The sequence below is a fragment of the Phragmites australis genome, chromosome 8 (genome assembly GCF_958298935.1).
Source record: "Phragmites australis chromosome 8, lpPhrAust1.1, whole genome shotgun sequence".
NCBI classification, from domain to species: domain Eukaryota; kingdom Viridiplantae; phylum Streptophyta; class Magnoliopsida; order Poales; family Poaceae; genus Phragmites; species Phragmites australis.
Window position 1 is genome coordinate 33,322,543 of NC_084928.1, and position 143,153 is coordinate 33,465,695.

Here is a 143,153-nt window from a genome sequence, read left to right on the forward strand (position 1 = left end):
TGCTTGAGCCGCATCATGCTCCTCCTCTTGTTGCTTCATCTGTAGTTCATCATGTTGCTGCTCGTACTCACGGCATTCGTAAGCTTCCCTCCTCCACTGCATGTTCATATCGACACACCGTTTTTGGTGCTCATTTTACTCCATATACAACCACATTATGGAGTCATAGAGAGATGGAGGAGACTGAACGGAAATAAGAGGGAAGATTAGCAAGACAGTGCATGAAATCATATACAAAGTGTCATAAGAGTGATCTATGTCGCTATACCGGTGGGTACTCATATGATCCATGTCGAGACGAATCGTACTTGTAGTTGGCACGCATAAAGAAATATCTTCTATAGGTGTAGGAGATGTCTTGTGACTTATGAAGCCTACAATGGTCACCACAGAAGTACATCGGTAGTTTAAACTCCTGGAGGATGGAAGTTCCCTAATGTTTCTTAGGTGAGCTTGGTGGAGCTGAGGAAGATACTACAGTTGAGAAAGCTAAGGAAGACAGTTGAGAAAGCTGAGGAAGGAGTGGTCTATCTATAGTTTAGGATGGGGTTATTTATGGTGGTTGGAGGCTGGTGCACGGACAGAGTGTATGAGCATGGCCGGAGGCTGAAACATGGGAGTATTGTGAAAGCTGAAAAAGTTATGATATTGATGTTTGAAAGAGATTCCCTATGGAAGCTGTTGATTGGTGTGGTGATCTCATTATGCAAAAGTTTAACAAAGAGATATTGTTGCCTCTGCATAGAATGCAGAGAATCATATGAATATTTGTCTTAGAAAAGATGTATTGGTAGAATGATTAATCCTAATCATTTCATTAATGAAAGTAAATTACATCACATATAAGGCTCGTAAGTATTCTTGGTATGTCTGTGGCTACAGTACATAAGGCAATATGCACCAACTCGTACCCTATTTTTACATAATCTACGACAAGTTACAATGACATGTAGTACTCAATCGCTAACTAAAGCATGTCCTATAGAAAGACAGATTATCGATAAGTAATTTTATCATAATATATTTTTGTTATGTTTAATATATTAAAACAAAAAGTAGTAGTAAAAGTTATATTTGAAGACCATAATGATATCTAAAATGATACTTATTTTAGACAGGAGAAAATTTTAGATATAAATTTATATAGTATTAGTCTAATTTAATGTGATCAGTTATATTATTATGTTGACGCACCTCACTGCTCGTTTTGTAGCTCTGTCACTGCCGTGAAATAATGTTCAGTGTAGGCGATGGCCGTAAACTAGTAGTCACGTCTTACAAATAGCATCAACTGCCTGACCGGCTCGACCGGTCGGTCGGGTACACTACCGGAGACAGCTTCTTTACCGAGTGCCTCAGGCACTCGGCAAAGGACGATATACACTCGGCAAAGGCTTTGCCGAGTGCTACACTCGGCAAAGGGCGCTCGGTAAACAGTTTGTCGGCAAAGACCTCTTTGCCGAGTGCGTTTTATCGGGCACTCGGCAAAGGCTTTGTCGAGTGCTAATCTGACACTCGGCAAAGGTCTCCGCTTTGCCGAGCGCCAGTGAATCAAACACTCGGCAAAGGTGGCATCTGTGCCGAGTGCCACCGGGAGGACACTCGGCAAACAGGCCATCTTTGCCGAGTGCCTGGACCGTGGCTCTCGGCAAATCTGTGATGTTTGCCGACTGCAATGGTGTTTGCACTCGGCAAAGCATGTTGTCACTTTGCCGAGTGTCATGGCCATTGCACTCGGCAAAGTGACTGAAAACAGCCTTTTTTATTTGTTTTTTACATCCCATCCAAACAAATAGAAGATATATATATATATATAACAAACATCACCAACATCACATATATATCATCAACAGCACATATATATCACCAACACCACATATATATCACAAACGTCACATGTCTCACAATATATCACAAATAAGTTCACAAGTAATCCAAGTGCTCCATCATCTACAACCATAATTGCAAATAGAAGTACCATTAACAACCACAAGTATCATCACCAAGATGGTCAATGAAACTGATTTGGTGAAGGATTCGCTGAAGCATGAGGATCGTTCGATGCCGCCGATTGATTCTGCACAAAGGAGAAGAGATTGCATGTGTGAGACAAGATAAATATATACCATACATGAATAAAACTTTCATACTCCACTAGGTTTGACCGTAAGCATGAACATACAAACTAAAACATTTATACTCACAGGAGTAGAATAGTGAGGAGGTGGAGGTGGAGCGAATAGCGAAGGTGGCGGAGCTACACCCGTAGCGGCGCCAATACTTTGCATGTACTGAAGAATCTCCACCATCCTCCGCTGCTCGGCCTCCCGCTCGGCCTCCACCCTCTCCATCGTCGCCTGCATTTGCTCCCGTATCCTCCTCTCTTGTTCCAGCTGGGCCTACAATATATTCACCCTAATGTTACAATAATGCAAAGGAAAGGTATGAAAAAACCAATGAACGACGAATAAACCAGGAATAACCTCGAGTGCCTCCACCCGGTGGTGTGAAGTGTCCTTCCGAGGTCGTATGGCCGGGCTCGTGCTCGTGCTGCTTGCTCGAATCTGGGAGAGACTGGGAGTAGCGGCCGAGTCGATTGCGCCGTCGCCAATCCAGTATCGCCCATGCTTCTTGCCTCCTCCCACCCTCATGACGACTTCTCCATCAAGGTCCTCGGTGCTCGGATCGTACTCTGGCCCATGGACCTCCCTTGCCATCGATGTGTACTCACTAAGGCGGTTGTGGATGGTCGCATTGCTGTACGCCTCGGGCCCGTCCTCCGGGTTGTAGTCGACGTCGGACGTCGCCTTGCCCTTGTGGGCCATAGCAAATGCCTTGAAGATGGAGCAAGGCTGGCCACCATGTGACGCCGACTGCGAGAAAAACAGCAAGATGATTAGAAATAATGCAGAATTGAGCGTTAGAATAAATAAATGAATTCGTGTACCCATATTTGTGCGTATCCGCTGAGGTTACGGCTGCCTTGATGGTGTGCTACACCTGGCATCATCAAACGCCGCTCCCGGCACAAGTTGTGCGTCTCCTCCCACTCACGTGAGCACCACTTGTCCACCATCTGTTCCCAGCACTAGGGATGCGCGGCGCACCAATAAGGAATCATCTACAGGCCATCCAGTACATGACATATCAGAAGATGAAATTAAGCCTACTTAATCTCAAAAGGAATCAGTATTAATGTTCTGTATTTACCTGCAGGTACTGGTCCCGGGTCAGCGTCATGGTTCTTGCGTCCCTTTTGGTGACCTTCGTTCCAACGACGGTCCCGTGGTAAGTTACGATGGCCTGGATGCGCGCTTCGTAATGCATGTCCACGACGAGTTTTTTTGCAGCATTTGGTAGCCACCGCATCCGCCCTGGCCTCATGTCCGTCCTGGCATCTAAAGAAATCCTGCATACAAACACGATGTATCCATTCATTATTTCAAGAATGTCCAATAAATACGATGTATTGAGCAATGTAGTGCGAGGAAGACTTACCCACAGCTCTTGCTTCACCCGCTCCGCCTTGTTGTTGAATACCCTGTGGGCCCGATCTGCAGCATCAGGGGCGGCGGCGTAGTGGTCAAACGAGTAGGCCGGCCCCGTCACTCCGGCGTACTCAACCAGGCCAGGGAAGTGCTCCTTGCACAGAAGACCGAGGATGCCATTGACTTGGCGTGTGTGAGCACCTCCACTCGCCACAATCGTCCAGTTCCTGCCCAAGTGATTAAGAAAAATTATTATTTTCTATTTTGATTTTCAACATGTCATATAAAGTAGTGATAACATCTAAAGTTACTTACTTTTCCCCCTCGGGTCGAATCAGCGGGCGTCTCTCACGAGGTATCGGTCGCTGAGGGAGGCTCGCGGGACCTCGCAAGTAGACGCTCAACGAACTAGAGGAAGCGGAACCCCCTGCTGTCGCCTCCTCCTCGTCGTCCTCCTGCGCGTCCTCCTGCGCCTCCTCGTCGTCCTCCTGCGCGTCCTCCTGCGCCTCCTCGTCGTCCTCCTGCGCGTCCTCCTGCGCCTCCTCGGTGTCCTCCTGGGGCACCTGCTCCTCCTCCTCCTCCTCACGCGACGGGGCGGCAAGCGACGACTCCCTCCGGCGGCTGCTCCTCCTCCTACTCTGCCCCGGTGCAGCGGTCATTGTCCTTCGGTACAAGGACGTTAGCTTCCTCATCCCACCGCCCACCATCTTTGTTCAATCACCTGCAATTAAAAAGAGTAAACCAATAAGCACAGATAAACAAGAAGTACTTAGAAAGAGATGCAAAATAAACAAAACGTAATTACAAAATAACATAGTATTACATGTATTAGAAATAATCTTCATGATCGGGATTAGCTGGATCATAAGTCTCATCATCACTATCAATCATGTCGAAATAATCAACACTATCCGAATGAGCAATGTTGCCATTGTCATTGTCTAAATGTAATCGCTCAAGCATTTGTAAGTCCTTCACATTTTGCACCTCATCTCCAACGTCCTCTTCAATAACCGTTTCATTGTCTACTTCCATTCCGATCGCTTCGGTTAAGTCTATCTCAAACCTCCCTTCTAGTCCCTCTTCTTGAAAGAACTCTCCGTCATATGTGTTTGGGTCTAAGTTGTAATCTTCATCGTTTGGGACAGGCACTTTATCGTGTGGCGATACCCTGTGCACAATATCCCAACCCTTAAGATGCCTTATGGTTTGACACGCATATGGGAGATAATAAACTTGCGTGGCCTGTTGGGCCACAATATAGACATTGTCTCCTGGTAAGACGGAATCCTGTCGAATTTCGACTAGCCCAAGATTACAATATGTCCGTCTCGTTACTTCAGGATCAAACCAATGGCATTTAAATATGACGGGATTAAAAGGTTTGGAACCATGAAACTTGAGTTCGTATATTTCTTCAATTCTTCCATAATACTCGACCTCATCAACGCCGGGCGTAAAAACTCCGGAACTTGTGGTTCTTCGATTGGGCCGACTCTGCTCGTAGCTTGTTGTGCGAAAGTGATATCCATTCACGTCATAACCAGAAAATGACCTGACCCTATAGGCAAAGCCATCGGCAACCTGTCTCAACTCGGCACACATAGACGCATCCCTCTGGCCCTGCAAGCTCAAGCAGGATACATCGTTATATTATTCGCACGTACGAGTAACTTAGAATGTCAAACTAAGTACGAGCTAAATTGGACGGTACCTTCCGTTTGAACCAAGAAATGAAATCGGGCATTCCATTTCCCGCACCCTGTCTAAGAAGGGTATCTACCTGCTGCGGGGTAGGATCCCTTGATTGACGCCAGAATTCATGAAGAAATTCCCTGTACCAACGAGAAACAAGGGGGTTAGATGCAGAATAGTGACGGCGTATTTAACAAGTTCGTTGAGAACTTACTGCATGTACGGCGCCACTTCGTCAAGGTTGGTCAACACGTATAGCATGATATGGCGCCACTCTTCATGATTCAAGGTCTTGGGGGTCGATGCACTTGCGCTTCCGAGTTGGCCTCGGAAAAGGCTGAGGTTCGATTCATTTTCGCCAGCATTGTAACGAGGGGGTGGATTATGCACGCTAGGGAGGTTGTCACCATAGTATGTTGTTGTGAAGTTCGCCACCTCCTCCAGAATGTATGCCTCTGCAATGGAAGCCTCAATTTTGCATTTATTTCTACATTTCTTTCGAAGAACCTTTAGACATCTCTCGATTGGATAGCACCAACGGCCCTGCACGGGCCCCCCCCATTCGTGCCTCGTACGGGAGGTGCAAAATCAAATGCTGCATCGGATTGAAGAAGCCGGGTGGAAAGATCTTCTCCAACTTACAGAGCAACACAGGTGCCATTCTTTCCAAGTCAGCAATCACGGTCCGAGATAACTCCTTGGCACAAAGCTGGCGAAAGAAATAGCTCAACTCTGCCAGCACTAGCCAGACATGCTCAGGGACATAGCCTCGAACCATCGCCGGAAGAAGCCGCTCAATCCATATGTGGTAGTCATGACTCTTCATCCCTAAGACTCGCATAGTAGATAAGTTTACTCCCCTCCTCAGATTAGCTGCATACCCATCAGGGAACATTAACGTCTGGATCCATTCTAGTACTTCCCTCCTTTGGGGCTTGCTCAAGACAAAATTGGCCTTAGGCCTTCTCCATGTCTTGCCGCGACTAGGAGGCTTCATATGTTGGTTTGGTCTATCGCATATCGTTGCCAGATCCACTCTAGCCTTAACGTTGTCCTTTGACTTGTCAGGAATGTCCATGATTGTTGCCCAAAGTGCCTCGGCAACATTCTTTTCAGTGTGCATTACATCAATGTTGTGTGGAAGGAGAAGGTCATCAAAATAGGGGAGCCGAGTCAAGCCCGACTTATGAGTCCACATATGTTGCTCACCATATCCCACAAAACCACCTTCTGGATTGACCACGAGACCATCTATCTGTTCACGAACCGTGGCACCAGTCATTATCGGTGGTGCAGGGTCTGTCACTACGACACCTTTCGTAAAGTTCTTGATGTCTCGTCTGAATGCATGGTCAAGAGGGAGGAATTGCCGATGTTTGTCGAACGATGAATACTTGCCACCCTTCTGCAACCAAATGAACCTCAGACCTTCCTTGCATACTGGGCATGGGAACTTCCCGTGAACACACCAGGCGCAGAATATCCCATACGTCAGGAAGTCATGCAGGGAGTAGTGGTACCAAACATGCATTTTGAAGTTTTTCTTTGTAGCTCGGTCGTATGTCCATACCCCTTCCTCCCAAGCACGGACCAATTCATCAATCACGGGCTCCATGAACACACCCATATTATTCCCCGGGTGTCCAGGAATTATCAACGACAAGAATACGTTCTGTCGTTGAAAGCATATGCCGGGGGGGGGGAGATTGAGGGGGATAACGAACACGGGCCAACATGTGTATGGGGCAGCCATCATTCCATAAGGATTGAACCCATCTGTTGCCAGCGCAACACGTACATTACGAGCCTCTTTAGCTTTCTCATGATGAATGCCATCAAAGTGGGTCCATGCTTCACCATCGGATGCATGTACCATCCTGTCAGGATTGTATCGTTTGCCATTTTTGTGCCATGTCATCTGTTTCGCGGATTCCTCGGTCATGTATAGCCGTTGGATCCTCGGTATGAACGGAAGGTGCCGTAGGATTGTCACGGGAATGTCAACCGTATCTCTTTCGAACCGTATCTCTTTCGAACGGGAGACGCCTAACTGGGTTACGTGATCTACGACCATGATACGGAAAGAGGGGTTATACCTAGGGTGGCGGTGGAGTCAGGCTAGCGGGGCCGTGGCGGGTCGGTGCAGTGGCGAGGCGACGCGGTGCAGGCAGACCCGCAGCGGCAAGGAAGGCGATAGGGGTCGCCGAGGTTCTCCGGCGCCGCTCCGACTGGCTCTTCTCTGCAAAAAAAGAAACATAAAACTGTTAATACAAAATTTCGGCAGCACCTCCCCTGCACGGTGAGGTTTCCAAAACCTGCAAGAAAACCAACGGCACGATGGCCGACATGCACATATATATGAACGGCACGATGGCCGACATGCACAAGATTATATCCAACCACATATATATAACAATGTCACAACCACTCCTACGACTACTTAGACTACCACCACTGCTACTCTACCACTACTACTACCGCAACTACTAGTAATACTACTACGACGACGACGGTATGGCATACCTAGTGGGCGTCGTAGGGCGGCGGTGGTGAAGGGGCCAGGGCGCCGATGGACAAGGCGACGACTGGGGAAGCGTCGGGGACGTGGCAACGGCGACCGGGGCGCCTCCTCCTCCTCCTCCTTCTTCTTCCTCCTTCCTCCTTCCTCCTTCTTCCTCCTCCTCCTTCTCTTCCTCCTTCTTCCTCCTTCCTCCTTCTTCCTCCTCCTCCTTCTCTTCCTCCTTCCTCCTCTCCTCCTCCTCCTCTCTTTCTCCTCCTCCCCCGGCGGCGCGACGCTGGCGCGGGGGCGGCTGGCGCGGGCGTGGGTTAAATCCCCCCTTTGCCGAGTGCCCCCGATCTGGCACTCGGCAAAGAGGGGCTTTTTTTAAAAAAAAAAATTCTTTGCCGAGTGCCCCGATCTGACCCTCGGCAAAGAGGGGTTTTTTTAAAAAAAATTAAAATTCTTTGCCGAGTGCCAGACGTCCTGGCACTCGGCAAAGAGGCTCCTTTCCCGAGTGTCATTTTTTGACACTCGGCAAACCCTATTTTTTTCACTTTTGACCTCCAAACTTTTTCTGCAGTCCTCATACAATACCTGGTACTACATGTTCCAATGTGGCATATTTCTCGGACTTTTTCTATATTTCTTTAATTTATTTCAATTAATTGAATTTTCTTGGATAATTCAAATTATAACTGCTAGTCATTCGAATAATGAAAAAAAATGAATGGAAAAATGATATTCATGTTATTTAGTATAATGTGAGGCCGTATCCAGGAACAGACCACCAATTTCGAACATCTTGTTCATGAAAAATGACCACGAACTTGCGGTCGAGTTGTTTTTAAATTGTATAAAAAGCAAACGAAGTCCGAAAATCATGAAACTTGTCAAGATGTCATGATATCATATGTGGAGGCTGTGATAAAAATTTGAGAAGGTTTTGCGCAAGTTGTCACGTACGATGCTTGCAAACCACGAACTTGCGGTAAACTTCTTCGGAGATTCTTCGGTTTGCAAGCATCGTACGTGACAACTTGCGCAAAACCTTCTCAAATTTTTATCACAGCCTCCACATATGATATCATGACATCTTGACAAGTTTCATGATTTTCGGACTTCGTTTGCTTTTTATACAATTTAAAAACAACTCGACCGTAAGTTCGTGGTCATGTTTCGTGAACAAGATGTTCGAAATTGGTGGTCTGTTCCTGGATACGGCCTCACATTATACTAAATAACATGAATATCATTTTTCCATTCATTTTTTTTCATTATTCGAATGACTAGCAGTTATAATTTGAATTATCCAAGAAAATTCAATTAATTGAAATAAATTAAAGAAATATAGAAAAAGTCTGAGAAATGTGCCACATTAGAACATGGAGTACCAGGTATTGTATGAGGACTGCAGAAAAAGTTTGGAGGTCAAAAGTGAAAAAAAAAATTAGGGTTTGCCGAGTGTCAAAAAATGACACTCGGGAAAGGAGCCTCTTTGCCGAGTGCCACATGTTTGCCGAGTTTTTTCTCTCTGACACTCGGCAAATAGCCTCCACGAACTTGGTCAAAAGTGAAAAAAATAGGGTTTACCGAGTGTCAAAAAATGACACTCGGGAAAGGAGCCTCTTTGCCGAGTGCCAGATGTTTACCGAGTTCTTCCTCTCTGGCACTCGGCAAATAGCCTTTTTGCCGAGTTTTTTCTCTCTGGCACTCGGCAAATAGCCTCTTTGCCGAGTGCCAGATGTTTGCCGAGTTCTTTCTCTCTGGCACTCGGCAAATAGCCTCTTTGCCGAGTGCCCGATAGAAAGCACGCGGCAAAGTCTGGGACACTCGACAAAGAAGCCGTCTGCGGTAGTGGTACCAAGTTTGGTACCAGCAGTTTGTTCGCTAGGCACGTCGCGGTACGTGTCGCGGAGCACCACCCGGCGCGAGCCGTGCCTATAAGACCCGGCCGCCCCGCCGCGCGGAGAGGACTCCATCGATCGCGTTGGGAAGCGAGGCAAAAAAAAAAAAAAACACGGGGCGCTCGACGCGTCAGCGGCACGCGGGGAAGTCAGACGGCGAGGCAGCGACATCGATTCGATGGGAGCGGCTCGGGGAACGGAGGTGAAGGCGGAGGGCGTCCTGCGCGGCGCGTGCGCGGCGCTGGCCGCGGCGGCTGCGCTGCTGGTGGGGCTGAGCACGCAGACGGAGACGGTGCTGCTCGTCAGGAAGAAAGCCACCGTCAAGGACGTCCAGGCCCTCTGGTAAGCTCGTCGACGGCCGAGCGCGTCGCTGCTGTCTCCGTGGGCCTTGATTTATGTGATCGTCACGAGTTCATCTCAAACTCTCATGAACGTGTGTCCCGTGCATCTGCATGGCGGTGCGTTATGCGTGCCTCTGCAGGGTGCTGGCGGTGGCGGCCGGCGCGGCGGCGGGGTACCACCTTCTGCAGCTGCTCAAGTGCTTCTACCTCGGCCGCCGCTTCGCCGTGAGCCCCTGCCGGAACAGCAGGGCCTTGGCCTGGACCTGCCTCCTGCTCGACAAGGTAACCTCAACAACTTCTCTGTACCTGATGATCTCCTTGGAAATTAAGGAAGCCTTTCATTCCTCCTTTCGCTTCTAAGAATCTCCAGCTTCCGATAGGAGAAAAAGTGCATGCTTCTCTTTTGTTATTTCAAGGCTCGCAATTCAACTACTACGTAATCAAATCCCGGAATCATAATCGAAAATACGCATAAATGACCCACAAAACATGAAATTTGTGGAAATCAAACTCTATTTTACCTTCGGTTAAAAAAAAACAAGGGCCTGTTGATAGTGGAGCATCCAACCGTTGACATGGCAAGGCGGCTAGCCATTGATTCGTAGGATTTATTCATTCATTGTGCTACATTTTTGTCAGTTAACATGAACATCATCAACTCACCATGCTCTGAAAGGGGCTTAACTGCTTGACACGTATAACCGTTCTCAAGTTATCAAACGACTTTGGCTGATAGTACTGAGCTATCAAATGATTCAATCGAAATACTAATTCACTTTGGAATACTTGTAATCAGCAAGCTTTCATTTTTTTTGGGAGGCTCCTTTCACACAGTTGTGTTACCTGTAGGAGACGGCATCATATCACTCTACTCTACCCCAACACTTGCCACTCCCATGCTTGCAGCTGCTCTGAAATGCTACTGCCGTTACCAAATACTCCCTCCAATTATAAATACGTAACATTTTGAAAAAAAGTTGGTTAACCTTTTAAACTTTGACTACCAATAACTTTTAAAATATTTAATTTGAAAATCTTAAAACCATACGTGTAGTTTTATCTAAAAAAATATTTTCATATTATCACAAATTTAATAAATTTTATAAATATATTCTATTAAAAATAATAGTTAAAATTATATATTAAAGATCATATCTTATCTAAAATAATGTGTATTTATGACGGAGAGAGTACTAAGTACTGTAACGACAGTGATCATTAGTACACCAAGACAGACATAATTGAGATTTGAGAAAAAATGGAGGTAGCGTTTGTTGCATCAGCATCACTGTGCTCTCATTTAGGCACATCAAGATCGTCATCAATAGAGGCGGTTCCACGCGAAGGATGGAATTATATATGCTTCACCATCCGTCCAATAATTCTAGAGCAGGTTTGCGTGTTCATGTGGTTGCGACATGGTACGCCGGCCATGTGATCGCAGCTGGTTCTTGATCTCAGTAGGATTTCAATTGGGGCCGTGAACAGCAGTAGGACAGAGCACATTGATTGCTCAAGGTGATGAAAGCCATACAATACAACACACCTCGAGTCAGTTACATACAGACCGAGCAGCCTGCTGCAGATGGACCTTGCTAACAACCACAGCTACAGTATACAGCATACAGATTTTCTAAATAAAAACACTGCTACTGGACACGCCACAAGGACAGAACTACAGCAACAAAAATCAACAAGCTTAAACCATAAATACCACCGCCACTGCCACAACAATTCAAATTGCTCGGTTTGCCAATAATCTTTTAAAAAAATTGAAAGGAAAATAATCCTAAATTTTGAGCCTTTGTTTCCTCGATATCACTAGCAAACTTTGCACGCATGCAATGATATATCACAAATGATATGGAACGACCATGATAGGTTTAAAACTGTTTACTGTATTAATTAAGAAAAAAACCTGATAAATTGAATTGCTCGGTTAATTGAAGGAGACCCACAGGCAAAGACCACGAGAGGCTTCATCGTTCATCCTTGTGATGTATGCGCTGTGCAACATTCACATCACATTTGCAAGAGTGTTTTTTTAGGGTGTGACTATTTTGGCATGGTGGGTGGCTGCCTGATGCAGGCGTGCGCGTACACGACGTTCGCAGCGACGGTGGCGGCGACGCAGGCGTGCATGATCGCGCTGGAGGGCGCGCACGCGGTGCAGTGGACCAAGCTCTGCAACATCTACACCCGCTTCTGCGAGCAGATCGCCGGCAGCCTCGCGCTGGGGATGCTCGCCGCCGCCGGCACCGCCGTCGCCTCCGCCGTCTCCGCGCGCAACCTCTTCCGCCTCTACCCGTCGCAGCTGCCGCGGCCATACGCCGCGCACTAGCGACGCCCACAGCGCAAACTGGGCCGCGCGTGTTTCTCTGATGTCTCTGGGTTTCTTCAGAAGAATCTAACGCTGGGCCATGAAGAAATGCAGGCCCAGATGAAGGGTAACTTGGGCTGTGAAGGTGGGGTCTACTCCCGTATGTATTATTTTCTTTTCTTGTGCTTTTCTTAGATTTGTTATGTTAGTAAGACATGATATGTACTCTTATTAAAAAAAAATGAGTATGTACTCCAGTGTATCTGTATGTATTTGCAGTGTGCACATCAACTCTTATCTGTAGTTCTGCTAAAAAAACAGGAATTACTGGCTGCTGTAAGGTCTGAGATTGTTGCAGTTGGCCTTTCATAACTTTAGTTCATCTCCCAATTCCTAAAACTACATTCCATTTGGAAATTGGAATAGAAGATTCCTGTAGGATTCTAGAGGAATTATACCAATTCCTGCAAAGTTCTAGCTCCAAACGTTGCCGAATCTATACCTAATTCTCTTTGTGTCCCATTGCTAAGGTTACTTGGGGCTATGTGGCTACATGTATTGATGCCGATTCTATACCTAATTCTCTTCATCAGTTTTACTTGTGGATAAATACTCATTTGGCCAATGGCAAAACATTCTATGTGATTGGACTCGCAGTGATCTACTGGGCCATTTGGAAGGCTAGAAATAAAGCTTGCTTTGAAAAGAAGCTGATTTATTCAAAGGAAATAATTTTTCATGCGTGTTCTTTTCTGAAATTTTGAGCAGATTTGCTTAAAGACATGAGCAAAAAAGATCTCTTGCATGGTGCTCAAGATCTTCTACAAACGATGACGCAGATTCTGTTTAACCAGCAACATTCCTCAAGTTCTCAGGCTGGTGGCCACTTGATCATACCTGGTGATGGGCAAATGGAAGATGAACCGCTCCTGCAGGTGAATGAAGATACCACCAACTAGTCCCTTGCTCCGAAATTTGGTTCAGCTATGTTGTTATTCATGGTTGCTATCCTTTTGTTATCTATGAACTCCCGGTAGTATTGTTTCTGTTACCTTTTGGTCTGCATGAACTTTATCGAACTTCTGCTTGTCAGACTAGGTGATGATTTGTATCATCGTTACTTCTGGTTCTAATTTCTAGTCATCTGCTGCTGTAAGTCATGGATGTAAGACTGGATTCCATTATTTTGTAATGGAAATAGGGTTTTCCCATGTCGAAACATTATAATCAGCCTTTGTTGTCAAAAACGGTATCTATACATGATACAATACATATGCCGGACGAACAAACAAAGTATGCCTTACCCATCTAAAAGAATCGATTGTGTGGCCTTTATATATGTATTATTGCCATCTCATGAAGAATATTACATGATTTTTGACAAGGATATGGAAACTTAAAAAAAAAATAGTATAAATATCAGACTTAACTTTTGGACTGTGCGCTGTCACTGCTAGGAATGCCCGCGGCAAGCCGCGCTCTCAGGTCCTTCCTAAGGATCTTGCCCGAAGGATTCTTCGGAATGGAATCCGTGAAGAAAACTCTGTTGATCCTCTTGTAGAACACGACCTGTAACATTGTACAAAATGGGAGGTTTCAACACTTCGGAAAACTGGATCATAGTACTTTGCCTTTCAAAGTTTTAAGTGGCATAGGTATGTGAACTGATGCATTTTGTTTTTACATGATGTACCATTTCAGTCATATTTTTAAAAGATGATGTTTCTAGACATGCATGGAGATGCGATGACTCTATTGATTGTGTTTTCTGTGACACCATATATTAGGTATTTTCAAAGATGAAAACTTGATATTACCTCCTTTGCCACGAACTGCTTGATCTCGCTCTCACTGATCTCAGAACCTTCGATCCGCACAATGAATGCAACAGGAACTTCACCAGCAAGTTCGTCTTTCATCCTGCAATCGATCCCAGAAGAATTTAATCCTGTGACTTTAATATGACATGGAACATGTTGATCTGACATCAACTGATGATTTAAGCAAGTGAATAAACTTACGAGACAACAGCAGCATCCTTAATTTCAGGATGTGTGATGAGAAGGGCCTCAAGTTCTGCAGGAGGTACTTGGAAACCCTTGTATTTGATTATCTCCTTGAGCCTGTCGACAATGAATATCTCATCGTCATCGTCAACATAACCAATGTCCCCGGTGTGCAGCCATCTGTTCTTATCAATGGTGTTCATTGTCGCCTCGGGGTCATTCAGATAACCTGCAGATCATTGGTTTTAGTAATGTTCATGAAACATACAGCCTTCAAACATTCTGATGCACGTTTAGGCTTTAATATGATAACTACAAGTAAATGTATGTAAGTGCTAAGATAAAAACGCAGATAGTCCAAGCAAAGAATTGAAACTTTCGGTAGAAATGCTATATATAAGATAGCCGTGGAAGTCAACTTCAAGTTTAAAATTAGGTAGATATAAGTTAAGCTGGTGAAAGCTTGCCATCAACGTAACCCATAGATCATTGCCTCCATTTCTCGTCATTTAGATATTAAAAATATGTTGTCAAGACTCAAGAAATCTTGGATATTTCTACAAGGTCTTGTCCTTATGGTCGCCTGCCGACAGCTACTGCCGAAAGCAACATATTGATCATATCCTAACATCCATATCTTTTATGGAGTAGTTTTATTTTGACATGTAGAAATTGTGTAGTTGTAAAGTGGAAGGATGGATCGATACCTTCTCGTTTACTGAAGGGACAAGAATTATATCAAAATGCTTACGAAAAGAACTACACCAATAATGCAATATGCAGGGGCAATGAAGGAGAAAGAAAAGGACAGATATTGTGGAAGATTCCAATCAAGTAATATGCACTTGGGTGACCACAGACCAGCCAGTTGCTACACTGCCTGAGTGCCTCATCTCAAACGAGGCACATGCCAAAGTCAGGAGAAGCAGCTAGTTTAATTGACACACACAGGTGTGCTCAGACTATACACACGCTAAGCGTCAATCTGATTTTAGGTCTAGGCAGGTGAGAACCACCCAAACAAGGGTTTGGTCCGAATCATTCACTTCTGGCAGCTTGCTTTCTCGACATGCATTCATGCATACCCATACAAGCACAAGCGGCGCCTGTCTCCAACCAAAGAACCCATGGACCCGATGCGCCGATACCAAGATGTGCTGCAGATAGCGATTAAGATGAATGGCGTCTTCACCTCTGAACTATTTTTTCTTCCCCATTTTTGCTCAGCTTCTTCTCCGGAACTGTGTTGTCGTGATGGCTATTTGGCAACCTGGGGATCATCTGCTACCAACGTGCCTCCATGACTACCAACAACCATGGAAACGGATGCGAACGACACGCGTACCAGAAGGGGATCGTGGGTCTGTGGTAGTTAGGCCGGAACAAGTAGACTACCAAGTACCAACTATCTAATTGGACATGCACCTAACAAAAACATTTGGTGTGTCAATGTGAGAAGCTTTGGCACAACTACCTACTACTTGGATTAGTCCATTTTTTTGGTAGAGACCAAACAGAAACACTAGAATGATGTTCCAGCAGAAAAGGAGCACATGTTCCCATGGGAAAGCATTCCTTTTTTTTTTCTTCTCAAATTGCTTGAGTTTATATAATACTCCTATAAGTTCTGCAGCTTTTTCTGAAACTGGAACGATTCACATAGAAAAGGGCCAATTGTTCAACACCAAACCAATTACAAAAATACCCATGTACTCACAAAAGCAAACGATTTTTTTTTTGTGCTACCTAGAGCTGAACGACTGATGTCAAAGCAAAGACAAATTAGTTTACGTGCTAGTGGACCAGCAAAGCTTGTCCTGTTGTGCCCATCACTAGTCGTGACAACTTTCCTTCCGTCAGTTAAGCAACACAAGAGTCATAGACCAAACGTGAACCTGAACCCACATTCAGGGATGATTTCTTTATCGGCCAGTGACGGCTCCAAAGCCACGGGGCCTAAACTAAACACTACCCACCAATGATCCAAGCAGCACACAACTGTATGCACCAACATGTCGACGTGGAGTAATTTACTTGTGCTAGAGAAGAGAGCAACGATTCGACGGTACCTTTCATGATTTGTTCTCCGCGAATGCAAATCTCTCCCGGCTGGTTCCGGCCCAGTGACGCGCCGGTGTCGGGGTCGACGATCTTCAGCTCTGCGTTCCTGACGACGGTGCCGCAGGAGCCCGACTTGACCTCGAACGGCTCCTTGGCGAAGGCCAGGCACATGGCCAGCACAGGCCCTGCCTCGGTCATCCCATAGCCCTGATGAAAACGAACGGCGACTTTCAGCGATCCAGTTCCAGTTTACGATTCGGAATCAAATCAAACACCATTCACGTCTTCACAAAGAAATTATGTCATTCGTGCAACTAAGTGACAAACCAAGCATGGGGTGGTGCGCCGGCACCAGTGCTGAGGCGTGCCCACCGAAAGAGTAGTTGATCGAAATGCTTTCTTCGGGAGACGGCAACCGAAATCATGGGTTTGGCATGAGCTTCCTCCCTTTCACCACACTAACCCTGCACCTCCCTGAAGCACGAACAGAGCACAGGCGCCTCGATGCGTAAAGGTGTGTGCTCCCGTGGTTGAGATGTCGCCTTAACAAGCAGCTCAAGCAACCGGGCGGCCAATCCCAAATGGTGGCAGATCGCAGCAAAAAAAGCCGAAAGCTCGACGCTACCACCCACCTAGTCTACCAATCCTTTTCAATAGCGCGCCCACGAACAAATCAATCACACACGCACAAGTCCTAATAAGCAATGGTCCTCCGCATCTCTGAGGTCACTGCCCAATCCTTCAAACTTGCACTGGTGCCGTGAACGTGCATGGAAGTGGCATTTGGTATTTGGTCGGCAGCAGTATCATTGAACAGGGTGCGTGATCAGGAGGGGGGAGGGGGTGAGTGTGGCACGAACCTGCCCGAGGACGGCGTTGGGGATCTTGGCCATGAATGCGTCCTGGAGGTCCCTGCCCATGGGCGCGGCACCGGACATGACCATGCGGATGGACGCGAGGTCGTCGGCGGTGACGCGGGGGCTCTTGGCGATCTCCAAGACGATGGGCGGCACGAAGGGCGCGACGGTGACGCCGTGCGCGCGGACCAGGTCCACCAGCGCGCCGATGTCGAACTTGCGCATGATGACGATGGCCGACCCGGCGCGCAGGCCGGCGAGCAGCACCGAGTTGAGCGAGTAGATGTGGAACAGCGGGAGCACGCACAGCAGCACGTCCTCGTCGCCGAAGTACAGGTTCGGGTTCTCGCCGTCCACCTGCAGATGCCATCGCAAAATTTCAGTCAGAGACGAGCCGAACGAGAATCTCGAACGTTAAACCGCTTGTACCACGAACGAATCCCATCATGCGCCAGCACGGATCATAACGCGGATCACGATATCATCGGACAGCTGCCTGGCTGGCTAGCGCTAGTGTCGCTGCCACGTGGGCCATAGGTGTGAAAGGCCGTCTGGCCCATTAATGGCCGACGCGGTGGTAAATGATCATTGATCACTCGCCTGGCGCCGACAAAAAAGCGAGAGAGAAAGGAAGCTCCCGAGCTGGAAAGGACGCCGCTACTTCGAAGCAGCACAGAAGGGAAAATCCTCCAAAATATTCTACGCCCCAAAAGAAAATTTTCCTCACAGGCGCAGCAGCTGGCTAACGGGATGGAGCGGTTGCAGTGCGGAAGCTCTGCCTCACCTGCTGCGCGACGCTGGTGACGAGGCTGCGGTGTGTGAGCATGACACCCTTGGGCATGCCCATGGTGCCGGACGAGTAGGGCAGGGCGACGACGTCATCGGGGTCGACCTCCTCGTCGGCGGCGAGCGGCTCGGCGCCGGCCATCAGGTCCCAGAACCCGACGCAGCCATCGAAGGCCCCGTCGACGGCGGCCACGGGGACGCCGCGCTCGGCGGCGAACCCGCGCACCTTCTCGACGGCGCAGGCCTCGGTGACGATCACCTTCGCCCCCGCGGCGGCTGCCTGGCGGTGGATCTCGTGCGGCGTGTAGAACGGGTTCGCCGTGGTGGTGGCCGAGCCCAGTCGCGCGGCGCCGAGGAAGACGAAGGCGAACTCGGGGCAGTTGCGGAGGAGGTTCATCACCACGTCGCCCTTCCCGACCCCGAGCCCCCGCAGCGCCGAGGCAGCCTTCCGCGAGAGATGCTCCACATCGGCGTAGGTGTACACGGTCCCCGTCTGCCCGTCGATGATGCAGGGGCGGGCGGCCACCTCGGGCAGCCGCTCGAAGCAGTAGGCCTGCAGGGAGAGGTGGCGCGGGATCTCGATGTCGGGGAGCTTGGAGCGGAACACCGCCCCCGCCGCGTCCTCTGGAACGGACCCCATCGGCCTCGCCGCCGGTGATGCGATCTCCGCGTGGACCGAAGAGGAAATGGGGTCGGGATTTCGAGTCTCTGCTCAGCTCCGCTCCTCGCCTGAGCTGAGGAGGGAGGAATTTGGGGGCGAACGGGTAATATACCGCCGCGTCGAGGAGGTGGGGTCGGTGGGGGACAGGTTGGGGAGTATGACTGGTGGGCCGTGGTAGCGGTGGGTGCGGGTAAGCTCGTGGGTGTCCCGGGACGCGGTGCTTTGGGGTGGTGAAGAGGCGGCCTAGGCAGTGGGTGGGTGAGGTGACTGTGATAGATGCCACGTCAGCGGTTATGACTTTTTCACTTTTCACTCGACCAGTCCGGTTATTTACAGGAGAGCGGAGTCCTCGCCTCTGGAATCTGGATGGGTGAGATCAGCTGAGGGGATGTGGATGGATGGTTGGATGGATGGACCGGCGCGTGATTTTCTTCTCCGGGGTTGGTGTTGATAGCCTTTCGAGGGTGATGTCGCTTGTTTCGTCGGCTTGTGCGTCTGGATGAAAAGGGTAACGAGTGTGGATAGAAGTCTTATATTGGCGGTATGTCTATCTATCTATTTATTAATTGATTTTTTATTTATTTACAATTATTTATTTATTTCTCTCGTACAAATCTCAACGTAAATATGTAACACTGGTAAGCTATATATATATATATATATATATGTCGGTAAAATTTTTATATTGGATCACAAAACGGTTAGTATGTGTGATATAGTTTAGAAAACTAAGTAGATAACCCATATTAGTGAATTGCTAATATGATTAGTGGTTTATATTTTTTCTAACGCATGTGTTAGCAAGATGAAGTAAGTGTGACCGTCCGGTAAAAAACTGATATTTGAACTGGACTAAACCAAGTATATTTCTGTTTGTCCGATGAATGTAGGTGCCGAGAAGCTGTTCTGCCAAACAATGCAACCCACGCTTGAAAGGTCAACGCTAACACTATAGAAAGTACTCCTCATAAGAGTTTGAGGTCGAGGATCAAAGCTGGATCATTTTCTTATCAATCAACACTTCCACTTTATCATTTTCATCGCCACCAAGCAATTTTTCAATAGAGGTAAAAACTAAAAATTCCTTCAAATTGCAAAAGATCCGGAACTTGGCACAAATAGTTATTGAAATAGTTAAGTACATACCATTAAAAAAGTTTATATTAAAAAATATCATCAGCTATAAAAATAATCTGTTATAGACGTGGATGATATTTTTCAACTTGAGTGATCTTTACAATAGTATTTTTCATAGTTATTACATCATTTAATTACATGTCTTAGTTGAAGAGCCTAATGACACCGTCGGGTGCTACCACTGAGAGATGGTGCAAGGTTGTGCAGCGTCTTACCGGCCAGACGAGCGTGCTGCCATGGATGCAGAAGTCATGTGCTATGGCAACCATGGACGGGAGGGGCATGTACCCGTTACTTACCAGGGAGGGGATCCTTAACGGTATAACACTTTCCTTACCAAGGAGGGGATCATCCGTTGCCGGTGATCTTTTATTATTATTATTTTTAGGGGCAAGCATCCCGGCCTGCAGGGACCAGGATCCATCTGTTGCCGGTGATCTTGATCCTAGATTTCTCTAAGGTTGCGCTTACCAAGGGATCATCACCTGAAGCCTCCACACCGCCAACGGCGATCAGCCTCGCCAACATCACCTTGACGAGAGGATCTCCGATATTGGGTTTCTCACCTCGGCTAATGCTTTCTTTTCCTTCAAGCAGCGATTGTCAGGAATATCTTCCTGGTACGAGAAAAAAATAGTTTCCTCTTGGTGCTGTGTGCCTCTTTTCATCTAGATTCAATTCTTATCACTATTTTATCTCTTCTAGCAGCAAAGAAATGGCAGCTGGTAGTAACCTCCTGCACCTAAGAGAAAGCCAAAGAAGCGGCTCATGTTGATGATTCCAATGAAAAAGAGGATGACGAACAGCAACGATAATGATCAGACCATCTATGAAATGGTTGCAGGCTCGTCAATAGTGCTGGCTAAATTGGCTGTATCTATTGAGCTGATCTGAGGCATGATATTGTAGACACGGTCTAGATACGACACGGTTCGAGATGAGAAGGGTTGAGCCGGCGTGACATGACTAGTAGGGTCGTGCCTGGGCCGACGTCTCAGCACGACGTGCCGACCCGGCCGGCTCGGCTTAGACGGGACAACACGGGCACGGCTCGCCCCGACCACCCTCGCCCTGCCCCGGTAGCGCCGCCTGGCCGCACCGCTCACGCTCGGTGGTGGTGCCGCCCCACCTCGCCCCACCTTGCCCGGTCGCGTCGCCCCTCCCCGCCCCGCCCTACCCTGCCTGGCCGCCCAGCCCCACCCCCGCGCTACTGCCCCACCCGCCAGACCTTGGCTGCACCATCCCGCCCAATCGCGTCGCCCGGCTTCCTGCCCCCGCCCTTGCGCCGCCACCCACTACCGTGTAGCACCGCCTTGCCACCGCGACGTTGCCCAGTCCCGCCATCACGCCGTGCTCGTCGGGCTGTCAGGCCGACCGTACTGCAACAGTGCTTGGGTAGGCCTGGCATGGCACGTTCGGCCACGGGCCGTGCCGTGGAACGCACATCCGGTACACAGGCCGGCACGACACAACCTGTTTGCTTAGTCGGACCTGTCGGGCTGTGCCTTAGCTAGGTCGTGCCTATCCAGACCCATACCGGGCCAGCTCGACAGGCCCATTTGGACATGTTTGCTCCTGAAGTCAAAAAAAGGAAAAGTTGTACCATCCGTAGAAGAGGAAGAAAAAGAAGGAGATGAAGAAGAAGATGATGAGGACTTTGTGTCTGAGCAAGAACAAGTGAATGATTAATTGAAGCCATGGTTCAATGAAGAATTTGCTGCTGAGAAAAACCGATATCAGTATGATCTTGCAAATGATGCAACATATAAGCATTTCTATACCAAATTTTAGCAGATACATTCAACTATCACTTTGCAACGAAGGTTATTTATCCTCCTAAGTGGGTAGTGTGGAAATATGTGAAGGCTTAGAAGACTTATCAAGGTGTATTTGAGTTGTTCTGGACTATGAGTGGTGGTGAGCATAATATTTTAATAATGGGTGTGCATAGTAAAAAAAAAATTAGTGTCGTCGCAGCAACGCCTGCCAGCGCTCAAGTCGTCTCTCCCTGTCGCGCCGCCACTAGGCTCATTATCGTTGCCCTCCATCTTGTGTGTGCGTCTGGGCATTGGGCCACCAAGGTGTAGTTGCACATTAGGGTAATTGGAGATTGATCGATTGACCATTGGTTGTCCACTGTTTGGCATTGTGCCACTATTTGTTGATTTGTTGTGTTAGATTTGGGTTGCTAGGTTGGGCTTGGCTGCTTGGGTCACCGGGAGCTACGCCAATGGTAGTGAGAAAAGGGTGAAGGCAGGTAATTTGGGATTAACATGCAATGGATCACATTGATCGGCAAGGTGTATACATATAGACAATGTCTGAGATATATATGGCAGCTATTTAATATAGATTATGACGTTCCTAATAGGTCAGCAATTGATATGAAAACACTAGTATTAATGAACTTCCTAATAAGTCAGCTAGGTAATAAGTAAATTAGCTAATATGGAAACAATATTAGCTAATTTACTTATCCGAGAGCTCACGAGATGCCACCGGACTCCACCGAGCCTCCTTCACTGTCTCCAACCTTCCCTAACGTCATCCGACCTCACGCTCGGGCTCACCAACCTTGCCTCATCACTGTCCGTCGCTTACTGTTGAAGTCCAGCCACCGCACAGAACTTTAACCGTCACTGAAGCCATACCGTTGAAGCTTGCCATCGCCATGCCACTCCATCGCCCTCTTACACCGACATGTCCATCAAACAGACTCCCCGATGCTTTAAGACCGTTTTCCACCGCTCACCGGAGTGCCCCGATCATTATAGCGTTGTCATCATCGTCGTCCTTCTCTGGTTGTTTGTTGTAGTCCCGACCTCGTCGTCGTCGCCGTCCTGAGTCGAAGCCAAGGTAGGCACCCCACCGTCCGATCTCAGATGAACGACCGAGATTAGATCCAGTCATACCCCTTCGCTAGCCAATAGGAAGTTGTGCACATAATCCCAGTCAAACTAAGTGATCCACGTAGCATGCCATGTGGATGTTTTTGTCCTACGTGGCAAACCACGTTAGCCAAGCCAAGCCCAGTCAACGTGCTGACATCATCCTGCGCAATATATAGAATTTTCAGTACAAAATGATGCTAGGCCTTTTTTCCGAAGGCTAATTGTATCCATCGCCAGCTATATTGTTTTCTTTTTTTTTTACTATAATTTTGTGTCAAATGTAATGGTGTTTGTTTGGCCTTATTTGATTCCTATGTTTTTTTTATTTTGATCTTTGCAGCCGTTTGTATGTTACTGGGTTCGGGACGCTATGCAGACCCATTTTAGATGCCAATTCATATTTTGTTTATTGAGCTTTGAGTGTTTTAAATCAACAGTATACATGGCAGCTATTGATTGGTTCAAAATCAAACCGATCAAACAAAATCTGTCAACAGTTAGTTAAATAGACAGACCCTTGAGATGTAACTAAATGCACAAGAGTTCTCGGAAAGGCCAACGGAAGCTTTACAACTTGAGATGTAAGTTAGAGCCAAAATCGGCTACAGAAGTCCCACGGCCAATTAGTGCCTAAACCAACATTCAGTCAAGGGCAAATCTATTCTTTTTCTCTCCTCGAAAGGCATTTCCGTTTATAATTAACGGAAAATCTCACGGCAATGGTATATTGCAACTAAATGCTCTTTGCGATGACATTTGGCATAGCCAATATTTTGCGATTGTATTTTCCAACTCACGCACCTTTGAGATGGTATTGAGCAAAATAACTCAGTCTAAAAGGAAGCATATTGAGCTCTCGCGATTGCATATGCGACATTTTCAGCGACAGTATATATATTGTTAGTATTTGGGAGTTATGACTGCAGTTGTGTCTATGAAAAATCTACACAAGCCGCGATGGCGAATCCATCGATCACAAATTATAAACAGGAGTCCGATCGTCACATTTCAATCGACATGTGCAAGGTTGAAGAACAGTAAACTCATTTGCATTTTTCTGCCCCGTGCAACTCTACTCTATGTCCGAAAAACGTAAGAAAACAACAAAAAAATAGATGGACGAAAGGAAAGGCAGCTATAGGAATTAGCTAGGATGTAATCATATTTATAGGATCATGCACGTCGACGATGCTGATCCTTTCAGATCAGTTGCGATAGTGATTAACCTACAAGTACCCGAGCATGCATGCCATCCCCACGATCGCACCAACCCCAGACCACCAACTCGTCGCCTGCGCCGCATGACCATGCGACGGCGACGGCACCGCAGCCGCGCCCGGAGCCTCTGTGATGTCGTCCTCTGGGCTCGGTACCATCGGCAGTAGCCGTGGCGGCATTGGCGCAGGGCTCGGAGCGATCGCCATTTGCCTCATCCTCGGCGACGGCGGCGACGGCGGCCGCGGCCTGGTGATGACGCCCCGCGGCACGACGAGGTTGCTGATCTGGAGCACCGATATGTTGTACGGCTTCGCGGTCACCGCGCCCTTGAACGTGGCACTCACCAGCGAGCCGGGCGCGGCCGAGACGAACACGGCGCCGCCGCGGGGTGTCGCGGTGACGTTCAGGAACCCTGTGCGGTTCCGCGCGGTCCCGCTGGCCTGGAACAGCGTGGTGACCACGGTGGGCCGGCCCCGCGGCAGCGCCGCAAGCTTCGCCGCGTCGATGTAGTCGAGCGCGACGTGGACGGACATGAGCTCGACGAGCGCGGCGCGCGCGAGCCTGGCGCTGCGGCGGAGGAGCCAGTCCACCGCGGCGTTGTCCGTGACGAGCAGGGTCACGGCATTCCGGTTGTTGATCTCGCGTGCGACTCCAGTCTTGGTGAGGAGGAAGTTGAACAGCTTGAACTCCGGGTACCGGCCGAGGATCTCCGTGACGTTGAAGGCGTTGCCGGTGTTCGGCGCGGCGGCGGCGGCGACCGAACTGCTGGCCGCGGGGAAGAGGAGGAAGAGGAGTACGAGCAAGGAGAGGTTAGGAGCCATGCGTGCACCGATGCACGTACAGACATGCATGGACTGATAGTGCAAGGTGTGTGGTGTGTACACTGCTCTATATAGAGACGATGGCATGCAGGCTGTGGAGAGTGGTGGCACTTGACATCTTCACAGGCACAGCAGGAGAGAAATAAGAGGACGGGAGGGGTTTGAGGTTGAACAGTTAGAGTGGAATACAGGGGCAATCTCACTCTTGCAGTCTGACCGCTTCTTGAATCTTGAGGCGCAGGCGTGATGCGTGGTTCCTGGAATACAGGGGCAAGTTTGATCATGTTAATGTCCGGAAATAATTTGAGAATTACGCTCCGTCCAGGAAGCGATTTCCCTACCATCTATCTATTATATTATTATTTAAAGAGAAAAATAAACCACCCCGATTATTCTTAAGCTCATAAATTACCATATTAATAAAAAAAGAAAAAGATTTAGACCACTAAATGTTATGAATATCTAACGGTCTAGATTGAATCAAATGGCTCATATCAAATACGATTAATAAATAGCTAAATTCGGAAACTAATTAAAGAACCTATACGATTAATAAATAGCTAAATTCAAATTTAAAAATTATAAAAAAGTTAATAATTTGATTTCCATACGGTTTGGAAAGAAGAATATCTAAATAAAGAGTCCAAGTAAAATAAAATTAATAATAATTAAAATTAGGGTTATAATAGAAAAAAGAATTATCCATATTAAATATAGTCTTAGAAAAAAATCAAATTATTATAAAAATCAAATACCTAATAAAGAGTCTATGAAAAATTACAATTAATCAATAGCTATAATTCATATTAAAAATGAAATAAAAATTCAAAATTCTTACTAAGATGTTCTTCTAATTTTATACGTTTGTAACTAAATATTTTAGCAAGACTAGTCACAATATTAGCGTGGACCATTTCACTAGTTTCGGTAAAATCAGACTGCTCGCTATGAAATTTCTGCAAAATTCTTATAATATTTCTGGGACGACGACCAATCTCCGGAAATTCTTATACAAAAGTCGACACCAGGATTCTCCTGATTTGATTTATTGAATTTCCATTAGCATCTCAGCCAAGAATGTAAATCGGCCTGCTCAGGCTTTGGCCTTGGGTGGGCTGATGTAAAGCTGATAGCTCTCAAAATGTGAAGCCCAACTAAACCAGCTCATATCGTCAATATGAAATAGTTCAAAAATATAAGACGTATTAAAATATTTTAATATAATATTAATTTTATAGCGATGGATAACATATTATAAAAAAATTAACGACTAAATTTTATTTTTGATGTCTTTTTAAAACAAAATAGGTCTCACATTCAGATGGAGTATATAGCAAACTTATCTTCCTCTCAAATGGAAAAAAGAGATGCTGATAGACAAGAAGCAAGGTCGGGTTGTGTGACATCACAAACCAGCCATTCGCGACTCAGCTTACGCCATCGTCGCCCGTTGTTTCGTTGTAGTAATCTATATCCTAAAACGTCAGATCATCGACAAGACGTGTACCCCTGGAATCCAGTGATTGGCGCGCATGGCCGTGAATGTGATTCACATGCAGTGACGCAAAGACCACACGATAATTTTAATGAAAATCTTCCAATGAAACGAAAGCATGCATGCACCAAACATAGGCACGTAGGTACACACCATATCATCACCAACCGATCGAGATCATCTCATCTGCTAGCTCTGCGATATGCATGTCCAAGCCAAGCCAGCCGACATGCATGCATGCATCGCGTCGTCGGAACCTCTGCATGTCCTTAGAACATTTTTAATTATATTCTCTTTATTTCATCTCTTTTTAGATTTTTTTTTCTCATTCTCTTTACTTTCTCTCATTTCTAACAGTTTTTTTTCCGAGTAAAATCGTAAAAAGAAATGAGAGAATCTCACTCTAAAGAGAATGATCTTAGAAATTTTTTTATGACAGAAATTGTTGGAGCGTTAAAAAGAATAAAAATCCTTTCATAAGGAAAATTTAGACCGTGAAGAGAAACCGTGGGCATGATCTTAGAACCTCTCACGTGTCTTCCTTTCGAATCTCGATCGAAGGAGATCGACTCGAGCTAGCACATGCTATCCATTCTGTCCATCGCGAGACTAGAACGTCCTGTCAATCTGCCATGATATATATAGCATGCATGGGTGGGAGATAACATTGTCTGGCTAGGAATACATATAAATATAAACACGTACTTTCTCAGGATAGGAAGATAGATAGCGTAGTTGAATGCGGTAAGGAGAGAGCAATTCTGACGTTAAATATTTGGTTAAGCTCAGCAGATACAGATCACTTGGCGTGGCAGATTTTGCTCCACTGGTTAATTCATCGGCATGCAGTGTAATGGAGTAAGTGTGCAGAGTGATCATGCTGCTACGTGAGCGGCAGCATCGCTTGTTCGTGTCTATGCACGGCTGCTACTGTTGGACGGACATGTATTTGTCCCAGGGGAGTAGCTAGCAAAGTCGATCTAGTACAAGTAGCGTTGACGAAAGGAAGATTGATGTCTACTGCACCTCTCGGTTTACGTGTGGTGTTTGGTTCCATGCAAGTGGTATATGTATGAGGTACATCATCCATATGTTTTTGTCTATGCGTTTGGTTGATCAAATAGTACCAACTCGTCCAGATAAGATGGTACAGATTCTAAAATATTCTCTTAATATCCTTTGCCACCCCCATTCAACTTTGCTAATCACTTGCAGTTAATAATGATTAGTGATTATCAATGATTATTAATGATTTTTAATTAAATATTAGTTACAATTAGATGTTATCAATCATAACTAATTATTGTGGGTATTTAGTGATGAATATTGACAAGCTATGATTAACTGAAATTAATAATGATTAGTACTAATTAGCATATTTGTTGATAATAACAAATCTATAGATTATTATTTTGTAAAATAATTATGTTATGCATGGATATAATATATATATCTTTGAAACAACTAAACACATTCTCATATCACCCAATACATCCAATCAAACACATTCATATACTATCACATTAATCTAATAACCAAACAACCTACTTATATCATCTTATCTATGACCATCCTATCCATTTAAGATAATCACATCACATCTAACTTCATCAAACCAAAGTTCATGTCAGTTTCTTGCATCACATATTCTACGACATGAAAACGCAGACCGAGCAGCCAGCTTCTGAGAACATGTAGATGCTCTGCATTACCGTCAAGAAGCATATACCATACACACTGAAGCCGGTGAAGGGCATGCATGTGTATACTTCTCCATCACTTGAATATTTCTTTGTCTTATTCCGATAAAAAAAATGTAGATAGAGGTGCTGCAATACTCACGCAACCTCAACGTTTTTGAGTTCTCAAAACTACAGAATATTTTTGTGGGACACTCCTCTATAGACACTTATTTAAAGACATCTATGTAAAGAGTATCACAGACTATTCTAAAACTAGAACTATCTGAAAAATGATGAGGAGCAGTTCCCATAAAATATGACGTTTTAGTACAGACAATTCTCGTTTAAGAACTATCTGTACTATTGCTAAGCCTCTCACGGTGCTAACGGTCAGTCGAGCACGGTCTCACTGAGCCGGCCCGAGTTCGAGGCTTGGTATCCTCTTAATGAAATCTCAGGAGGACGTCCTCCCTCTCGGTGCATATTTTTCTAAGAACTGTCTATACTATTCATACAAACGGTTCCCAAATGTGTCTGTCTATACAAACGACGTAGTTCAGACGGTGCCAACTCAACTGAGCATCCCGTTTTGCACCTGCATACACGCAACGCCCCACGCATGGAAGCTTATCCTCCCACGACGTAGTTCAGATGCTTTGTACAGACTTTTTTCCACAGACAGTTTGAAAAGTGTCATGTAGGATCGAGAGTGGCGACTAGAGGGGGATGAGTAGGCTTCTCAATAAATTTATTGTGAAATTGATAGCCTTCTCTTATTCAATCACCCAACGTACCTCTAAAAGAGAATCATAATAGAACGCAACACAAATACAGAGCGGAAAAACTACACCTACCCAGAAAGTGCGGAGAGTCCGGAGATTCTGAGAAAGATCAAAAACTAAACTTAAAGATTCAACAAAAGGTGGGTCTCGTGGTTGGAATCGAACACTAGGTTCCACAGCAAATCAATCCATGACTCATCCCCGCATATAGGTTGAATCTTGAGAAAAGATCACTCTAGGATCAAGAAATGAACACCAGGTGAAGAAGATCTCCAAGATGATGATCTAAAGGCAAGGGGATTCAAGACCCTATCACATATACATGTGTGTGTTAATTTTATACATTTAGCATCAAAAAGAACAACCTCTCAAGGTGTTAAAATTTCAGCTCAAAAAGAAAAAACAAAAATCAACACCGAAAAGGAAAAACTTGCACACAAGGCAAGGGAACCAAGAGAGAGAAACTAGAAGGAGGTGAATTCAAGCATATGTAATGAAATAAACTTTATTAATCAAAAAGGTCAGCCCTATTTTAGATGGATTACAAAGATTTTCTTCTCAAAACTCTCACATATTACATAGGCTAAGCACTCATACTCCTCTCATCTAAAATCTTAGCATAATGCTCTCATATGGGTGGCATAAGGGGCTTAAATGGCTAGTTCAAATCCTCTCATAGCCCTGCCTCTCTATTTATAGGCTTAGGAAATTTGATCCCTAAGTTTTCTAACTTTTTTCCAAAATATCTCTATCTTGTAGTATACTCTTACCTACCACCGAGGGTATTTTGATCTATTTTCTTCTCCATTATCGGAAGGCCATGGCGTTCTTACGACTTAGCTTCATCTCGATGCAAACTTCGGGATGATGCCACGTGGACCTCCTATCCTCCCATGATTTTGAAGACAAACCGCGAAACCCTAGCATGCTTCTCAAAGTGTGACTAGTCACCACTTGCTTCACCTCAAGCAAGTGCTCTGATGTCGACATGTATCCTCCATCTTGCGATCTTGTTCACCGGTAAGTCTCTCCCGCTCTCGATCCCTCAAGTTGCCTTATCACTTGCACCAGTATCCCCTTTCGCTTGACTTTGTCAACACGTCGTCTTCATCAACCTTCATCCCATACCTTGCTTGACATCCACGTGTACCGCTAGTATCACTCTCGACTCTGACTCCGTCCGGCCTCCTTAATCGTCCGGCACAAAACACCCCGCTTGGCCCCGATCACCCGCCGTCGATCACAAAGTTGCATCTATCACTTGCATATCATAAGACAAGCAAACATGTTTCTCCAAACCCTCTCCAAATTTATTATAGATTAGTCAAAATCTAAATGCACAGTTCAAAGGTTATCCAGAAAAATCGAGAACACTTTTTACCAAGTTTAAGCTCATTTTACCAAAAATCAACAGCTTTTTACTTTCACTGGAAAATACTCTGGTGTTCTCATTTCCTTAACACCGGTGAGTATTTTACTAAAAGCTAATAGTTTTTACTTCTCTGAAAATAAGGTTCGGTGAAGGCCTCCGTTGTTCACAACCCAAACAACGAACCATCCGGTGTTCAAAGCTCCATTTTTTTCAAAAAAAGATCTTTTTGCAAGAAATAGTTCGGTGTTCACATCTTCAGAGCATCGGACCATCCAGTGAGCTTTTTACCGAAAGTCACAAGTTTTTACTTCATTCTTTGGCTTTTTAGTGTCTAGCACCGGACCATCCGGTGAAGCCATTCTTTTTAGTGTCGGATCATTAACACCGGATTACTTGTACTAGCTACTAGCAAATCTGAATTTTGGTATAAGGATCTGGAATCATCTACTTCAATTAAATGTTTGTAGACATGCTTTCAAATAGGTGCTACCAGCATTTCAAATTAACTATACATCCTCATCTCATTCATGTATACTAGCTCTCTCTACCTCTCTCTCTCACACACACACTTCTCTTCATCTCTCTATTATTACATGGCTTCTGGAGATGGAAGGAAATTAGAAGACCACTTCATGTCTGCGTGATCTCTCTCTCTCTCTCTCTCTCTCTCTCTCTCTACCTCCCTCTCTCATAGGTCCAAATTAGCTCCTAAGGTGTCCAAAAGAATTTAGCATATTACTTCATTGATAAAAAAAAACTACCAAAAATCATGAGTGAAAGGTATTGTAAGAGAAGAAGCTAGATATGCTTTTTTCAATAGTTGTGGCATGGCATATTTGGCTAGGCAGTTAAACTCCCCAAGGGGTTACAGTTTTGGGATTTGTCTCAGCACTATAATCCTCACCAAGGCCTTCAAACTGCCTAGCCATGTTTACCCTTTTATAACTTTGTTGAAAATATATTGATTGAGAGCTATATACCCTACCTGATGCTATATTTGATGCATTTAAGTATAATTTGTGTTAATCTAGTTGCTATTTCTTGATGTATCTGTCAGCTGTCATATATGCAAATGTCGATGTTGCAAGAAATTTAAATAGATGGAATTTTTATGTTGGAATGGTACGTACAAAATCAAGTCACCGCCTACGGACGTACCCACCGATACAAGGCCTCTCCTCTAACCAGGATTCAGTCTCAGATGATGCTCTAGAGCAAAGCCCAGGTGCATACCTCAACTTGAATCAACCTGATGTTGATGCTTTGAAGGGTCTGATCATTGTTGATGAGCTCTCATCTCCAACATAGATGCTACGCTAGTGGGTCAGTTGTCAGAAGAACCGAGGCATGGTCGAGGTCCTAACAAGATGCCTGAGGGATGTTTTGTCATCACGTAGGTCAATTCAGTCGGGGAGCCCATAAAACTTTTAGATGTACTCGGGCCGTTCAAGACAGCATGTGGGTGTCTCGTACAGGACTATGTCACAATAACTTATAGAACTTGGAGAGGCAAGCGAGGTGATAAGTGGGTGGTTCCTGATATCATCAAGGATTTTATGTGAGGCAAGTTATCGCAAAAGTTTGAGTACCCTGAAGGATGCAATATGACCATAGCAAAGCATCAGGCCATAGTCATAATGGACATGATTTTTAAAAAATTTAAGGGTAAATTGTACAGAGATTATCACTTGAATGGTCAAACATCGATCTGGGATGATTATCCGACGGTGAAAGATTTTTGAAATGATTTTGTGAAGTACAGGGATTCGAAGAATGCAAAAAAAGATAAGTGAAACAAAAAAATCCAACTCCAAGAAGAACATATACCCACATAGAACTGGCTTGTGCGGGTACGTTAGGAAACTTTACGAGTTTGAGAAGATGGAAGAAGATATAACTAAAAGCAGTGTCACACCTATGACAGCTGAGTGGATTCTACGAGCGAAGAACTACTTGTATGGGAGAGGGCTAACTCTTGTGACTGATGGAAGCTTATACTTCAAATGTAAAGGAGAATTGGAAGTCACGCAGAAGATTAGAGATGTCCATGTTCAGTGTTCACAGGGCTCTTTCCAGGAGGACAGGGAGAACGATGAGCTAACCTTGATACTGGGAAACAAGGAGCACATTGGTCACACACGAGGCAATAGTTTGAGACCTTGAAAGGCCATATTCGAACAAAACACTGACACTTACAAGAAATGAAGAAAAGAAAATATGTCAGAAATGATGGTCATTCTAAAAGAACTTATAGAGGAGAGACGGATGATATACGCCAAAATAGAAGCAGCTATGCATCAAGCCAGGAAGCAAGCCACGCAGGAGCTATTAGTCATCGCAAATAATACTTTATTGATGAGCCCTGGTGGTCCCCGGAGCAGTTGCGCTTCCATGGTGCTTCCTGGAGAAACCTGAATACGTCACCCCATAGACGACATCATAGAAAACATACCATGCAAAATCCTATGGATGACATCACAGAAAGCACACCATGCAAGCTTGTCGTGCCCACCTTGGGTGTTCCCACCATGATGGCTAGGGGTCTAGCTGAGCAATGGGTGGAAGGAACTCTCTTCAACAGTCATCCGATACCACAAGGATACGTTAGGGTACACGTGGACAGTAATACATGTGTAACATAAAAGCAAGCTGGATTACCTTGGAGAGACAGAGGAAACGAGGCTCTCAAAAAACATTGGCCATTATGTCATGTGGCACAGGCATGACATATTGTTTGGTGAAGACATAGATGAGTTTAGGTCTAGTTTGGAGTCATCGGATTCACCCAGAAGATCTTCGCCTCCACCATCATTGCCTTCATAGCCACCCAGAAGATCTCCGCCTCCTCTATCATCAACTCCATGGCCAGCAAGAAGATCTCCAACCCCTTTGCCGCCGCCACTTGTCCCGCTTCGGAAGCGATAGCACCTGCACAATCTCATAAGTCCATGTCATCTCAAAAATTGATTTTGTCACAGCAGCGAGCAGCAGCTAAGAAGCGACAAACAACATCTAAGAAGCCGTCATCTCATGTGCCTTATGATAAAACTGATGAGGAAACCAGAAGGGAAGTGAACGTCAATATCATTGCATACTTCAAACGTATCGAGCCAGAGAAGAGTGTTATCGATCCAACAACGATTGCCAAGTTTCTTCAGAATTTGTCCAGGTCTGTGGATCCACCGCTAAAATCTAATTATGCGTGTATCATAGGTAAAAACAGTTGAGGAAGATGTCGTGCGAGAAGGTTAAAAAAATGGCGTTAGAACAACAGGAAGAATTAGAAGAACTTTCTAATTGAGGCCAAAATGACAAAAGAAGCATTTGATGTCAAGTCTAAGGTTGAAAAGGCAAAAATTAGATGGCAATTTAAGCTTGGCAAACCATTAGTCGAGTCACTATCAGAGCTAACAACCTAAATACAGAGATTCTATGCATGTTACATTCAATAGTCGAAGGCCGGTAGACAATTGTTCACGTTCAAATACAATCATAGTGATTTCCTCCACGGGGATGGCGAAGTCTGGAATCATTTCGATGAAATGTTTCAACTGTACCGACAAGACGCCTTTGATGTTCAAATCATAAATATGTTATATGTATAATTTATAGTATATATTTTTGTACTCTTAGAATAAATATCTTAACTTCTTGTGTATGTATAATAGAGATACATACATGTGGACGAAAGAGCGTCACTGAAGTAGGATTCCTCGACCCAATAAAAATAAATCAGACGATGGTCGTCACCAAGCCGCGAGAAACTGAGGACTATGCATTTGATTTTATTCTTACGTACCAATTTAAGAGATACATATTTTTACCTTACAACTTTAGATACGTGTTTCCCCCATGTTTGTTCTACTCTTTTTTAGCATAATAATATTAAGACTTAGGACTAATTATCTACGATGATATATGTGCAATTTTTACTATATCCTCTTTGTCATCCAATCTGATTTTAGTAGTATCGTTATCCTCGACGCAAGAAGAAATCTAGTAGCCTAATACTAACCTGTTATAGACTTATTATAAAGATAAATTAATCATTTTATTAATGTTTTAGTAAACTTTAAATTGATTGAATTAAATATAGTTAAGGAGAATTCCCTCACTGCTATTGAAAAAAGTTTGTGTTCCCTCTCTGGTCTGTGCCATTGAAAAAATTCATCTTCCTTATTTGCCATCTATTTTTATCCTTTTTGCCCTCCTTTCCACTACGTGACGCTGCCGGTAGGACTCCCGTCAAAAAAAGAAAAACATCGTACATAGCTACTGTTCATAGGGTGCAGTGGACTTCTGTTCTTAAAAATCAGTGCTCTTCTTTTCCAAAAATCCTAGAACTTTTATTAAGTATTTCATAATCCATGTTCAACATATTTTAATTAGATTAGCCTAAGAAACCTGTGTAGAATATAAATTAAAATTCTAAAAAAACTATTTTTATAAATTCCAATAATTGTTAGGGCATCAAATAAAATCTGAAAAATCTGAAAAAAAATTCACCAATGTTCTTCTTATGTGATAGATTAATTTCTAAAATTATTTCTATCCCTATGATATATGGTAAAAAAAAAAGTGAGTTCCGTTATAATGCTATGTTTATATACAATGATAAAAATGCATATAAATAGAGTATTACAAATGAACTCACTTTTTCACCATATAATATAAGACTAAAAATAACTTTAGAAATTATTCTATCATATAAGAAGAATATTAGTGATTTTTCCCAAACTTTTGTGATTTTATTTGAGGCCAAAAAATTGTTAGAATTTATAAAAGTAGAATTTTTAAGAATTTTAATTTAAATTCTAAACATGATTTTTTTAGTAAATCTAATTGAAATAAGTTACATATGGATTATGAAACACATAAAAAAGTTACAGGGAGGAACGTAAGGTTACGCCATACAAACAGTACCCATTTAACTGTAACTGTGTACAGTGATTTTCGACGGGAATTCTACCGGCAGCAAAAAAGATAAAACCGATGTCAAATAAGGTTGATGAAAATTTTCAATGGTAGTGAGGGATGATGAACTTTTTTCAATGCAGTGAGGGAATTCTTCTATCTAATTACTATCAATAATTACATATATACAGGAATACATGTGCCACGTGAAGAGGAATAGATGTTATTTTCCGTATCATAAGGAATAGGAAGTCATAACCAAATTTTCTTGTAGGCTTTAGACCCATGGCAATAATTTATATGGCTATTATGTATGTAACCTCGTATATGGATTCATCTAAAATAATTATAGTAGTATTACTAATGCTTAGTTAAGTGATATACATATTGATGATTAATTTTCAGTTCTTACTCGTGTTTAAATAGATTGATTTCTTTAATTTTGGTAATTGCAAGACCTTGAGCTAGAAACAGGTATCCTAATACCTCAAAGAATCAACGCACTTCGGGAATAACTCTGTGAGTTCATCAATGACGAAATCATTTCAGAGACCAGTCAATACCATAATTTCAAATGGTGATGTTCGAATGTCGTCCCTTCACCTATCTCATGGAATTTGTTACTTGATTCTTCAAAAGGTAAAAAACGTAGTTCAGGGTCATTGGTAAACAAAAATAATTGAATGACATCGTTTCTTACATTTTTGTTGCATACTTCTGGTTATGAACTTTTGATGCAAGCTTGTATTAATTATGATCTCTAGTCAATGATATGTGAATTAATATAGTTATGCATGCATGAATCAGATGAGATGTGAATGAATTATGTATGTGTGTGATATTATATGTACTTAGATGATTATATGTGGATGTAAAACTTGAATGCATATTTATCTTGCTATATATGATGTATATGATATTATTTGTGTTGTTGTCGGTAACAATGGAAGGGGCCATCAATGCCGACTCATGACAAAAAATCAACATTAATACGGAGACTATCAGTACCTGCTTGTACTCCAAACTGGTACTAATAGTCTAAGTATAAGTGTCAGTTTCTTGTTATAAATCGGTATTGATAGTCTGGGTATCAATACTGGTTTCTTATTATAAACCGGTACTGATACTTATTATCAGTGCCGGTTTAAAAATTAGCACTGATAGTCTATGATTATTAGTATCGGTTGAAGAACTGTCACTGATGATGTTTTTAAATCGGCACTGATAACTATTTTTTTAATAATGAAAAAGAGAAAATAAAAGAAAGAAGAGGAGAAGGAAGAAGATGAGAAGAGTGACCGCTGGTTATAGTAGTTTCATAGAGCCTGCCCAAGAGGGGTGCATGGGAGTGTCCAGCAAAATTGAAGCTAGCACAAGGTGACGGTAAACTGAACGGGTATGAGGGCACGATGCATCGAGAGAAATAGCCTAATCCCCAACAAGGAAGAGGCTCAATATTCTTGAAAACCACTAGTTGGGGCTCCAAGGGATTGCATGAGGATCTAGCAAAAAACAAAGCTAACGAGATGGTACACCGCTTCAAACAGGCATGAGGGTATCCTCCATGCAAATTCCCAACAAGGAAGCGGCTCAATATTCTTGAAAACCATTAATTTTTTTGACAAATCCTAATACAACATGTACACATTCATACTACCACACGTGCGTACTCACACATCATCTACAGAAGACCGAAGATGTAGAGCTTGAAAATTAACGAAATCATCATATGTACTTTGTTGTCAACAGGTAGATCTCCTACCACTAAAAAAAAATTACACATTGATAAAAACTATTAACGGAGTATAATCAATTAATGCTTCAAAAATCAGTGTGTTAAAAACGCTATTGTCCAATGGCCGCCTAGGTAGATACCTAGCCCGCCTAATGTGCAACTAAGAGCTAGGAGCCATATATCCTGCCATCCTGCTGCTCGTCTAAGCCGGCCCTAGCTTTTGACACACTGGTTAGAAACAAATTTTCGAAAAGATAGAAAGCATCATAATCTGGTTAGTTTTCTTTGTATTCCGAGAATAAAGTTGTCACTAGCAAACTTCATTTCGCTAGACCAGAACTTTGCCAGATGCGTTTAGTAGAAAGCAATACTACTATGCTACTAGTTCACTTCAGGGTAATAAACCTTCCTAGAAAAAATCAACACATGGTAAATATTTTCGTCACCAGTGCTGCGAGCCTATGAATGTAGGTCAAAGGGCTAAGTATATGGTAAAGGATAAGTAAATCTGATTGCTATGATAAGGTAGGATTAATTTTCATTTTATATATAGGATTGTTTAATATTCAAACTACTATATACTTTATATAAATAGCTTATAAAGTTTAATACAAATCACCTATAATTATCATAGTATATTCATATTTCTATATGGTATAGAGCCGGCACGCTCCTGAGTCATCGTCTCCACAGCTTCCACGGTACCACCCCTGTGAGATGATGTAATCTTCATGATCTCTTCTAGGGGCAGCGCAACCCGTAGTTTAGTGTTCGTGTCGTTGATCCAAATATCGGCTACCACCAATTAGAGTTTTTTCAATCATCTTCAGATTCAGTTTTCTCTATTTTTTCGATCATAGATTGGTGTTGTGTCGCCCTGCCGACCCATTGACGTTCCTCGCCTCCAGACTTCACCGCCTCATCTTCGACCTCTCTAGCGCCTCCTTTCATCTGATGACGTCGTGGCTGAACGCAACGCGCTCCTTGACATGGCCCTCATCAGCGGCTTTCCGAGCGTGTCGTCCATCATCGTCGTCACGTTGGATCACCGTCGCTGGCTCGTCGTCCACAAGCATGAGCCTGTCACACTACTGAAAACAAGTTTGTCGTTGCATCACCCATATATCATGGCTACAGCGCCGACGCTTGTGATCACGCCATTATCGTCGGGGTCGCTGTCTCTCGAAGCATTGACTCCACTCCATGCTGCTCGTCTTTGTCACCACGCCAGCTATCGCTCCAAGTTAGCGTCTTCCTCCAACACCTCCAGACCACCACCGTCACCCCCATCGAGGCCACCGTCGCCGCCAGTCGAGATCCTCAAACGGATCAACCTGATTTTGTGCACGCTTGTGCTCGTGTTAGTGCTTTAGGCCTACATCCTTCTCCACAATTATGACCATGATCTCGCTCACGGCTACCTTAGTAAACATAGGGCTATCATCATCTTGAGCAAATCGTTGTCTTCTACTCCAGTTTAAGCGTCTGCATTGCTCATGCTATGACTACAGGGAAATTAGAGTATATGGTAAATGATCTATAAGAATATAGTTGTTATGGTAAGGTATGATTAGTTTATAACTTATTTTTAGAATTATTTAAGATTCAAATCACCATCTACTCTATGTAAATAGCTTACTAGACTCGATACAAACTTTATATAATTATCCCGTATATTCATATTTCTCGAAAAAGTAATCTAGTTCAGATCATCTCGAATATAGAACTCCTACCACTCCACGGGTTTAGCGTAGAGGGCAAACAAAAAGGTAGCGCATGCGGGGGAACAGCGGCCTCCATTTCGGTCAAGGAGACCGCCCTTACGACCCCATGAAACGCCTCCACGTTGTCGCCATTACTACTCTCATACTCCCCCGCCCCCCCCCCCCCCCTCCTCTTTGGATTCTCAAAACGAGGCTACACTTAAACTATTCACTCTTGCTCTTATCCCTAAATCACTCGCTTTAATTACTCCAACTCTTCTTGGCCCGTGTGCTCTCTCTCTCTCTCTCTCTCTCTCTCTCTCTGAGTTTTGGACGTATTCCAGCCTCAATCTACGTTCTCAAATGCAAACAGTGCATTTTAAACGGGACAGCTGAGAGTGCTTGTAGGCCTCCTGATGAGTGTGCAGCATATTCACCTTCTCTATATATATACCACACACATAAGTATTCTCTCATTCTTCTCCTAGGCACAAGTCTACATCAACAGCTGTAGCTTACATTCCTTGCACTCCCTATCATAAGCTCATTCACTGGTCAAGGCAGGCCACCATGGACATGGACATGAGCTCGACTTATCCTCACAATTGGCTCTCCTTCTCCCTCTCCAACAACTACCACCATGGCCTCCTTGAGGCCTTCTCCAACTCGTCCTCCGCTCCTCCACTTGGTAGGATTAATTACCACGGACGCCATTCATCTAGTACCAACTGCCAATGCAAGAAGCTAGACATGCATGCTGAGTGCACTACGGGGGCGTTGTTACTATATGTAGTACTCATATTTCCATGTTCTTTGATATGTAGGAGAGGAGAGCGCCGTGGAGGAGTCGCCGAAGATGGAGGACTTCCTGGGCGGTGTCGGCGGCACGGATGCCCCGCCGCCGCCGGCTGCAGAGGATCAGCTTGTATGCGGCGAGCTGGGTAGCATCGCCGCCGGGTTCCTGCGCCGCTACCCGACGCCCGGGACGGTGGAGAACCCCGGTGCGGTGACCGTCGCAATGGCGACGGACGTGGCGGGGTCCGATCAGGCGAGGAGGCCCGCCGAGACGTTCGGGCAGCGCACATCCATCTATCGCGGTGTGACTAGGTATGTGCCCACAAGCATGCATCGGGTTCTTTAGCCCAAGCGTGATACTTCTTCTATTTCTATAGTGCTATCTAGCGAGTCTCTAGTGTTTCAATGAGATGTTCAAGTAGAAGCACTGCTTGTTAGGGCGGCACTTAATTTTACTTGACATTCATGGCGATGGGCTCAAGCTTAAGGTATCTGAAACTACATTTTGTTCAAGTTTTTGTTGATTTCGTGTTGTTTGGATTCAAGGTTTTTGTTCCGTGCTATATATTTGGATTCAAGTTTTTGTTAATTTGGTTTTGCTTTGGATATTTGGCAAATGCCTCAGGCACCGGTGGACAGGGAGATACGAGGCGCACCTGTGGGACAACAGCTGCCGCCGGGAAGGCCAAAGCCGCAAAGGCCGCCAAGGTATGTGCATGCATGTCACAGACTTGTCCAAGAAACCTGCAAAAGCATGTACATATACTCCGATCACTAACATTATTTCCCCCTTTTTTTCAACTTTCTCTTGGTGGTGATGCATCGGTTGATCGGTGCCACTTCATCTATCAGTCTACTTAGGTATGTCAACTGCCACACCCAGTTTCAGCTTCACCTACATTTGGTTCATTATTAAGAAAAAAAGAAGCCTTTTGAAACTAACTGTGAAAATGGGGAAAACATGTAGGAGGTTATGATAAGGAGGAAAAGGCGGCGAGAGCTTACGACCTCGCCGCGCTGAAGTACTGGGGGCCAACCACCACGACGAATTTCCCGGTAAGAGCACAAGTAGTCAATTTAGCTATTCCAAATGCATGCATGGTGTAGATTCATTTGCTGACTGCTGATGAGGCGTGCTTGCGCACCTGAATCCATGGTAGGTGTCCAACTACGAGAAGGAGCTGGAGGAGATGAGGTCGATGACGCGTCAGGAGTTCATCGCGTCGCTGCGCAGGTGAGTAGCATCCCCAGGTCACTCGCATGCGTAGGACAGGAATCACCGACGCATCCTTTTCCACGTACACACCTCGCCGTACGCGTGCATGCACGAACAGTTGCATCTGCTTGCATTGCTTTCCTTGGGTCTCACATGTTGACCTCTTTGTGTGTTCCTACCCTCTTGTCAGGAAGAGCAGCGGCTTCTCACGAGGCGCCTCCATCTACAGAGGAGTCACAAGGTAGGAATATTTCATGAGTCTTAACCGAATTTGCAGTTTAAACAATGGAGTAGCAGCATGCCAGCATATAGAGCCTTTCTTTGGTCAATTTTTTTTTAGAAAATACAGTAAGAGAAACCCTACTATGAAATTGGTGAGAACCAACGCTCTAGCGGGCTCGAACACAGGTGGCACCGGCACAACAACAGCTTCTTCTTTGGTCAAATCTTTGTAACAATAGATTTTTTTTATATATCTGACAGGCATCATCAGCACGGCCGGTGGCAGGCGAGGATCGGCCGGGTGGCCGGAAACAAGGACCTGTACTTGGGCACGTTTAGTAAGTGTTCTTGCCTAAACACTGGAATTTGAATCCTTATGCACCCACTAGCCCAAAGGGCTTGCTGTACATGAGCTGATTTTTAAGTTGATCCATGAGAACCAAAACCGCTGAGATGGCTGACAAAACATATTCAATTCTAAATTTCTAACTGCTCGTGCACTACAGGCACCCAGGAGGAGGCAGCTGAGGCGTACGACATCGCGGCCATCAAGTTCCGCGGGCTCAACGCCGTGACCAACTTCGACATGAGCCGCTACGACGTCGAGAGCATCCTCAACAGCGACCTGCCGGTCGGGGGCGCGGCGGCCAGCCGCGCCTCCAAATTCCCCCTGGACTCGCTGCCACCAGCGAACGCCGGTGCAATAATCACAGTGGCGGCGTCGCAGGACATGCCGCCCTCCGAGAAGGACTACTGGTCTCTACTCGCCCTCCACTATCAGCAGCAGCAGCAGCAACAGCAGTTTCCAGCTTCTGCATTTGAGGCCTACGGCTCCGGCGTGAACGTGGACTTCACAATGGGCACAGGTAGCCACAATGGCAGCAACAGCAGCAGCGGTGTCATGTGGGGTACTACTACTGGTGCAATGGGACACCAAGACAGCAGCGACAACAAGCAGAGCAACAGCTATGCCAGCAACATTTCTTATGCTGCCGCTGCTGCTATGGTCTCAGGCTCAGCTGGCTATGAGAGCTCCACCGGCAACAATGGCACCTGGGTTACGAGTAACACGAGCACGGCTCCCCACTACTACAACTATCTGTTTGGAATGGAGTAGGTGAACTGACTAGCTAGTTAGCTGAAGTGAGGTGATAGGCCTAGGAAGCTAGGACTGACATGGAACTGATCAAAATCTTGGCTGCTGCATATGCCATGTATGAATGTGATGCATCCTTCTGATATTCTTAATATTCTCTGGCATAGTTCTGTAGCAGAGATCTCATGTACCATCAGCATCTCTAAATTCTAATTCAAGCTCATTTTTAGTTACTTGGTCAGCTACTGTATGTGCATTTGAACAATATAGCATTGTCCATAAAAACATTTAAAATTTGCCAGGTGAGTAACATCAAGATTTAGGAGATAAACAGAAGCAAAATCTTGGAACAGATGAATGTGTGCATTGTAATTTGAAACATTGTTGTTCCCGTAGCCTTATCCGATTAGCTAATACCATGATGCCTTGAACTCCCTCCGTCCAATTATACAGGGTGTGCATATGTTTGGAAAACTCGACCTTTGTATATTTTGACAACCACATAATAAAATGGTAACTTTAATGTATATTATCCGAGGCTCCTTGTGTTCGTAATCAGTGCTGATTGGGTCAGTTCTGGTATGTGACTTTTGTTCGTGAATGGTCAGTTTTGCATGATTTCCTGTAATCGAGCGATTTTAGTATATTTAGTGTCTACCAATTTCGCCATATCTCCATTTTCCTTTTATTTGGAACCAAGATTCCTCGTGTAATTTCATCCGTCTCTTATTTTACTTTTGGGTCATTAAATTTATTATCTGTTATAAATCTCCATATGGTAGCTCCCTGTGCCATGGCAAGAAAAAGGAAATGTTACTCTATTTATTGCCTACCATGGTCATGGCATGTGTCAATGTGTGCCAAGTATAGTCTACTATGCTTATTGCATTTGTTAAGTGTTACATTCTAAACTCTTCCAACAAAATATCTCAAGTCGACACACGCGGGTGAAAAGAGTGGGAGAGGGGAGGATACAAGGAGAGCAACCCACTTTTGGATCTAGAATTTAAAGGGACACAAATTTGGATGATTTTGAGGGGAGAAAACATTCGTTTGCTTTTTTATACATTTCGTGTGCTCAAGAAAAATACTGTCACAAGGGTACGGGAGTTGGAAAATAACTCCAAAATAAAAGGGCAGGGGCAACTTTCGTCTAAAATGAAACTGCAGGGGAGTTGAAAAATAACTCTAAAATGAAAATACCATCGAGGTACTCCAAGAAAAAGTTGGTACGGGAAACTTTCGGAAAGAGAAATTTTAGGAAATGGCAAAGTCGACCCTACCGTTTTGTTTTAATTAAAAAAAATCATGGTAAAAAAGGTTTGAAATCCGTAAACTAAACAAACAAGGTGCCTAGCCTGGTGGCAAGCTAGTCCTCCAGGGTACTGGGCATCATGGGTTTGAATAGTACTTCCGGCTGAGATTTTCACGAAAATTTACACGGCATGGCGCTTGAACCCAGTTGCCAACTTGCCATCCCGTGAATATGTACAAACTTTCTAGTATGACAAAACACGTCTATCTGTTTATCTGTTTCAAATATTTTTTCTGAAAGGACAGTAAGAGAATTGCTGATTTTTTTTATAGAAAAAGAGAATTAATTTAGTTTATATAAAAAATTGGATAAAAAATCTCACAACTCCGAGACGACAATACGGCCTCGAAACATAACGACGCCCACTCCAAAAGCACAACCAAAAAATAGATAACTCCAACCCAACCCAACTCGCACACTAACCGACCAAATGATAGCTCACACATAACTCGGATGGCGGAGCTCAGCTCTCACACCACACCTGTCAAGCTCACCAGATGGCAGCGCGTCGCTTCAAAGGAGCGCGCATTGAAACAAAACGTTGTTGAGAAGCGCTAAACCAGAATGAAAAGCCGTCATGAAACGAGAACGTAGGGGAAGACATAAAGAAGTCGGTGATTCAAACCAAACCCAACCAAGCCGCCAAAAAGCCGCCGACCACCGTAGCGCAAGAACAGGACCGCCACAGCAACGCCTCCAAGGAGGATGCGAAGTCAAGATGCCGTCGTCGCCCGTCTGGTTTCCCGAACCAGGTTTTCACCCAGAAGGTCTAGGGGAGGGGAGTGGAGAGACGCCCTGACAACGCCTGCAAGGAGGAGAACAGCGTTTGAGGGTGTCACTGTCATCGAAACCGGCCAAAAGCTAGGCAAAGCTTTCGCCAGCGGCTCCCACAACCCGCCCCTCGCGCACAGCCAGCCCGCGCAAGGGCTAAAACCCAAGCAACAACACTTCCGCCACCTCATAGCCGCGTCACCCCATGGTTATCCTAGTGTCACGAAGCTCATCACGAGCCCAACCTGCAGAAAGAGGAGGAGGTCGGATAAGGGGAGGAGCAACACAAACGCCAAGAGCTAGCAGCTGCACAGGGAGTCAGCAGGATAGCCGCCCATAGAGTCCACAAGACAGAGAGGAAAAGGAGTTATCTTGACAACGCCTCCAAGGAGGTGAGTGGTGCCCGGAGGTGTCACCATTGTCCGCGTCAGAGGGAATCCGAGCAGGGCTTTTGCCCGAAACCTCCACACCCCCAGACAAGATAGCGACCATCACCACCACACACAAACGCCGCCCCAAGCCACCCCATGTCGTTGATCTAGGGAAGGGAACAGACCCAGTAAGGGGAGGAGACCAATAGCACTAGGAGGCTAGGGGCGGGCACCACGAGGCGGGGAGGACCGATTGCCGTAGCCCTGTAGGGCACCGAAGAGGAGCTGCAGCCGGGGCCAGGAGCAGCCCCAAGGCCACCCAAGACCAGCCGGCCCGTCGACCACCAGTCAACGGCATAAGGCTACCCCCGCACGGATCTGGACATCCACCGCAGATCAACGGCAAAAAAAACCGTTGTCGACAGCCACGAGACAAACACAAGAGGGGCAGGGAACATCGGCGAGTGGATGGCCGAACCCACGAAGAAGGTAGCACTGGCAGCCATCGCGACCGAGCCATCGAAGCGGGAGAATGCGAGCGCAACAGAGCTGTCGATGGAGACCACGCAACGGCAGAGCGTGACGAGCCCGCAAGACAGGGAGCAAGACCGTGAGCCGACGAAACAGACGTGAGCAGGGCGCGAGTAGTTACCACAACCGCTCCAGACCCACGAAGCCGCCACCCAACGCCACCTCCACCGGCGAAGCGACCAAGGGCAAGCGACGAAGGAAGCCCCCACACGGGGCAAGCACGCCGCCGGACTGACCTGAAACCAGCCGGGAGCACACACATGGTCACCCACCCATCGACCACCATAGATCCACGACAAGCAGGCTGCAAGGACACATAACCGACTGACAGAAGACCCGATCCGACCAATCTAAGGTGGAGACCGACGAGAGCACCACAGCACGACAAGACCCAACCAGCGAGGGAGGAGAACGGAGGGGAGAGGAGAAAGAAAGGGAATAAAGAGGGGAAGGGGGGCACCGCCACCAGGGCAGAACGCTAGTGGCGGTGGCAGCCCGGCCTAGCAAGGTGCAGCGAGTCGCCCCAAGGTCTGTTTCAAATATTGATAGTACTTTCTTATAGCTTTCTTCATGCTAAATTTTTCAAATTGATCAAACTGTCTGAATGAATTTCAGAGCTACATTTTCAAAATATACGAATCTCGTATGGATTACAACTTGATTACAACAAATGCAAGTAAGGGCAAATCTATCTTTTTCTCTCCTCAAAAAGCTGATCTCCGTCAGGACTAGACGGAAAATCTCACGGGTATGGTATATCACTACTATCATGTGCTTTGAGACGATATTTGACATAACCAACCCTTTGCAATGGTATTTTCTAGTTCATGCATATTTGGGATGATAGTGAGCAAAATAACTTATTATATTGGCTTTATATCTATAAATCATATCGTATTATGTGAGAAAACGATAGTCAAAGTTTCATTTTGAAGGTCATGCCAAAATAAAATACGCCATATGTACTTGGACCGAGGGGTACTAAATGTGCCTTGATGGTTACATGTTACAACACAAAGTCACAGTCTATAGAAGTACGGTGCAATATTGTAATAGTAGCAAATAGCAATATATCTCTACAGTAAAACTTTCAGATTTTTATACATTTAAAGAGTGAAGAGGAACTACCATAGTGCATTGGATTAAATGTGTAAAATAGCACATAGCACATATAGCTGATAAGAGTCTGGTGCAATATCTGGTTCGTGACTAACAAATAACAGTCCGACTCTACAAGATAGTAGCACAGAACTTTAAGAATTTCATGTAAAAATGTAAAGAAGCCCCAAATTTCATTTGTGTTAAAATAAGCAAGTATTACAGCAATCAGTACATGGAATAAAGTGAAGAGCTCCACATGGGATCTAGGACAAGCACTCCACAACTATAATCCGCCAACTCTAGCTAGTTTTCAAGATTCTTACTGGGATTGCACACATTTGTAGACTATCTAGTTCATGAGGCACCTAAAACTACTACTTAATTCGCTCCTTTTGATAAGCTTGCTGGAGGGTCTGTTGCATGAAGACGCAACACAGAGTTCAGATCACCTCTCTGTCTTTCTCTCTAAGCAGTTGACCGGTCAAAAAATGAGGCAGTGAGTATCGAACTAATGTACGAACACTTCGTCTTTGTTTCACCTTTGCACCCATTGGACCAAACTATCTTGCTCACAACTATCAATGAACTGGAAACCACGCTGCTTCACTTATGGATATAGGTTTTCCTTTTATGTACCTGTCCCCTCTCACTAACACAAATCCTAGCATATCTCTCTTGGCTTACTAGACACAAAAGCTCTTTCAATGGACACAGGGACAACAGGACAATCCATTGACTAAGTAGCATACTTCAAACAGTGGTTTCCAGAGGTAAAGTGAAGATGAAGAAAAGGGAATTTACTGGCAACTTCTTGACGCGTGTAGAAGTGAACCAGATTATACTAGTAAATTATCTCCGCCCATACCGGTGTGCGCTACAACTTGCAACGGTGCACAGAATTATTTACAGAGTGGCGTAAATCCAAAGGGCTAATTATAGTTTCTAACAGCCACACGTAGGCACCCGTTACAAGGAGCCATGGAGAATTATATCAACGATAGCATGATATAGTGTGGACCAAGGTGCGTTAGGGTAGTTAAAAGCACGTTAGAGTTATTTGATGCAAGTTGGTGGAATGTGTTTGTCAATACTGTGAGTCCTAAATAGCTACCGGCAATCCACAAATGTGTATTCTTACATAGAGCATAAAATCAGTGAAACTCGTAAATTAGTAAGCATTTCTAACATGATGCTTTACATGCTACTCAACCTCAGACTCAGATCAACATGGAAACAGACCTTGCATTATTTATAAAGTGAAGTTTGACCAACTGGCAGCAGACAACAAGACAATTAATGGCTATTTGCTAAATATACTTTAGGATGTCTTTTTTCGACATAACAGATTCACACCCTGAAGATTCTCTCATGAGGGCAATAGCTTTTGTGTTCACACTCCATAAATTAAGGCAGGTGATCCCTTTTAGCTAAGAAAAAAGATGATCGCCAAAGTGGGCCATTAGTCAAATACAGCACTGTAAAAAGGTGCTTCTTTTGGTAGTATGTGGGGAGCCTTTCCCTTGGTTTTAGAAAGAGTTGTTTATTTGCCCCTTTTTGTCATGTTTCACATTTGAAAGTTATGTCGGACCAGCATTTCATTTGAGTTGCTATCCAACCATCATACAGGATGTACCAAAATGAACATATGCACCAAAATTTTAGGAGATTGAAAATATTGGACTGCTATGTTAATAAGCCCAGAGTTTGTTTCATTGGTGTTCTGTAGTTCACATGAAAAAACCAATGCAAGTATAAATGATGGAAGCCTATTAGTTTGTGGAATGGGACAGGAAAATAAATTATGAATTATTAGCAGACTGCATATAATATAACCAGGAAATCAAGCATAACTTCTCAGTGTGCATAAGAGAGAAGCCAAATAAAATGCACTTCCAAACCATGTGACAACTTGTAGTAGATCCATTATTATGCTGGTGTTACCTTTCCATGCTAGCACCAGGAAGTGAGCGAAAGATACACACTCCTTAATCATCGATGATCACGTGCCTGATGAAGACAAATTAGTATAGTTGATTAAGCAGCTAATTAACTATGAAGTTTGATTCACTAGAAGAATCTTAGACAAAGAGTAATGCTGCGTGATTTGTTATTAACCATGCAGTATGCCCTACACATTTAGAATAGAAAATGGCGACTATGCAGACTAAAATTAGAGATCAAAGGTATTACTGTTTCAGCTACATGTATCATTTCCTTCAAACAATTATGTGCATCACAGAGTGGTAAGTGAGTGTTAGAAATAACACTGATGATATCATTGATTAATTGGATTCAATAGAAGAAAATTTTGAACTTACCAAGCTGTAGGTCACATCATTTGACAAAATAAACTATCCAACCCAAAATGCCTGGCAAGCCAAAGCCACTCTTACATAATGCTGGTCTCACTATTTTGCAGAAAACCTATGCCCATTATGACAACAGAATTTTGATCGTAATTTGGTAGCAGCTAATAAGAAACATTCATTAATGGATGAGATATATTATGCACTGTCTATATATGTGCAAATGAAAGAATTTGACATCCTGTCGATGGTGTTATTGAAAAACTGAATTAGTCTGACATATTGTTGCACCATTGTTCAACTCACTGACTCAACAAATTTACACAAGTGTGATCAGTATATACAGTTCAAAGCATGACTGTTTGGGGCTTAGTTCACTTTCTATATCAGATAACAATATGCAGTTTGATTGATAGAGAGTCTAGTCATTTCATCATATGGATTCAGCTAATTCAATTGCAGATTCAGGTGGGCAATTATTAATTGTGTAGAAGCTCAGGATAGTCATGAGGAGGTCTCCAGAAGAACTAAAACCCAACGGTGGGTAATGGACCAGTGAAAGGTGAACAACCCAGCCATGATATGTGAACATGCAAACCTGAATATGTGCACATTGGTTGACAACAGGCCTGCATCTGATTCGATCATATATGGTGAAATGTTTCTCTATGACATATGTTTTGACCCAATGCTCTCTGCTGGAAAAGAATCCTCGGAGTCTAAAATTTGGATACAATTGTGTACATTCAGAAGAGCAGTAAACTAGTTACCAGACAAGGAACCATAAGAAAGATAGCCTAACAAAAAACAAAGCAATAATAGTATGTTGAGAGATTTTCTTAGTTTCTTTATAAAAAAAAGATGTGGTAAACTTACTATAAGTTGAAGATGTAAAAAACAAAAGATGTTAATAAACACCCGCAACAGCACTGAGCCACTGACTCAGAAGAAGTCCTAGCCTTCTAGGAATAATGGAATTCTGGAATGCAAATGGTCCCTTCACTAACGGTATCAATATAGAAGAATTAGCAAGAGATAATAAATATTACATCATAATGTGCCAAAGTTAAAAAAAGACAGTTTACATTATCTATAAATGTAATATTAATGAAAAGCACGCACACCTTTTGTGTGTTCAAAAAAATGTGTGCCCTTTTTTATATTATTTTAAGGTTCAACTTTCTACACTTCTAGATTCTCTGTAGCCAATAATCAGATGCAGAGGATGTGGTTAAGCATAAAACATAGCCTACACTAAGTAGATATACAACAACAACAACAACAAAGCCTTTCAGTCCCAAACAAGTTGGGGTAGGTTAGAGATGAAACCCATAAGATCTTGAAAGTCTAGTTATGGCTCTGGCACGTGGATAGCTAACTTCCACGCACCCCTGTCCATGACTAGTTCTTTGGTGATATTCCAGTCTTTCAAATCCCTCTTTACAGACTCCTCCCATGTCAAGTTTGGTCTACCTCGACCTCTCTTGACATTATCCGCACGCTTTATTCTTCCGCTATGTACAGGCGCTTCTGAGGGCCTGCGTTGTATATGCCCAAACCATCTCAAACGATGTTGGACAAGCTTCTCTTCAATTGGTGCTACACCAACTCTATCACGTATGTCATCATTCCGAACCCGATCCTTTCTTGTGTGGCCACACATCCATCTCAGCATGCGCATCTCCGCTACACTCAACCGTTGGACATGTCGCCTTTTAGTTGGCCAACTAAGTAGATATACATATGAAATATAAGCAGAGGCTAGAAAAATATATGCAGGGAGCGGCTAGCGCATAAGAGAAGTTACGTGGATAAGACACAGACAGTATTTAGTAGTTACCACCGCATTCAAGTGGAATGCACTTACTACCTGCACATATGAACATACAGGGAGAGCCCTCAACTAAATTAACTGTCACCAGTCACCAAGATCCGGACATAGGGAAAAGATTGGCAAATGAAACAACTGACAACATTTCACGTGAAGCCATCATTTCACCAATTAAAAGACTTACTTACAGATAGCAGATTTGTGCCACCAGCGGCATGTGGCTCAGATATTGCTATAATTACCTACCTGTAATTCCTCATTATTCTAGGATAAAGTAAAAAAAATGTTCTGCTGCTTAACTTAGAGCACAGTTTTCTGCTTAACCAGATAGAACCAAAATTACACAAGTTATACCGTGAGAAAAGTTCGGACATATTCTGCTGCGAGGCTGCTTCCCATGATGCCAAGGGAAATGAAGAAACAACCAAAAAACTTCAGTCAATGAAAAGAAGGTGCTCAGATGCTCCCTTAAGTATCTAGTGGAAAGTTGGACCTTCCATCAAGTGAAGACTAAAAGATTGATCTTGTTCCCTAGATGCCAGATTGCCAGTACTTCTGATCCCCTCTGACTTCTAAAATCATGGTCTTATCAAACACATGATATATTGCTTGCATGCTCCTGGAACTCTGAATATTTACCAGTGTATGAGCATTTTCCTTTTCATAGCAAATCATGTTCATCCCTAAATTGCTGGGCTTCGTTGATGAATGTGATGTGCATCCTACTAACTCACCGCTGAAAATGCACATACAGGGTGGTCATTACTATTGAAAGTACTCAGCAATTTCTACATCCTTAGGAGATGCGCCATGTAGCACTGGAATTACTTTCCTGCTCCAGCATGGAGGCACACGTGCGCTACATTATAGCAGCTGGATTAGTTCGAATGTTCATCAAAATCGATCCCAACTGTAACGAACTTCGCCATCTAAACCAGCATCCTGAGCCGTTTACTGACGATAAAAGCATTAGCCCCTCGTGATCACCAGAGCTGACAAGCGTACACAATTGCTTACCTAAACCCTAAACCGCATCGCAATCACAAACCCTAGAAATCTACGGGCCCCGCTCCTCCCTCGATCATCGATGCGGAATAGCATTGGTTTGCCAAAAACATGATGAAAATTTCACGAACTACCAACCCCTTCCCCAGCTATTTTTGCTTGCTTCAGCCAATCTGATCGGACTACCGTAAGAGAGAGATGCGGAGGAGGATTCCGGCGAACCTTGTCGAAATTGGGGTCGATTGGCGCGCGGGAATCTCGTAGACTGGAGGCGAGGCGGGGGCCGCGCCCGCGCCGCGTCGAGGCGAAGGCCTCCGAAGCCAAAGGCGAGAACGAGAGTGATCCAGTCTGTCCGTAAGCCCGTTTGGAAGGCGCGTTCCTGAAATCCAATCAGGCCGTTGGGAGGCGTAGTCGTCTTGGTCTCAATCAAACCATAGTGACGTGTTTGGTTTGTGGTAGCATTTCAGCAACATAAGGTGTCATTGTTGTCCGTATGGGATTTTGAACGTACGTAGATTGAGAGGATATGGACTGAGAGAATTATATTAGTTTAAAAGAATAGTGTTTGATTAGTTATTTTTATTTGAATTGGTTTATGTGAGTTTTTTTTTTTAGGATGATCGAATCTGAGGTTATATGAGCGAATATAAAAGTTAATATTATGATTGATTGTTTATACGAAGATGATTTATGATATTGATGAGTGAGTCTGTCTGCACGAGCAAATACAACAGCTTGTATCCGCTGGGTCAATCAAGCTTTTCTCTCGGTCCAAGCTACGGGTGTATATTTGTATTTATCGAACCAGATTAAAATAGTATATGAAAACAACTAAACACACTTCCCAATAAGATTGTATACATCCAACGGACTAGAATACTCCCATGTCGGTAACTAATCAGCTCCATAATGCAGCCCGATGTGCTATTACACACTTTTTTTTTAGCTGAAAAAAAAAGTAGATGCTCATGCTTTTCTGTAGAATGTTCCAAAAAATTATTTTTCATAAATACTTTTTTGAATCCATAGGTATACAAGACACCTCGATATATTCAGCAAACACCTCATTGCACTGTTAGTGGTATTCGCATAACATGCTCCACCCGTGTGGATGGAGATTGCGCAGTTTATGGACGTTGCTTCAAAATTAGCAAGAGTTACACGCTGACAAAGAATCTCTCTAGGAGGAGGAGATTGCCCAGGAGTTTGTAAGATATTTGGAATTCTAAGGATTTGAACCCCAATCGCGCATTTTGAACAGGCCCCAAGTGTAATTTACATCAAACAAGTACCATAAACAAGTCCGCTATTGTTACTTTGTTAGGGGCGAACATGGAAGAGGCTAAGACGCTGCCTATGATAGAAGGGAAGCGGTTTGTGCCGTACGTGTAGATTTATGTGAATGTTATTCAATTAAGAAACCTATCCGGTTGCTTCCTTCTAAAATAGCACTGAATATAATGGAGTGGTCTTGAACCCACAAGAACGATGTTTTATGCAATTCACTTACTTTTATATGAACCACTTTGAGTAAAAAGCAAGTATGCTGAGCCAGAAATAGAAAACAAACAACAACTTCCTAACCACATCACGAGAGAAATCCTCACCATAATGCTATCCTGATGATACAGCTTCCTCGCCAAGCAGCCTTCTACGTCAGTCCTCTGGCGCAGCCAACTCCCTATAAGTGCTTGATCGACAGGAAAAATATCACAAAGTTCATCTAGACATGGAACAAGAAAGACAACACCTGCAAAACAAAACCTGCATATGCATCTCCAACTAGCCCATACGTTGGAAACCGAAGCACATTTAGCAATATCCATACCACCACTGCACCACATCACCAAAGTTAACCGTTTACAAAACATTTCTAGCAGAACTTGTCCCATTTTGATCAAGAACATGCAGCATCGGCTTATCTGACAGTCTTGATAGATCAGTTACTCTCCTCTCTTCACTACTAAACAGAATACTTCTACTATCCATACGATGGAGAGAAACAAAGACAGCATGAAGCAATGGAACATCGAGAAACTTCTTTAGTCTTAGTTTATCTATAGACTAAAGCTAAAGAGTACTGATATGAACACACTAGCCTATCTATACCGAGAAAGGCAACTCCATATGGAGATATAAATACACGAGCTATCTCAATCATCCATCCTTCCCGTCTAATACTCATTCATTTATTGATTCTTTTACCTAACATGTGTTTTTTTCACCTGCCTCACTAGTACAAACTTCAATAACAACGAACCATCCTTACAAACTATACTTACCCTAGAGTAATGTAATTTTTCCTTCCTGGTACAGAGAACACGAAGCCCAACAAGACTCTAGTCCAGCCTGCCATGAAGTCCAGGTCATCTAGTGGGCACACTTGCTGCAGGCGCTGCTGGTGCACACATCTGGGTGTGCCACTCCCGCTAAATCTGTACAGTGACTCTCTTCCTCTTGGAGATGCAGTCACACCATTGTCTGCTGCAGGCCTCCACCGCACGTCGAACAGCTGTCCGTAGCACAGGATGCATGTTTGGTCTCTCTCTGCACTTGGATCGAATTCGTTTGGGTCAGAGTTACTTGCGGCACGCAGTGTCCTGTAACATGTAGAAAGATTAGTTATGAAAACAAAAACGAGAATTCCCATTTTACCCTAGCTCATTTTTAAACTTTTTCGACCCAAGCAGCCAGAAATGATAATTCTAGGAATCGATATTGAATTAGGGAAAACCATCCAGAAGTGAGAGGGGAAACGATTTTAAGCCCTTCTAATCGTTTCTGAGTTTTTTCCGTTTTAAACCGAAAATCACCGCCGGTAATTTTCAATCATCCCTATCCCCATAAAGCCACACAAGCCTAGCTAGGCGCACGATCTCTCAACCTTCTCACTCTGTCACGCCTCATGCACCAAACTCTCTGTCATGGCCTCCCCTCAACTTGCCCCTCCAAACCCTAGGGTGGCTAACAATCCAGTGGGACCCTCGAGATAAACGTTGGGCGCGTGGAACGAGCATGCAACCTTCGGACCGGAAGACAGCCGGACCGTCACCAGATTCACCACCACCCATCCGCGGCGGGAAGGCCCCCAAATTTGGATCATTTTAAAACCGCCCCGCCCCCAAATTTACCACCTACCAAACGAGCGACGCAGATCCCGGCTCGGTTTCGTCTATTTCTTCCTTCCTTCCCTCCACTCCGCCCCCTGCTCCCGCCACCGTACGCGTCTCCTCCATGGAGTCATCCGCCGCGGGAGGCGATCCCCGTCCCCTGCCGTCGGCGTCCGGCGGGGCCTCGCCTCCGGCTGCTCCCCCTCCGCCGCCGAGGGGGTGGATCGCGGGCCTCGTCTCCGGCGCCGGCCGGCTCCTTGCCGCCGTGCTCGGCCCCGAGTCCTCCGGCTCCACCGCGGGCGTGTCGGGCGGGGACTCGCCGTCTGCGTCGTGCTCGCCGGTCTCGCCCCGGCCTCCTGGCCCTCGTGGCGAGGGTTACAATTACGGTACAGCTACGCGACTCCTCGAATTCTGCTTTGGATTGGAGCTAACGCATTTCAGGCTGTGGGTGCCGCATTGCCGCCGCCACCGAGGTCTCTAAATGCTCGCGCCGTGTTCCGCTGGTTTGATGCTGCATGTTGGGTAGAAATGGCGGTGCGATTGCCTTAATTTTCGTGAAAATTTCGGCCATTTTTGGCGTTTCGAATAGTCTGTGGTCGAATATTCGTTAGATAAAACAATTTATTTTAGCAATTGATATCGCTACGGTCATACGTTAAGAGTACATTGGATGCTTGCAGTCTCTTGCTTCGCATCTGCATAGGAGCCAAGGGTTGTTTCTTTATTATAGTTGTTTGGGTCATGCAGGCATGCAGATTACGTTGTTATTGTGCACCATCACGCTGTTAAAAGTCAATCCATGTTCATAAATACAAAAATGTTGTTGGATCGTGGACATAATAACACTGGCACTAAGCCACTATCTGGGTGAAAATGCTTCTTAAGCACCGCTTTATCCATATATTTTCCCTGTACCAAGCATATATTTGAACTGCATGTGGTATGTGGATACATACAAGCCTTCCCTATTCTTTGCCAACAAATAGGTGGGTCCTGGATGGTCATATGAGCATTCATAGTTTGGATCCGACATTTTGTGCAGTATTGACTATTGTAGCATTATGAGGCCCTCATTTATGACGGAATTCAAATTTCAAAATTTTAAACTGACATGTACTAAGACATAGGACTAGGAGCCCAGAAACTTAAGAGACGTCTCAATGTTTTTTTCTCCCTTATCAAATGTCACATTGATCGTCATAACCTAAACTGGGTGAGCACTAATATTTACATGCTGTGCCACATCAACAAGACTAGTCAATGGGCCAGTCAGACTGGAAACAATTAATGACTTCAGGGCTTGCTTGAACTTTGTAGCTAAGCTAATGGGATCTACCACCATTCCACCTTTCATATAATGTTAGATGCATAAATTATTTATCTTGTTGTCACATACTGTCCGAGCTGCACACATTCTGTGTTATGAATTATGATTGTTATTTTTTAGGAAAAAACCATGTGGTTTCTGAACAACCCAAAAAGAAAAGGATAACTTTAAATGCGTTTAATTTGTGAACTTATCTCAAATCAGTAGTGAAGGTTCTTTTTTTTCCTTTCATTTGTTATCTTTTGGAATATAATCATCTAAACCCTTCTTTTGGTGCTTGTCATTTGCTCAGTTTTGAGCAATATATCTTTCTTTTACCACTTAATCTATAAGGTTTCAGGAAACATCAGTGTTCTTGTGCTTGGTTTGTACTATTTATTCTTTTCTTGTAAATGGACTGTACAATTTTATTTATTTATCTGCCAATTCAGGCCCATGTGCTGTTTTTTCAGATCATGGTGATTCCCCAATCTTTCCCCTGAAAAATAATCAGTTAAACCAGGTATTCCCAGCCATTCTATTTATTACCTAACATATTATCCTCCCAGTAGTTACTAAACAAGCTCCTCTCACTGGGTTAGAAGACTAGGAGTAAGGCCTTAGTTATCTGAGCACTTCACAGTTCACACATTGAATTCATGTAGAATTACTTGTGATTTTAGGGTGAAAAGGAGACAGATCTGAAAGACTATGCTGGATCCCTAGCAATTGTCTCAGAGATTGAGCCAAAGGATGCCATAATGCAATTGCTTATGCAGGAGACTTATTCAAGGTATTACATTGTATATTTTATTTGCTTTCATTTTGTCCTTCTAGAAAGTATTGCTTGATTTGTATTTTTCTTTGTCATGTAAATAGTCTTTTTTAGTATGCATTTAAATATGAAATTTTATAGAATATATTTCAAACTCAAATAAACAATTGGTTTGCAGTGCTTCTCTTTTGTGTATATGAACTGTGCATTTTATTAGATGATAGCCATGAATTGTCTCCTGTGATAAAGCAACCAGAAGTTGTGAATGGGGCTGTTTTTTGTATTTTGTTAACATATTCTTTAATCCTGGACAAACTAATATTTGATAGTGGCTGTGCGTAAAAAAATATAGACTTTGTTACCAATAGGACATAATTTCTGTTCTTTAATTTTAATATCAGGTCTGAGTACAGCAAGTTCATAAAGATAATTCAAGAACGAGTTTTGGACTCAGATTCAGGTGACGTTGATGTTGGCGGGTTTGCTCTTCCAAGTGCTCGGAAGGCTGGTAGACAAGCAGTTGATGGGTATTCTTCATTTAGTCCAAATGAATCCTCACCTGCAACTTCAAGTCTTCTGATCCATGGCCATGGTTTTGATAATAGTGCTGCTGCGGGCACAATTCCAAAATTAACCCATACCAACGAAAGCCCTTCCATCCACAATGCTAACAACATTCAGCCTGTGAGTGCTCTTTGCTTGTAGAAATTTAGTTTGTTTTGATGCATGCTAACTCCAGCCCATCTGACTTCATCGGTCATCCTTTTCTGTTCTACTGGTCAGCATGCTAATGCGCCATTCTTCTGGTTAGAGTATTAAGCTATTAATCATGACTTCATGTTCTATTGCTGCTCAAATGCACACCACTGCAATATGTTTTGTTGACCAGTTGGCGTGGTGAACAATACCCTGGAAGTAGTAAATTCTCAGGAGTCTTAGTCTTCGCTCTTTCCCAGCAAATGTTTCTTTGAGGTGGCCTTCCAATATTCTATTAATCATAAATGCACCCCTAAAGTAGCATAAAATATTAGTTCCCAATTTCTAGTTCAGTTATTGACCTTAAATTTGGCATCGGCCTTTTGTAAAGTTTACATTGACCTAGCTTGTTATAGTTTTGTCCATAGACATGCATTATTAGCTTTCTTGGTTCAAAACTTGTCTCCAATCTCATAACAATTACTCACTAAGATGTCCAGACTGAAATACAATAATTTTCCCCCGTGAACATGCATAAATTATTAATTGTATTACCTCAATCCAGTCTCAAGCACCTATGTACATATTGTAGCTGTTGGTTGTATGCATTACTATTTGTATTTTTATGTATTCAAGGCACATTTAGTGTTGTGTTATTTCTGTTGGAAGCTGGATCAATTGAATTTTCTTATCACTAGAAATGATTTTTTTAAGAATACTAAAAATGAATTTAACTCGATAAGTATCTTTTGGATCTTACAATCACCAGATTTACTGATATTCTTTGGTTCTTCCTTAAAGTTCTAAAACTCTGGAATGGCAGAAACTTATTTCTGTACATTTAACTGCAGGTTCTCAAACGAAATTACTCTGTTAGAGAGGATGCTTATGAGGAGGTTCGAAGAGTCAGGCCAAAGATCAATGGAAATCCATTGAACATTTCAAAATTCAAGCAAGTTGGTATTATTCGAAATCATCCAGGTAGAGATTAATCTCTTTAGCAATTCTTTGCAAAGGATCACTAAGCCCCACTAACATTTTCATTTTGCTTACATCTACAACTTTTTTTCTTGTCAGCTGCAAATTCACGTGAAGAGCTCACTGCCAAGAATCTGAATGCTTCCATAAATGAAAATAAACTATCACCAGATGTTCTCGGAGCCAATAATTTAACATATCCTAACATCATTTCAAAAGTTGAAAGTGCTGATGAAATACTAGATGGCCCCAATAAACCTTCAACTGTACCTCCACAGCCATTTGATTCCAGTTCCCCGCAAGCTGGTAGAGACAGAAAAAATTATGACACTACAATACTTAATCGGTGCTCTAGTCAGGTACTGGTACCCACTGCGCCCACGATTTGCTGGGTGTCTTTCTTTCACATCAGTCAAATAAAAGCGTGCCAACCTCTTCTGACATGGAGATAACTTTTATCATAGGACCTGAAGAAAGGCTTTCCTTTGAAGGTGGAACCTGTGAATGTTTTTATTCCTTTCGAGCAGCAGATGATGGACTTATCACACCAGAAGCAAGAGCGTATGTTGTCATCATTGAAATGTTTCCTCGCTGTTCATATGAGTTTGACACCTTAACATCATCTGATTTTTCTTGTTGCTCATGACCAGATGCTGTCTGTGACGATTCATGCTCTCTCTCAAAATTAATGTTGAAGGAGGATATTGAGGCTGCACCCAGGTAATCATACCACTATTTCTGTTATTCCGTGCAAGAGTGTGCGACTATTTGATAAAAGTTATCTCCATGTAAATTAACGTACTTCTTGTGGTGGCTGTGCTTTGTCATCAGAACTTGGAATATTTTATTCGCGCTAGATCAGTCTGAATTGAATTTAGGATCAAAATGTCATGACAACTTATGCGCGTGGTTGCTATATAGGATAATGTTGCCAATGTTACTTATACCTTGTATTTACAGTTCAAGATCATATATTTTTGGAGAATATGTGCCTCCTTTATGATGAGCTGTCATCATTGATCACTTAATATCAAACAGTTGCAAGTTCTAGTGAACACCTGTAGGGCACATCAAACGTACTATACCATATTATGCTCAAGATTTTTTTTCTGTAGCTGTCAGGTTTGATTTATGTGTTTAAGGTAAAAGTAATAACTATGCCATTAAAGTAATGTGCCATGTCTATTTCAGCCTGCCGATGGGCGTTCGAATACAAAATGGTTCCAAGAACCGCAGAAGAAGGCAACCCAACTCGCAAAAGGTTACCCCAACCTCAACAAGGTCACCTGCCAAGGGCTCACCTCAAAAGAACAACGACGGCGTAGTCAAATCAGAGATCGACTTGCTAGAGCAGGAACCAGAGTTGGGCGCCATTCCGGTGAAGAGACCTGTTGGGAGGCCAAGGAAGGCGAGGTAACTTCGATGTCCTTGGTTGTAAATGATCTACTTGTGTAAACTAGGAATGAGCCTAGCGCAGGTGATTAGAGCACCCCTGCTACTTAGGTTTGAGTTCTGTTCGACTTGAATTCGTGTGCCTTTCTTGGTATTCTTTAGTACCGATCTTAACTTATGGGGCTTCTGAAGAACCTGGAAGGTCACAATACAACTAGAGAATTGCTGTATGCATGTGTTCATTTTTCCCCAGAAATATGTGTGTTCAGTTGGTATGTGTAATTACTAATTATTATGTATTTAAAGGATTAAAGGAAAATAAAACAACCCCATGTCATTGGGTTAATTAATTCTTTGTCACTTTAGCAGATTGCACATTTTCAAAAGATGCTCACTTGAGATGGTGTGCCAAAATACCGTTGTGCCCATAAAAACTTGTAGGGCCGGATGTGCTCGTCAGCGGTGACCGTGAATGAGTTGGGCTGCATGAGCAAGAAGAGTGAGTTGGAGGTGGCCAAGTGGCACTTTTCATTTTTGGCATGTCGATGTGGACAATCATTGGAAAGTACCACTATGCCCTCTCTAGCCTTAACCTCCTCCTTTGGCTGTTGCTAGTTGGCTGCTCATGGGCTTCCTTTGCACGTGTAGGGCTGGATGTGGTGGAGCAGGAGTGGGTCGTTGATTCGGTTATGGTGGTGGGGCTGGTTTTGTAGTAGGTGGTGGTGTGGGAGACGGCGTCGGACTTGGAGGAGTCAGCATTGTAGGTGAAAGAATGGACGATGGCAGTGGATTCGGGAGTGGAGGTGGCGCCGGTGGCGGGTTAAGTGCCGGAGAGGTCGTAGGTGGTGGTGGCATCGGTGGTGGTGCGGGTAGAGGCATGGGTTTTGGTGGTGGGAACGGCGATGATAGCTTTGGAGGTGGTGCAGGAGCCAGCGGCGGATTCAGTGTTGGAGCTAGAGCGTGCGGAGGCATGAGTGGCGGCTTGTAGGGCCGGATGCGCTTGTCGACGGCGACTGCGAATGAGTTGGGCCGCACGAGCAAGAAGAGCAAGTTGGACGCGGCCTCGGTGCGGATGTCCCCGCACATGACGTAGATGTCGGTGTAGAGCAAGGTGCAGTCGCATCAGATGGTGTCATTGGCCATGTCCGTGCATGGCAGAGCGAGAGCCTCCTCCTCGTTGTGTTGCGTCCTTCTCCCGAGCTACAGCAGCTCATCCATGGTGACGGATACGAGGTTGCCCGGGAGCAGGAGTAGGAGGCAGGAGACGAGCGCGAATCCAACAAGCATGTGGAGCAGCGCGTCGTGGTCGTGCTTCCGATTGTGGCAGACATAGTCCGCAAGCCACCCTGAAGATCCTTCATCCTGCTGCTTCCCCCCTCCTGCGGGAGCAGCTCAGCAGAGTTGTAGCCCAACACGCAGAGTCTAGCAACAACAAGAGGAAGAGGATAAGGCTGGAGAGGGCAGAGTGGTCATTTCCGGTGATTATCCATGCCGATAGGGCAAACAAAAGAAAAAAGAAAAATGCCATGTGGCAGGAAAAAATGTCGCAAAGTGGAAAATAAGCAAGTTTTTGTAGGACTCAAGTGGCATTTTGGCATAACATCTCGAGTGTCTTTTGGGAATGTGTCATTCGTTAGAGTGACAAAAAATTAATTGTCCCTTATATCCTTAGTCTATCCAATATACTCTGTTGTACACAACACATCATTTATATAGTATATCCTATTAGCTCCATATAATTTTGATTCCTAAAGACAAGTATAAAAGGCAAACCCCCAATTTGTAGCCAGGGGTGGATCCAGCATGGTCCTCGGGTGTGCCGACAAAAAAATCAAGAATTAAACTAAGTATATATTGTAGTTTGGAGAAAAATTTATAAAGACCATATGTGTGCACGCTCCCAAACCAGCCATTAGCTGGCTACCTGCTTACTCCCTCTCACATCTCAACCAGAACCATCTATACAACACTGCAATGGTCCACAAACATGCCCACTGCAGCACTGCTTAGACCAAATCAAGTATCATCCCTCATGGCCTATAAGCACTCAACAACCCAAGTCAAGCTGAGGCAAGGACGCCTACCCTCATCCTCTAGGCCTCTTTTAATTTGGGCCTTACGATTTAGGAATTTAGCCTTTTTAAATTAGAGTTTTAGAATCAGACTAAAGAAAAATGAATTATTTGGTTCTCAAATCGGTATTGATTCTATCAATGGCTACTTTGATTGATGAAAGAACATCAATGTTATAAATTTTGTGGAAAATAATCTTCTCTTGAAATATTTGTGTGGTGACATTTATAGAGCAAGCCATTTTCTTAAGGTTAGTGAAATTGCAATTTTCTTTTGTTATCTTGCATTCGATTCCATTTAAGACCACTCGTCTGATTTGAACAAGTTGTACTATAATATTTTCAAACTTAATTTCATTGAACTTCTGATATAATGAATCTTATGTTTGAAATTGAACTTGTTTGCAACTGGTTGTAGAACAGGCACACCCATAGGATTTTTTCTAGACCCGCCACTGTTTGTAGCATGTCTTATCGCTTATGTTACACAAGTTGAAGCACATCTATATCTATGCACAAATCATCTGCTGTTTTATCGTCAATCGTGGCTTCAGCTCTGCTGTGCTGCTTACATGGAAAAAGATTGCAACATGGGAACGGAAATCGACGGCGGGTGGCCAGAACTCACCGGGAAGAATCGCCAGATCAGATGTGCCGGCGGCAGATTTGCGCCACTCGATCAGGTTCAGGCTTCAGATGAGTGCCACTGACTCAGATGATCAGGTTCAGATCTCCCAAACCGAACAGCGGGGCGCCGGCCTCCTCCCGCCTGCCAACTCCCGTCCACCCGCTGCCACCACCGTATCCGCAAACCCCATCCCCTATGCTGCGCGCGGGCCTCCCCTCCACGCTCTCATCCCGCGCCTCGCTCACGAGCTCGTAGTCCGGAGCTGGCACCCGGCGGCCAACGCGCGCCGCGGACGATGGAGGCCACCGGCCGCGGGCTGTTCCCGAACAAGCCCACTCTTCCCGCGGGGCCAAGAAAGCGTGCCCCGCGCACGTCGGCGCCGCTCCTCCCGTCCGCGCCTCCGCCGCCGTCGCCCTCCTCGCTCCAGCTCGACTCCCTCCTGCTCCACCTCACCGCGGCGCCGGCGCCGGCGCCCGCTCCGCGCCGGTCGCACCCGACCCCGACCCCGCCGCACTCCTTCCTCTCCCCCGCTGCACAGGCCCTCGTGCTTGCCATCTCCTCGCACCCGCTCCCCACCCTCCCGGCCTTCCTCGCCTCCCGCCGCGACGAGCTCCTCCGCGCGGACATCCCGTCCCTCCTCAAGGCGCTCGAGCTGTCAGGCCACTGGGAGTGGGCGCTCGCGCTGCTCCGCTGGGCCGGCGCGGAGGGCGCCGCCGACGCTGCCTCGCTCGAGATGGTGGTCCGCGCGCTGGGGCGCGAGGGCCAGCATGACGCCGTCTGCGCGCTGCTCGACGAAATGCCGCTTCCGCCGGGGTCCCGCCTCGATGTCCGCGCCTATACCACCGTGCTGCACGCGCTCTCCCGGGCGGGGAGGTACGAGCGCGCGCTCGAGCTTTTCACCGAGCTCCGGCGCCAGGGGGTGGCGCCCACGCTAGTCACCTACAACGTCGTGCTCGACGTGTACGGCCGGATGGGGCGCTCGTGGCCGCGGATCGTCGCGCTGCTGGAGGAGATGCGCGCCGCGGGGGTCGAGCCCGACGACTTCACTGCTAGCACTGTGATCGCCGCGTGCTGCCGGGACGGACTCGTTGACGAGGCGGTGGCATTCTTCGAGGACCTCAAATCCCGTGGTCACACCCCCTGTGTCGTCACGTACAATGCGCTGCTGCAGGTGTTTGGAAAGGCCGGGAACCACACAGAAGCGCTGCGTGTGCTCAAGGAGATGGAGCCGAACGGCTGTCAGCCGGATGCCGTGACATACAACGAGCTCGCCGGAACATATGCCAGGGCTGGGTTCTACGAGGAGGCTGCCAAGTGTCTGGATACTATGATCGGCAAGGGTATATTGCCAAACACATTCACATATAATACCGTGATGACAGCTTATGGGAGCATCGGGAAGGTGGACGAGGCACTTGCTCTATTCAAACGGATGAAGAACAGCGGGTGTGTTCCGAATGTGAACACGTACAATCTTATCTTGGGCATGCTTGGCAAGAAATCAAGGTTCACCGTGATGCTGGAGATGCTTGGGGAAATGTCGAGAAGCGGATGCACGCCGGACCGGGTCACATGGAACACAATGCTTGCTGTCTGTGGGAAGCGAGGCATGGAGGAATATGTTACCCGGGTTCTTGAGGGGATGAAGTCTTGTGGGGTTGAGCTGAGCCGAGACACCTACAACACGCTGATATCTGCATATGGCCGGTGTGGTTCAAGGACCAATGCTTTCAAGATGTACGATGAAATGACCAGAGCTGGCTACGCCCCCTGCCTCACCACATACAATGCATTGCTGAATGTGGTATCGCGACAAGGCGATTGGCCTACGGCTCAGTCAATGGTAAGCAAAATGAGGACCAAGGGGTTCAAGCCGAACGAGCAGTCATATTCACTATTGCTTCAGTGCTATGCCAAGGGTGGCAATGTTGCTGGGATAGAGGCGATCGAAAAGGAAGTTTATGAAGGCACTGTTTTCCCAAGCTGGGTTATCTTGAGGACCCTAGTGATTGCCAATTTCAAGTGCCGACGATTGCAGGGAGTTGAAAAGGCATTTCGAGAGGTAAAGGCACGGGGTTACAAACCTGACCTTGTCATATTCAACTCCATGCTCTCAATGTATGCAAAGAATGGGATGTACAGCAAGGCCACCGAGATGTTCGATTCCATCAAGCAGAGCGGGCTGAGCCCTGACCTCATCACATACAACAGCTTGATGGACATGTATGCAAAGTGCAATGAGTCATGGGAAGCTGAAAAGATACTGAACCAGCTCAAAAATTCTCAGTTAAAACCTGACGTAGTTTCTTATAACACGGTCATAAACGGATTCTGCAAGCAAGGGCTGATCAAAGAAGCTCAGAGGATCCTCTCCGAGATGGTTGCTGATGGCATGGCTCCCTGCGTCATAACCTATCACACACTCGTTGGGGGATACGCTAGCCTGGAGATGTTTAGTGAGGCTAGAGAGGTTATCAGCTACATGATTCAGCACAACCTGAGGCCTATGGAGCTGACCTACAGGAGAGTAGTCGACAGCTACTGCAAAGCCAAACGATACGAGGAAGTTCGCGATTTTCTCTCTGAAGTTTTAGAAACTGACCCAAATTTTGATAAGAAAGTGCTGCGCACGCTCGCAGCCCGGGTAGAGGATGCACAGTTTGGAAGGTAGGCTACCTATGGTATGGGTGGGCTCTGGTATGGTTCATATTTCGTGCCTTGCAGGCGTCTGGCAGTTGGCATATATGTTCAAGTTTTGATAGGGGAGATTACTACGCACCTTGAAGAGATTACATCTCACGGACGGCAATACTACTGCACCTGCAAATGGTGCCGTATGATGTAAAAATAATCATCCCTCTCGTTCTTCGACAGGTGTACAGGGTACCTATAGCCACATTCTGATGTACATACTTCAGATTGCAAGAATTTGAAGCCTGAAGGGCACCTGATGTACCTTTCGATTTTTTTTTTCTTCTGAATATAGACCACAAGATTCAGCATCCAAAATTTGCAACCTCATCAGTTAGCAGCATTTTCAGTGGTTTATTTCTACACACCTATGTACTATCCTTTCTGAACCTCAAGTCTAGCAGAGCGGTACAATTACAAATTACTTTTATATCTATCGACGATGCGTGAATCTTTGATTAAACGAACTTGTTCAATAAATAGTAGATGCTTTTTTTAGACGGATTACAGAAGAATGCATAGGGATTTTGATATAGATTCGGATGCGTGAATCTTCGATTAAACGAACTTGTTCAATAAATAGTAGATGCTTTTTTTAGACGGATTACAGAAGAATGCATAGGGATTTTGATATAGATTCGAATTTTTAATAGAATAATAATTCTACATTTTATTTATCTTGTATTGATCTAAGCTTATTAAAGAGATGGGTAGTTAGTCTATATAGATTTAATCTAGTCGGTGACTTCCTTTCTTGACTCCTGTTAGCTTGTGTTTGACTTGTATGGGCTTGTATTGCTTCATTTTGGCGTGTCCTCCACAGTGTCTTTTGGCTCTGTATATATATTAGGATGTCATATGTACTTTGAATTTTTCCTTCCTACTTTTGGAGATAAACTTTATCGATTACGGAACACCTTGGGTACATACAATTAGGGTTCACAAATTTGTCGAAAACCGCTCGACATTCACGGTTTTTGACGAATTTGGTCCGCATCGCATTACGACCACATTTTGGTCCGATTCAAAATTCAAAAATTTGACAAAATTCGTCTGGTCTCTATCGAATTTCACTGAATTCATACCGATATTTGCGAATTTTGGAGAATTCACCCACTGCATTTTGCTGGCCAAATGAATTTGTGAACCTTGCATACGGGTAGTTTCCTCTCCAAAAATTAATTTTTTTTAGAATACTCAAATATAATAACTATTTATTATTCATAGTCAATATCCTGCATTTTGTTCCCTTCAAGGTTGGAGCTGATAATATCTTCTGGTTCATCCTGATTCCGGAGTCTAGCATCGCCGATAAGATCGCCGGACGCCCGGCAACCATGGAAATGGACACATGTAAGCTGGAGCCCGGTGCCCTGGTCGTTTTCGACCTGCCGTGCGCGCTGCGCACTCGCCCCTGTGTGTCGGTGTCCCTAGCTCTCACATCTCTGGCATGGCGTTGAGTTGGTAGAAGATTAGCCGCAGGAAAGACTGTTTTGTTTGTGATCACCTGTAAGAGTACCATCCTCTCGCCGAAAAAATAACTGCACTTTCTCGCTGGCCAGGTTCAGATGTGCAGGGCCAACAGTAGAGTCGAAAGGAAGGCAACCTCACAAAACAACTCTGCGGAAGCTATCTATCGTACGTACGATACACTCAGCAGTTTCTCTTGACTCTCGGGAAAAAATGCGCAGAGCGACTACGATTGGTGAATGGCGATGGCCTTGTATTTTTAGTCGCTGCTCTTCAACCACATCCTTTTCACAGCATATCGCAATTGCAGGGTCTCGCTGTTGCAAACACAAACACAAACACGACTAGTATACCAATCACACGTTTGCACAGGGGATTCCAAGGAGTTCCGTATAGTTTTTCTAAAGAAAGACGGTCTATAACTCACTCACTTCTCACACATACGTACAAACAACACGTCTTTTACACACGTCTAGATTAAAAGATTACACGAAAAAAATGTAATCTCATTAAACATGCGCGTATTTTATATCTAATTTGAGATTTATCCCAAGAGTAAATAGAGAATAAAACCCCAGTGAGATACTGTTACAGATGTAAGCATGAAACCTGGCCAGATGGTCTGCACAACGGCAGCGCTCACCAAACTCGTTGTCAATTCCGTATGAGCGAAATTCTGAGAGAGAATTCATGAACATAAAAAAGCTCTAAACGCGTGCCGTTTGTTGAGAAATCATTGCTATCAGGTGTAATCTAGTGATCTCTCTAGAACAATTATAAAAAAAAATACAAACGTAGGGAAAAAACTGTCTATTCTTTATTTATCTGTGTTTATAATGAGGGGTGCTGCCCTGTATATATAGTACCAAAAAACTCCTAAGAGATAGAGTCAAAATTTTCAAGAAATCGAGACGGGCGCACATTCAGTTGTGAAACTTTAGGTTTTCAAACACTTCCTCTTGGACACTTCTCGCGAAATGCATATGTCTTATCAAAACTCCCCAAAAACCCAATGGGAAAAATTAGAATAAAGAGTATATAGCTCGCGACATGGTTACATGGATTGCCTTGTTAAAAACCTTAACATGAGAAACTTCAAGAAAACTTATCTAAGGAAAAAAGAGTACAATCCACCCAAAATACTTTATATAATCTTCATGATTAACTTTGGGCACTTAATCTTCTTGACTAAGATTTAATTCTTAATATCGGTATTATGTGAAAATTCTCTCCCTGAAATATGCAACTCTAAGCCTCATCATCCCAATACCACGAACATATCTTTCAAAACTAGATACAGGGAGAGATTTAGTGAATAAATCTGCAAGATTTTTATATGACTTGGTATGCATTACATTTATTTCATTCATTTTATGCAATTCATAAGCATAAAAGAACTTGAGATTGATATGTTTCGTTAAGTTGCTTTTCACATATCCCGATTGCACTTGTGCAACACATGCAGCATTATCTTCATAGATAACGGTAGGGGTGTTAGTAGTATTCAAACCACATGACTGTTGGATATGATTGATCACTCTTCTAAGCCATGCGCATTCCCGTGCGGTTTCATATAAAGCTATTATTTTTGAGTAGTTCGTTGAAGTAGATACAAGACTTTGCTTCGACGATTTCCAGGATATTGCAGTTTCACCACATAAGAAAACATAGCCAATTTGTGATTTCGCTGTATGCAGGTCTGACAGGTACCCAGCATCTGCGTATCCAACCAAACTTAGATCCTGATTCTTTCTGTAGAACAGGCCTAGATCTTTGCTACCTTGCAAGTAGCGCAGAATATCCTTCAAGCCCTTCCAGTATCTTTTAGTGGGCTTTGCACTGTATCGTGCAAGTAGGTTTACTGCAAACGCTATGTCTGGCCTAGTGCAATTAGCCAGATACATCAGTGCACCTATTGCACTTAAGTATGGGAATTCCGGTCCCAATACTTCCTCCCCCTCTTCTCTAGGTCTATAGGGATCTTGAACTGCTTGTAATGACCTTACGACCATGGGGGGTTTTAGCAGGAAATGATTTTTCAAAACCAAACCGCTCTAACACCTTCTGAGTGTAGTTTGACTGATATACAAAGATTCCATCTGCCACATACTCTAGCGGCAGGCCCAAGTAAAATTTGGTTCTACCTAAATCTTTCATTTTAAATTCAGATTTTAAGTAGGAACTCGCTTCTTCTATATCTTCTTTTGTACCAATGATATTCAGATCATCTACATATACTGATATTATGCAAAATTCATTCTGGGACCTTCTTATGAATACACAGGGACAATCTGTGCTATTTGTGTAGCCTCGTTTTCCAAAAAATTCACTCAAACGATTGTACCACATTCTACCTGATTGTTTCAACCTATACAACAACTTCTTCAATTGTACGCTATAAAGGTGTCTATTTCCTCTATCCTGATTCGGCAATGATATTCCTTCAAGTACCTTCATATAAATGACCGAATCTAGGCTCCCATAAAGATATGCGGTCACAACATCCATCAATTTCATTTTCAACTCCAGGTTGACTACCATTGAGATTAAATATCTAAAGGTAATGCCACCCATCACCGGGGAATAAGTTTCTTCATAATCAACGCCTGGTCGTTGAGTGAAACCTTGTGCCACTAGTCGTGCTTTGTACCTCACAATTTCATTCCTTTCATTCCTCTTACGAACAAAACCCCACTTATATCCGTCTGATTTAATGTGGGGGAGGTGTGCGACATACTAGCCCGAAAACCTTTCTTTTGTTCAGGGATAACAGTCCAGTTGTTATTGCATTCTGCCAGTCTTCCCAATCTGACCTCATTCTACATTTAGCGAGCGATGCAGGCTCAGGGTCATGATCTATGACTGTGACAATTTTATTTGCGAAATATATGTCAACTATTGTGGTTGCTCTATTCCAGGATTCGCCTGAATTCACATAGTTTATTGCTATTTCATCATGGGCTGCACTTTCAGGTGCTTCTTCATCTTGCTCTTCATAACTTCTTACTATTGGAGCAAGGTCCTTTAGTTTACCAGCGTCAATTTCAGCGCGCGCATTTTCGCTGGTTCCTTCCTGCGTGGGAAGATTCAAATATGTTATACCTACTTCCTGAGATTCCATATCATCGCTAGGTCTCAACTGGCTCCCTTTCTTTTTTCCTTTGGGGAACTTTTGCGATCGGCTATGGTAAGCTCTCATTTTCCACCTTCGTCGGACGTCTCCAGCTATTTGGGACTTGAAAAACCGAATTTCTTGTCCTTTTATTATTTTTCGGAGCTCCTAGGACAAGATGAGGGGTACCTTCTTTTGGTACTTCCACCCTCTCTGGTGCATTACGTGCAGGCACATGCGACTTAGTCACGCTCTTCAAATCACAAAAATGATCAGGCATATTGTTTTCTAATATCTGCAAATCGATAATTTTCTGTACTTCACCATTTGCTTCACTAGTGCGAAGATCATGTGCCGCAATTCCTTCAGTCTGCCATATAATTTCTCGATATTTTTCATCCAAGGGTATATTTCCTCCCCTTAATGACGGAAAATTATTTTCATCAAAAATACAGTCAGCGAAACAGGCCGTATGCAAATTTCCAGTTGTTGATTCTAAATTTCAGATTATGAATGCAGTCTCATAACCGACATATATTCCAACTTTTCGCAAAGGTCCCATAGTGGTTCGTTGTGGCGGCGGTATTGATACATAAACCATACATCCAAAATTGCGTAAATGAGAAATCTTCGAAATTACCCCTTGCATTGCATAGGTGACTGGATGTTGTAGGAGGATGGTCTATAATTAGTGAGAGCTACCGCATGTAAGACTGCGTGTCCCCAACATGTAGCAGGTAAATTACAGTGCTGCAACAAATGTCTAGCAATGAACTTTATTCTCTTTATCAGTGCTTCGACTAGTCCAGTCTGAGTGTGGACATGCGGAACAGAATGTTCAACTTTAATTCTCATACAAGTGCAATAATCATCGAACGCTTTAGAAGTAAATTCACCAGTGTTGTCCATTATGATGGATTTCACGCGATGATCCGGAAAATTATTCCTTATTTGTATGATCTGCGAGATCAACTTTGCAAATGCATGATTGCAGGTAGATAATAGACATACATGCGACCACTTCGAGGATGCGTCTATTAACACCATAAAGTACCAAAACGGGCCAGAAAGTGGCTGAATAGGACCACAAATATCCCCTTGGATTCAGTCCAGAAATACAGGGATTTCATCTTGTACCTTCAAGGTAGACGGTCTTATTATTAATTTTTCAGTAGCGCATGCAGGGCATACAAAATCTTCATGATTCGGAAAATTCTTCACATTTATGCCATGACCTTGTGAGTTAGTAATTATGTTTCTCATCATTCTAAGACCAGGATGACCTAAACTATCATGCCACAAGGAGAATAATTCTGCACTTCGAAACACAGTCTTCAAGGTAGTGAATACTTCAAGTGCCCTAATACGAGTGTAGTACAAGCCACTGCTCATGAAGGGAAGTTTTTCTAGTATTCTCACTTCGCTATCACGCTTAGTGATGTGCAGGTACTCCCTACCATCTTCTTCACCAGTTTCTACATGGAAACCGTTAGCACGAATGTCTTTAAAACTTAAGAGATTTCTTGTAGATTCAGGGTATAACAATACTTCTTCAATGTGCAAAGTAGTTCCCATAAGTAGTATGACTGTGGCTCTTTCAGAACCTACTATGCATTTATCACTTCCATTGACAATCATCACCTTTCCAGAGCTATTTCTAATAGATTGAAAATACATCTTTTCTCTTAAGATAGTGTTTGTGGTTCCACTATCCACAATACACACTTCCTCCATACAGACGCCACACATATTCTGTAAATAAAATATTCAATCATTCACATGCGAGGAAGAAGCAGCAAGACTAAATATTTTATTAGCTATCAAAAAATAATATTGTTTGCAGCTAAGATTTCTCTTCCAGAGCTTATATTTATTCAATCCTCCTAAATTCAGCAACTAATTGAATGGCTAATTACTCTAATTCTAGATAGAGTCTGCGAAAATTCCAGCCACTTCTGCTTCAATGGCTTTCTTTTCCGTTTCATTATTTATGGCATCTTCTATGTCAGTGGAAGAGGGAAAAGTAGAGGTCTCTGCATCCGTCATCGAGAGGTCTTTTACAGTCATTGCGGGAGCGTCATCAACTTCCATGTGAGATGCATCCCTTTCAACTTCGACTGCTTTGTCCTCTTCCATCCCCACTGCAATGGTGAGGTGTGCTTCTGGCTACTCTTTCTTCTTCTTCTGGAATGATTCCACAACATGCTTTGGTGCTTTGCAGATTCGAGACCAATGGCCCCAAACACCACACTTATAGCATGTCTGGTTCTGGTCACCATATGACTTGATTTTTTTCTTTGTCTTACCATTATCATCACCAGGCTTGACTTTGCCTGCCATCACTTTTTTTCCTCCCTTCACCTGCTTCATATTGCGGTTCTTGCGCGCTTTGAAAGAGATGTGATTGACTTCTAGACCATTGCCTTCCCTTGCGGCTGGGATAAAAAGTTCTTGTTTATGACTGCGTCATGAACTTCATGGAGTTGCAACACATCAATCAATTCAGAATACTTCTTATAATTTGATTGACGGTGATTGCGTGCGGATTCTGCCGCATTTGGGTGAAAAATAGAGAGAGTCTTCTCAATTTTCTCCTCTTCTGTGATCTCTTTCCCACAGAGACACAATAGTGTGCAAATGCGGTGCAGCGCAGAGTTGTACTCTCTGACATGCTTATAGTCACAGAAACGGAGCCGAACCCATTCTTGCTCTGCGAGAGGCTTGATGGTGTACTTAAGACACTCAAAATGCTCCTGCAATGCGTCCTATAATGCCTTAGTGCTCAAATGCGGGAGAGAGATGATGGCGGAGAAAATAAAGTGCCTGATCATTCTCATCCTCCGTGGGAACAATTGTACTACTTGTTCCCAGGCTAATTGTAGCGCGGAGCCTTTTTGCTCCCAATACAATCCGAACATCCGATGCTCAAGTGAGATAGTTGCAGCCATCAGCACTCAGCTCAGCGAATTTCATGTTCATGATACCAGCCATCTACATATTTAAATGATGCAACTACTAGTAAAGTTGCTTCATGTTGCTAAATTAGATTGCTGCAAATTTTTTTCTGATATTTTCTATGCTATTATGTGAATTTTACTGATTTTAAACGCATTACAGACAATTTAAACAGTAACAATAACATAGAAGAAAATACTGCATAATGGCTAAAACATATGCAAAATTCAAACTCTAGAGATACTTTCTTGTAGGAAAAATATTTTCAGGATTCTCCATAAAGCCCAAGGGTTTATACGCAAAATTCTAAAATTTGCGTAATTTTCATAAACCACAGGGTCTAATATGCAAAATCAGAGCATCTGGATAATTTTCAGAACAACCAGGGGCCTAAACGCAAAATTCAGGGACTGTGCTTAAATGCTGAAAAATTGGGAGGGCTAAATGCAAGTTTTTTTTCTTCTGTTTTTTCATCTTATTGGGCCGGCCCGGTCCTGCTACCCATCCGCCTGCTCTATATATTGGGGTGATTAGGGTTTCCAAACCTTAGCAGCCACTCAGTTCGACGGAGCCGCATTCGGGCGGCGCTCGTGCGGGGGCGGGAGCGGCGGACGGCGCGATGCGCGGCTGCGCTCGTGCGGGAGCAGTAACGGCGGCGCGGTTCGGGCGGTGCCCGTGTGGGGCAGGAGCGACTGAGCCTGCGGCGGGGCGGTTCGGGCGGTGCCCGTGTTCGGGCGGCACTCGTGCGGGGGCGGGGCGGCGCCGGCGGTCACTTCGGGCGACGACGGCGGTGGGAGGCGCACGGCCCAACACGGCTGCTGGCTGGTGCGCGGGCCGGTGCTAGCGGGGGATGCAGCGGCGTGGTTTGACGAGGCACGGCGGAGAATACCGTCGGCTTCAAGTCGGTGGTATGCCTCTCTATTTTTTTTCTTTCCTGTGTTGGTGGCCTTCGAGCCATCCTGTACTGGGACGGTTGCCGTCGTTAGGGGTGCAACGAGGTCGCCGGCTTCATGCCGGCGATGTGCCGTGCCTCCCCCTTTTCCCCATCTTCGATCTGTGCAGAGAAGTGGTCGACTATTTGCTATCCGGCAGCGCACAGTGGTTGCTGCGGGCCCCACCATGGCGTGCAGATTGATCTTGCTTCACCGCGTTCATGTGCTAGATACTGTTCATGCATATGAGGTGATGCTATTGTGCATTGCATATATGTGCTACTATTCATACATACTCGATATTGTTCACACATACGATGCACTCTACTATTTATATAAGATTTCAGATCTATTTTGATGCAAAAGACAGTAGCTGCGAGGATACGTACCGAATCGATCGTATCTTTCAATTCTTGCGAACGATTCGTGCCGTGTAGGGCATATAGGCTAGGCCAAAGACCTGCCCGCTTAACGACGATGTCGATGCAGTGCAGATCGGTCACAGGCAGATTCGTTTCGCTAGCTTGATCTTTGGTAGAGCTTCGTACTGATAACATATTGAGAAATCGCTGCTACCGGATGTAGTCTAGCGATTTCTCTGGAATAATTGCAAAAGAAGACACAAGCGTAGAGGAAAAGCTGTCTATTCTTTATTCATCTGTGTTTATAATGAGAGATTCTGCCTCGTATATATAGTGAAAAAAAACCCTTAAAAGATAGAATATAATTTTTTAAAAAATTAAGATGAGCCTATATTCAGTTGTGAAACTCCAAATTTTCTAACACCGCTTACTCGCAGCAGGTCCTGTGGATGGGTGGTATTTCACGTGGTCGGCATGTGAAACGAAATCACGCTCGTTCGTTTAGCCGAGTCACTCGCGCGGGTGCGGTTGTCTGCCCCGATTCCGATCGCGACGGAGAGGACGGCGCAGGACCGCACGATCGCGATCCACGGACGGCGACAAGGCGGCCGCGGCGACTGTTTTAACCGTGGCCGATCAACGCGAACGACTTCCGTTCCCGTGCAACACCGCGAAGCCTTGTTTCGGCAGGCGACGCACGAGGTACACCTGGCAATCCGCCCGCGCCCCACAACGCTACCTTACTACTCGCTGCCTCCACCGCAGCGACGCCCTGCTGCTCCACTCACTCCCCCCCGCACCCGCAGGCCTCCGCCGGGCGCCGCGCAGCGATGGATGCGCTCCGCCTCCGGCCGTCCCTCCTCTCCGCGCGGCCCGGCGCCGCCCGCCCGCGAGGTGAGTTGATTTCAAGTTTCGAACCCGTTCTCCTATCCGCGCGAGCTCGGTGTGATGGAAGCGCGCTAGGGCGACGAGCGCGTTCGGTTGGCAGCTGCCACTAGTGTAGAAATGGACATTTAGCTCCCCCAATCAGTCGTGTGCTCTGGTAGGCAGATTGTGCGCGCGATAGCGATTTGGTTAACGAAAATGATGTAGCGGCAGTTTTAGTCTCAGAGATTAATAGAGAAGGTGATTTCGGCAATTATTAGCTTAGTCCTATGATGGATAAGTCTTGGAGAGATGAGAGGAAGTGATCAAACCATGCTGGGATTTTGGTTGTAGTCGATCCTGTCTTTTATCAGGATAATAAACCTTGTCTGTTTTGGTTGGATGAAAGCTATATGTGAACTTCAAGGTGATGCGAAAAGATATTTGTAAGCTTCAAAGGAATGTTGAGGCTTTGCTACTTGTGATTGAGCAGGTTATGTCGATTATTTCGTGGATAAACAGATTTGCCGAAGGCTTCTCAATCTATGAAAGTACTCGAATTCTCTGCTCAGATCTTTGCTGCTTGTGTAAAATTCTTTGCTGTTATTAACCAAAAGCACTGGTGCCGCAACAACACTGGCATGCCTGCATATGGGTGAAATTTCTATCCTACTTTGTAATTAATGTAGTCAAGTTACCTGATGCAATAAGAAGTACTTCATGTTTTTTTTCCCCTTCTTTTACTGAGCCCGTACTCCTATATAGAATGTAGTAGTAAAAGGTCCATGGTCTTTCAGACAATTAATGGTATGCTGATGTTTGATCTTATTAGTCATATATTATTTCATTCTTGGATGGAGTTCTTCTATCTTTCTTGACTGCTTGACCTAGCATTGCAATTTTAACTTTCCAGATCATTTTCCACCACCTTTTTGTTCTATCCAACAAAATGGTGAAGGGCGAGTTTGTTTTTCCAGCCAAAGGACCCAAGGCCCTACCTTGTTTCACTGTCAGAAATTCTTCGATTGGAAATCCTCCTATTGTAGGATATCACATCGGTCAATAAATACTTCTGTTAATGCTTCGGAGCAACATCTGCAATCTGAACCTGAAGCACATGATTCTGCAAGCATCTGGAGGGCAATATCATCTTCTCTGGATGCATTTTACAGATTTTCTCGGCCGCATACTGTCATAGGAACAGTTAAGTCGTGTTGCATGTTGTTTCATTTAGATGAGCCTCCGGTTCTCAAGTTATTTTGATGAAGCTAGTACCCTTGTCCTCGTGCTGTGCTATTATTTTCTCTCCATTGATCTAAGAGATTTTTCTGGTTTAAGCAGGCACTTAGCATAGTCTCAGTTTCCCTACTAGCTGTCGAGAGCTTGTCTGATATATCTCCCCTGTTCCTCACTGGTTTGCTGGAGGTAAAACTTTGAGTAGCACTTTTCTTTATAAAATAAAGATGTATTGTTCATTGTGCTGCACTTTTGCTCATATGTAGGCAGTGGTGGCCGCTCTTTTCATGAACATTTATATTGTTGGATTGAATCAGTTATTCGACATTGAAATAGACAAGGTATTTTGAATTCACTATAATCCCATGCTTAGGTTTTCACTTTATAGTGCTGCCTTTATAAGTTTATTACCTTAATTATAGACTGTTGGGAGCTAATGTTGGTACCTCTCCAGGTTAACAAGCCAACTCTTCCACTGGCATCTGGGGAATATTCTCCTGCAACTGGGGTTGCAATAATATCAGTCTTTGCTGCCATGGTAACTAAGCTCATTTAGCTAAGTAGTTAGAAGTTATCTTCCCGTGTTATTTTGACTTTACCTGTTTTTTTGGATATATGGATCATGAAATGCGGAAGTGGGGTCTCAAGTTAAATGACATGTTCTTTCGAGCATGCCTCTTGAATTCTTGAGTATTAGTCTTTGTAAACATTGGTGCTCTCAGCCAATGAGATTTAGTAGCACAATGGAAAAAGTTCTAATACGAAGACCTCTGGACTGTTTAGTGCAAACTGGTAATACATGATTGAGCAGTTGCGAATCTTCATAGAATTTTATTTTGTACTTCTACTGAGTATGCTGTAAAATTGTAGTTCCTGGTCTCAGCTTACTGTTTACTGTGCAGAGAATTAGAGTTTAAACACTAATGCATTGTATTTGTAGGTTGTGCTAATGTTGATGATCAGCTTAGTTTTCTAGTAGTCTGTCAGACAAATTAAAGAGCATGTGCTTTGTATGTTGCAGAGCTTTGGCCTTGGATGGGTTGTTGGATCACAACCTCTGTTTTGGGCTCTTTTCATTAGCTTCGTTCTTGGAACTGCATATTCAATCAAAGTAAGAGCCTCATGTCTCTATGCCTACTAGTGTCATTTGTCAAAGAAACAAGGGCTTTTAGTATAATTAATGATTCCTAGCCTCATATTATGAGCTCTGTTAAGGGTGTCAGTGATGCTCTTCTGCGCTGCAAAGTTTTTTTTATTGTAAGCTGCAAACAAGCTTTAACTTATTTTCGGATTATGTTTTGAAAGAACTTGTTTCCATTTTTTGTTAGTACGGTGCCCTGACCCGTAAAGAAGTCTAAAAGAGGTTTCATGCCAATTAAAATGTTGAATAAGTCACACAAACAGGCAAGTTTGCCTTCTTCAGCAATAAGAAAGTTAAATAGCTTGACTACAGGAGGAAAACATATCCATCAAGCTAAAGCCTTCATGTCTAGAACAAACTTATTTTCTAATTATAGAACCAAAAATGCTTATACAGCCCATCCTGCTTTAACTTTCACATGTCATGAATGGTTATGGCAACTGAGAGGTGGGACCCACCTATAAGTGGCTCTGAAGACTTAAATGGGCTTTACATGGTTTACTCATGAAGCATGAGCTGCACGTCTCAAATTTGATGGGCCCAAATGGACCTTGATGTGAAATTAAGTGTTGAAAATTATCCATGGCCCAAATTTGAGGGAGCAATACAGTTATTTTCACTTCAATGAAAAAAAACTGGTAGCTTTAGAATAGTCTTAAATTTACTCCAAAAATTTTCTACTACTTTTACATCTTGGACGTGTATATTCAGGGTATATACTTTCTTGACTGCAAGAACAATTGACTGCCTTTCATTGTCCCCAAACAAGTACTAGAATGATATGGATGCTTTCTCTTACCATGTTTTTTTGGGCAAAACTTCTTAGAATGTCATCATTTTTTTGTGTGTGCAGCAGTTATCTTAACTGCGTCACTAAAGAAGCTGTGATTCACATTTTGGTCTTTACAGCTACCATACTTCAGATGGAAGAGATTTGCTGTTGTTGCAGCACTTTGCATATTAGCAGTTCGTGCAGTGATTGTCCAGCTGTCCTTTTTTCTCCACATTCAGGCAAGTCTTCCTGTCACTCTTCGAAAACAAAAAGAATCTCTAGTAAAAAATAGTTTTTGGCAACTGTTGTCACATTCTCATATGGATTTTTCTATGAAACTCACATGATAACTGCAATATAAAGTTTGTGCTGCCTTTTCTTGTCCTGATTCCTAACAACCTGCTCATGCAAATCTGTCAGACTTTTGTTTTCAGAAGACCGGCAGTCTTTTCTAGGCCATTGATATTTGCAACTGCATTTATGACCTTCTTCTCAGTTGTAATAGCACTTTTCAAGGTAACAGCCTCTAGTTTCCTGGGATAACTCCTTATGAAATCTATACTAATAGCTCTGATACCATGAAAGCAATTAGGATTGCGTGGAATCGTAGATGATTGATTGGAGAGACCTATGTACATATATATAGGAGAGGAGATCTGGTGGCTTATAGAAATAGGACCTGCCGAGATCTCCTCCTGATATCTCTCTAACCATATATAGGGCTGGCCGGCTATACCAGGCACACGCCCAACATATACACACGCACAACACATATATATTCTAACATATACTAATAGTCATTCTAAATCTTGATTACTCTCTGTGTGATGTATTACTGCTGTACAGACTGCAATTCATCTATCTCTAGTAATGTGCTAATAAAACGCTCATTTTGTTATGGATAATGTTGTCTTAAGAAAAAAAAATGCCATCTTCTGTAGGATATACCTGATATTGAAGGAGACCGCATTTTTGGGATCCGATCTTTCACTGTTCGATTAGGCCAAAAGAAGGTGAGTGAAAAAATTGCTAAGAGAACTACTCCTGGACATACTAATATAAACTTTCAAACAGGTTTTCTGGATTTGTGTTGGTCTACTTGAAGTGGCTTACAGCGTTGCAATACTGATGGGAGCTACTTCTTCCTCTTTGTGGAGCAAATCTGCAACCGTATGTGCCATATCTCCTGGTGTTCATCAGTAATTTCAACTAGATTTATGGTTACTTAATTGGTCTGAACTTTTGTGCCAGCAAGATTTCAACTGCCTGTGATTTTCACAGGGCTGCCTTTTCTGCACGATTTCCAACTTAACGAGATTACTTTAGCTTCTCAGTTTAAATAACTTATTTTAACAGTCCCAGTTTTTCCTGAGAATGTAATGCCGATAATTAAAAGGATTCACCTGTTCTAGATTTTTGCGAATGGTTCTTTCTGGTTTTGTTACGAAACGTTCGTAATATTTTTGCAGATTGCTGGCCATTCAATCCTCGCTGCGATCCTATGGCACTGCGCGCGATCGGTTGACTTGACGAGCAAAGCTGCAATAACATCCTTCTACATGTTTATCTGGAAGGTAACTCCCCTGTTCGCCCTCCATTCCCAAATCATTCTTCCATTTACCTAATTTGAAAACAACTCTTTGAGAACTCCTCGCAGTGCGACTGTACTTCCCTAATTTAATCACTTTACGTTCTGCCCTGCACCCCTTTGAATCCTGGAACGCTAACCGCGTTAATCAGTTACTGACATTTACTCCCCACGTGGCTCCGCAGCTGTTCTACGCGGAATACCTGCTCATTCCTCTGGTGAGGTGATGGATCGATCGGGGCAACAACTCCACGGAAGAACTTCAGTGCCGGAGTAAACCCGCGCCCATCTGTTCCGTCTGAAAGTTGAAGCATCAGGCAGAGGACTAGAGGAGGAAGGATGGCCACGGATGGCGCCCAATAAAATCCCCTGTGCTTCCGCAGGACCACACACTAGCTCGTGAAATGAGATGCAGTACCCTGTAAAGATTGCACGATCTCCAACTCCCAACGTACCCAAAGTAACTAGACCAGGTGAGCTGTAGCCTGTAGGTGTTGCTAGCAACAATACTCTTCCTCCAGTATATTCTCTTCATCAGCTGTCAGCTGAGCTCTCCTCGTAGGGGCCATGGCCATGCCCCTACTCCCCTAGTGTAGTATGTGGCCGTACGTCCCGTCTGCAGCTTGACTTCTCCAGAGCTCGATTTGTGGTTTGTCAGGATCGTTCTTCAGTCCAAGAAAGAAAATTTTATAAGTCTGTCGAAAAAGAAAATTTTATAATATGATATAATTGACTAAATACTATACTGAAAGAGATAAATATATTATCACACTAACAGTACTAACTACCTTAGCAAGAGGAGCTAGCTGATGAAACTCTTATGTCACAACTGAGGTAGATATACAACACAATAATTAAGAGATATTAAACTGATATTACAACTAGAAAGTCAACAAGTAGAGATGATGTGTGTAAATGTTATATTGCTACCTATCCTATATGCTCCTCTTCATCTCAAGCGCATCTGAAAAGATAGTATGAGTGAGATTTGAAAATCACATCAAGTGAATTACTTTAACAAACTATTTAGTTACAGTTAATTAAATATTTATTTTTAATAAAGATAATAAGTGAATAATAATACTAAAAACATGATTAAGTTTGACAATACAACAACCACGTACTATCATTTGATAGCTATGTTTCATCGTAGCAGTATCAACTAAAACAGTATTAAAGATTTTCTTGCAACATAAAAATAACATCGAAGTGATTAAAATAAAGTCATCCATACGAAATGCATATGTATGTATATGACATGTTCTTCCTCACATTTACTCCTCATCGGATAACGTATGAGTGTGTATCGTACTTTTTCTCAGGTAACATACGGTGTTATACCGATATAATCACGGTCATAAGATTGCGACATAACTTCTAATACATGATGTGTATATATATGACATGCTTCATACATAGGTAATAATATAACTTTCAATATTGCACATTATAACTAATAAACAAATTCGAAGTGACAAATCTTGCTTACTTCACTGCTTAATTCAAGTAAACTTCAGAAAGTAAACTTCGCTTAATTAAAGAATTCAAGTAAACATCAGAAAGTAAATATTAAGATATCATGTATAATCAAAGGATATAATTTTAATATAGGTGTATACGTCATGCTTCACATCCGAAGAATATAAACAACTGCAAGAGAGAAGATATATCTTACTTTTTTTACCTCATAATCTAGAGAAAACATCAATTCTTCATAAGGCACAAAGTAATTCATATGCTCACATTTAATTTAATAAGTTATTACTAAGTGCAATAATTTAAATATGGAGATATCCAAATAACAAGTTAAAGCATAGACATCCACTACATTCACTTGTCTTCACCGACGATGAATACGAGAACTAGCTATGTCTCGAAGCGATACCACCTGAACAAGTGCATGAATTAGCACCAAAACGTCACAATAATAAAAAACAAAAGGAGACACTCCTACACCCGAAAAGCCTCACAAACACAACCGTGGTCTATAGAAAAACATCTACCACTTAACTTGTAAGACGCCAAGCAAGAACCTCCACTAGCTCCATCGAAGATCGAAGAAAAAGCACGACGCATGGACTAATCCTCACCAGACACCAACACCAATTAGCCAACAATACCTAAACCGCTTACCTAAACAGAACAATGCTAAAGCCATCGGAAAGTCTACCACACGAACTATAACTTCCATTATAGCCATACACTCGCATCCGACACTGGTTAGGCCTCAAATTGAATTGACACGCTACTCACTAATCAGACAAACAACAAACTCAACTGACGACGTGGACGACTGACCTCAACCTCATACAAGCATTTAAAGACTAAGGAGGAGTCACCTTTGGAATGGAATCATGAATCGGCGAAGGAAACCGGCAAACTCGTGAATGCCCTCCTCCCCCTTCTTCTTCCTCTCTCCTCCTTTCCCCTCTTTCTTCTTCCTATTATCCTTCTTCTTTTTCTTTTCTCTTCTTTCTTCTTTTCTTTTCCTCCTCTCCTTTCGTGACTGGTCAGCCCTTCTTCTCAGCCCCCCTGTCCACGTCCCTTGCTCCCCCTGCACCCATCAGTCGACAACACTCTAACCAATGGCAGGGCGGTGCGGCGGTTGCGGGAGGTAGAGGCGGTGGCTCAGGGCGAGATGGTCGGATAGGGGTGGTATGCGGGTGGGAGCCGATCCCACCGAGCCATATTCTCTTTTTTTTCTTTAATTTATCCAATAGACTAAACTTATTAGATTTGTCACAGACTCATTGAGTGCCCAAACGCGATGTCAGGTAGCAAAATAAAATCATCTCGACAAGATCTACGCATTCACGGTCTCCAATCGTCTATCCAAATAATGGATCAAAAGTCAAATTTTAAACTCCTCGTGGGTCTTGTGGATAACTTATGAAGTTTGTAAATTTTCAGGTATTACATGAGAACATTACTTCTTCGGATACAGCCACAACAAATGGTCATCTGGTTGTTACACTTATGCAAATTTTCATTATAAGAGCATGTGCATTTCGATTAAATAATGTGGTGGGCTCATTCTTCTCTATTTGTATCTATACTTATAAGGATAAGATGCTATTAAATAATTCTTGTGATGTCTTATTACTCATAAATATGAGAAAAGATAGTTCGAGTCAAACTCTTGTCAGGGATTATCAGAGCTTGTTGGACTTCAAGTCTAGTTCTTACTCGGTCCCCTACAATGAAAAGGTGTAATCCCGAGTTCCAAATTAGTCCGAACCCAAGGCTAGTCGGGATCTAAGTCAATTAATACTCGGACTCCAAATTCGTTTCAGATTCAACAAACAATCGTGCACCAAAAGTAAGATATCTCTATCATATGAAGTCTAATGGAAGTGTTTAGCCACATATTGGAAAGATTACGTCGCGATCATTCTAACAGATCCAACATCAATAGATTCCTTGTGAGTGACTCGAAAACCTCAAAACAAGTTGATATTGTAACAGATAAAGTTAGAGTTGAAGTTTGTTTCTTAGTTTGTTTTGTAGCGCCTAATGGGGATTGTATGCCTATGAGTAGAGTCCAGATGCGGCCAAAATGGTTGAGTTTTGTTGAAACGTAATTTTGCTTAGGGCCAAATGACATTGTCTCTAGTTGTGTCTTGCGACCATCAAGCTGATTACTTTGAAAAACTCCAGTTGTGTCTTACGATTACCTAGCTGATTACTTTGCAAAACTCCACCATATCAATGTATCATTCTTCATATTTATAATTTCATATTATCTTTCATTATTTTTATTTGTTTTTCGGTTGTTTGCGGAGATAAGAACTTTATATTCCGGTTGATCGTGCCTACAGTAAGATCCATAATCTCTCGGAGTTAGTTTAGCTATTGCAAATACGCTCCGTCATGGTACCAGTGTAATCAGATGGTTAAAGTTATCTCCACTAAACCAACTTGTGTTTCTCGTTGAAAATGGGATACTCATACTCTTATCACGTATATGCACCAGCTCGATTGGTGGTTTGTCAGGATCGTTCTTCCATCCGAGAAAGATAGCGTGTCAGAACAGCCGGATTGTTTCGCTGCTGCGACCTTCGAGATGCATGCAGTAAATTTGTGCCGTTCTGCAGTGGCCTACCGGCATGTATGTGCAATGGTAATCTGCTGCAGCAGTCACCAGTTAAGATACGTGCAGCAGCATCAGCAGGAGGCGCTATTTCCTCTTCCTCACCTGGAGGAAGACGCCATGGGCACACTGGGCCTGCCCGTGTTAAATCTCGCGTCGTGCAAGGGTATTTAGCTGAATACGCGCATTCATACGGCTGGTCCGGCCCTATTTACGACGGTGGCCCTGCAGCTGCAGGATGTGTATGCGCCGTGTCGTCGAGGCTTGATTCTGTGCAGATCCCGGTCGCTCGTACTCCTACGTAGCAGATGCGAGCCAGCGATCGTGGATGTGCGGCACGTCCGGCTCGCGCCAGCGTTCAGACGGTTCGGCCGTTGGTGGGTCGGGCCCGTCTGCTCCTCCCTGGCTGCAGCCTGCAACCTCCCCTCATCCCCTGTGAGCGAGCACGACGACGACGACAAATCCACGGCGCGCCTGCACCTGCTCAGGAAAATTTTCTACCCGAAGGGGACCAGCTGGCCTGCTACGTACGTGCTCGCCTGCTTCATACTGCTCTAGTACAACGCAGCGCGAGATGGGAGAATTTGCACTGGGACAGGTAGTATGAACCGGGAATTTAGAATTGTCCGGACGATCACACGAGAATGTGCGCTACCAGTGTTGGCGTTGCATGAACGAAGGTTTGGTTTTGTGTCGAGTGGATAAGTCAGATGGCTCGGAACGGCGCAGGAATGTAAAGCATATGGATCGGGGAAGTGAAGATTGTCGAGATCAACAGGGACAAAAAGGGTCGCCGATCAACTAGTTCTGCATATTAGGAGATCGGGAGAGTCGGCATTGTGGATTTCTCAAGTCCTTGCTGCATTTAACGCTACGAAAACCATCACTTGGTGTGGAGCTGGAGGCTTTTAACTATACCTATCAGGGTTTAAATCTTTTTTATCGAAGAACCTTCAAAAAGATAGAGAGTTTCTGCAGTTCACTAAAGAAAAAAGAACCTAACCTATTTTATGAGGAAAACCAAGACTGAAATCTTACCACCGTATGATTTATTCAAGAAAAAACCGAAAAAAAAATCCTAGTAACGGTAGGAAATAGCCGGTATGGCCATCTAGGTGACACACCACCACACACATAGAACACAAAAACAACGGAGTCAATATGAGTCATCGTTGCCAAGCTTATCGTTAAAGCAGCACAACAACTTTGACTTCTCATAGTAGACCTCAGCCTCTAACACCCCGACATCGCACCTAGACACACAACAACCACCAAGATATCCACGAGAGAGAGCCTACCACATGACATCATTGCCAAGCTTCATCACACCTCACAATAAAGCAGCTCTAACTTCACGCAACAAACTCCCCCAACGCATGCCCACGACCATCGCGAAGCAAGAGGCAGAACCTAGGGGGTAGAGGCCTCGCTGAACGTCCTAGCCCTGTGACAGACCGGGCACCAAAGTAGTGTGAAACCTCCAAGGTGATGCCTTCAAGAAGGAAGCGACCCCGGAGACATCGCTGCAGCCTGTCCAGGAATTTGGACAAGGTTTTCACCTAGAGAGTCCCACAAGGAGAGCCAGAGAGGCACCACGACTGCACCCCTAAGAGGGAGAGCGGTGCTTGAGAGTGTCGCCGCTTTCGACACTGGCGAACTGCTGAGCGAGGCTTTCGCCTGGAGCCTCCCCATCCTCCCTATCGTGAAGATCTGCGGTCTGCCACCACAGGCCTGTCACCCACCATGACCTCCACCACGAATAAGAGGCCCCCACCGTCGCTGAAAACTCACAAGCGGTTTCGCTGCCGCCGCCACCGCGCACCAACAGGCCCAGTCGGAGAAAAAAGCGGCCACTAGGACCACCAGGCGCCATCACCGCACGGATCAGAGAGCCATCGAGCGCTGCCACCGGCCTCCCACCGCCGACGTGCAGTAGCATCGACACGCAACCGACCACTAGCACCAAGACTCGCCTCTGAGCGCCCCCAGGACGACGAGCTGGCTGCCAAGAGCCATTGTGCACCGAACTTGCAGTCGGACGCCGTTGGCAAAAGGACCGACTCCTGGGCACCGTCCACGCACAGAACATGGATCCAAGGCCGTAAAAGAACAACTGGACGCACAAAACACCAAAAAGGCGACGCCACAGTAGCACTGCAAGACTAGACCCCGACTTTGCGCCACCAACAGCCACGCCCCCGCTGTTGCAGGACCGGTGCCGAGCAGAGATCCATCAGGCACGCGAAAGGAACCGGCCGCACCAAGACCGGGCCACCACCACCCCCACCGAGCTCCACACACCGACGCTTGGCCCATCCGAACATAGATCCGAGCCATCATCACCAGGGGAAAGCCACCGCCACCCGGGGCAACCTGCCGACGCCCAGATCTAGGCCGCCGTCGCCGGATCCGAGCCGCCAACACCAAGGATGCGACGTTACCCATCGCCACAACAGACGCCTCTCAATCCCTGGCGCCATTGCCTCCTTCAGCCGTGCGGAGAAGCGGCCGGCCGCACAGATCTAGCCGCCAGAAGGAGCAATCCTGCAGCGTAGGCATGAGGTGCTCACGATTTGCATATATATGAGTGCTTTCAACAATTTATTTGTAAGTATATAATTGGAGACATATTCACAGTATGTGAGTGTGGTATATGTGCGTGGTTGTGTGCATGTATGCTCATCATTCTTGTAATCGCAAAAATAACTGCATTTAACCTTGATGCTGGTAACTGTAATGCTGTAATGCAAGCTGTAAACAAAGATGGCTATTTGTCGTCGCAGAAAGATTAAAAATCAGTGAGGCGGCGCGCTGAGGATATTTGAAAATACTAACTACTCCATGCGTTTGCCGATGCGACTGAATTTTCGAATTTTTGTGCGACACAAATTTATCCGTGCATAGAAATCGTAAGGCCTCCTTTGGAACAGAGGAAAAACGAAGGAAAAACGTAAGATTTCAGTTCCTATGGATTTTGTAACTGTAGCAGCATTTGGATCGTAGGAATGCCTTGTAGGAAAGTTCCATTTCCCTTCGATTCCAAGGGAAAACCACAGGAAAAAGAATCCACTCAAACATCATTGAACATTTCCTGTGCACAAAGAACGAGAGCGCGAGAGGGATTAACGGTCGTAGCTGGTGCCTAATCAAAGCCGCCGCTCGTCACCTGTCTTCGAATCGCACAGCCCTTGTCGCCGAATCGAACCGCCCCGCGTCGGTCTTTCGCCGAATGGAGCCGCCACACCGCTCCTAACAATCGAGCTGTCCTAGTTTGTTAAAGTAATTTACTTTATAATATTTTCAAATTTCACCTATACTATCTTTTTATACGTTTGAGATACAGAGTCTATGGAATAGATAGCAATATAACTTTTATACACATCATCTCTACTTGTTGATTTTCTAGTTGTAATATCAATTTAATATCTCTATCTACCACAGTTGTGATATAAGAGTGACCGGATAGCTACTTTTACAAATATACTTACTACTGTTAGTATGATAATATATTTATCTTTTCTACTATAGTATTTAATCAATTATATCTTATTTATAAAAAAGATGTTACTAAAATTTCCTTATTCGGTCGGTTTATAAGTAGATTAGTAGCGCTTCAAGTTTGTGATGGCACCGGAGTGTTATGTTACACGTCATCTCGCAGGTCGCAGCAACGAAACAATCCGGTTGTTCTTACCGGCTATCTTTCTTGGACTGAAGAACGATCCTGACAAACCACCAATCGAGCTCTGGAGAAGTCAAGCTGCAGACGGGACGTACGGTAGCCCAATCGAGCCAAACGCCGCCAGATTTGTAGCTAGGATGGAGAGCTGACCACGGACCGCCATTGCTGCACTGCTTGCTCCGAAAATCCGAATCGTGACTGAACGAGAGAGGCAACTTGGTCCGGCCGCCGCAGCTCGCATTGCCGCTGCAACTTGGCCCGGCAGCCGCAGCTTGCCTCGCATCCTCACCGGCGTCGCCGCGCACAAGATAACGAATGGATAAAAACAAGAGAACGGTATAGGAGAACGAATGGATAAGAGCAGAGATGAGTTGAGGAATGAGACAAACTCCTTCACTGACGGGTGGACCTACAGTCTGTCGGTTCACTCCGTAAATACCTCAATGACTTGCAGATTGTGATAAACCAAAAGCTTAATCTCATACTTTGCAGTTCTTAGTTGGTTTCCTATATTTTGCCATTCCTGCATTCCACACAATCCATCTCCTATAATTCTTATATTTTTTAATCCTATAATTTTCACTCACCACCTTATTTTATTTTTATGTTTTTTCTATTCCTATATTTTTTTCATTCCTACCTTGCAAAGTAAAGATATCCAAATATACGGCCCGGCCCGGCACGGTACGAGCCTATTGAGGTATGACCTGTTTAGGCCCGTTAGCTAAACGGGTCGTGTTGTGCTGGCCCACGTGCCGCGACTCCAGCTCAGTCACGGCCCATTTAAGACCGGGCCGTGCCGTATCGGCTCGCGGCACGATAAGCCCGATGATTTTTTTTGCCCGTTAGCTCACGAAAAATTAAAAAAAATAACAAAAACTTGTTTTCTCTCGGAATCGAACACCTGAGCTTCTACTTATAAGAGTCAAACACCCTACCACTGCATCATTATATCCTATATAGTATTAGATCTAAATAAATTATATAAATACTTAAAAAAATATGAACAGTTAAATGGATCGTATTGTACCGCAACTCCGACCAAATCATCGTGCCATACCAATCTAATCCGTTAACCATACTACCGTACCGTATCTAAACCGGATCAAAATAGTCGTACCTCATACCGACTTAGTATTTAACACGACTACTTGGCCATCTTTATTGCAAAGCGCCTAAATATAAGTAGCCAAGGAACAAGGAACAAGCGCCGCAGTCCTCTTTCTCTCTCCAGGATATTTGTGCCGCTTGACATTTGTACGATCGTAGTACCACGATTCAGGGAGAGTGACGTCGTCCATTAATCTCACCACCAGTACCTGCCAGCCCACGCATGTGGCGGCCAAAGCAAACCCAACACATTGCACGCGCGCACGCCGAAGCCTGTCGTCCCCGCCCATGCTTTCCGGATTAAACACCATGCGGACGCAGTGCCACGACTCGCACACGAAGTGGAGTACAGAAGGCTCATGGCTCACAAGTCGCACACACGGTTCGCTCTGATTCGAGCCGTCCGATCGAGAAATCATACCAACGAGGCAGGGCAGAGCACGGTAAAAACCCGAGCACTCCCCGGCCGAATCGAAACCGAGCCACGTCGGATGATCGTGTCAGTTAAAACCCCCGGGCGGCCGGCCGGACCCACCGGGAAGCAAGAGATCCCCCACCCCTCCTCCGCGGCCGAGGCCGTACGTAGTGAAGGAAGGCCGGGCCGGGGGGGCCTTCTTCAATGCGTTGGACACCTTAATTGCTCGGCCGCCTTCCCTCCGCCGGCAGCGGATCCCACGGCGCGTACGGCGCCGGATCTCCACGCACAGTTCCGCGGTATCCGAGGGGGGCCAGGGACCTCGTCAGCGCGCGCGCGCGGGGTCCGCCGAGCCGCCGCCCGTCTGAGCAACGTATGCCGTTCGCGGCGACAGAGCGTCGTCTAGCCTGCCCATAGCAGCAGCTAGTGTAACAGCCAAGGTCTTAAAATCCGGAATTTTTAAAAAAAAATCAAAGGGAATAAAAGAGTTTGCCAAAACTAAATAAAAATCCTAAGTGTGTATGTGAGCCTTTATACATATACACATATATGTAAGTATGTGTGTTATATGTATAAATACATATACACATTGAGGGCTATTTTTTTTATAAAAGAATATCTATATATGTGTGTATATGTTGATTATTTATTTGATTGTTTTTTGATTGATTGAGTTTGTGAAGCTAATATAAGAATATATATAAGTATATAGCGGTATGTATATATATACATACATACATGTTCATATACACGAGAGAAATAAAAAACTTTTAGTTTAAAACGGGCCGAAACCCTCCAATATATCCAACCCAACCGGTCCATCTATTTCCCTCTCCTCTCTTCTCTGTGATCCAGCCCGAGCTGGAGTTAGCCCGTCGTTTCCCTCTCTCTAGGCCGCGCTCGCTCGTGCCTCAGCCCAGCCACCCCCCAGCCACTTCCACCTACCGAACGCGCACCTGAGCCATCCCACCTCCGCTCCGAGCCGCTACTGTGCGGGCCAGCAGGTCATCCCCAACCTCCCGCCATTCCTCACCAGCCTGAGCTAGAACCCATTGTGAAGGCCGAGCCAAATCCAGAGGGATCACGCAAAGGGGGATCTTCTAGAAGGCCACAATCGAGTTCTAGACCAACCACTCTACAAATCCCAGCCGTATCTCCAAGGGATTTGGGTTTGAACGGAGAAACTACGTCGGACACGGGCAACCATCGCCATGAATTCAAACCGAGTTTGGACTCTATCTCTATCCCCTCCCCGCATATTTATAGCCGCCCTACTCCCTACTAGGAATGCCTTTTCCCTAGCTTTTCATTGACAAAACGACGCCGTAGCGCCCAAGCCCCATGTCGAGCCACCATTGATGTTCCTCGGTCAAGTTCGCCGACCTGCCATTCCGGTGCCACATCACCCTCACTGAAGCATCCTAGAGCACCGCCAAGACCCCGCAAAGCTTCCTCCGCCCTCGCATTCACTCCCTGGTCACCAGAGTGCCACCGCCAATGAAGAACCGAGGGTCATTGCTGCCCCTCTCGCCGTCGGCACACCACGCTGCCTCTCCGATCATCCTAAACCCCTAAGTGAGCTCGCCGCCCTCTTGTGATGCTTTTTCGCCGCTCGCTATCTACCTTAGGGCACCGGAGCGTTGTTCTGACAGGTTTCCGATGATGCGTTGCCATGGGTTCCGTCTCCGTTGCCGTGCCACCCGAATAGATGTGCGCCAAAGCCTCTAAGCCGTCCGACCTGCGTGGTGAGACGCAGATTAGATCCAAAGCATACCCCTTCGCTAGCCAATCGTAGAGCCCCACGTATTCAACATAATCCCAGTCAGGTCTGTCTTGCCACCGTATCGTCCACATCATCGTTTTTACTGATGTGTCACCCATGTCATCAGCCACCATGTCAGCACCCTTGCACACGTGACAATCCAATCAACGTTTATTTTTGTGTTTGTTTTAACTGCTATGATGACGAAAATTAGTAAAAATTGCTGTTTGTTTTAATTGATTTCTAGTATGAAAACAATTCTAGAAAATAATAATAAATAGGGAATCAATTTCTAAAAATGGTTAATAATGTTTTTATAGGTATATTTAATTCTTTTAAATACTTTTATAATTCAAATAAATATTTGTTAATTTTGTTTAATGTTTTTTCCTATTGTTAGATAATGTTTTCTGGAGTAAAAATAATTTCATAAATAGGATAAAATCTAAAATAGTTTTAGTAATGTTTAGTAATGCTTTTATGATGTTATTTAATTATGTTTACTATTTTATATAGCTTAATAATTAAATTAAATTCTAATAAATTTCAAAAAAATTCTAGAAATTTATAGACGACCTTAGAAAACTCTAGAAAATTCCTAGCGACATAATTTCATATGTAGTTAATATTTTAGTCCTATTTTAATCTTTAGAAAATTGTGACTTGTTAATCATAGTTCCGTTTTAAGCCGTTCTTTCTCCAAATTGTCTGAAAAAGCGTGATCTTGTATGTGATGATGTTTGTTGTGATATTTTTTTTTTATCTTGGTGTTTATGTGTTGCCTTTTTGTTTGTTTTTGCGAGTAGACACTAACGTTCTAGAGGAGTTAGAAGGACTTCAAGACCAAGACTTCGCTGAAGACCCAACTGAGTCGAGTGAAGGCAAGTTATGTTCTTGAACATAATTATCCCAGTTTTTAAAATGTTTTGTTTTACAATTATATATATGCTAATAATTTGTTGGGAATTCCAAGTGTTAGGCTTTATCCTAGTTTTCTTTATCATCCTTGTCACTTTAGTATGGTTTGGGTTATGGATAGGTAGATGATGCTTAGCCTTACTTTGAGATGGTAATCATGATAATTGTTCCACGAACTTGATAATGTTTCTATGCAACAATGATAAAATATGATGAAATAATTTCTGTAGCAACGTGGTAGGGATTTGAGCATGTGGTATGATGAGATATATGGTTTGAAAAGTGGTAGTCTTGCTCAAATCTAAGGACCGATTCGTAGGATGACCTTTCTATATTTATAGTATAATCACAAGCCTGATATGGGACGGATCTAGCTAAGTAATTACTTACTCTCAGCATAATATAGACCAAGCAAAAGAGCGATGAATGGATGATGTCTTGGGGTCCGTAAGGTATAAGAGGGGGCTTCCGTTGTTGAGGTGGAATCACGTAGCAGTGTAACCTTAGTGGGTAGATATGTGCTTAGAGGGATACTGTAAAGGCTTTGTAGTGATCTTCTGGTCACATACCTCGGAAGTGTGCAAGTGTCTAGCTAATATGGGCAAAATGGAGACTTAGTCACCTACTTACGGGTGATGAAATCACGACTTGTGGGTAAAGTATAACCTCTATAGAGTTAAAACTGAATATTCAGCTGTGCTCATAGTCAAGAGTGACATAGAAAACCTACCATGATTATAATTGGATGGTTTAGTTAGTGTGGTTAACTGTGACGGGGGAACCATAGTTGATGTGTGGGTCAGTCACGATGGTGGGAATCATGGTTGATGTAGTTTGTCTGTAGTTCAACTTTTGCGGTGGAAGCCATGATTGAGGTGTTTGTTGTTCAACCTTGGTGGTTAGAACTTTATTTGAGGTGGTCAGTTGGTTAGGTCAAGATAGATGAAATCTTGAGATGATTTGCTATTCACTTAATTATTATCACTTTTCAAATTGTTTTATTTAAATATCATTTTATGCAAAGGGCCATTTAGTCATAGCCTTGTTAAAGTCTTCATATGCATACTATTTCCTTCCCAACTTGTTAAATACAATATATTCTCATATTTGCTATAATCAAATACTCAGTTGAAAAATAATTAGAAGACTTCGAGGAGGTGGAATCTAGTGAGATGTTCTCTGTCGAGTTTTACTGTGAGTTATTGGTTGAAGATGAAGACTACGTTTATAATCTGTTGTAGTTATTTGGTTTTTAGACCTTGAAGGTTTTTTTAAGATGATTTATTGATGAAGGTTTGGATATTATAATAATTATTATTAATAAAGTTACTAAGTATATGTTAACATTATTTTCTGAACTCAATATATAGATAAGGTTGATTTATTTTTTAAACCGGTCTGGACAGCTAGCGTGCACCACCGGTTTGCGCCGCTGTCGCAGCCGCGCGCCGGGCTATACGGTTGGGGCGCGGAATTCGCTGCTGGTCCCATGCAGCGCACGCGTGGTGTGCCATCGGATGGATGGGACTCGGAGCCGGCGCGGCTGCTGTGTTCGGGGAGCGTACGTACGCGTGATGTGCCATCGGTTTAGAATTTTTAGGTCAACTTTCCGTATATAATAATAGCTCAATATGTTATTACACCCAGAGGTCAACTGGTTGTATTAGTATGAGCTTAAGAAAAATTACTGGAAGTCAAACAAACCACTAGCTAGTTAAAAGATTGACTTCAGCATGTTAATCACTGGTATCTTCTACCTGCGCTTCCCCACAGGTCGATCTCCGCACAGTGTGGCCATTCACTCTGCCAGTGTCGACACAACTAGGCGACTGTCGCTCCCAAGCGTGTAACGCCGGCAGAGCGAAGAGACACAGCAGCACAACTATGCACCACGTACGGCTGATGCCGTCGCCACAGCAAACACACCACCGCACAACCACAGGGCAGTCCCCCCGCGCTATCCGTACGAAAGTACGTACACTTTGCCACTTTGGATGACCCGCGCGCCGGCGCCCGACACGCGCATGCATGCGGCCACGTCCACAGCCTCGCGCGCGAGATCCCGAGGCGCACAGCCACGGCGTCAGCCCGGCCGGATCGACCGTCTCCCGACGCCCGCGCCCGCGCAGCGATGCCATATCAAGCCGGCCGGCCGGCCGGCCACGGGCAGCACCTCGGCCGTCCGGATCCTTCCTGTGCCGCGCGCGCGCGTACGCAGGCAGGGCCTCGGAACTGTAAAATTAGGAAGCGTTCTAACCACCCGTACCAGACCGCATAGCTTTATTTATACGACGGAATGAAAGAGTCCTTGATGTGTCTTATATATGGTAGGATTATAATAGAATTATCTTTAAGAAAATTAAATAATATATGAGATGATATACTACTAAATATAGAACTTATTCTATATATATTCTAACAGTCCTTCTCAATCACAACTTAACCGAGTTAAGACTGCACATAAATTCATAAGAAAAAAGTCCATTTTACTCCCTCAAACTATCACGTTTGTCCAGATAATCCCTGAACTTTTAAACCGTCCATTTTACTCCCCCGAACTATCAATACCGTCCATTTTACCCCCTGTAGTGGTTTTTCTCGGTGGTTTTGATGACGTGGCAGCGGTTTCGCCACGTGGCAGTCCCAGTCAGCATGCTGACATCAGCGTTGCGCAGTAATTCGATTTTTCTTTAGAAAAATAATTCATGAGAATAGATTATTCCGAAAAATAGGTTTTATGTTCAGAAAAAATTCCAAAAAATATAAAATAATTTACATAAATGTTTTAATATGTTTTTAGCTCTGTTTTTATTTATGTAAATATTATTTAATGTTTTTCTAGTGTAAAAATTATTCTAAAAATGTTAGAATAAATGTTTTAACTTAGAAAATAGTTTTAGAAAATATAGATTAATTCTGATAAAGTTTAAAAATATTTTCTTTGATAAAATAAATGTTTTTAATATGTTTTGTTGTATATTAAATTAGTTTTAATTCTAGAAAAATTAGGTTTAATTCCAGAAAAATCGTTTGTAGTTTTTGTGTCCCATTTGGACACATTTTGATCACATTTGGCCATATTTGGGCATATTTTGGTCATATTTGGGCACATTTTTAGCACATTTGGACATATTTTGGTCACATATTTGCACATTTGGCCATATTTTGGACATATTTCAGTATATTTTGTTATATTTGGGCACGTTTGATCATATTTTGTCCAAATGTGCCCAAAATATGCTCAAAATGTGTTCAAATGTGCCCAAAATATACCCAAAATGTACATAAATATGCCTAAAATGTGCCCAAATGTGACCAAAATGTACCAAAATGTACTTAAATATGTCCAAAATATGGCCAAATATGCAAATATGTGACCAAAATATGTCCAAATGTGCTAAAAATGTGCCCAAATATGACCAAAATGTGCCCAAATATGACTAAAATATGGCCAAATGTGATCAAAATGTGTCCAAATGGGACACGAAAACTACAAACGATTTTTCTGAAATTAAACCTAATTTTTCTAGAATTAAAACTAATTTAATATACAACAAAACATATTAAAAGCATTTATTTTATCAAAGAAAATATTTTTAAACTTTATCAGAATTAATATATATTTTCTAAAACTATTTTCTAAATTAAAACATTTATTCTAACATTTTTAGAATAATTTTTACACTAGAAAAACATTAAATAATATTTACAGAAATAAAAACAGAGCTAAAAACATATTAAAACATTTATCTAAATTATTTTATATTTTTTGGATTTTTTTCTGAACATAAAACCTATTTTTCGGAATAATCTATTCTCATGAATTATTTTTCTAAAAAAAAATCGAATTACTGCGCAACGCTGATGTCAGCATGCTGACTGGGACTGCCACATGGCGAAACCGCTGCCACGTCATCAAAACCACCGAGAAAACCACTCCAGGGGGTAAAATGGACGGTATTGATAGTTCGGGGGAGTAAAATGGACTGTTTAAAAGTTCAGGGGGTTATCTGGACAAACGTGATAGTTCGAGGGAGTAAAATGGACTTTTTCCAATTCATAAAGACCCTGCACTGGAAGAGTTTTTATAAAACCATATGCAACTTGATCTCTAAAAGTGATCAACCGAATATCTAACATTCTTTGTGCAACTATTTCTCTCAAAAAATGATAATCAATCTCAATGTATTTAGTTCTTGCATGTAAAACAGGATTTGCTGAGAGATATGTCGCCCCTAAGTTATCATACCATAAATAAGGTACCTGACTTTGATGAATTCCAAGTTCAGTAAGCATGGGCTGAACCAAATAATTTCCGCCGTTACATTAGCCAATGCTTTATACTCAACCTCTGCACTTAATCTTGACACTGTGGGTTGCTTTCTAGCACTCCAATAAATTAAATTTTGTCCAAAGAATACTACAAACCCACCTGTTGATCTTCTGTCATCTAAACAACATGCTCAGTCCGCATCTGAAAAAGCACTTATCAAAGTAGACATTGATCTTCTAATTTTCAAGCCAATATCTACAGTACCTATAATATATCTAAGAATCCTCTTGACTGCAGTCCAATGCGCCATAGTAGGAGCATGAAGATACTGACATACTTTATTTACTGAAAAAGACAAATCTGATCTAGTCAAAGTTAAATATTGAAGTGCTCCTACTATAATTTGATACTTTGTACTATCATCAGGGCCAAGAGGATCGTCATCCTAGGCAAAAAGTTTTTCTGAGGAAGATAGGGGTGTAGAAGAGACTTTGCACTCTTTCATCCCTACACGAGACAAGATCTCCATTACATATTTTCCTTGATTCAAAAATATTTGATCAGAAGTTTTCTGGACCTCAATTCCTAGAAAGAAGTGCAAGTCTCCTAAATCCTTGAGTGCAAAATTAGTATTTAAATCCTTGAGCAATGCTGATACAACCTCACTAGATAAGCTAGTCACAATAATGTCATCAACATAAATAAGTACGTAAATAGAGATGCCACATCTAATGTAAATAAATAGAGAAGTGTCTGATTTGGATGGTATAAAGCCAAGTTTTTGTAGTTTTGAGCTCCAGCATGAGTACCATGCCCTTGGTGCTTGTTTTAATCTATATATAGCTTTACCAAGCTTGCAAACATAATATGGAGTGCTTCGGTCTTCATACCTAAGTGGTTGGTTCATATATACCTCCTCTTCTAGAACACACGCATTCTGTACATCTAATTATCTGAGACACCATCCTCTGGAAACAACAATAGCCAAAACAAGGCTAATAGTGGCAATCTTGACTACTAGACTGAAGGTATCTTCATAATCTAAACCATACCTTTGCTTGAAACCTTTTGCTATTAAACGAACTTTATACCTATCAATTGTACTATTGAAAGGACAATGATGGGTGAATAGACGTTTTTACAAAAAATTATCCCCTTTTTATGTTGGCCTAAACTTGTAGCAAAAAATAAACTAACGTTTTCTATCACAAGTGAAAATCCTAAATATGCTAGGCTCAAGTGGTGCACAATGACCCTAAATAGATGTGAAGGTTACAATCCTAGGGTGACAAAGATTATTCAAATCTAAAATGATATGCAAGAAAATTCTAATTGAAAATCCTGAAAACACTGTTTATTGAAAGTTTCGGGTTCAATACGAAAGTTCCGGAATTACTGTTCACTGGAAGTTCCTGTTTCAATTCGAAACTTCCAGGTTCAATCCAAAACTTTAGAGTTCAGTTAGTAAAGAGTTCGAAACTGAAATTTAAGTATGCCTAATGAGTTCTAGTACAAACCAAATAAAATCGTGTGTTCTAAATGATGATTCCAAGTATATCCATAGAGAATCTATAAACAATTTCACACGAACAAGTAGATCAAGCAAATATGCATAAATGGAAAGCAAAAACTCAAGAACAAGGAAACATGAGACGAGGCATAAGATTTGTTACCCGAAGTTCGAACACCTCCTCTAGAGGTTCCTACGTCTTCGTTAAGGGGCTCGGTTAGACTTGAGCCGTGTCTCTCTAAACTCTTTTCCTCTCCAAACTCGGCCACACTTGAGATTGACTTCTACTCTTAATTTTTCCCTTACAGAGGCAAAACCGAAACCTTCACAAACTTCTTGCAACACACCATAACCTTGGGCTCTTGTCGGCAACACCTAGCCGCCTAGGAGCTTCAAGCTCCAAGAGTAACAAACGCGATGACGAGCTTCTTGTCGATGAACTCAAGTGCTCAAGAATATAGTTTAGCTCACTTGTACTTAATCTTCTAATCTCTCAACCCAACTCACTTTTCTTCTCAAATCTAACACTAAATCAGAGTGGAAATGAGTTCTTTTGGCTCTAAAATGCTTTTCTTTTATGCCCTAAGCAGCAACAAGTAAGGGAGGGAGTGAAGGGGTATTTATACCCAACCCCCCAAAACTAGCAATTATGCCCAAAAGTGAGTACAATTTGGAAGTTCCGGATTCACTCGAAACTTCTGGGTTACACGAGCTAAACCCAACAGAGGACCCTAACCAAGAACTTTCGGTTTAATCCGGAACTTCCAGGTAAACTTCCGAGTTAACCCGGAACTTTTGAGTTCAGTATAGCAAGCCTTCTGAAAAAAGCGATAACTTTTTATCCTAATATCCGATTTCGACGATTTTGGACTCTACGGAAAGCTTATTTAGGGCACTACACATCCCTACTAAATTCATGATCTTAAACATATTGGATCAAAATTAAAAACACTCTAAAACTCAATTCAGATACTTCCCGCACCGGACTCCTAAAGCAAATTCTCACTTTAGGTTGGTTAGAAAGTCTTAAGCATTGAGACACGATAAATAGCTCTACATTGCATCTTTCTTAATAGTGCGGTAAACCTATGAATACCTTCAAGTACCGTTTGTTTCCTTCAAACTTAGAGGGTTTCTAACTTTTTTATCATCTTCACTCCATCTCTTCTTGATTCTTCATGTGATTGATGTGAATCATTCGTAGCTTCTCATGGCCTTGCATGGTATTGGTGCAAAGCCTTCACTCTGTCTTCACCACCGCCTTATTTCTTAGACGCCAAGCCATTTGCTTGCCATTCACCACCGGATGGTCCATCACACCCGATTCTGCTTGTCCTTCATCGTCTTGCCATAGAAAACAACTTTGCATCCGACATCTTCAATGAATTCCCTTTGTGAAGATAACTATAACCGAGGAAAGCACATTGTGTGGACCGAAAGCAAGCTTACGAGAGTTATAAGGTCTCAAATGCGGCCAACAAGCATAGCCAAAAATCCCAAAATTTCAATGGCATAGATGCATGCGAAAGGATAGCAAGGCCTTTTTGTACAGTATCATGATGTTTTCTTTTAGCAAAACCGTTCTGCTAATGTGCATGAGGGCATGATACATGATGTGCAATACCAATCTTTTGGAAGAAAAAATTTATTTTTTCATACTCTCCTACCCAATCTGTTTGAATGGTCAAGATTTTCTTGCTAAACTGACGTTCAACAAAATTCTGGAAGTTATGAAATACTTGGAAAACATCATGTCTTTTCTTAAGAGCATAAATCCATGTGTATTTGCCATAGTCATCAATGAAGCGCACATAATAGTTATGTCTACCAACAGAAGTAGGGTAGGTCCCCAGACATTAGAAAAAACAAGCTCAAGAGGTATTGTAGACATACTAATAGACTTCGGGTATGGTAATTGATGACTCTTAGCTTTTTGACATGAATCACAAATAGTTTCAAGACTAAACTCTGTAGAAAAAGGTAACTGATTATTCTAAACGGCATGACGAACTGTAAAAGATGAAGAATGACCTAAACGATTGTGCCATCTAGACGAGGATGGCTTGATGACACTAAAAACTTGTTTATTGGGATCTTGACTAGAGGAGTGATGCGACACCAAGGAATAAAGGCCTCCTTCACATTTGTCTCGATGGATTTTCCTTGCCTCATCCTTTATAGCAAAGAAATTTGGGTGAAAATCAAGAAAAGCTTTATTATCAGTTGCCAAACGATGAACAGAGACTAGATTCTTATGAGAAGTTGGAACATTATTGAGATAAAGTTTGCGACTTGGGGTAGGAACAATAGCTCGACCAGCATGACTAATCTTCATATCTGAACCACTTGAAGTGTGCACTCGATCTCGCACATTGTACTTCTCACGCATGGTTAGCTTATCAAGCTCCCTCGTGATATGATCAATGACACTCATATTAGCGTACCAATTCGTGTCACTCCGTAGTAAAGATGGCCAAATGGGCCAATCGGGCCAGCCCAGCACGGGCCCATCTCGGCACGGCCCGATTGGCCCATTTACTGTTAGGGGCCGTGCCGTGCCGGCCCGCGTGCCGAGCTATCGGCCCACGGCACGGCCCAACTGTCACCGTGCCGTGCCGAGCTGGCCCACGGCACGATCGACACGATGGGCCCGGCCGGCACGATGGGCCCGTTCGGCACGGTGGAGGCACGACAGGCCCGTTTGGCACGACGGGCCCGACCGGCACGGTGGAGGCACGATGGGCCAGGTCGGCACAGGAAGGCACGACGGGCCCGGCCAGCACGGTGGAGGCACGTTGGGCCCGTCAGTACTCAAAAAAATAGGAAAAAATAAAAAATAATAGCTAAAAAAGTCCAAAAAACAATAAAAAAATATAGGAAATAAATACATAACATCTTTATTGATTGGTTGCCTCGTTAAAAACCTTTCTACTAGAAGGAAAAAAGAGTACAACCAATGATTATGCTCCGAATGGTTTCATTAGAAACCCCAGAATTTTGCTTGTAATTTTTAATATGCTTCCTCAAGTGTCCCGTTTCATGTGGAGATCTGGCACCTATTTCTATGCTGCATATATTACACTTAGCAAATCTTACCTGTTCCCCGTTAATTTCTTTGAAGACCTTTTCAAAATATTGCCACACCCATGACCATGCACGTGAGTTCTCGGCGTCTTGATCCATGAATTGAAATATGGAATTGGTTTCTTGATGTGAAGTGACTACTGGCTACTTGGCTAGCAAATAGGAAAAGAGAGATGGGTGGGCAGGGTGGGCAATGAGAATACATGGAGTTTGAGATAGAGTAGATGGTATTTATAGGCCACGATGAGAGGAGAGGTAGGTGGGGGTGGGGCCGCGGGGGGTATTTTAAAAAAATAAACAAAAAACATGAATAAAAAAAACTTAGAAATAATAGGGGCACATGATTAATTCTAAAAATGAGCTTTATTGATAGGTTGCCTCATTAAAAACCTTTCTAGCAAAGGAAAAAAGAGTACAACTTAGCTCAGAAAATTTAAAATTACACGTTCTCATCAGCATCTAGATACAAATTTTGGAATGATTCTTCAAGCTCAGTATTTTCTGCAGTGTGTTGCATTCGTGCTTCAGCTTGTTCCCAATCCTTTACTATGGTGAGTATTTCAACCATTTCACTTGACAGATTTGTTCTTCTCTCTTCGATTATCCTTCCTGTAAGACTGAAGGCAGCCTCAGAAGAAACTGTAGATACAAGAACCGTTAACAAATCTCACACTAACAGTGAAAGCACTGGATAATTCGTCTTGTGCTCATGCCACCATTGCAGTATGTTGAAGTTTTCTTGTTCGTGGCTGATAACGCCACTGTCGATGAAGGTAGTTAGCTCCCCTCCGGATGTTGGAATTCCGGTGCCCGTAGACGATCGTGACGAAGAGTCTGAACTTCTTGATGAAGAACCTGCACCAAATATTTTCCCCCACGTTGTCGTCTTCTTACTTGTTGTGGGTGCTAGTGGAGGTCGTTGTAGGCGAACTCCGCCATACTTTGTTTCATATTTACTATAAACTTCGAATAACTCAGAACGAACATTAGTGTAATAATTAGAATAATCATGGCCAAGAGCATCACCTAGAATTGCGAGAACTCTACAGAAAGCTGCAATTTTAGCTCTAGGATCTAAAATAAAATAACAAAGGAATTTCTTTCCAATACTTTAAGAATTTAGATTTCATAGGAACTACACAATCTCTTAGAAGATTGTCATTTTCATAGTTGTTTAAATGAGTAGCAATTTCAATAATATTATGCACTACTAAACAAGATGTTGGATAATAAACTCTTGATAAACTCACAGTTAAATCATAAAAAAATTCAAGAAACTCCAGTATCCTTTCAGCAACATACCAATGCGCTTCCGTGAGTAAAGATTGACCCCCATGCTGATGGTAATGTGTATGAATAAACACACCAAATGTGCTCTTATATGGTATAATATTTTTAAGCATCAAGAAAGTAGAGTTCCATCTCATCGGCATGTCCAGAGCAAACTTACGTGGGCGCACACCCATTGCAACACAATACTGTTTATATGCTGCAATTCGTTGGTTAGAGGAGTTCACAAAAGATATTGCAGTACGAAAATCTTCTAAGTATCGCGATAACCTCTTCAAACCGGATTTTACTATAAGATTGATAATATGACAAGCACAACGTTGATGTAACAAGAAAGATTCAGCATAAGTACTAAACAACGGAGTAAGAATATCCATTGCTCTAGAATTTGCACCGGCATTATCTAAAGTGATAGAAAATATTTTATTCGTGAGGCCAAAGTCTGCAACTACTTGAGATATTTTTTCAACAATATTTTCACCGGTATGCGCGATGTCAATCAAACGAAAACCTATTATTCTCTTTTCTAATTCTCAATCATTATTAACAAAATGAGCAACCACACTAAGATAATCCTCTCTAGCCCTACCTGCCCATATGTCCGAGGTCAAAGCAACTGAAAATGTACATATTTGCAACATTTCTTTAAGTTTGCTACGACACGTATTGTAGTATTTTACCATATCCCTACTAGTTGTCTGTCTAGAAACATGCGTGAACCTAGGATTATGAGCTTGCTTAATGTAATCTTCAAATGCAGCAGACTCACCGATATTGAGTGGTAGATCCGCTCTTGCAATGAAGCGACATAGCTCTTTTCGAGCATTGGCAGAGTCGTACTCCCAATGATGAACAGAGCCGTCGGGGTTGTACTGCAACACCGTCTGCTTCATGGTTGCTCCACTCTTTCGCTTGCAACTTATGGCGTGCCTCTTCAAGTGCCACATTCCACCCGAGGGCTTTGCAGATAATTCATTTTTACAAATATAACACCTAGCATACCTGACACTTACCCCATCTTTCTCTTTGTTGATCCTTTCATAGTCTTGCCAAACTTCGGAAGTACCGGCTCTTGATCTTTTAGACCCGCTGCTTGCTAATGTGTGCGCACTTGTAGAGCCTGACGATGGAACTGCTGCTGCATCACCTGGATCTGGATGTGAACCAACCGGAGGTTCACCGTCGGGTCCATCATCACCTGCAGCACTGGTATCAAAGGGAACGTAGTCCCCTGTGAGTCCTTGGAGAAAAAAATCATGATCTATGGATGTATCATGATCACCGGCATCCATGATCAATGTCGAATGACACTACAAAAATTGCAAATATTCAGAGTTAGAAATAATCAAGTAATAAAACTAATAATAAAATAAGACTCAACAACGATGCAAAAAAATCACCAAGATTTCTTCAACTTCAAGATAGCAAGTCAGCAGGATGGCGATTTTGGAATTGCTCGGATTTTTTTGCAACAATTCAAACTAATTTTGCCAAATTATCGCTAATTCTCACGAACTTTGAGACAAGAATGAGAGGAGGAAACAAGAGAGAAAATGGTGTTGCTGGTGTGGAATGGAAGGGCAAGGTGCTCCTCTATTTATAGGTGAAAAATGGTGATTTTTGCAATTTTTTTTGAATTTTTTGGAGCTCAAACAGTCACAAAACGGCTATAAAATTCAAAAATATCGGGTTAACGGGTTAAACGGGCCGTTCCCGGCCCGTTTAACCCGTTAACCTGCGTGCCCCCGCTGGCCCATCGTGCCCCCACGTGCCGGTCGGGCCGTGCCATGGGCCGCCGCGTGCCGAGCCGGGCCGTGCCGGGCCGTGCCGTGCCCGTGCCGGCCGTGGGCCGGGCCGTGCCCGTGCCGTGCCAGCCCGCCGTGCCGCGCGCTCGGCCCAGGCACGGCCCGTAGCCTCGTGCCGTGCCGGCCCGGCCCATCTCGGCTCGGGCCGGGCCGTGCCTGGGCCGTGCCTACAGTTCCGTGCCTCGGGCCGGCCCAGTAAGCACGGCCCATTTGGACATCTTTACTCCATAGGATGTCATCGTAGATCTTGCAAACTTTTCTTCGGACTAGAAATTTGGATCAAACCTGTTCCAGCACTTGAAAGCCGTGTGCCCACTCTTGTTACAGAGTTGAAATGTCACACATGGACCTCCCTGTCCACCTTTCCCGCTATTGTTGCGGCCACCTCGTCCACGGTCGTATGTTCGGCCGCAATTGTTCCCTCAGCCCGCGAGTCTCCACCACACCAGCGAGACCTCGACTTTGCAAAGATTGTCCTCCTATGCTGGATCCTTGCAAAGGTTCAACCATGTGTCATAGCTCATCATCCGCGCATAAAGATCACTCAATGAAATAGGATCAGATCTATTGACAACAGAGGATACTAGCGGGTTATAGTCAATGTCAAGGCCTAACAATATATAAGACACTAGTTCCTCGTCATAAATAGGTTTGCCAGCCAATGCAATTTCATCTCCTAGCGCTTTCATCTTGGAGAAGTACGCAACAATGGTCATGTTTCCCTTCTGGGTAGTTGCGAGGCTGAGCCGTAGATTGTCAATCTGTGCACAAGATTGAGATGAATAGATCTCCTGAATTGCGGTCCACACCTGAGTCACAGTTTCCAACATTTCCACCTGAGTTAGAATCTTCCTTGATAGAGAGTTCAACTAGTAGGCGAGGACTTGCTGATCTTGAGCAACCCACTTCGCATATTCAGGATTGATGACGGTTTCTTCCTTGTCAGCATTGGTGATTGTCGGTGTATTAGGAACCAGGGGCCCCTGAATCCCGAGACCGGGCCGGCCATCCGCCACATGTCACCATCCTGCGAGGTCCACCCTGCAGGATAAGAAGAAACTAAGTCCCGGGGGAAGGTGCTCGGGGTCGTAGCCTCTAGGTTCCCGAGCACCCCAGTTCCCCGATGATCCGCAGAGTCCAAGTACCGGGAAGGAAGTGCTCGGAAGGTTTCTCACTTACACCCGAGTACTGTAGTCCCCCGATGATCCAAACACCGAAGTGCTCGGGGCTGCACGTGGCAGCCCCCGAGGACTCGGTTCCCCGAAGGTCTCACCGAAGTGCTCGGGAGAGAGTGCTCGGGGCTGCATGTGGCAGCCCCCGAGGACTCGGTTCCCCGAAGGTCCCACCGAAGTGCTCGAGAGAGAGTGCTCGGGGCTGCACGTGGCAGCCCCCGAGGACTCGGTTCCCCGAAGGTCCCACCGAAGTGCTCGGGAGAGAGTACTCGGGGCTGCACGTGGCAGCCCCCGAGGACTCGGTTCCCCGAAGGTCCCACCGAAGTGCTCGGGAGAGAGTGCTCGGGGCTGCACGTGGCAGCCCCCGAGGACTCGGTTCCCCGAAGGTCTCACCGAAGTGCTCGGGAGAGAGTGCTCGGGGCTGTGCGTGGCGGCCCCCGAGGACTCGGTTCCCCGAAGGTTCGCGCAAGATCATTCGACGACCCGAAGGGTCCCATCGTCGGGGTGTCAGCCAGTCAAAGGCCCAATACCGTATTTAATAGGCACGCGCGGCCTGACATCCTGACATCCTGACATTCTCAGCTGCCCACGCCCCAGTGTCAGACCCTGCCATGCACTGGCAGGGGGGCGTGGGTCCATTAAATGCACGGGTCCCGTCCCGTTTCATCCGGATGCCTCGGGATAACGTTGCCAGAATCGAAGCGCTCCGCCTGCCACCCTGCCCTGGCAGAAGAACAAGACAGGGTGGGCGCACCGGGCACCTCTGAGGCTGCCCGGTGGGCCCCCTTAATGGCGCCGGAGGGCATCCACAGTGGCGGGTGGTCGGACGCGCGCCGCATTTTTCCACCGCCCCTGTCACTTCGCCAAGACGGAATGATGACGCCTTTCTCCGTGGCACCCTGGCACTCGCACCCCCTCCTTCCCATTCAGGATATGTCGAGGTCGGCGCGCCTATAAAAGGAAAGGATGGAGAACACGTAAAAAGAAAGAAAAAAGGGAAGAGGACACAGACGCTCACAGAAAAAAGCCCGACAACGCACACGCTCGAACCAGCTCAAGCCAAGCTAGAGCACGAGAGCCTCAAGCTCTTTGTAAGCAGCTCTCTCTTGTAACCAGATACATCCTTGAAGAATTCCCTTCAAGGATAGATATAGCACTCACACAGGAGTAGGGTGTTACGCCCCCGTGCGGCCCGAACCTGTCTAAACCCCGGTGCACCCATCTTTCTCGCACTAGGACGATCATCTCCCACCAGCCACTGCATTTATTTCCGTTTCCCGCTTATTTCCCAAACAAGCTCGTTCAGGATCATCCCCCGGCCGAATCTCTAAAAAGGGGTCTCTCGGGATCCCTGCGACAGGAGTCCATCCTCCGACAGTGATGACGACGATCTTCGGAGGAACATGAATCGAGCCATCGATGTAGCCGGTTAAGAGAGCACCATGGAGCATAGGGAGGACCTGCACACGCCACATCACATAGTTATCCCATGTGAGCTTTTCAGCCACAGGAGGGCAGTGGACAGGAGTTTCTGCGGTCGCCATTGAGGAAGATGGAGTCGCTATGATGAGAAACAAACTAACCTAGATGTAGATGGAAGAGGATGCTCTGATTACCATGTAAAATTAGAAAGCGTTCTAACCTCCCGTAGGATGCCACATAGCTTTATTTATATGACAGGAAGAATCTCTGACGTGGCTTGTACATGATAGAATTATAATAGAATTATCTCTAAGGAAAGCAAATAATACATAAGATGATATACTACTAAATATATAACTTATTCTATATACTTATCGTTTAGGATATCGACATGATCTCCAACAAACACGTTTGATCATTACTTTTGAGAACTATCTCTTGATAAAAGTTGGTAAAAAATAGATGGTGTTACAGTATTTTTTATAATAAATTAACTACTATTATTTTTATATATCAAATTTTAATAGTGTTGTGTATATTAATGATCAAAATTTTTGAAGTTTAACGGCAGTATTTCGATCGCTGCCGCTCACGGCCCGCGCCCCCGCCCGCCCGCCCGCAATAACTCCGCCGAGTTGAACACCATTTCGATCGCCATCGCGCGCGCCCCGACCGCGGAATTGAAACCGCACTGTTCTCTCGATCAGCCGGCCAGCCCCGACGATCCCGTTAGATTTCCACGCCCCGTCTCCCAGCGCGGCTGCTGCAGTGCCGCACCAGCGCCTGGCTCCCCGTCTATCCGGCAGGTACCTAGGCAGGTCCCCCCCTCCCCGGCCGGATCTGAGAGCCTGCAGCGTCTGTCGATCCATCTATCGATGACCACAGTTCTCGCCTCGATCTACAATTTCCATTCAAGTCAAGAGAGCAACACAAACTTCGGGGCCACGCCTTCGCTGCTGACGTCTGGGTCTGCGTCATGGTGGGCCCCGCACGCCAGTGACAGACCCTGGTATGCCATGCCGTTGCTGCTACTGCACATCATAATGCAGTTGAATGTAGCTATTTGTACGGATCTACACTTTGTACGGACACACCTGTACGTGCCTCGGGGTACGTATCGATTTCCAGACTTGGGAAACCCTGATCACCGCAGTGCTGGGCTTTGGCAGTTATCGCAATGTGCATGCATCCATGCTTGCTATACGTATGGAGATACGAGTACAGGAATGCACACGTATGTACATCGAATTGTCGACGTGACTGTCGTTCCTGCTCGTAGATCATACACAACACAGTTCAATGTATGCATACATACGAGTTAGAATTTAGAAGCGACTGTTGTATATATATATCGTGCCAGGTGTGGATCTAGGAAAGAAAATGAGTGGGGCACTTAATAGAAGGAAATTTTATAAAACTCTTGTACGAAAGATCTTCGCGAGATCTTGATTCACGCCGTCCATCCTCTGATCTAACGGTTGATGTGTGTGCAGGAGAGAGAGAGAGAGCAGGGGACACGTGTCGCGCGAGGATAACGGGTCTTTCGAAAGATCGGGTCTTATAAAATTTCTTTTCTTGCTTAACTATTGTTAGCCTGCTATAAGTTAGGGAAGCGGGGCCATTAGTGGTGAAAACTTGATACATGTGGTTATGGGCTGGAATTCAGTGTAGGGGGTTCCATCCTGGGTTCACCCTTATCGTGAATGGATGACTAGTTCCACTGGAGAATAGAGTGGCTTGTTTAATTTTTGTAAGCATGTTATACATCTATGGTTTTACTTATTTTAGTGTACACTTTCAAGATAGGGATTCCTAACAAAAGTGTAATTCCTAACATTATTACTCAAATTATAAAACTATGTAGACAGACGTACGATGAACTATTAGAGGCTCATCTCCTCAAACCCTCTCTTCTTCTTGCGCTCTCTCTTCCTCCTCCTTTCTCTCCTTCCTCTCCATAGAGCACCCGCAGGTAGGAGGAGACCATGCTGGATCCACCATTGCTGCTGGAACCTTATCCTCTCATCCAATGAACTGATTACTAATTCCTCCCTGCCACTGAGGGGCCTAGCTGTCAAATTCAACCTGCTATTGCATCAATCACTGTTTGCGTAGCCTCTCTTCGGATTGCTCTGATCATGCCACAATTCTGCGGCATACTAACATGAGGTCCACCTTCAAAAATCGTTTCCGGTTTGAGTCCATCTAGTCGAGCTTCCTAGACTACCAGGAAACGGTGGCCGAGGCCTGGCACTGCCTCCTTGAGGAAGTTGATGCTTTCCGCACTCTTGATTACAAGCTGCACAACACTGCAAAGGCGCTTAAGCGATGGAGCCAAAAATTGTTGGCAATGTGCGCTTGCAACTTGCAATTGCCAAAGAGGTCGTTTATCGATTTGAAATGGCATCAGACAGGAGGCAGTTATCGCCTGATGAACACGAGCTACGCAGGGAACTTAAATGCAAATGCCTAGGACTCGCGTCTTTGGCTCGCACCATCGCCCACCAACGATCCCGTATCACGTGGTTATCCAAGGGGATGCAAACACTAAGTTTTTCCACCTACAGGCTTGTCACCGTCATCGTAAAAACTTCATCGAATCGTTCTAGGTGCAGGGCCTGACCCTTGTGAATGAAGAAGAGAAGGATGATGCTTTGTTCAGTTATTTCAGTGATGTGCTCGGGTCCCATGTGCCGAGGTCGCTAGCTCTGAACTTATGCTTGCTGGATATTCCATCTCTTGGTCTCACCGGCCTCGATGTATGCTTCTCTGAAGATGAGATATGGAAGACAGTTCAAGCGATTCCTGTGGAGAAAGCCCCAGGGCCAGACGGCTTCACGGGGATGTACTACAAAACGGTGTGGCAAGTGATTAAGCAGGACATCTTACGGACATTCAATACTTTTTGGGCGCTTCATGGAAGGAGCTTTCACCTCGTTAACGAGTCTTTAATGATCCTGCTGCAGAAAAATAAAGAGGCGCAATAAATCAAGGATTATCACCCTATCAGTCTAACCCATAGCGTGTGCAATCTGCTTGCCAAAACACTTGCCATTCGACCTGCACCATTCATGCAATAGCTTGTACAACCGAACCAATCCGCCTTCATCAAAGGCCGACATATTCATGACAACTTCTGATCGGTCTTGTTAGGTGCGAGATTACTACACCAAAGAAGGCATACGAGAGTTTAGTTGAAGGTGGAAATTGCACGTGCATTTGACTCTGTGTCCTGGGTCTTCCTCCTAGAGATGCTTCATCACCTTGGCTTCTCGCACCATTGGACCAACTGGATCGGCCTCCTGTTGTCCATAGCTAGTACAAAGATCCTTCTTAATGGATGTGCTGGACACCGGATCTACTATGGTCGCGGTCCTCACCAAGGGGACCCTCTATCGCCGTTGTTGTTTGTGCTCGCCATGGAAGCCTTAAACGCCTTATTCTCGAGTGCAGATAGGCTTCAGTTGTTCAGAGATCTCAGAGTGGCTGGGTTCCATCAAAGAGCTTCTCTATTTGCTGATGATATGGTCAAATTCATCACACCATGTCAACAGGATGTGGTGCTGACAAAGGTGATCCTTGATGTTTTTGCTGCTGCTTCTGGCCTTCGCATTAATGTTAACAAGTGTCAATACTCCCCAATTCGCTGCGAGGGGGTGGACTTGATGTCCATGCAGAGGTTCTTTCCATGTTAGGAGGTTGCATTTCCAGTTAAATACCTTGGCATTCCTTTATCTCTAAGGAAACTCCGGAAGTGCGATGTATAGCCGCTCGTGGATGTGGTAGCGGAGAGGCTTCCGACGTGGAAGGTAGGCCCGCTTACCACCGCTGATCGTGTTGTTCTTACCAAGGTGACCCTATCAGCGATTACTATCTACGTCTCCATTGCATCCTGCCTTCCATCTTGGGCACTTGAGGCCATCCACAAGCTTCACCGTGTGTTCCTTTAGCGTGGCACGAACATGGTGCCGGGTGGTCATTGCTTGGTGGCTTGGAAGAGTGTTTGTCGTCCACTCAACCTGGGTAGCCTCGGCATTCTAAACCTCTCATACTTTGGCATTGCCCTTCGCCTGCACTGGGAGTGGCTCCGCCAGGTTGATACCTCGCGATCTTGTTTGTCCTGGCCATCTTCTTCCAAGCCTATAATCCACTCCATGTTCCAAGCTTCTTTCAGGGTAGAGGTCGGTAATAAAGATGTCCAAATGGGTCGTGCCTACTGGGCCGGCCCAAGGCACGGCACGGCCTGAGTCGACACGGGTCGGGCCGTGCCTGGGCCGAGCGCGGGGCACGACGGGCCGGCACGGCACGGCCCGGCCGAGTCGAGCCGGCACGGGCACGGCCCGGCACGTAAATGCCCGGTTATTTTCTATTTATATATATATTTTTAATTTTGTAGCTATTTTTTATATTTTTATCTATTTTCTATATATTTTTTATATTATATATATATTTTTTTATCTATTTCGGCGCGCCGGGTCGACCGGGCCGTCGGGCCGAAATCGTGCCTGGGTCGGCCCGGCACGGCACGGTCACCGACGGGCCGTGCCGTGGGCCGAGGGGGAGGCACGCGGGCTGGCACGGCACGGCCCGTTACAGTATATGGTCTGTTCGGGCCGTGTCGAGCCGGGCCCGTGCCGGGCTGGCCCATTTGACCATGTTTAGTCGGTAATGGCGCCAACACCTTATTCTAGATGAACACTTGGTTGGCAGGCCATTCCATTCGGCAGATGGCACCTCATCTTTTTTGAGCGATTGATAAATGCACCACGTGTTCTAGAACGATGGCACACGCCCTGTACAACCATCATTGGGTGCGCGACATCAAGGGCTCCCTCACCGTTTTGGTCTTGGTCGAATACCTCCGTGTCTAGGATTCCATAGAGTGGGTGGTCTTGACAGAGGACTAGGACATGTTCATTTGACATTGGTCGGCAAATCAACAGTACATGGCTTCTTCCATGGACAGGCAGAGCTTCTTAGAGCGAGACAACTATAGAAGACTAAGGCGCCAACAAAGTGCAGATTCTTCTTTTGGTTAGCGTTGTATGGGCGTTGTTGGATGAATGACCGTATTCAAAGGCACAACATGGATAATGGTGGCCCGTGCTCCCTTTGTGCCCAGGCCCCAGAAACTATCCATCACTTGCTCCTTGGTTGTGCCTTCAGTAGGGAGGTGTGGTATCATCTTCTTTGACCGTCAGGTCTCGACTGCCTTATTCCACCGCCAGACATAGAGCTTGTTGACTGGAGGCTTCCATCTCATAAGTAGGTCCCCAAGGATCTTAGGCGTGGCTTTGATTCCCTTCTTCTCCTAGGTTGCTTGTTCATTTGGAGGAGAGGGATGGACGCGTCTTCAATCATACTTCTTCCTTGCCGGTTGCTCTCAGCAGAAGAATTATCGATGAAGGCCACTGCTAGGTTCAGTCCGGCAACAAGACGTTGTTGTCGCTCCTCCTGCCTCCTTAGGCTAGTTGTTGACCTCCTCCCTTCTCCCCTTTTTTTTTCTAGCTACCTTGTGTTGCATCTTGCAACGATCGATCGTGTAATACTAGCTGTTTGTACTTAGCACTACTTCTCGCTTTGGCGAGGTGGCGTCGCTCTTTCTTCTTCCTCTTAATGAAAAAATGTGCTCAGGCGCGTTCTCGAAAAAAAATGCATCGATCACATAGATCAGCCTGCAGCAAAAGAGCATGAACATAATTACAGCAGTGGTTTCTTAAAGTTGAATTAATTGGTTTTTTTTTTGCGAGGATATACAACTATATAGTGAAATTAATTGGCAACCCACATGCAGCTTGTGTAGTTTTACCTTTCACTCTGTAAGTCCTCAACTAATCAATGCATGCAGTAATTATTTCCGATCGATCGGTAGTCCCCTACTTTTTATTACACGTAGATATCCTAATTATTGGGCGAGATGGTGCGCCAAGATCTTCTACGAAGCTCGGGTACTTGCCTATGCATTGCTGCGGCCAATCACAAGCAGAATATATGCCCCGAATTTAATATTTAAGTGGTGTTTGGTTGGACTAAGTAAACGCAAAGTTAAAGGGAATGGGAAAATAGTACTAACGTAAACAATTTGAGCAAAATCTTGATTTGTTTGGTTGGCCTCTATAACGGTAACAGACTGAGCATGAACTAACAACATAGTAGTGTAAAGAATTCAAAATCTTGGAAGGAAGGAAAAAATAAACCTCGGTAGTTTCCATAGATTTGGAGCAAGATGCAAGCTTTCTCAAATCAAAAGCAAGAAATCAACTCGAATCTCATGTGGACCACGAGGATTTTAAATCCAATGCCACATCATACATTCAAGCTCTATAGGGAAGCAGAAATAGACTCATCCTTGAATGAACCGTGCCACCTTTGATGCTGCCAAGGATGATGAAGACACACACCTGAGCCTGGCTCCTCGTCCCAAAATGGGTTGATGCCATCCCGCTTGGCTAGGGCAAGGGAGCGTGCGAAGCTGAAATTGGAGGCGACAAGGCCAACCTTGGAGGGGTCGATGCTGAGGATCTCCGAGCCCGCCTAATGCAAGGGTCTCTGCGCACCGAGCGTGAGCGTCTCATCTCCTCCAGGCATTTAGGTGGATGCCAATGCCATTGCACCACTACTACAAAATATGCGTTCACTGCTGGTTTCAAACTGGTTTTCACTGCCAGTTTTGGAAGCGACAGTATGCAGTAGGTAGTGATAGCAGGATTACTTTCACTGTTGGCTATTGTCCACTGGCAGTGAAGCCTTTTTCTAGAAAACAAAAAAAAGAGAAAAAGGCGGTACCTAGGACCTCATGTGTGCTTGCCACCGTGGATCCTACCACCACGATGTCCTGCACGTAGAAATGCGCGGTGGCACAAAGGCCACTGCCACAACATAGAAACACCCACGCGCCGCCACCCGTCGACCAACCCACGCGCGAATGTCCTCGAGCCCTCCTCTGTCACGCCCTACGCCGCCGCTCCTTCGTGACAACCCAGGTGCTACCGCTCCGCTACGCCTCGCACCACTGCCGCCGACCCACCCACATGCGGAGCTCCTCGAGCCCTCCTCTGCCGCGCCCCGTGCCCAAGTTCAGGTGCATGTCTTGTCGGTAAGAGCTTGCGGGCGATGAACACACCAAGCGCGAACCCGGCGACGGTCACAGCAATCATCTGCCCTTTGTTGCCGACCACCTCCGCCCTCTCGAACCTAACTTCCTATCATGCCGTCGTGAAGTCTGCCTTTGCCTTCGCCTTGGCCATCCTCACTACCACAATATCTGACCCGGTAACCGGCACCTTGGGCACGGTGAGGGACATCACGCTGTCATCGAAGTGGCCGGCAATCCGGGCGTGGCAAAGCAGGGCGTAGGGAGCGGCAGAGGCCAGGTAGAGATCCAGCGGCGAGAGAGGATAAGGGGGAGGGAAAGGGGACGAAGGGAGAGAGAAAGGATAAGTGAGATGAGCAGATGCGAGGCTTTGATCGGATCAAACTTATTTTTTTTAGGCTGGGACAGGTGAGCGGACGTGAACGACAATGACTAGACTAGATTAAATGTCAAATTCGGATCCGACTCTTGGTTCACTGCCGGTTCATAACAAAAACCGATAGTGATAATATCATATCACTACCAGTTTTTATTATGAACCGGCAATGATAAGACCCATATAACTACTGATTGTTTTATAAAACTAGTAGTGATACTTTTTCTTACGACCCGATAGTGTAAAACGTATCATTACCGGTTTTAATTGATCCCGCAGTGATGAGCTAGAAAAAAAAAACCATCTCTGTAGTAATGTATGGAGGGGGAAGGTGGCGAGGTGGTCACCAGCGCGCAGAGAAGGGGATAGGAATCACGAGCGGGTGGAAACGACGAGCGAGAGGTGACGAATTCTAATTACGCCTAGCTTCCAGCGGAATGGAATTTGTACAGTGATGTTATCCTATTACATGTGATTTGATACAGCCCTGCCAAAACAAATATGATTTAACATAATCAGTTAACGCTGAAATTGGTTTACACGTTGCAAATCCTTCAACCATGCAAACACCATCTTAAGATGCATGGACCGCGCGCGCCTGCATGCGCGCAGGTCGCTCAGCCTCAGCTACTATGCGTCTGCGTACGGCTTCTTTGCGACGTGGTAATCGTGCGTTGTCACGTGCAAATCACTATTGAGAGATAGTACGTGTGGTAATAGCGTCGGCGCGCGAGTACGCACGTAAATCCTGCATGCAGTGCATGCGCACGTACGCAAATACGCGTAAAACCCTCGCCACAGTTAAGGGTAGTAACAGCACACACCTCTTGCTTGCTTTGTCGTGCTGATGATCCGGTATTAATTTTTCTGGTCTAATTAGGGTTTTGTCTGGAAGTTGGATTGGTGCAAGAGTTGACTTGTCATTTTTTCGTACGTGCAAAAAAAAAAAAAAAAACTGGAGGGGTCATTAACACGGAGCTTATATGCATGAACATATAGTATAGTGAAAAAGAAGTAATCATTACAATAAAATTGGTCATCCGAGTTGCCTTATCAATTATGTTTAGGCATAAATCGGTACTGATGAAGTATTAGTGTCGTTTAGGCACAAACTCAATGATCAAGTCGGGCTGAACTGGCACTAATACTTATTATCAGTACCGGTTCTAGTTATGAATTGATACTGATATAGGGTCCGGACCCAAAATTTTACTTCAATGAACTTTTAGCTTGCAAGTCCTCACTACTATTCTTTTTCATTACCGGTTCCGTATACTAGCCGGCACTGAAACTTGATTGGACTTGAAATTTTAATAAATTTTAGTTTTGGCTGAGGGCTCACGTCTGGCTCACTTCTCATGATTGGTTTAAGTGTCGGTTCATGCCACCATCCGTCACTGATACAAACGGACCAGAAATTTCTCTTGAATAGCGTTTTGGCTTGTGTCCGTTCGTCTCGTTCCACTCTTATCTCTCCGTCTCCTCCCTCTCTCTCCACCATATCTCTTCCTCTCTCTCCCTCCCTCCCTCACTCATGATCAAAGCTCAAAGGAGTAGCGCTCACACAGTCCTCTAGAGATGGGTTTTCTCGAAGGCGAGGGGCGCGACTGTAGCAAGAGTGGATGGCAAGGGGAGTGGCAGCAAGGGGAGCGACAGTCTTCTGGCCAAGCACCTCCACTGATGGTATCGGCAGCTGTGCGCACACTGTCCCCGTCACCATCACCGTCCCTTGACAACGACATGCCCGGCAAGTGAGGAGATGCGGTGATTCGTGATCCCCACCAAGTACCTGGGCCACCAGGCGTTTGCAGAGCTACTCGGGTTCTGCCACAAGGGCGTGCTTCGGATCCCCTATGATGTCGAGGTCTTCGAGGGCATCCTCCGGCTCGTGCAAGGCAAGAAGAAGGAGGTCACGGTCATGTGCGATTGCCTCTGCTCTGATTCGCTGAAGGAGTGGTGGTTCTTGTTTATTCTTTTTTTCCTCTCTCCTTTCTTGGGTTGGTTCTTTCTTTTTTCTTGGTTTTTGTCTGAAGAATGAGAAGAGGTTGCACCGATGAGGAGATCTTTAATTTGTACAACAGTAGAAGGAGATGAAGGATTTTTTTTCTCGTTCGTAACAATAGGACGAGATGAAGGATTGTTACACCGATGAAGGATTAGCTGATGTTGAATCAGCTTTGACATGAGCGACGGGAATCAACGGCAGCAGCATCGGGAGCACCATCCGAGCTGGCTCAATTCCTAGTCAGCTCGGATGCTGCTCCAGCAGCTACTAATTTTCTTTTTTTATTCTCTGGAAATAGCATCACTGTCGAGTGATGAACCGACACTGATAGTAGCCAACTATCAATACCGAGTAAAGAGTGCTGGTTAAAAAACTGACAGGGAAATCATTTTTCAACGGAGTATTGATGCTAAATGATTATTGATAAAAAAAAGTATGTAGACAATTCTATGAACTAATGAGAACATATATTACTGAATAATAACGACGCAACAAAGAAAATAGTTTATGAATTCGCTAGACATCAAGAAACGGATTTACATTATTGGAATCAATCGATTTGTCACCCTATATAAGGTATATCTACTTCAAGATTTGCATCGAAACCGATCGATTTCCCAGTACGATCGATCAAGCTAGTTTAACCAAGGCACACTTGGCCTTGGTCAAGCATGTATATATATGCTAGGCATGCAGTTTGGATGTGCGTGCATGCCTGCTGCCTGGACTGATCCTCGCTGGTTCTGGTAATTACATGTGGAGGAAAGACATACTATACTAGTACAACTACCAGTTTAATTTACCAAAACTTTCTTACTACTACTACTACCACCATGTCACTGTAAAATAAATGTACTGTTAACTTGGAGTCTTGGACGAACATCAGAACATGTATTGCAGCAATGATCAATCCAGGCCTTATGCTGTGGCAGCTGAGACTGCGAAAGTCTCTGTACATGAAGCAGAGAAACATGCATGCAGCCGCTATAGTATATTCCAGAGACGGTAAACATATGTAGGTAGGAGTTTGTCCCCGCCATTAAAGGATCAGCCATGCATGCAAGCCCGGCCCATACATGGCTTCAACTCTGCATTCGTCCGGTTTAACTGTCACTTGCCCGTGAGAGATGCATATATATTTGCTACATACAGTATATACGAATGCCTAGCTAGCTCGTAATTAAACATTACAATTACCATGCAAGATCTCCTCGTCATATACTGATATATATCTAGTTACATATATCTAGGTTAAATAACGTGCTAGGTAGCTGCGTTACGGAGTACGTTTCGTCCCAGCCGGCCGGCTACGCACGCCATGTGATATTGTGATGTACGAATCCTCGGCTGGATGCGCCCGTATGATCAGTATACACATATTTTCAATCGATCATATCAAATCCATGCGTATATCTGCCACTGTTGAAGCATTAACATTGCCTAACAAGTAGCATGAATGCAACGATTGAATTGATCCGAGACATCTAGGAGCATATGGCTATGAGTTCCAAGATACTATGAAGAGGTCATCATAACGTTGTCCAAATTGTCAAAAGCGGAAAATGAATGTGTTCCTTACTGACAGTTAAGGAGCTGCTATACAAGTGAGTGAGTGAGCAATCGAGCTAGCTCTTCCATCCATGCATGCGTCTAGTAGTATCATCATCTATGTATGAACAGTGAACTGGTTAGGGCCAGTAGTGGTGTACTAGCAGCCAGCAGCCCCCTTAAATATCTCTGATGCCAAATCTTTTCCGCTCTGGAATTAGGATCCTGCGCCCACCCCCCCTCCCGTCGAATTCAATGGTAATGCATGTGAAGTTAATATGTGGTATCCAGTCTTGTTTCCTTGTCCTTATTTTTTCCAACTTCGTTTCTTGCTCCAAAAACTTGATGGATCGGAGAGAAAAGTACATATAATATGTGGTATCCAGTCTTGTTTCCTTGTCCTTATTTTTTTCCACCTTCGTTTCTTGCTCCAAAAAACTTGACGGATCGGAGAGAAAAGCAGATATATACGTATGCACCATTGTACCTGTCTGAATCGAAGACGGTAACATGCAAGCACAGCAATATATATTACCCGGAACGACGTCGATCATACTTTCTGTTCATGATAGCAGTGGCGAAGCCAGAAATTCATATTGCAGATGACACTATACAATGTAATTATGTTTGATGCAATGGACGAAACAGTACTAATACAAAATGAAAATTTCTAAAAAAAAGCGTCAGCAAACGCGAGAGAGAGAGAGAGAGAGAGAGAGAGAGAGAGAGAGAGATAGAGCACGCAAGTCAACGAGCACGCACGCAAGCTCAGCCAGCAGCTAGCCGTACTGGAGAACGGGACGCATCGATGGATCACATATGCGCACGAAAGGTCGCGTCAATAGCGACATGAATAGCCAGTTGAATGCGTGCAACATCGGGTACGAACCACGGCGCGTGATCATTCTTCGATCTGCGCGTCTGGTAGTGCATCCACCTCAATCAATGGCGTCGTCAATCCATCGCCATCGATCAATCCAGCGAGACGAGGGAGAGAGAGATCCATCGAGCAATTGGCGCCATGCATGCACTTAAAACCCTTGTACGTAGTAGTAGGCCCGAGTACGTACGTAGCATGCATGCATGCGTGTAACTACGTTCGTCACCCACAGATTTTACTTACTAGTGCTGGTGAGTAGTACATGTACTGGATTTACCAGTGTATGTCTCCGTATGGGAAATGCGTCCATTTCTTGCACCTGATGGGCACTGTCGCTTGAGCAGCACTGTATTTTTACCGTATAAACGTACTATACCATTCATGATTCATGGGCAGGAGGCACTGTACATGATACGGTTAAAAAATGAAAAACGTGGGCAGTGTGGGATATTATGTTTGTCCAACATGCATGGTCAGACAGTATTCTGATATCTGAATGAAAAGAGAAAGAAAGGACGTGGGTAATTCCTTTCTTGGAGTAGAAAGCACTACCACATGCTGGTCACTGATCAACCGCGCGCAAGTAAATATTGCACTGTGGATTTTCTAGAGTTTGCAAACCAATTGATTATGGTCCCATCTAAGTTAAAACTCTGAGGAATGTAGTACTAGCATATAATGCACATATATGCCTCTTGATGAAATGTCATAAGGGAATACTTTCCCGCCAGAGCAGTGGAGTTCAATTGGGACAGATACACAACTTGGAGTGATGGAATCCGATGTTTAGTTTGCTTCAGACCAGCTTCACACGGAAGTTTAAGTCTTGCTTAAGGCTTGGTTTGGAAATGTGGTTTTGGGATCTAAACCCTTAAGATTTGGTACAAACTTGAACTAAATTCTAAAAATTCCTAGACCAAACCTTCTCTTCCAAACATGCCCTTAATGTGTGTCAGGAAGTTTAAGCTAGCCTATGTTTTCCACCAGTTGATCATCTGAGAAGCTGAGTCCTAGACGAACCAATGATCTATAGCCTCTCATTAAGAGGTCCTTAGTGACTAAGAGTCCAAATATGTTGGCAACCATGCATCAAGCTTGCCATTTTGTCCCTAATTAGTGAAAGCCGATTAGTTATGATACGGTTTGATCTTGAAACTGTTGTTTGGAGAAAATTACTTTCCTAATTTTATCACCTTTGCATTTTCAACAAAACACTTTAAGGTAGTATTTGGTTGGAGAGCGAGGTGAGATGGGATGATTCCATACGTATATTTTAGGATGGGATAATTCTATTTATATATATATATATATGCTTGTTTTGTGAATGAAATGGGACGAGTCTATTTTAGTACATCGGGCCTACCATTAGTGTCACGTTTGAAATGTGACGACTGCGTTCCACCACTTATTTGAAACGGTTTCGTCCCGAATTTTTGAAGAATATTTTCTAATTCTGAACTATTCCATCACACTGCTCTTCATCCAAACAGCTCAAAAACAGGATGGATCTGTTCTGTTATATCTCATCCCACGAACTAAACACTACCTAAAATACCAAGTTGAAATATACCTTGGTTTGCATGTGATGAGTCATTGATAACGCTAGATTTGAAATGATTTTGGTTGGCATGAGCTTATTTGTGTGAGATCTTATTTATGGCTAACCAAAGTTTGAATTGGAGCATACAGTTTTAGAGTCTAGGAAATTATGCCTCACCGGAACATCCGGTGTATGATTTTTTAACCACACCGAATAGTTTGGTGTTAAAGTGAAGTGAGCACTGAAGCATTTTTAGTGCTGAAGTAGAAATAAAAGCAAACAACGGATGGTCCAGTGATGGACTTTGAGAGCATCAGAGTATTTTCTGCAGAGAGGAGATTTTTTATGCCAAGTTTGATCATGTACGTCGGATAGTCTAATGCTAAGATTGTGAACACTGGAGAATGCACCAGACCTTTTATTTCAGAGAGGTTGCAGAAGGGTGGTTCGATGGATTGGCACCCACCGGGTTATCCGATGATGGACATGAGATCATCGGAAGATTTCACTGGACCTTTTCTTCGAGAGAGCAAAAATTTTCTAGAACAGATAGTGTTACACTTACCGAATGGTCTAGTGTTCAGGAGCAGAACACACCGGAACATCCAGTGTTCACGTTTTCTGCAGGATGTACTCTGAGTTTAAGTTTTTGATTTTGTGCTAACCTGGAAATGTTTTGAAGTGTGAAGAAATGTGTTTGCTTGTTTCAAGGCATGCAAGTGAAGGATGCAACTTGGCGGTCGACGGTGGGTGATCGGGGCTAAGCGGGTGCTTGATGTCGGACGATTAAGGAGGGTCGGGCGGAGTCAAGGGTGATACTAGTTGTAGATATGAAGGTCAAGCAAAGTATGAAATAGAGGATGAAGATGACGTGTTAAAAAAGTCAAGCGAATGGGATGCCGATGCAAGTGACAAGGCGGCTCGAGGGATTGGGAGCGGGAGAGACTTCCCAGCGGTCAAGATCGCAAGACAGTGGACACGCGTTATCATTGGAGCGCTTACTTCAGGTGGAAGCAAGTGGCGGCTAGTCACGCTTTGAGAAGCATGCTAGGGTTTTGCGGTTTGGCCTTAAAACCGTGGGAGGACTGGAGGAGTACATGTCACCAGCACAAAGCTTGCGTCGAGGTGAAGCTAAGTCATAAAGGCATCGCGGCTGTCCGATTAATGGAGAACAAAATGGATCAAAATGCTCGGTGGTAGGTAGAAATGTAATATAAGATAGAAGTATTTTGGAAAAAAAAGGAAACTTGGGGGTCAAGTTTTCTAGGCCTATAAATAGAGAGGTAGGGCTATGAGAGGATGAACTAGCCATTTTAGCCTCTTGCGTCACCCATATGAGAGCATTGTGCTAGGATTTTAGAGGAGAGCAGGATGCGTGCTTACCTATGTAATAAGTGAGAGTTTTGAGAGAAAAATCTTCGTAATCCGTCTAAAATATGCTGGTCTCTTTGAGTAATGAAGTTCATTTTGTTTCATATGCTTGAATTCTCCTCCTTTTAGTTTCCCTCTCTTGGTTCCCTTGCCTTCTGTGTAAGTTTTTCTTCTTCGATGTTGATTTTTATTTTTCTTTTTGAGCTGAAATTTTAACATATTGGGAAGTTGTTCTCCTTATTGCTAAAGGCATAAAATTCACATACACATATATATGTGATAGGGTATTGAATTCTCTTGCCTTTAGACCATCATCTTGGAGATCTTCTTGACTCGGTGTTCATCTCTTGTTCCTTGAGTGATCTTTTTTCAAGATTCAACCTTTGTGGGGATGAGTCATGGATTGGTTTGCTGTGAAACCTGGTGTTTGATTCCAACCATGAGACCCACCTTTTATTGAATCTTCTAGTTTGATTTTTGATCTCTCTAGAGTTTCTGGAATTTCTAGGTAGGTGTAGTTTTTCCGCTGCGTATTTGTGCTGCGTTCTGTTATGATTCTCTTGTAAAGGTACGTTGGGTGTTGGAATAAGAGAATGCCATAAATTTTGCAAAAAAATTGTTAAGGCGCATATTCACCCCTCTTCTAGTTGCCATTCTCGATCCTACAATTGGTATCAGATCCGGTTTGATCACTTATTGACTTTAACCAGATTTGTGATCCGTAGGTGACATGGAGAGAAGTTAGAAGATTTCACTGTTTGATGGCCGTGATTTTTCATACTGGAAGGTGCACATGGAGGCTTATTCTCTAAGCCAATGAAGTGAAATATGGAAAGTAGTTGATTTCAACTACGAGATCCTTGCTGCTCGCACTACTCAGGTTCAAATCGAACGGTATGAGGCCAACAAAAGGCTAGAAATATTTTGTTCACTAGCCTAAGTCGGAATGAGTTTGACAGGGTCCTGCACCTCTATACTGCCCAGGAGATCTGGAATACTCTAAATGTCATGAAGGCACTAATCAGATTAAGGCCAGACGTCAAAGCACATACAACAAAGAATACCAAATGTTTGTGCAAGGTCTCGAAGAGTCTTTGGATGCAATCTTTGCTCACTTTAATAAGATTGTTAGCAATCTTTGATCAATTGGTGTTTTGCCCTATTCTAACCACGAGAGAGCGATCAACCTTCTCTATGCTCTTGACCGTAGCATATGGAAAGTGAAGATCTCGAGCATGGAAGAGTCTCTAAGTTAGGACACATTGACTTGTGATGAGCTTTTCAACAAGCTCAAGACCACCAAGATAGCCAAGGTGGCTCGGATCGATCTTGAAAATCCCCTGTCTCAGAACATGGTGTTGGTTTTCGGACCTGGTGGTGGCAATCAGTCTGCAGCTAGCTTTTCTTATGCTAACACTTTATTGAGTGGATTTGCTTTGTCTTCCTTGGTTTCTGTCACAGAGGAGTAGTTGAACGCCCTGGATGATGAGGACCTTGCGCTGATTGTAAAGAAGTTCACCCGGTTCTACAACAATCACCGAGACCAAAGAAGGGGTGGTTCTTTTGCCTGCTTTGAGTGTGATGATACTACCCACTTTAAGGCGGACTGCCCAAGCTCAAAAAGAGGGAAGTCAATGATCACGACTACAACAAGCACAAGAAGAACAAAAAGTCCTTCTTCAAGAAGAACCGTGACAAGATAGCCAAGAAGGCAGTCAAGGTGGCTTCTAGGGCGTTCATGGCGGCTCTCAGCGACATCGACACCTCTTCTAGCGAGGAGGAGAGCTCTGAGAAGGCTGAACCGCAATCAAAGAACAAGAAGAAGGCCAATGACTTCACTGGCCTCTACTTCATGGCGGACGACAACAATGACGACAGCGACCCTGAGCTGGATCCTTCCGAGGTATTGTCTTCCTACAACCAGCTTTCCATCCAAGTCGATATTTTGAATGATGCTCTTGTTAGCTAGGATATATTACTTAAGAAATCTATGTGTGAGTTAAAGGATCTTATGCCTAAGTATGAGTATGTCTCTATTAAACTTGCATTACTTAGGTCTAGGCCTAATGTTGAGTAGTGTGAGAGTTGTCTGATTGTCATAGTTGAACTTGCCGAGCTTCGTAATATGCATGCTCAACTCACCAGTTGGCTTGAGAGTGCCGAGAAGAAGCTCCTTGAAGAGGAGTCTATGTATACTCTCTTAGGTGTTTGTAAGAATTGCCCTTTGCTTGCAAAGGATATTGAATCGAACGACAAGCGTCTAAAGGAGCTAGAGTCTAGATTGTTGAGTGCTGGGAGTTCTAAGGATGTGCAGCCAAATTGTTCCACCTGTACTATTTTGCAGAACAAACTCAGCTGGGTTAGAGGGCAAGTTCAAAAGCTTTTGACTAAGAATGAGTACCTCCTTTCTCTGGTGGAGAAGTGCTCAGTGGGCAAAGGGAAGATGAATTTGATCTTTGCCAAGATCAAGATGTGTGCTGATAAGGCGGGGTTGGCTCTTGGGTTGAATTTTGAGAGGATTACTTACAGTGGGAAGAGTAATACTGTGTTCACCACACCTACTACCCTAGAAGCTGAGAAGTCCAAAGTTAATGCCACACCACAATATATCAAGAAACACATTCCTCAATCCACAAAGAAAAAACCCGCACCACAACCCAAGAGAGCTCCACAGCCTAAGATGAGAGAGCCTGTGAGAGAGCCCCTAGTGATTGGCAGAGGAGTTCCCCAGAGACACTACCACTTCACCTATAGCCAGAAAGAGGGTCACTTGGTTGGGTTTTGCTTTCGCCGTAGGAGAGATAAGCGGCGTGAGTGGGAGTGGAGCACCAGGGATATGTACTGCCTGTCTGTTGGTGTAAATGAGCCTTTTCCTCGCTTCCACTCATGAGTCCCTAGCGTTTTTCATTATCTTCCTAGAGGTGTTGGCCGATGTGAATTTTGCCATGACTCATATGGTTTTGGTGCACGTGTAAGAGGCTTTGAGTCTTAGTGCTTTGGTGGACCACATTTTCCTCATCGTGGTACTTGCCCTCAGTGTACTAGACCTGTTTTACCTGCACTTACTTTTACCACTTCAAGGCGGATGACCCAGTACTAGATTCCCAAGTGGTTTTTGACTAACCCTAATACTGAGTAATCCACATATTATTCTTCTTATATGTAGTTGGCAAATGGAGGCCGAAGAACAAGTAGCTCATTAATTCCGGTTGTAGGTGCCATATGACTGGACATTCATCATGTTTCTCCAGCCTCACCCCCGTGAAGCAACACGAGTACATCACATTCGGGGATGATCAGAAACGAAGGGTGAAAGCCAAAGGTATGGTTAGGGTGAATAAGAGTTTCATTCTCAAGGATGTAGTTTTGATAAAGCATCTGGAAATGCATTTAAAACGCGATACTTCTTAAGTTCTTGATTCTTCTGGCGCTTTGATTTGTAAGATTTCTCCAGTTAGGAGAGTTTTTGGAGCTGATTTTTCTGAGTCTCTTGGTTCTTCTCGTTGTTTGGTTGCTCAACCTTTTTTCTGGACTTTGGATGTGATATAGGAGACTAGGGTAAATGTGCTTTGAGTGCCCTAGACATGATCCGAGGATTGCACAAGCTCAAGTTTGAAAAGAATCTTGTTTGTTCTCCTTATCGGTATGGCAAGATGGTTGCTGCCTCCCACCAACTAGTCAATCTGGTGATGACTGAATGACTGAGAGAACTTCTCCATATAAATACTGTCGGTCCTTCTCGAGTTCGTTCGATTGGCAGGAAATGGTATGTTCTTGTCATTATTGATGACTTCTCTCGCTACTCTTGAGTCTTCTTTCTTGTGAGCAAAGATGGAGTATTTTCACACTTTCGGAGCTTAGCTTTGAGATTGTTCAAAAAACTCCCTGGTGCATTGAAAGTAATTCGCAGTGATCATGGCACCAAGTTCAAGAACTATCTCTTTGATGCTTTCTGTCTTGAGCATGGCACTGAGGATTAATTTTTTGCCCCACGCGTTCCTCAGCAGAATGGTGTGGTTGAGAAGAAGAATCGCACTTTGGTGGAGATGGCTAGAACGATACTCGATGAGCATACAACTCCTAGGAACTTTTGGGCTGAGGCCATTAGCACGGCGTGCTATATCTCTAATCAAATTTTCTTGCGCTCAATCTTGAATTTGACTTCTTATAAGTTGCGTTTTGGGAGGAAGCCGAAGGTTTCATATTTGTGAGTTTTTGGATATCGGTGCTTCATCCTAAAGCATGAAAATCTTGACAAGTTTGAGTCACATTCTTCTGATGGCTTTTCTTCGGGTATTCTCTTCATAGTCATGCTTACTGGGTTTACAATCTTGACACTAACACAATAATAAAATCTTATGATGTGACTTTTGATGAGTCAACCCCCTATGCTAGTTCTGTTTTTGAGTGTGCATGTGATCAGGAGATGAGGTATCTTTGTAGATGGCAACCTTCTAACTCTTGATGATGACGAGGATGATCCACTACTTCCCTCTATCACACCTGTTCCAGAGCTGGCTCTTGCTTCTTCAACTCTAGCAGATGGTCCTACAGTCTCTACTTTCACTTCAGCTGCTTTCGAGCCTGCAGCAGCAGTGTTTGAGGGGGAGGTATACTCACAGCGTGAGGCTCCTCAACACATTCAGCGGCGACACCTTCTACAGACGATGATCGGTGACATCAATGAGAGGGCAAGGTCCAAATCTGCTTCTCATGCTCATTTTACTAATTATGCATTTGCTTTTTTTTACTCCCTTGATGTTGGACATGCTTTATCTAATTCGAGTTAGGTCAATATCATGTATGAAGAGCTTAAATTTTTTAAGAGAAATCAAGTTTGGATCCTTGTAGAGCCACCCCTTAATATTCATACTATAGGGACAAAATGGGTTTTTAAAAATAAACAAGGGGAGGATGAGTCTGTAGTGAGAAACAAGGCTACACCAGTGGCTCAGGGTTTCACTCAGGTAGAATGGATAGACTTTGGAGAGGACTTTGCACCAGTTGCTAGACCAGAAGCCATTAGGATCCTCCTTGTATTTGCGGCATCCCGATGTTTCATGTTGTACCAAATGGATGTCAAGGGTACTTTTCTTAATGGTTTCATTCAGGAAGAGGTCTATGTTAGGCAACCTTCAAGCTTTGAGCACCCTAAATACCCACATAGATTTTACATGATTAGAAAGGCTTTGTATGGGCTTAAGCAAGCACCTAGAGTTTGGTATGATAGGCTTAGGTCTTTCTTGCTAGAGCATGGGTATGTGATAGGGTCAGCTGAAAAATTTTGTTCACTCTCAGGTATGGCAATGATTTCTTACTTTTCAGATATATATGGATGATATCATTTTTGGTGGCTGTTCTCATGCACTTGTGGCCAAGTTTGCAAAAACTATGAGTAGGGAGTTTGAGATGTCGATGATGGGTGAGCAAAGTATATTCGTTCACCAGATGAAGTACACCAAGGATTTGCTGAAAAAGTTCAACATGAGTGATGCGAAGCCCTTAGCAACACCGATGACTAACTTAACTGTGTTTGATCCAGATGAAGATGGGGAGGAGGTGGACCAGCGTGAGTACAAGAGCATGATCAGCTCTCTCATATACTTGATGGCGATAAGACCCGACATCCACTTTGCTGTTTGCTTGTGTGTTCTCTTCCAGGCTTCACTGAGGATGTTTCACCGCCAAGCGGTGAAATGCATTCTGAGAAACCTCAAGCACACTCTCAAGCATGGGTTTTAGTTTTCTGCTACCTCTTCGCTTTTTCTTCAAGGTTTTTTGGATGCGGATTTTGTTGGTTGTAGAATTGACAAAAAAAGTATCTCTGGTACTTGTCACTTCTTGGGTACTTCTCTTGTGTGTTGATTTTCTAGCAAACTGTCTAGCGTTACGCAGCCTACTGCTAAAGTTGAATATGTAGCTGTTGCTCACAGAATTTATGGATAGTTGCTACATTGAGGGATTTTAGTTTGAACTTTAGGAGTGTGCCACTTTTGTGTGACAACACCAGTACTATAAGCTTAGCCAACAACCTAGTTCAACACTCCAGAACTAAACACATAGATGTGAGATTCCAATTGTTGCTACTCTAAGAGACCACAATAAGAAGGGAAATATTGAGTTGAGCTATATAGATACCTAACAGTAGATACCCGATATATTCACCAAGTCTCTAGATACTACAAGATTTACCTATTTAAGAGGAGAGCTTGGTGTGTGCTATCTCTATAGCATTGTGTGAGGGAGAGTTGTTATTTGTACATATTTTATCTTACTTTTATTGCATTTGCATTATATTTTATTATGTAAGATAATCATAGTAGTTGAGTTTTGACTTGTATGTCTTTAGTATTTTCAATTGCTAAATTTGAATTTAGACTAAGTTGAGTAATTGTGTAGAGCAATGTTTTAATCTTAGGCTCTTCTTTATGCTTTGACATGATACATTTCAGACAAGCTTGCTTACCTTAAGATAAAATTTGGTAATTTTATAAATTATGTAAGCTATGAAATCCTACAATTTTTATCACCATGTTCGTAATTGCTTAGACTTGTCAATGCTTGTGTTAAGGCGAGTTTGATGAATATCTTACTCTAGGTCTTCTTGGTTCAAGATAGTGGATTGGAGAAAATTTCACTATATTTTTTTGTCTTTGTTAAATGTTTAGCTCATGATAGAACCTTGGGGGAAGATGTGTTCTTTGTGTCGTAAAGACACTATTTAACTTGATCTTGTGACCATCTTGATAACTTGTGCGAATCGAATAATTATGAAAATCAAGTCTCTCGTGCTAAAATGTTATCCAATACGGTTGTCTTGAAGCCTCAAGGTGTTTACCGTACCCAGTTGTGCGATACTTTGTTTGGATAAGAGACAACTTGAGGATAAAATAAAATTCAAAGAATTGTGCCTAACTATTTAATTCTTTTTAATCACTTGATAAATCTAAGTATTGATTTTATATGTGAGCGTTTGCAAAGTCTACTATCATGAATACTTATTTGCCTAGTTTGAGGTTGAATTGACTTGTTCTTAATACTTGTATTGCCTCGGTACGAGTGGATGCTTCTGTGGCGGTCACTTTAAAAAAGAATCGGCTATGTGAAGTTAAATGCGCCAACCAATTCTTCGGGTTTAGCTTGTCAAGCTTCATGTTCTTGTATCTCTGTCTCTTTTTTAGCCTTTATGAGATTATGAGCTCTAAGTTCTACCCTCCGAAGCCCTTTGACCTTTCTAGCTCTCGCAAATGCCGAAGCCCTTTGACCTTTCTAGCTCTCGCAAATGCTTTGAGCTATACTTGTAAAAGCTCATTTAGGATTGCATGTTCATAATGTTTTATCCTTATATTTGCATTGTCAAAAGGGGATAGCATATGCACAAAGATGAGAATATACATAAATATGCTTCAAAGGAAAAGAAATGAGAATATTTGCAAAAAACCTCAAAAAAATGAAAAATGTGCATTCATCAATGGGGAACATTTGTTTATGAGTTTATGAGTTTTTCATGTTCTTTTGTGGTTTTGGTTGCTATTTTGCCTCTCTTCGGCCTTTTGCAATCTTTCTTATGTCAAGTGATATGTTTCTTACTCTTTCTTGAGTTTTGGTCACTTGGACGTGCTTCAATTATTCAAACTAAAATATTTATATTTTGAGGGTTGTCAATGCACTCATCAAGAGGGAGATTGAGAAAACAAGTTGAAATATGCCTTGGTTTGCATGTGATAAGTCATTGACAATGTTGGATTTGAAATAATTTTGGTTGGCATGATCTTGTGTGTGTGAGATCTTATTTATGGTTAACCAAAATTTAAATTAGAGCAGACTATTTTAGAGTCCAAGAAATTATGCCACACTGGATAGTCAGATGTTATAGTGAAGTGAGCATCGGAGCATTTTTAGTGCTGAAGTAGAAATGAAAGCAAACACCTGATGATCTAGTGATGGACTTTGAGAGTGCTAGAGTATTTTCTGTAGAGAGGAGATTTTGGCGCCAAGTTTTATTATGTACGCCGGATAGTTCGGTGCTGAGATTGTGAACACCGAAGAATACACCGGACTTTTGTTGCAGAGAGGTTGCAGAAGGGTGGTTCGGTGGATTGGCACACGCCAGATTAACTGGTGATGGATATGAGATCATCGGAAGTTTTTACCAGACTTTTTCTTACGTAGAGCAAAAATTTCCTAGAATAGATAGTGTTACACTCACCTGATGGTCTGGTATTTAAGAGCAGAACACACCTTAACATCTGGTGTTCACGTTTTTTGCAGTATGTGCTTTAAGTTGAAGTTTTTGATTTTGTGCTAATCTGTAGATATTTTGGAGTGTGCAGAAATGTGTTTGCTTGTTTCAAGGTATGCAGATGACGGATGCAACTTGGCAGTCGATGTAGGGGGATCGGGGCTAAGCGTGTGCTTGGTGCCGGACGATCAAGGAGGGCCGGACTTAGTCAAGGGTGATCCTAGCAAAGCATTAAATAAAGGATGAAGATGACGTGTTAACAAAGTCAAGCGAAGAGGATGCTGGTGAGAGTGACAAGACGGTCCGAGGGATCGAGAGTGGGACGAGACTTGCTGGCGATCAAGATCGTAGACGGATGACACACGTCATCATCGGAGTGCTTGCTTTAGGTGGAAGCAAGTGGCAGCAAGTCACACTTTGAGAAGCGTGCTAAGGTTTGGCAGTTTGGTCTCAAAACCGTGAGAGGACTAGAGGATTATGTGGCACCATCGTGAAGCTTGCATGAATGGAGAAGAAAATGACGCTAAGTCATAAAGGTGACACGACCGTCTAATGAATGGAGAAGAAAATAGACCAAAATGTCATTGCTAATATGTAAGAGTGTACTAAAAGAGAGTGTATTTTATGAAAAGGCTAGAAAACTTAAGGGTCAAGTTTACTATGCCTATAAATAGAGGGGTAGATCTATAGGAGAGGATGGACCAGCCATTTAAGCCCCTTGTGCCACCCATATGAGAGCATTGTGCTAGGGTTTTAAGGAGAGGAGGATGTGTGCTTAGCTTATGTAATAGGTGAGAGTTTTGAGAGGAAAATCTTTGTAATCCGCCTAAAATAGGGCTATCGTTTTTCTTTTTAAGCTAAAATTTTAATACATTAGGAGATTATTCTTCTTGATGCTAAAGGCATAATATTTATATACACATGCATATGTGATAGGGTCTTGAATTCCCTTACCTTTAAACCATCATCTTGGAGATCTTCTTCACCCAGTGTTCATTTCTTGTTCCTTGAGTGATCTTTTCTCAAGATTCAACCTTTGTGGGGATGAGTCATGGATTGGTTTGCTGTGGAACCTAGTGTTCGATTCCAACTATGAGACCCACTTTTGTGTTGAATCTTTTAGTTTAGCTTTTGATCTCTTTCGGAGTTTCCGGAATTTTTGGGTAGGTGTAGTTTTTTCGATGCGTATTTGTGTTGTATTGTATTGTGATTCTCTTGTAGTGGTACGTTGGATGTTCGTATAGGAGGAGAACATTAATTTCGGAAGAAATTTGTTGAGACGTCTATTCATCTCTCTCTAGTCGCTATTCTCGATTCTACACAGTTTGATTATAATGAAGTAGTATCTTATTTCTTTCTTGGGGGTTTCTGGATTACTTTTCTTTTTAAAAGTGTAGATTACTTTGGAACCTGCACATACACTTGGCTAAAACCTTACAATGGGAGAATCTTAAGATTATAGATAATTTAGTATTTCTGATTAATCTCATTTAAACAAAATCTTTAAGTTGAGATGTGACATAAGCATGACAATCAAAGTCGATAGTAGGTAATTTTGCTTTATGGATTCATCAATCATCCTTTATTGGCCATAATTAAATTAGAGCCATCAATTGCAGTTATATGAGGTGATGTGCATGCTTGTTGTTAAGGCTGTGTTATAATTTGTACTATATGTATATGGCAAAATGGATTCAATATTGTTGCCAACTGTATGGACAATTAAGAGGACTACAGGTAGCCTAATTGTGTTTTGTTGCACATCACTGCATGTTCATTAATATATAGTGTACTGCAGTTTTTTTCTTCATCTAAGAGTTAAGAGGCAAAACTTATCTACATATCCTTTCATCTACACAATGCATCGATAAATATTCTATACCTACGCTCGATAACAATGCAGGTTCCTATGTATATGTATGGCCTCTTGTTATACGTACGTGCTATGCAATTTTCTTAGAAGAAAATTAATTAAGGACTTGGATAGGTGATACTGTATATATTTACTTAGCTACATTTGCTACATTTACCAACAGTCCATGTCTCAATCAAGAAGCCATCTTGAAGGAAGCTTAGGGAGCGTGTGTTGAGTTCACATGAACAGAGGAAGAACTAACCGGGCCTTGTTGGTGCTGTGCTCTAAAGGCAATCTTAAGAATAATTATATCATATTTATATTTATATACTTTTGAATAATATGTTATTTTATTTCATACATAATTACCATTTACATTGATAAGAAAATATGTGATTTGTTTATAAAGCTCTTTATTTATATTATGTTGATATTCTAAATGATCCCTGATCTCATATAATAGTGATTATTAATAAACCAGCACATGTATTGGTTGATGATCGTGTTTTACGTGTCATAGATATGGATATATCAAATCAATAATGTAGACATATGTTCGGGAGCATGGTATTGGATCGACCACACCTCAAGACACTTCTGGATTGTTATGTAATGTGCCATTAGTTATAGTCTCGAATGGTGTACCTGTAGCATACTTAGAGATGAGATCATCAATGATCCCCAGAATGTGTAGTAACATATTTAGGAGCTATCAAATGCTACTCCATAACTAGATAGTTATAAAGATTGTTTTCGGGTATGCTATGAAATATGTCATGGGGTGTGAGTGATCTAGATGGAATTTATCGTTCCTAGATAACGGGAGAGATATCTTTGGGGCCCTCAATGTGGTTAGATTAAAAAAAGGTCATACCAACTTGATTAAAGAGTTAATCATGAGTTAGTAATATGCTACAAGATCGAGTAAATAGTCGAACTATCATAAGAATAATACACATCTTGCATGTGTATATCAAGGTTCAACTGATATGATATTTATGTATGTTCGGGAGTCAATATGTCCTACATGTACCACTATTGAATTGTGGTCTGAAAAGTGTTTCCAGATCACAGTTGTTTACACATAAACCTAACAGGTCACACACTTAACGTGTTGGAACACTATATCTGATTGGATTTGTATGTGGGCTATATGGATAATGATCTATGATTGTTTAGAGTCATAATGATCTTCTAACATGGCATCCCATTAGCGGGTTCTATATAAGTGGAGGTGCAGGGTTGTGGGCCAGTCAATCATCCCACCCTAAAACCCTTGCCGCCACCTCCACCCAACCTCCCTATGAAACCCTACCCGGGCACGCGGTGCTAGCACACCGGTACACGACGTTCCACCTCTGGACGTATGGATGGCATAGATGCATTGTTGATTAGTGACAAGGATGCGATGTTGCTGCTAGGATGATCGCCTACTTTTCTCAAGGAGGAGGCATTCGGTTCGTGACGAGATCAACTACTTTTTACACCAACGTGTGTGATGTTGAACTAGGTTACTCCAATTTTTCTTCTGCTACCCTGCGTGTCTTGTGCTAACAATCTATAATCCCCTACTAGCATAGTTTCATGGTTGAACACGATATTTTTTTAGTTACGCTATCTCCTACCCATTAGTGTTCCTCTGCACAGGAAATAGAAAGACCACTAGTCTAGTCTTTGTTGTCACCTTTGTATAGCTGTAAGCATATCAAACTTTCTCATACTGGGTTGAGCACTATTTTCAAGTTAACTAAATATTTTTGTGCTCCTAATTAACACTATATGAAAATAGATTAAGGATGATGGGTTATAACGGATATGGTTGACGGGTCTCGCATCCGTCACCCCGAACGCATCACTGATGACTATGGGTAAGGACCCGTCATCAATGAGGTCATAGGTGATGGTTGGTAACCGTGACCTGTCACATATAAGCATCTTGATATGCTAGGGAGTAAGACATAAGTGACAGATCCCATCATTTATGTCTAAACATAAGTGACGGATAAACATGTGTCACTTATTTCTTTCACCCATATGCTGGGGAGAAGACATAAGTGACGAGTAAACTCTTCACTCATCATTTATGTCATAATATAAGTGACGGGTATCTAAATTACCCGTCACTTATGTCTTTCACACATATGCTGGGGAGAAGTCATAAGTGACGGGTAACTTTGTAACCTTTTGTTACCTGTCACTTATGTTGTACGTAAGTGACGAGTTAATAAGTCAGTTGTCACTTCTATGAATACATAAGTGAATGGTGACAAAGTTAACCGTCATTTGTGTGTATTTTACTCTGCATGACTGTATTATTTCTTGCCTTCATCCTGGAGCATAGCTAGGATTTGGCAGCTATTTTCTCCCTACAAACAACAGCAACGCATCCAAATTCATATTGACAAACACACTTATATAAGAACTCACTTCATCACAAAATCGCAAAGGTTACAAAGTTTACATCAATTATATTACATAAGACCTCTAGGGTTTTTATAGTGCAACTCTCCATGTGGGTTGATGACTTCAAACATCATGAACTTAGCGATTTGTTGTCGAATCCTTGGGAGCATTGGGAGGGCACCGTCGTCGAGAAAATAAGCTGAAAAATCCTGCATAATTTGACATGTAACCAATGTCACGTTATAAGGGAATTAAACTAATTACTAAAATTAGTATTGAATAATCTTGTATTGAACTTACATCGAGGGATTTGATATCCTTTGCTCGGATCATGAGGAGCATGGTCCATGTAACATAGAATCCACAGGCGTTGCCAGGTGTTTGTTGGTGGCATTGAGGAAAAGAAAATTTACTGTTAGATCAAAAGGAAAAAAAGCTCGAAGGTATATCTGTTTGGTAGCACTTACCGCTAACCCGGTCTTGTGTATCAGTCTACGACCGTCTACCGTGTTGTAGTTAGGATCAACTCAAAGGTACTTGTCAAAAGCTCTGCATAAAGAGAGATCGATTATGGAACATTTGAATGTTAGAAAAGTTAAATATGTAAACCGAGCTAGCCAGAACTTACGTGTCGAGAAGTCCTTTTACAACACTGTAATCACGCTCTCTAGATTTGCCTTCTTGTTCTACTAGTCTTGATGATTCGAGGTACCACATCAAGTTCCACTTGAGGCAAATGACCAGTAAGATTCAATGATCACCGGTGTTGTGGGCACCCAACAGGTAGTCTATTTTTGGAATAATGTTGCATTACCTTCAGCTGTAGAAGTTTTAGGTTCTCAAATATCCACATGTATTTCTCCTTACCGTTGGGATAAAGTGACGTCTTGGAATCCCGCACAGATTCCTGGAATTTAGCAAACTCACCATTATTATCCTCGTCGGGTCACTCGATATCTCGCACTGTCTGGTCCATATTCTCCATAAAATTCTCGAGATCATTATCATTAAAACCTAATAACTATGCAGGAACTTCTTATCATTCGTGCAATCACGACATGGATAATACATTATCGTTTTACCATGATCTTTCATATCCGCTAAAGCAGCACTCATCAAAATGCTTCACCCTACTCAGGTACTCCGAACAAGTTCAGGTCTCAAGGTACATCCAACTTTTGTCCACCGTCCACAATGCAAAAACATTAATTCTTCATTATCAAATACCTTAATTGGGTGATTAAGCATGCAATTAAAAACTATATACAATTGCACTAGATCTGTGGCATGAAGCGGTATATCAGACAAACTTAGTATCAAATCTAACATAAATACAACTCACTTATACTAAAATTTTGGATAAAGATGTAAAATAGTTGATTACAACTTAAAGTACAAAAAATCAAGATTAAATAGGAGTTAGAGGAGGAAAGGGGGAGATAAAAACCTTCAAAGACCTAGCAACAATTCAAACTTCAAATCAACGAGATATTGGAGAGTCTCTGATGAAATCGAATAAAATCATCAAATCTACTATGCGTGCAACACTATTGAGTATGTTATGCACATACAGTAGCTGGCCAGCTCTTATAATAGAGCTAAGTCATCAGTGATGGTTGAAATATAATTCGTCACCTATATCAATCATAAGTGACGGGTCGTAATATGATCCGTCACTTCTAACTATGCAAGGAGATCCGTCACTTATGACGAGGTCCTAAGTGATGAGTCGTAACATGACACATCACTTATGACTGGTGCAGAGAGATCTGTCACGTGTCGTAACATAACCCATCACTTATAACTATACAGGCAGACCCGTCACTTATGACTGGTCATTAGTGACGGGTCATGATAAGGTCATTTTAAAGGGTGTAGTTATGACTCGTTGTCAATGTGATAAGTGACAGGCAATATTATGACTCGTCACTGATAACCTATTATCAATAACAGGTTAATGTTCGGTCTCAACCTAAGACTATATAAGTGACGAGCTGTATAATGATCTGTAACTAAATTATATCTCTTTTGTTTGTTTTTAACGTAGTGTAAGCAGCCCATCTATGAATTTCGAGACAAATGGAACTATTTTTTAATAAAAAAATCGTAATGTATGCATTATGAGGTTTGCTCCCTTCCTAGAAAATTTTGTGAATCGATTGACACATACCAGGTGCGACCCCTCATCTGGCAACATTTTGCAACAGGTGGGAACTACAGTAGTATAGCCTGGTGCATTGGCATAAGGGAAAAATAAAATCTCAATTATAGCAATTCAATGTGCACCATATAATCTAAATAATATGCACCATTTGAGCCTATATATATGTTAAAGTATGCACTCGAATTTTTAAAGGTCTAGCTTCGCCCTGGCAAGCTGGATTGCCACAGAAGATCGTTTTCTGACGCTGGAAGAAATGGGCAAAAAAAGATCATGTTTCCCGCCCTTCGTTTATATGTGAAAACACAAAACCAACGCATGTATATATTATAGTTATGCTTTTTCCTCGCAAAGAAGTTATGCATTTTTTGCAAACCAACTAAATGTTTTTGTACTCCTAATTAAGCCGCCCCGCGCATCTTTGATTTTAGGGACCAATGGGACTATTTTTCTCATGACTGTATAACATATACACCATACGGGTGTTTATGGCACAAAATTTCTCTTCTAAAATTCCTGTACCTCTATGATAGCATGAATATATTATAACTTAGATCCGACGATAAAAGACTGTTCAGGCAGAATGAATCCATCATGAGGGTGGAGGTGGCTCAAGCCTCTTACCCGAGGCGAACTTGAGAGCCCCAAAACCACCTCTCAATTTTTTAGTACGAAGGAGGAAGAAGAAAAAAAAAGAAAGAATGAGAAAGAAAAAGAGAGAGTCGACTATTTGATGGTTGTGGATTCGCCATTGCGTACAGGACATGCATCGATCACACATTACAACTTCCATTGTGAAGTTTGTTACATTCAAGTATGTCCAATACACAGTTATCCAAAATTCCATACAAATGAACGGAAAATAGGAATCTCTCTCTCTCTCTTTCCCTCACTCTGTTTCTCTCTCCAAAACAACCATGGTGTGACTTGTTGCACCGAAAGAGCAAGGGCTCTGATGAGGCCTCGTCCAGTGTGGCAGGGCCATGCGACTACCGGACAAGCAACACGCCAAGAGTTAATACCAACGGACACACACTCTCACTCTCTCTCTCTCTCTCTCTTCCCCCACTGCCTTTTTAACCACCCCTGCAGGCCCCCTCCACTCTCACTCAACCACTGAAGGAGCAGGCCACACAGCTAGCTCAGCTCGTCTCTTTCCCTTCCATTCCCGTGCTCCCTCCAACGCTAGCTTGTCCGCCCACCACCGCGGCGTCTCATCACAAGCTAGAGCGGCAGGCCATGATGAGCGGTAGGCTGAACGTGGCCACGTCCGCCGCGGGCGACGACTTCCCGTTCGCGCCCATGCAGCAGCCTCCGCCGCTGCCCTACGTCGGGTTCGAGCACGGCGTGGCGGCGGGCGGTGGCCAGCGCTCCGGCGGGATGCAGCACCACCTCTACGACGGCCTCGACTTAGCCGCCGCGCTGCAGTTCCAGCAGGAGGCGCCCCACCACCAGCTGCTCACGCTGCCGTCCAGCCTCGCCCCCATGGCGCCGCCTCCCTTGCCGATGCCGCTGCAGATGCCCATGCCGATGCCAGGGATGCCCGGTGACGTGTACCCGGCGCTTGGGATGGTGAAGCGCGAGGGCGGCGTCGGCGGCGCGGAGGGCGGGAGGATCGGGCTGAACCTGGGCCGGCGGACCTACTTCTCGCCGGGGGACATGATGGCGGTGGACCGGCTGCTGATGCGGTCCCGCCTCGGCGGCGTGTTCGGGCTCGGCTTCGGCGGCGCGCACCACCAGCCGCCGCGCTGCCAGGCCGAGGGCTGCAAGGCCGATCTCTCCGGCGCCAAGCACTACCACCGCCGCCACAAGGTCTGCGAGTACCACGCCAAGGCCTCCGTCGTCGCCGCCGGCGGCAAGCAGCAGCGCTTCTGCCAGCAATGCAGCAGGTCAGAGCATGCACCCCCTTCTCTCTCCTCACTGACTCTCTCTCTCTCTCTCTCTCTCTCTCTCTCTCTCTCTCTCTCTCTCTCCAACAGACACAGAGAGAGTGCATGTTCTTGCATTGACATGATCATATGAACATGGGTAGCTAGCTAGCCAGCGACTGGCTCACAGGCTAGACGCATAGGGCGGGGCAACGGAAGCTGGTTTGCCTTTTTACTCAAAGGCGCCTAGCGAGCTGCTAGTCTACACGCTGGTCTTCCCTTTTCCATGCCTGCTTTTCAGAGTTGAGTCCTGAAGGATCGATCAGCATGCTTTTGGTTCGTGTTCCTTGTCTCTAGCGGCCATGGAAGGCTGCAGGTTCCTGCTTCCATGCATGTCGAAAAGCAACTTCACTTCCACAGCGACAGGAGCCTCCTGGCCTTGTAGTAGTAAAACAGGACATGAAATTAGAAACACATTTGCAATGCAAAAGCTTGATCAGTTCGGTTGTCCCGTTCTTGCAACTTGCGAGCTAGAATCATCGATCCTAGTTACCTTTGTTTGCTGACCGCTTTCTCTAGTTAGAAACTGATCTCGGGATCGATGAGGACAAAATCGTGAAAAAATCTCAAGGGAAAGGGCTGCCTGCCTGCCTGCTGCTAGCAGGATAGCTGCAGCTGAGCTGCTTTCTTTAGCAGACTGGCACTGGCTGCAGGATCAGGGGTCAGGCCTGGCGAATCTCTTTGGCTGCTTTACTCTTTATCCCCGCATTGACCAATGCAGTGGACCATTCCTGTATACTACTGCAACAAGTGTTCCTTTTTTATTTTTGCGAGGAGAGTGGCTTGTGTCTACCATTTGAACCTATCGACACAACGTGCCGGTGTGTGTGTATGTACGTGCCCTTGTATAATTCGTAGATGGAGGCGTATACTGAATTTGTTCAACTTTTTTGTTTGGTATTTGCGGCTAGGTTTCACGTGCTGACGGAGTTTGACGAGGCCAAGAGGAGCTGCCGGAAGCGGCTCGCCGAGCACAACCGCCGCCGCCGGAAGCCGGCCAGCACCGTGGCAGCCAAGGACGCCGCCGCGCCGCCTGCCAAGAAGCCCAACGCCGGAGCCATCACAAGCTCCTACACCACTGATAACAAGAGTAAGCAATGTGTCCACTTGTTGTCCAGTACTCTCCGATTCACTCACCTCATCTGGATTCTGATTTGGCGATTTGTTTGTTAACTGGTGAGCAGACCTGAGCACGACCAAGTCGACCATGTCGTCAAACACGAGCGTGATCAGCTGCTTGGACCAGGGCAAGCAGGCAAGGCCGACTCTGACTCTCGGCGCGTCGCAAGACAAGGACCACCAGCAGCTCAGCACCATGCTCCAGGTCCAAGCCGCCGGCCACCATGACCAGGGGCAGCACTTCATGACCTCTCTGCAGGTCCAGAACTACCACAACACCAATGGCGGCAGCCACAACAACAACATCTTGTCGTGCTCTTCGGTGTGCTCCAGCGCGTTGCCATCGGCCAACGGCGAGGTCTCAGATCAGAACAACAATGGCAACAACAACATGCATCTGTTCGAGGTGGACTTCATGTAGATCAGTAGATGCAAGCAAGCACTGGATCGAATACTACTGGCAAGGTGTCTGTCCTGCTTGTGTGTAGGTAAAAGAAAAACGAGAGAGAGAGAGAGATCAGATAGAGCAAAAAAGGAGTATAATTTCCAGTATGCATGCATGAACTTCAATTCTAGCTACCAAGTGAAGTGAAGGGGAGAATACAAAAGGAGAAAAGGAGCAAGGATTCCATCCACATCAGCTGCGGCTAGCTGCAGGCTGGTCTAGCGAACTCTTGCATGGCTACTATAGCAAAGCCATCAACCTTACCTGTACTGCATCTGCATCCATCCATGCCTTTCTACCTTTCCATTTTAGTGGGGAATAATTTGTATTTCCTTTCCAGTCGTTCTTGTTGTTGCTGCAAAGGTGAGGGTGTACTATTTACTATTACCACCACTTGTTTTACTGTCTCCAACAATTAACAGAGATGTGACTAGCCCGCTCCAAGATTTAGAATTCCAGGTCCCAACACATTATAGCTTCATAATCTTTCTGAATCTTGCCTAGCTACCTTGCTTCAATTCTCATTTCACAACGCAACTATGCAAGCAGTCATTTTTTTCTTTGTTGGTGATGATAGCTAGTGCAGGGAGACCATGAAAGTTACTCACACTTATTGCATGTTGTGAAATGAGTATATATGGAGCCCGGCCCACAGATCCTGTTTTGATATGAAAACATTAAATTCACAAGAAGCTCGGCTTTGGGCTATGACTTACTCCATCCGATTATAAATACGTATCATTTTAAAAATAATTCAATCAAATTTTTAAAACTTTAATTAACAAGCTTTCATAATATTTAGTTCGAAAATCTTAAATCATAAAGATAAATTTGTCTTGAAAAATAATTGCATAATCTCATAAATTTAATACATTTTATAAATATATTTTAACAGATAAAAAAATTATACACTGAAAACCATATTTTACTCCTAAACAACAACATATATTTATAACGGAAGGGAGTACGTACTCAGTGCCCAGCATGCATGCATGCATGTCACTGAGTGAGTTCATTGATTATTTCCCCAAATCTACGACGGATGATATATTATAGATGTTTTTTTTGCTGTGGGAGATAGATATGATCTTCCTCCTCCATGCGACGTAAATAAACCTAGTCCTAACTACAGTAGGATTCATGAGTACGTGCTGGAGCATTAAATACGAGTGAGCGTATGGGCCCGCGTCGAATTATATGGTATTATTGGTATATGACGTGTGTCTTGTTGCCTCTTGTGAATTGAAAGCTGGTGAGGCATGCATCGTGCATGGCATGGCTTGCCGATTCGGTTGCCCCCCGGGCCGGCCATGGCTGGCTGCTAGTGTAGCTTGGACCACGCAGGATTAAAGAAGCCGACTTATTTCGCGACGACATATACGCATGCGTGTCATGTGTGCGTGCAGATGCTATACGATCGATGCACTCTACTACCCATCGGCGAAGCCATGTTGGCCCTCTGTGGTGATGTTGGCCCTTGGTAAAAATTGCAGTACAATGCTATTTAGTAAAATATTACTCCATTTGAGAATCTATACGTTGTTATAAATACTATAAGTGATGCACAGGTACAGCACAGTATATGTAGTACTCGATCCACAGCTCTCCAGCGCAACTGCCTGTCTTGTATGCTTTCTAATTTCTTCCTTATCCAAGGGCATGGTACACGTACGACTAGCAATCAAACGCTTTGACGCCCGGGGGCACATCTCTCACATTCACACAAGCGAGGGGCGGATCCACCGTGAGACGGATGGGGCTCAAGCCTCTTATCCCACGCACACCTGGATCCTGGGTTTTGTTTACAGATAAATAAAATTTACAATGATATATTAGACATACCGGATAAAATTCGAATAAATTTAAATAAAATACTGTTAAACAAGGCAAAAATTTTCTACCAGGATCTATTGGTAGACCCGGTAAACCGGATATATCGGGCCATAATTTTTTTTCTTACCTGAGAGCCTTCTCTTTATTTTTTGGTATGAAATTTGAAGAATAAGAGAAGAAAAAGAAGAGAGATCTACTTAATGACCCTGGATCTGCCGATGACAGAAGCAGACACCAAATGTGTATACATCTACGTTCTAGTGGTACATACACCCGATGCGCCCATGCGAGCGTACACTCGCGCGCATCACAGCGCATGCAGTGTGCCGCGCGGGGCCGAGACAAACACGTACGCACGCAGAGCTGGACTTGAGCTATTGACCGAGCCGGCCACACGCACGCACGCAGGCAGAGCGCGTGCAGCAGGTCACTGGCCTGGGCGCCACTGGCCAGGCTTGCCCAAGCAGACTACCGGCCGGCCGGCCGGGCCGGTCGCGATCACTCGGAGCTAGCGGCTAGGGCTAGCAAAGGTACGAGTACTCTGAGGTCCGGTCTTGACATTTCGATGATCTGAAATGAGATTAAAAATAAAGCTCTATTATTAAATATAAATCACTCAAATCTAATTTTTTTTAATTTGCTTTTGAACCGATATACACAGTATATATATATATATATATATATATATAAAACTTTGGATTTTGAGGGCCCGGACCCCTTCGGACAGACCTGAGTACTCTAGCTAGCTGTGACTCGAGGGGAGATGGAGTGGCTGGTGTGGTCGATGGTGCTGCTGAATGCAAGGTACAGTAGTCTACATCACAGCGGCAGAGGAAGCGTCATGGAGAAACGGACTCTGGCAGGCTAGCTAATCTCTGAACGGCGGCAGCGGCTGCCGGGGGGGTCCATGCATGCGTCCCAACTCCGAAGTCTGCGTGCTCCGGCCGCGCGCATGCAGGGAGCGTTAAGAATTTGCGACTGCACTGATTGAAGCTAGGTCAGATAGAGTTGAGCAGGGGTGGAAACGGGTCAGATAAAAATTGAAAACTGGTTGTACGTACTAACATACATTTGTATATTCATTTTCAAGGTTAAAAAGTAAATTCGAACATTCTATGATTCAGTACGGAACTAGGAATCCTGATAGAGATTGGATACAATTACGAATTCGAATGCTCTTCTTTCCTGGCTAAAGCATGGATCACCTTACTAATAGACAGCCCCGTTCTCCGAAATTTCTACTTCTGCTAGTCTGATCGTGGGTGCATGTGAGCCGAATCCCCACGGGGGATATGTTTAAAAATAAAAAAACACCTTTTAATAGGAGATATGTTTAAAAATAAAAAAATTATGTTCTAACGCTCTAAAATTCAAAATACTCTCAAAATTATAATTAAAAAATCTGAAAAAATATGTGCTATAGAGGACAATATCATCTAGCTTTCCAAAATTTTCAAACAAAAATATGGTTTGGACAATGAGAAAAAAAAGACAAAATTAGGGATTTCTACAGCAACGGACGACATGAGTCTTGATCTGCAGTTTTTTCAAACAGACACATATAGTTATAAATTTTTATTTAAAAAATATAAAAATAAAAAAAGTTCCAGAGAAGACTGCACAACAAATTGCAGGCCCAATCTGTGGGCGACACCTGTCTAGATGGGCCATGATGTTCAACGGAGACTTAACAGAGCTAGTCGTTTCTTCCTTCTCAGCGGTGGGTGGAGGAGTCTTTCAGCAGCCAAGCTTGTACTTGGCGCCACGGCCAACGGGTCGGCTTCGTCGAGAGCTGCGCAGGTGGCAGAGAGAGCTCGCGCGCCATGGGTCTCGGATCCTCGGAGAGAGGCGGTGCGCTCGTCGTTTCGGTGCTAATTTCATGGCTAGGCTTGCGATAGGCATGGAGGAGAGAGAAGCGAGGTCGCCGTCAGCGCAGGGCGCGGCGATGCCCTCATTGCGCGCGAAATATTTATTTAAGTTAAGATTCATATTAAAGAGTTAGATAAAAAAATATATAATAAATAAAATTAATTGGTAAATAAATATTAGAGGAGAAAAATAAATTGACAGATAAACAGTATATTTATGAGAACCTGTGAAATTGCGTTTCCGTGTTTCAGATAGAGGTCACTGTTGGGGACCCGGTCCTCTGTTTTAATTGTGATTAATACAGCGAATCACTGTATGAACAGTGTAATGAGTCAACAGCTACAGTAGTCCGTATTAATTAATCACTTCACTGTAGCAACCACTTTAGCGGCATAATTTACTGTTCGTATGCTACTGTAGCGCCTGATCTGAGCTCTCCTTTTTATCACAAGGGATATACAAGGTGATATCCCATGGTGTATGCCCTTTGCAAATGATGTGGTGCTAGTCAACGATAGTCGGACAGGGGTAAATGGAAAGTTAGAGCTGTGGAGACAGACCTTGGAGTCGAAGGGTTTTAGGCTTAGTAGAACTAAAACTAAGTACATGAGGTGCGATTTTAGTACTACTAGGCATGAGGAGGATGAGGTTTGTCTTGACGGGCAGGTGATACCTCAGAAGGATACCTTTCGATATTTGGGGTCGATTCTGCAGAAGGATGGTGAAATCGATGAAGATGTGAGCCATCGAATCAAAGCCAGATGGATGAAGTGGCGCCAAGCTTCCGGCGTCCTCTGTGACAAGAGAGTACCACAGAAGCTAAAAGGCAGGTTCTATAGGTCGGCAATTAGACCTGCGATGTTGTATAGCGCGGAATGTTGGCCAACTAAAAGGCAACATGTCCAACGGTTGAGTGTAGCGGAGATGCGCATGCTGAGATGGA

At 44.0% G+C, this 143,153-nt stretch overlaps 10 protein-coding genes, 2 long non-coding RNA genes and 1 other non-coding gene across 15 annotated transcripts; 7 read left to right on the forward strand and 6 right to left on the reverse strand.

Annotated features, from left to right (window-relative positions):
• Positions 1–3,022: 3,022 nt before the first annotated feature.
• LOC133925978 (uncharacterized) lies at positions 3,023–3,878 on the reverse strand. The gene is made up of 4 exons (XR_009911042.1): positions 3,804–3,878; positions 3,499–3,715; positions 3,211–3,409; positions 3,023–3,121 (listed from the first exon to the last, which is right to left on the reverse strand). It is a non-coding gene; the product is annotated as an uncharacterized LOC133925978 (long non-coding RNA).
• A 5,788-nt stretch (positions 3,879–9,666) lies between these two features.
• LOC133927155 (CASP-like protein 2C1) lies at positions 9,667–12,694 on the forward strand. The gene is made up of 3 exons (XM_062373463.1): positions 9,667–9,929; positions 10,069–10,210; positions 12,018–12,694. Exons 1-3 carry the CDS (start codon positions 9,766–9,768, stop codon positions 12,267–12,269), a joined length of 558 nt encoding a protein of 185 aa, XP_062229447.1. The 5' UTR covers positions 9,667–9,765; the 3' UTR covers positions 12,270–12,694.
• Positions 12,695–13,451: 757 nt separating this feature from the next.
• LOC133927154 (4-coumarate--CoA ligase 4) lies at positions 13,452–18,740 on the reverse strand. Its single transcript, XM_062373461.1, has 6 exons — positions 17,957–18,740; positions 17,176–17,529; positions 16,324–16,522; positions 14,270–14,483; positions 14,066–14,168; positions 13,452–13,817 (listed from the first exon to the last, which is right to left on the reverse strand). The coding sequence occupies exons 1-6, from the start codon at positions 18,596–18,598 to the stop codon at positions 13,674–13,676; spliced, it is 1,656 nt and encodes a 551-aa protein (XP_062229445.1). The 5' UTR covers positions 18,599–18,740; the 3' UTR covers positions 13,452–13,673.
• A 141-nt stretch (positions 18,741–18,881) lies between these two features.
• On the forward strand, positions 18,882–20,560 carry LOC133927156 (uncharacterized). Its single transcript, XR_009911272.1, has 4 exons — positions 18,882–19,160; positions 19,510–19,686; positions 19,904–20,376; positions 20,465–20,560. It is a non-coding gene; the product is annotated as an uncharacterized LOC133927156 (long non-coding RNA).
• Positions 20,561–23,873: 3,313 nt separating this feature from the next.
• LOC133926056 (fasciclin-like arabinogalactan protein 14) lies at positions 23,874–24,686 on the reverse strand. The gene has a single exon (XM_062371790.1). It carries the CDS (start codon positions 24,684–24,686, stop codon positions 23,874–23,876), a length of 813 nt encoding a protein of 270 aa, XP_062227774.1.
• A 14,177-nt stretch (positions 24,687–38,863) lies between these two features.
• On the forward strand, positions 38,864–41,926 carry LOC133925979 (AP2-like ethylene-responsive transcription factor AIL5). The gene is made up of 9 exons (XM_062371713.1): positions 38,864–39,057; positions 39,194–39,476; positions 39,790–39,872; positions 40,017–40,025; positions 40,132–40,220; positions 40,325–40,398; positions 40,571–40,621; positions 40,864–40,940; positions 41,109–41,926. The coding sequence occupies exons 1-9, from the start codon at positions 38,940–38,942 to the stop codon at positions 41,717–41,719; spliced, it is 1,395 nt and encodes a 464-aa protein (XP_062227697.1). The 5' UTR covers positions 38,864–38,939; the 3' UTR covers positions 41,720–41,926.
• Positions 41,927–53,946: 12,020 nt separating this feature from the next.
• LOC133925980 (uncharacterized) lies at positions 53,947–59,491 on the forward strand. Of its 2 annotated transcripts, XM_062371715.1 has the most exons (10): positions 53,947–54,425; positions 55,819–55,868; positions 56,029–56,138; positions 56,522–56,647; positions 56,726–56,804; positions 57,668–57,797; positions 57,894–58,153; positions 58,259–58,355; positions 58,445–58,514; positions 58,986–59,491. In XM_062371715.1, exons 1-10 carry the CDS (start codon positions 54,164–54,166, stop codon positions 59,209–59,211), a joined length of 1,410 nt encoding a protein of 469 aa, XP_062227699.1. In that variant the 5' UTR covers positions 53,947–54,163; the 3' UTR covers positions 59,212–59,491. The 2 variants fall into 2 exon arrangements, with proteins under 2 accessions (XP_062227699.1, XP_062227698.1); XM_062371714.1 differs by having other exon boundaries at positions 56,522–56,804; positions 58,986–59,488.
• A 382-nt stretch (positions 59,492–59,873) lies between these two features.
• On the reverse strand, positions 59,874–60,272 carry LOC133927764 (leucine-rich repeat extensin-like protein 3). The gene has a single exon (XM_062374166.1). The coding sequence runs from the start codon at positions 60,270–60,272 to the stop codon at positions 59,874–59,876; it is 399 nt and encodes a 132-aa protein (XP_062230150.1).
• A 1,576-nt stretch (positions 60,273–61,848) lies between these two features.
• On the forward strand, positions 61,849–64,843 carry LOC133927157 (pentatricopeptide repeat-containing protein 10, chloroplastic). The gene has a single exon (XM_062373464.1). The coding sequence runs from the start codon at positions 62,182–62,184 to the stop codon at positions 64,555–64,557; it is 2,376 nt and encodes a 791-aa protein (XP_062229448.1). The 5' UTR covers positions 61,849–62,181; the 3' UTR covers positions 64,558–64,843.
• Positions 64,844–72,671: 7,828 nt separating this feature from the next.
• On the reverse strand, positions 72,672–73,235 carry LOC133927765 (uncharacterized). The gene has a single exon (XM_062374167.1). It carries the CDS (start codon positions 73,233–73,235, stop codon positions 72,672–72,674), a length of 564 nt encoding a protein of 187 aa, XP_062230151.1.
• An 823-nt stretch (positions 73,236–74,058) lies between these two features.
• Positions 74,059–79,666, forward strand: LOC133927158 (probable homogentisate phytyltransferase 1, chloroplastic). 2 transcript variants are annotated; one of them, XM_062373466.1, is made up of 13 exons: positions 74,059–74,302; positions 74,766–74,927; positions 75,186–75,475; positions 75,614–75,697; positions 75,775–75,849; positions 75,963–76,046; positions 76,530–76,619; positions 77,559–77,660; positions 77,842–77,937; positions 78,363–78,434; positions 78,496–78,591; positions 78,891–78,995; positions 79,195–79,666. In XM_062373466.1, the coding sequence occupies exons 2-13, from the start codon at positions 74,924–74,926 to the stop codon at positions 79,234–79,236; spliced, it is 1,140 nt and encodes a 379-aa protein (XP_062229450.1). In that variant the 5' UTR covers positions 74,059–74,302; positions 74,766–74,923; the 3' UTR covers positions 79,237–79,666. The 2 variants fall into 2 exon arrangements, with proteins under 2 accessions (XP_062229450.1, XP_062229449.1); XM_062373465.1 differs by lacking the exon at positions 74,766–74,927 and having other exon boundaries at positions 74,060–74,302.
• Positions 79,667–103,459: 23,793 nt separating this feature from the next.
• On the reverse strand, positions 103,460–103,598 carry LOC133927880 (small nucleolar RNA Z247). The gene has a single exon (XR_009911376.1). It is a non-coding gene; the product is annotated as a small nucleolar RNA Z247 (small nucleolar RNA).
• Positions 103,599–136,138: 32,540 nt separating this feature from the next.
• Positions 136,139–139,089, forward strand: LOC133927159 (squamosa promoter-binding-like protein 10). The gene is made up of 3 exons (XM_062373467.1): positions 136,139–136,905; positions 137,856–138,034; positions 138,129–139,089. Exons 1-3 carry the CDS (start codon positions 136,256–136,258, stop codon positions 138,482–138,484), a joined length of 1,185 nt encoding a protein of 394 aa, XP_062229451.1. The 5' UTR covers positions 136,139–136,255; the 3' UTR covers positions 138,485–139,089.
• The last annotated feature ends 4,064 nt before the right edge of the window (positions 139,090–143,153 follow it).

Bases quoted from the DNA above. Each gene is read 5' to 3' on its own strand.
- LOC133927765 (XM_062374167.1), bottom strand. From the start codon at position 73,235: ATGGTGGGGCCCGCAGCAACCACTGTGCGCTGCCGGATAGCAAATAGT.
- LOC133925980 (XM_062371714.1), top strand. From the start codon at position 54,164: ATGGAGTCATCCGCCGCGGGAGGCGATCCCCGTCCCCTGCCGTCGGCG. The intron at 56,805-57,667 runs GTGAGTGCTCTT...ATTTAACTGCAG, and splicing joins ATGCTAACAACATTCAGCCT to GTTCTCAAACGAAATTACTC. The intron at 57,798-57,893 runs GTAGAGATTAAT...TTTTCTTGTCAG, and splicing joins TATTATTCGAAATCATCCAG to CTGCAAATTCACGTGAAGAG.
- LOC133927155 (XM_062373463.1), top strand. From the start codon at position 9,766: ATGGGAGCGGCTCGGGGAACGGAGGTGAAGGCGGAGGGCGTCCTGCGC. The intron at 9,930-10,068 runs GTAAGCTCGTCG...GTGCCTCTGCAG, and splicing joins AAGGACGTCCAGGCCCTCTG to GGTGCTGGCGGTGGCGGCCG. The intron at 10,211-12,017 runs GTAACCTCAACA...TGCCTGATGCAG, and splicing joins CCTGCCTCCTGCTCGACAAG to GCGTGCGCGTACACGACGTT.
- LOC133925979 (XM_062371713.1), top strand. From the start codon at position 38,940: ATGGACATGGACATGAGCTCGACTTATCCTCACAATTGGCTCTCCTTC. The intron at 40,221-40,324 runs GTAAGAGCACAA...AATCCATGGTAG, and splicing joins CCACCACGACGAATTTCCCG to GTGTCCAACTACGAGAAGGA. The intron at 40,399-40,570 runs GTGAGTAGCATC...CCCTCTTGTCAG, and splicing joins TTCATCGCGTCGCTGCGCAG to GAAGAGCAGCGGCTTCTCAC.
- LOC133927158 (XM_062373465.1), top strand. From the start codon at position 74,239: ATGGATGCGCTCCGCCTCCGGCCGTCCCTCCTCTCCGCGCGGCCCGGC. The intron at 77,661-77,841 runs GCAAGTCTTCCT...CAAATCTGTCAG, and splicing joins CCTTTTTTCTCCACATTCAG to ACTTTTGTTTTCAGAAGACC. The intron at 78,996-79,194 runs GTAACTCCCCTG...GTGGCTCCGCAG, and splicing joins TCTACATGTTTATCTGGAAG to CTGTTCTACGCGGAATACCT.
- LOC133927157 (XM_062373464.1), top strand. From the start codon at position 62,182: ATGGAGGCCACCGGCCGCGGGCTGTTCCCGAACAAGCCCACTCTTCCC.
- LOC133927764 (XM_062374166.1), bottom strand. From the start codon at position 60,272: ATGTGCGGGGACATCCGCACCGAGGCCGCGTCCAACTTGCTCTTCTTG.
- LOC133927159 (XM_062373467.1), top strand. From the start codon at position 136,256: ATGATGAGCGGTAGGCTGAACGTGGCCACGTCCGCCGCGGGCGACGAC. The intron at 136,906-137,855 runs GTCAGAGCATGC...ATTTGCGGCTAG, and splicing joins TTCTGCCAGCAATGCAGCAG to GTTTCACGTGCTGACGGAGT. The intron at 138,035-138,128 runs GTAAGCAATGTG...ACTGGTGAGCAG, and splicing joins CTACACCACTGATAACAAGA to ACCTGAGCACGACCAAGTCG.
- LOC133926056 (XM_062371790.1), bottom strand. From the start codon at position 24,686: ATGGCTCCTAACCTCTCCTTGCTCGTACTCCTCTTCCTCCTCTTCCCC.
- LOC133927154 (XM_062373461.1), bottom strand. From the start codon at position 18,598: ATGGGGTCCGTTCCAGAGGACGCGGCGGGGGCGGTGTTCCGCTCCAAG. The intron at 16,523-17,175 runs GTTCGTGCCACA...CGTTTTCATCAG, and splicing joins CCAACGCCGTCCTCGGGCAG to GGCTATGGGATGACCGAGGC. The intron at 13,818-14,065 runs GTAATATCAAGT...ACAATGTTACAG, and splicing joins AGCAGTTCGTGGCAAAGGAG to GTCGTGTTCTACAAGAGGAT.